The 121896-nt window shown below is 38.1% G+C and overlaps 5 protein-coding genes across 10 annotated transcripts; 2 read left to right on the forward strand and 3 right to left on the reverse strand.

The window, feature by feature from the left end:
* Nucleotides 1-54221: 54221 nt before the first annotated feature.
* On the reverse strand, nucleotides 54222-55022 carry LOC116254625 (protein transport protein Sec61 subunit beta). The gene has a single exon (XM_031630136.2). It carries the CDS (start codon nucleotides 54787-54789, stop codon nucleotides 54469-54471), a length of 321 nt encoding a protein of 106 aa, XP_031485996.1. The 5' UTR covers nucleotides 54790-55022; the 3' UTR covers nucleotides 54222-54468.
* A 14797-nt stretch (nucleotides 55023-69819) lies between these two features.
* On the forward strand, nucleotides 69820-87292 carry LOC116254153 (B3 domain-containing protein Os05g0481400-like). 6 transcript variants are annotated; one of them, XM_031629314.2, is made up of 8 exons: nucleotides 69820-70042; nucleotides 70430-70495; nucleotides 72790-72888; nucleotides 74069-74100; nucleotides 74207-74363; nucleotides 74494-74700; nucleotides 83930-84029; nucleotides 86711-86895. In XM_031629314.2, the coding sequence occupies exons 1-8, from the start codon at nucleotides 69980-69982 to the stop codon at nucleotides 86749-86751; spliced, it is 765 nt and encodes a 254-aa protein (XP_031485174.1). In that variant the 5' UTR covers nucleotides 69820-69979; the 3' UTR covers nucleotides 86752-86895. The 6 variants fall into 6 exon arrangements, 3 of the variants coding, with proteins under 3 accessions (XP_031485174.1, XP_031485172.1, XP_031485173.1); XR_007573371.1 differs by lacking the exon at nucleotides 83930-84029 and having other exon boundaries at nucleotides 74494-74791; nucleotides 86711-86824; XM_031629312.2 differs by lacking the exon at nucleotides 83930-84029 and having other exon boundaries at nucleotides 69825-70042; nucleotides 86711-87291.
* A 1975-nt stretch (nucleotides 87293-89267) lies between these two features.
* Nucleotides 89268-95761, reverse strand: LOC116254995 (60S ribosomal protein L10). The gene is made up of 5 exons (XM_031630683.2): nucleotides 95608-95761; nucleotides 91982-92300; nucleotides 90352-90534; nucleotides 89959-90040; nucleotides 89268-89555 (listed from the first exon to the last, which is right to left on the reverse strand). Exons 1-5 carry the CDS (start codon nucleotides 95615-95617, stop codon nucleotides 89481-89483), a joined length of 669 nt encoding a protein of 222 aa, XP_031486543.1. The 5' UTR covers nucleotides 95618-95761; the 3' UTR covers nucleotides 89268-89480.
* Nucleotides 95762-98421: 2660 nt separating this feature from the next.
* LOC116254899 (uncharacterized) lies at nucleotides 98422-104769 on the forward strand. The gene is made up of 3 exons (XM_031630537.2): nucleotides 98422-99374; nucleotides 102967-103239; nucleotides 104387-104769. The coding sequence occupies exons 1-3, from the start codon at nucleotides 98649-98651 to the stop codon at nucleotides 104651-104653; spliced, it is 1266 nt and encodes a 421-aa protein (XP_031486397.1). The 5' UTR covers nucleotides 98422-98648; the 3' UTR covers nucleotides 104654-104769.
* Nucleotides 104770-108177: 3408 nt separating this feature from the next.
* On the reverse strand, nucleotides 108178-112824 carry LOC116255232 (acid phosphatase 1). The gene is made up of 3 exons (XM_031631012.2): nucleotides 112379-112824; nucleotides 109356-109568; nucleotides 108178-108691 (listed from the first exon to the last, which is right to left on the reverse strand). Exons 1-3 carry the CDS (start codon nucleotides 112822-112824, stop codon nucleotides 108514-108516), a joined length of 837 nt encoding a protein of 278 aa, XP_031486872.1. The 3' UTR covers nucleotides 108178-108513.
* Nucleotides 112825-121896: the final 9072 nt, after the last annotated feature.

The raw sequence follows: 121896 nt of genomic DNA on the forward strand, positions 1-121896 counted from the left end.
TTGTCTCATGACCATGGCGAAGTCCCTGTTACTCACAAGCAAGGACTCACAAGCAACGGTGTCCCTACAACAAGTGGGAATTGGGGAAAACAGTAGAGAAGAACGTGTTTGTGCTTATGGAGGCCTCACAGTTCAGGCTGAGATCTTTTTCTTGAGGAGACAGCAGAATCGGATCATGTTGTTTCAATATTATTTTTTTTATGTTTATCGCAACTGCTTTTAGTTGGATTTTTCAATTGCTAATGGACTTGTGTTTAAGTTAGAAGGCAGCAGCAGCATATATGAATCAATGGTCTCTCAATTCTTAAATTTGAATTCCTTTTCAATCAAACAAAGTACTTTCAATTTCAGAATGAAGATTTGAAGTTATCAAATACTGGTGAAAATTAGAATTGGATGAAATTGGTATGAAAATTTCAATTCCATTTTCAAGTGAAATTTTCATTTCAGCTGAATCAAACGCCACTAAGTGAGTTCATGATTTTTTTTCTTTTAATTCTTATTTCCTTCATCTTTTATCTTATTTCTTTTCTCTCTTGCTCATTCTTCCTCACGTCACCTTGGATAAAGGACTGAAACAAAGAGGCAGCACATCCTTTAAGGTTCCGCAAGGGTAGGCTCGTTGGCATAACTCGCTGCTGCTTGGAAAGACAGAAGGTCGACCAGCCTCTCTTTCTTGAGATCGAGATACATGTGCCACCGAGCGGCGTACGCAACGAGCGTACGCTAGGGGTGAACCCAAATATGTGTATGTAAAGTTCAAATATTGACCTTAGTGAATAAAAGGTATATGTGCATATTTAATTGAAGGTCTTATAGGGTGGTTTGTAGTACATATATGTAAAGTTCCAGTAATGTCCTTTGTGCTAGAAAAGGTATATGTGCATATATACTTGAATGCCCTTGCATTGCATGGACAAAGCATATATGTACTTAGCCTTCATGCTGCATGCATTATTTCGAGCAAAGGAATTAAGATGGTCAGGAAGAAGAAAAAAAGGAGAGAGTGAATTCTGCTGAAGGAAGGAAGGAGAGCAAAGGTTGTTGGTGAAGAAAGTTTGGCCTCGAAGCAAAAATGGTGACAATGACAACAAAAGAAAATGATGGTGAGTTTACAATGATGTCGGGCTATGGTTTTTTGTTCATGCACGTTAAATGACAAAGGCAATGGCTTCTGCAAGGCATTTTTTTTTACAACTGGACATTTGAGGAAATCAAATGAGCACTTCCTGAGGAACTGAAGGCGAAGGTGATGACAGAGCTTAAAAAGAAAAAAGGAAATGTCGACACAGAAGGTAACGAATGCATCCCAGTTCATATGGAAGGTAATGTTAGAGACGAAATAATGAGTTCAACCTAGTTGATGTGGTAGATAATGTTACGATGTAATGGGTTGGAGATAGTTCGCTTGAGATAACAAAATTGAGGCATAACGAATGTGTGAGATAACGACATCAGGGGATAAGTTTATGCATTCTAGTTTATCTCATTATATTTTGTAACCATTCCTCTCATTAATGATCGACGGAATGGGGAAAGACACATGTATAAAGTAGGCGATAAGTACATGGAAATGAGATAGTGTGATTGCATAATAAAAGGAACGGTTACAAAGTAATGAGACAACAACGCGTCTACCACGAAGGCCATAAATGGTAACGAGAGAAAGAGATAACAACTAGTCTACCACTAAATGACATAAGACAAGGCCCGATCGACAGATTTGATGGTGAGATCATGTTGAATGTTATTTGATGGAATGTATTTATACATGAAACAAATATTCATGAGATAATGTTAAAATGTTATTTACTTTTTGTCGACTTTATGCATTGCAGATGGCACAGTGCATGAAATATCTACATCATCGGATGGCGACGAACAAAAGATTGAGTCAGTTTGCGAGGAAATGAAGTATTCCGAGGGACATGTTCCTTCTATAGGAATGGAGTTGAAGACGAAGGAGATCGAAGAACGTGGTTCTACTGTATGATTGGATCTTCCTACTGTAGGAATGGTGTTCGAGATGGAGAAACCTGAAGAACGTGCTCATGATGTAGGGAGTTTGATATATGGAGGACACAACATACGGTTTCTACAATTTTTATGATCTTCACCATGGGTTCAGTGTAACCAAAAACAAGATTGATACAAGGTGTAGTTGTACTAATAATTTGGAGTTGGGAAGGCATCCAAATGGAAAATATTGTATTTGTAAAGTGAAAATTGAACACAACCATTCATTGGCACCTTCTCACCTGAGCCGCATGTTGAGGTCGCATTGCAAATTGTCATCGTCGCATGCTGAAATAAGTGAGCTGGTGGATGATGTAGGCATATCGCCAAGGAAGGCATATAACCTATTTGTTAAAGTAGAAGGTGGTCGTGAGAATGTTCCATTCACACGCATGGATCAGAGAAACCACTTGAGGAGAAAGAGGACAAAATCGATGAAAGGAGGAGAAACTATGGCATTGGTCAAATCCATTTAGATGGACAAGGATGGTTATTTTACAAATATCCTATGGGCAGATTCAAGGTACATATTAGACTATGAATGTTTCAATGATGTAGTTATTTTTTACACAACCAAGAAAGTCAATAGCCACGGGTGGCCTTTTGTTTAGTTTGTGGGGGTGATTCATCACTCTAAGAGTTACATTTCCGGTGGTGCATTCTACTTTAATCAGACTACTAAAACATTTGAGTGGTTGTTCATGGTATTCACCAAAACCATGAATGGGAAGCACCTCAAAGTTGTATTGACGGATGGCGATAGTGCAATAGCGGCTATAGTGCCCCTTGTGTGGCCAAAAGCGCATCATCATTTGTGTTTGTCGCATATATTCCAAAATGCAGCGAAGAATATATAACATGTAATGAATCAAAAAACTGGCTTTAAGGAGAGTTTTGCAAATTGTGTCCTTAAGTGCAAATATGGTGAATTGTTCGAATGTATGTGGACACAACTGATTGAAACATAAAACTTACAGAAAAATATGTGACTTAAAAAAGTATATAAGGACAAAGAAAAGTGGGCATTGGCATATGGAAGACAATACTTTTATGCAGGCATGATAAACACATAGAGAGTAGAGAGCATGCACGGCACATTGAAAAGGGGATTGTACTCTGGCTTACAAATATGTTGTTTCATGAAACACTACGATAAAATTTTTGTATAGTCTTAGAGACTATGAGCTTGAAGATGACATCAAAACATTTCTTTGTCGGCCTCAAGGTCAGGGTATGAATATCCTTGAGCGAGCTGCAGCTGTATACATACTAACTGCATTTGAATGGTTTAAGAAAGAGACCATTCAAGTGACTAACTGTGACATAGAATTACATGCACAACAATCAAGGCCACGTATATCATATGACAAAAAGGGGGAAAGGTTCGACTAAGATCAACGATGTGTTCGTGAACTACGTCATCGAAATAGGTAATGTCGAATGTTCTTGTAAGAAATTTGGATTGAAAGGTATTTTGTGTTCCCATGCTCTAAAGACTCTCAATCGAAAGAACATTCAGGAACTGCTAGAGAGATATATCTTAGGTAAATGGACCAAAATTTGAAGATGGAGTTAATGAAGATTTCTCCCAGAATTCCTTCTTATGATGGTCATAAGCCTCGCAGCCTACCCGCTACTAGCATCTGTGTAGGACACTAACGTATGTTGTAGACCTAACAACAAAAAAGGATCAGACTTATGAATACATGATGCAGTTGTCGTACATAACTGTAGAGAATGTTTCGAATCTATTCTGTGACAGAAGGCGTCAATGAAAAGCTAGCCTGAAGTAGCATGTCCCCTCACCCTAGACCCCTCAAAGATGAAGAAGAGCCATGGTTCTGCTAATATGGTGTTCGATAATAATGTCTCGGTGAAGGTTGTAAAATAAGAGAGCACTACTCTATCAGTCACTGCTTTCAAGAGGAAGCCAAACAGGAGTTTGCGTAGGACAAAAAGCACGCTGAAGAAAAGAGGTAGGACTAAAAAAATCAAGCCAGAAAATCATCCCTCCAAAAAGTTGATTATGTTTCATATACAAATGGTGCAGTTGAGACCTGCATGCTGTCCACATGTATGCAAGATGTGTATGATCATGGCAGTTTTACAGAACTCCTAGTAAGTTTATTATATTATACGCATTATGTATGTTTGAATTTTAACCATATTATGATAATCGATATTGTTTAATTGTTATAGTGTCACATGGATTCAGTTCATAAATGCCAATTGTAGCCAACTATCTCAATGTATCATACAGTAAATGATCTTGTAACAGCCATTGAGTCAAAGACAAAATAATGTGATAACTATGCACAAACCTGGTGCAAGAAAGGATATGACAAGGCACATAGTGCCAAAGATAACAACCACTATACCATAATGATCGAACTCGATAACAACTAAAATGACTGGAATGGATACGAAAGAATAAGAGAACAACGGCTCTGCCAAGAAGATGATAAGTAAACGGAGACGAATTAATGTGATAACAATAGGAAGGGCTATGCGAATGATATAACAACGGAACGTGGTAAGTAAATGGGCACAAAAAATGCGATAAATTAAAGTAACAAAACAATGAGATAGCAACGAGTGTACAATAACGAAAGAATATGATAAGGACTGGAATGGCCGGAATATATATGAGAGAATAAGATAACAATGTATCTGCCAAAAAGATGATAAGTAAATAGAGATGAATTAATGCGATAACAATAGGAAGGGCCATGCAAATGAGATAACAATGGAAGGTGATAAGTAAATTGACAGAAAAAATATGAGAAATTAACATAACAAAATAATGAGACAAAAATGAACGTACAATAACAATAGAACGTGACAATGACAGGAAGAGCCATAACAAATATGAGAGAATAACAATGAGTCTATTATATCAGTTTGTTATTTGAGAGGGAAGAGCACACAATATGTAATATCACATGATATTTCTAACACTCATTCAGCTACATTTAATTAAGCCATCAATTGTTGACGTTGTAGTAAATGAAAGCAGTCGATAATGGAAACACACAACATTTGAGCAACATTCCTTTGCACTGTGTTGATCAGCAATACAAAAAATAGAAACGTATCACTATGATATGTACTCTTGCATGCAGGTGCATTAAATGTGGTATAGCAAGAACAATTTGGACTATATTCATAAATACAAAAGTGGCAATGACAACGATACTGTATGAATTGTGACAATACACATCTCAACTACAGTATTTGTTTTATGATAAAAAGACATTTATTAAGAGACAAATTAATGCAATAACTACACGAAGGGCTGTCCAAATGAGATAACAATGGAAGGTGATAAGTAAATAGACACCAAAAATGTGATAAATTAACGTAACAAAACTATGGGATAACAACAAGTGTACAATAACGGTAGAACATGACAATGGCAAGAAGGCCCAGAACGGATATGAGTGAATGGGATAACAATGCATCTGTCAAGAAGACAATAAGTAAACAGAGACAAATTAATGCGATAACAACAAGAAGGGCCGTGCGAATGAGATAACAACGGAAGAGGATAAGGAAATGAACACAAAAAAGCAAAAAAATTAACATAGCAAACAATAAGATGACAACAAGTGTACAATAATGAAAGAACACGATAACGACTAGAATGGCCGGAATAGATACAAGAGAATGAGATAACAATGCGTCTACCAAAAGTTGATAAGTAAATGGAGATGAATTAATGTGATAATGACAAGAAGTGCCATGCAAATGAGATAACAATGGAAGGCGACAATTTCATGGAAACCAAAAATGCAATAACATAACGAAACAATGATATAACAACAAGTGTACAATAGTGATAGAATGTGGTAATGATGGAAAGGCCTAGAATGGATACAAGAGAATGAGATAACAATGTAGCTACCAAAGGACAATAAGTAAATGGAAATGAATTAATGTGATAGCAATAAGAAGGGCCATTCGAATGAGATAACAACGAAAGGCGATAAGTAAATGGACACCAATACTTTGATAAGCAAATTTACAAATGTGTTAATTAAAAGAAATTGTTACAAGGACATGATATAAAACAGAAATGGTTACAAAGACGACATCATTCAAATTTCAGAACGTCTACTTATTTGAAGTAAGTTTCTAATATAACTTCTAATGCTATTGGTAACATCAGCATGGGTGAAGCTTGGTTTCTTTCCAAACGTTTTCTTCTGCATGTATTTCATCGTGAACACAATCTAGTCATAGTTGTTTCTTTCTTGTGGGCATTTTATTGGTAAAAGTTTGTCGTCGTCCAACATTGTGATGCCAAAGACATGTTTGAGGTAATAATTCTGTAAAAAAACCAAAACTTATTAAGAAAATATTAAGAAGTTATCGAAACAATAGTTCAAGCTGAACTACATACTAGTCTGTAAAGGTCTTCCATAATTTGGTAGTCGACATAGCCTACATACAGATCATATATCTAGTTTTTTGACGTTGTAATGGACGTACAACACCCAATGTGTCTTTTCCACCCATACGAAAGTAAATAAAACCTGAAACATACAGGTGTTAGAGAGAAACCAGATTATCATAAAATAAGAGCAAGAGATTTAAGAATATACGAAAGTGGAACAACCATTTCAACGCCAGTGATGGAATGGTGAAACATTTTCTATGACATCTGCCATCAAAGCCACAGTATCATCCGACAATGGAAACAACACAACATGTTGTTAAACATCCATCAGTTTGATAAAGTCTTTCCCCAACATGAAGGTCATGTAATTGAATAAGATGAATGATACATACCATGAAAACTGCTTTTATGGATACCTTCCAAGTCCTAGATTCTGACGCCTATGCTCTAAGAGGTCAACAAATAATTCAGACCAATATTGATTACTTGCTTGCGAGGGAGGAAGTCTTCAATGTAAATAGAGAATAGATTGTCCTTAAGTTCCCTAGAAGCGTCTTGGACTTGCTGGCTGGTGCACTAGACTTGCCAGCTGCTTTGCTGGACTTGCTGGCTGGTTTTTTGGCCGAATGAGTTTTGGAGTCACAAGCTCATTTAATGGATTAAGTGACGGGTTTGCTGCATTTGCCTGGTGGTTTTCTTGTTGAACGCACCCTCGTTGTTGCAAAGCCCTCCAAACTTGTCCTCGATGGTCTTCTTCTCCCTCACCATGGAGTCTGCCTTTCTATCAACCTCAATCTGCCAAAATCTATTCGAAGCCACCTCTTTTGTTATGGCAAATCGTTTCGAAAATATCATTCCCGCCTGTATCATATGTCAGTATTGGGGAAACGAAATCCATTTATTTTCAAAATTTATGTAAACGGTCTGTTCATATAGTTGTCATATTTATATGTAAGAACAACATATGACTGTATATACATATATATATGTATGTGTGTGTGTGTGTGTGTGTGTGTGTAACAACAACATTATCTCATCTATGATATAACCATAATATTGTCATATTTATATCTGTAACAACAACGCTATCTTATCTATGATATAACCATATGATTGATTGTCATATATATATGGGGAACAACAACACTATCTCACATATGTGATATATATATATGATTGTCATATATATATATATATATATATATATATATATATGACAACAAAATTATCTCATCCATGATATATACCTATGATTGTCATATATATATATGTGTAACAACAACATTATCTCATCTATGACATCATACATATATGTGTAACAACAACATTATCTCATCGATGATATACACATATGATTGTCATACATATATGTATAATAGCAACATTATCTCATCTATGATATAACCATATGATTTTCATATGTATATGTGTAACAATGGTTATGTCATTCTTCGATCATTGAAAACCATATGTTCACATTAGATCTAAAAAAATGACAACCTAATTGACATGTATATCCATACCAAACTTACGTGGATGTTTGAGCATCAATAATACTGCTCATACACATTTATACACGTATGGTTTCCATATATGCACACAAACGATCAGAGATAATGGTGCTTATGTCACACTTCGATCATTGACAAACATAAAATAACACATTCAGTAACACATTCAGCTATACCAGTTGGTTATGTGAGAGGGAACAACACACAATATGCGTTGAATCGTCTATGATATAACTATATGATTGTCATATATATATATATATATATATATATATATATATATATATATATATATATATATATATATATATATATATATATAGTGTAATAGCAACACTATCGCATATATGATATAGCCATATGATTTTCATATGTATATGTGTAACAATGCTTATGCTACACTTCGATTGTTGAAAGCCAAATGTTCACATTAGATCTTAGAAAAATAAGAACCTAATTGACATTTGAGCATAAAATAATGCCTTCAACTATACCAAATTGTTATTTAAGAGGGAACAACACATGACATGTATTATCATTTGTTGTTTTTAACACCCATTCAGCTATATTAAATGAACTAAGTTGATAAAGCACAACACACAATGTCCAAGCAACATTTCTATATACTATCGTGTGTTCATCACCAGCACAAAAATGAAAACATACCACTGCAATATGTACTACCGCATGCAGGTGCATTAAATGTGGCATGGCGGGAACAATGTGGACTATGTTCATAAATACAAAAGATGATAAGTAAATGCACACCAAAAATACGAGAGAATAAGATAAGAACACATCTGCCGAAAAGTGATAAGTAAGCTGAGACAAATTAATGTGATAACAACAAAAGGCCATGCAAATGAGATAACAATGGAAGACGATAAGTAAATGAGACATTAACATAACGAAATAATGAGTTAACAACAAGTGTACAATAAAAATAAAATGCGATAATGTCAGGGAAGGACCGAAACAGATATGAGAGAATGAGATAGCAATGTATCTGCCAAAAGACAGTATGCAAATGGAAATGAATTAATGCGACAACGACAGCAAGGGCCGTGCGAATCAGATAACAATGGAAGACAATAAGTAAATTAACACAAAAAATGTGATAAGCATGTTTTCAAATGAAATAACAATGCATTTATGAAAGAATGAAATAATATTAACTTTTTACCGATCATTCTTATGAACAAAAGAATATTGTTTGTAGTCAATAAAAAAAAATAGGATTGAAATAATAAGATTATTCTTGATCATGTCGTGACATGATTCCTTTTACAATACACTTTAATAAAATCATGTTTACAAAGATGCAATAAACACTCGAAAAAAAATGAAAAGGCTTTTTTACTGCTTATCAGTTGTTTATCTCACACGCATTCAGCTATACCAGTTGGTTATCTGAGCTGAAAGGGAACTACATGCAATAAGTACTATCGTCGGCCATTTCTGGCACCCATTTGGTTGCATTTAATTAAGTCGTCAATATTGCAACTGCATTAAATGAATGCATTCGATAACACAACAATCAATGTCTGAGCAACATTCCTCTGCAATATCGCATGTTTATCAATAGTACAAAACAAACATACCACTTCAATATGTATTGTCACATGCAGGTACATTAAATGTGGCACAATGAGAACAATTTAGACTATATTCATAAATATATGAGAGGCAGCGGGTAATATCCTGTTTCAAAAGGTGATGACAATGAAGAAAGAGAAACATAATTTGTTTAGTGATGACATACATAGGTTTGTTCATGAGCTTAGCCCAAAGGAATGGATTGGCGATATGGTAGGTAGATCATTTATATAGTTTGTCTTGTCACAGGTTTTGCAAGATGCAATGGAGTTAATGCAACGAGGACTTGTGAATGAAAAGCGATGCATTCTCAATCTTGTTGTCATGGTAGTTTTGTTTTTTGAAATAGATTTATAGCTTGCTTGACCTATGACACCTTTTATGTTTTTCTATCATGTTGTATAGAGTGCAGTTCGCTGAAAGCCCTTCGGTTGTGGTTTTTTGCATGCTAAAGATATGCTTCTGAACCCTTTACTAAACTCATTTGAAGTGGTCTTGTGAGTTGGAAGAGTGCCATCATTGGGTATTATATGTTCTTGACATGCAGAAAAAAACTTGTTTATTCTACAATTTAATACAAATGCATGGACCAGTACTGCATGATTTGTGATTTGTGAAAGAATTCTTACAGAGTCAGTGCAGAATCAACATGATTCAATGGTTCTTTTTTCATAAAACAACTGTTATAAATGTTGTGTTTTCTTCATCAAGCAATTTACAATGATAGTGAACCTACTTTTTCATAGCATATTATACCACATCTTAGAAAGCAGCTATGTGACGACTTGGTGGAGTACGTTACATCACAGATTGCACTAACAAGCTCAAACCAAACAAAGAAGAAGAAAACAAAAACATATTGTGATAATGAACGGTAGGATTGTTGTATGAGAGAAAACAAATTGTGATGACGTATGCGCAAGATTCATTATACGATATACTCAAATAAAATTATATTTATAAGGACATGATAAGCACTCAAAAAAATTAAATGTGATAATGACAATGGTATGGACTTGTTTGATGATAAAAAGTCATACTAAGAGGCGATAACCACTATGACAAAACAAATTGCGATAAATGTAACTATAGGATTCATTATACGGTACAATCAAGTAAAATCATGTTTATAAGAACATGATAAATACTAAAAAAAAAATTAAATGTGACAACGAAAATGGTATGGACTTGTTTTACAATAAAAATGATCTTACTAGGAGGTGACAACCACTTGGACAAAGCAAATTACAATAAGACAATTACAGGATTCTTTATACGTTACAGTCAAGTAAAATCGTGTTTATAAGGACGCGATAAGCATTCGAAAAAATTAAATGCGAGAATGAAAATGACATTGTTTGTTTTACTTTTATGATAAAAATGCGCTTACTAAGAGAATAAAAAAAATACAATAACACCACAACAGGATTCTTTATATGACACACTTAAGTAAAATCATGTTTATAAGGATGTGATAAGCATTCAAAAAAATTAAATGCAGCGACAACAATGGTATGGATTTGTTTAAAAATAAAAAGACACTTACTAAAAGGTGATAAGCACTTGGACCAAAAAAATTATGATATTGCAAGTACAGGATTCATTATATGATACACTCAAGTAAAATTGTGTTTATAAGGATGCAATAAGTACTTACAAAAAAATAAATGCAACAACAACAATGGCATGGACTGGTTTTACAATAAAAAGAAACACTTAGTAAGAGGATGTGATAAACACTCAAAAAACTTTAATGCGACAAAGGCACTGGTATGTTCTTGTTTTACAATAAAAATGTGTCACTAAAAGGCCATAAGCAGACAAAATCAATTGCGATAACAAAACTTTAAGATTCGTTTTACAATACACTCAACTAAAATCATGTTTATAAGGATGCGATAAGCACTAAAAAAAATTAAATGTGACAACGACAATTGTATGGACTTGTTTAATCATAAAAAGTACTTTCTAAGAGGCAATAAACACTTGGACCAAAAAAATTGCAATAACGCAACTACAAGATTCATTATATGATAGACTCAAGTAAAATCATGTTTATAATGACACAATCAGCACCGAAAAAAATTAAATGCGACAATGACACTGCATGGATTGGTTTTATGATAAAGAGGCTCTTACTGAAAGGATGCGATAAGCATTCGAAAAACACAAATTGCAATAATGCAACTCTAGGATTCGTGTTAACAATGCATTTACGAATGAATGAAATAATATTAACTTTTTATCGATCATTCTTATGAACAAGAGAATATTATTGTAATCAATTAAAAAGTTAAGATTCTAAAAAAAGATTATTCTCCATCATTCCGTGACTGGAACTTCTTCAACTTAGAAATTTTTTTAGTCAAATTAGCAACATGATCAATCAACGAGCTTATTGTTGTAACCAATCTCTCTTCCATTGGGTGGTTAGGATGCTAGGTTGCAGTCTCTGCATGGTCCTGCATCCTTTATTGTGGATCTCCCTCTAAGCAGCATCCTCCACTTGAGATGATGATGATGTTGTTGTTGCAGATGGCGAGCTAAGTTCAGGCATATCTAAACAAATTTCATGTACCCGAGAATGAACTACATCCCAATATTGCTCATAGTACCTTGGTTCAAAACCCCCGTTGTGGTAAACAACAACAACTTCACAACCATGATACCAGTTATGGAACTCTTTCTAAAACAAAAGTTGCCAATAAGCTCCAACCCTAAAAGCATTGTTGTTCCTTAGTCTCTTGTAGGGATAGGGTGCTTGCAGAATCGACTAGTCAAGACTATGCTACAAGGGGGCTCGGCTTCCATGTTGTATATCTACTTCATTCATGCAGAACAACCACATGTGTCTGCATGACAGTTGAAAAACTTTCATGATAATCAAATCATTGGAGTAACTATTGTATGGTCTAAACAGCACCTACACATAAAAATGGAATAATCATCAATACGCAAGTATTCCAGCATTAGTATGAAACATTATTTGCTATACATACCTAAGCCATTTGAAGATTTGATATGATAAACCTAAATGACTCTGTATCATTGTAATCTTTGTGACTGATACCTATCCATTGTGCATGTAATGGATGAGAAAATGGAAATAGATGCTCCAGAGTGGGTTTAATAGAAGGTATGCACTCTCACATCTAGAACTAAAGACAAAACACAGATACAAATATTACAAGATGATAGATAATCATCTGAAACAAATAATTTGCATGATGATGATACTATCTATACCTACAACAATAATAAGAATCCTCCAATGGATGCAACCCCATCCTTATCATTCCAGCTGGCTATACAAATGCTCTAGCACAGGTGCGACCCATGCGTAGTGGTGAATGTTGTCTATACCTTCCAAAAATTGGACGTACTACCAGCTTATTTTTGAGCCTAAATTGTCACTAAATAAACACACACCAAATATATATACAAGAAAGGACCTCCATGCTTGGTCCGCTTCTTGTGAAGATGCATCATGTTTTGCATGATGTCATTTATTCTATATCTCTGACACAACTAATGACGTTAACTTTCCCCGAAAGGCTACAACTTTCTTAAACTTCATATTTGTCAAACCTAAAAGGTCGTTGTCTTCCCTATCAAGTTGTACCTGGACATTTCAACCATAGGCTTTCTATGAGTTATCAAATGGAACAGTCTAGCAGCAACTTCTGTGGTGATCGTCATCTCAAATCCATCAAACACAAATGTGTTTGTCTGAGAATCTCACTTATGTGCCAGGACATACAAGGGCCCTCATTGGAGTTCCATTGTATCATGGGAAAGTACCCTGAGAATTGCATTCTCCTCAATTTATACTTTTGGAAGTTCGACAAAATTTCATATCAATCAACGACTGAATGCTAATTGTAGTGCCACATTTCTACAACAAAACTACCAGTGTCAAAGACATTATCCTGCACCGGAACTTTAATTACAATTACTTGAATAAATGACATAGATTACTTACTTTGACGTCACAAAATCGCCTCATTTTTTCTTCTCAACTATCTCCACCACCTCTACATCCAAACCGGGTTTCGTCCTTCGCCTAGAACCTCTAATTTTTAGTGCAAGTATAGTCTGCACATCTAACACTAATCCATCTACTTCATCCAACAATGGACTGTCCTCCTCATTATCCTTCTCCCATGCATTTTCTACCTCCATTAGTCACTCCCCTTCTGCCCCTGCTCCTGCTGAAACCTAATCTCTCCTCATTTCTCCATCTCAATGGCTTGTCCTTTCATTTCCACCACCTCCTCCTCAAGCCCCTTCTCCTCTGCCTTGTTTATCTTCCTGGCCTGTACCCTCATTTCTCCACCTCCTCTTCCTCAAGCCCCTTCTCCAATGCATTGTTTGTCTCTTCGGCATGTACCCTCATTTCTGTCACCTCCTCCTCCTCAAGTTCCTCATCCCCTACATTGTGCGATTCCATCGCTTGCCCTTCATCTCCGCGACATCTCCCTTTGGTTCCGCCACCTCTTCCTCCTCTTTTTCTTTCATGCCTTCCTTCTCCATCTCCACAACTTGCTCCACCTCATGTGACATATGTTTTGCTCCAACAGCAGCTTTATCCTCTTCCATTCTGCCAAAACATCGTACTCACCTATCATTTTATCATTTTTTAAGTTCTTCAAGTTTCATGCAACATATAGTCTGACTTCACCCTATTTGATGTCGAACAACAGATGTTCGGTGTCGTATTCATCGGTATCGATTGAAGTTGACATCATTGATTTACAACAAGCGAATAAATTGAAGATAAACACACCTTGCAAACGAGAACTCTCTTTGATAGAACCTAGTAAAACTGCTCCAACGAGGATGATAACCATTGCCTGAATGTGATAGCTCCCTCTACTGCTAAGGTTCGAATCATTATGAAGATAAACACACCTTGCGAACGAGAACTCTCTCTGATAGAACATGGTAAAACTGTTCCGATGAGGACAATAACCGTTGCCTGAATGCGATAACTCCCTCTATTGCGAAGGTTTGAAGCGTTATGGAGAAGCCTCTTCTCCACGACCAATAAACTTCCTTTAACTTTTCAAGTGCAAGCTTCTCACATCATTCCCACCATCCACCTCAGGGCACGCTCTTTTCAAAAAGCCATTTTGCCGCACCCAAGGATATTTTTGGAGAACAACTTTATGGACATGTTACTTGATCATTCTTGCCATCAACTGAGGGGCATTAGTGTCTATCGAGTGCACCAACCGATTCACCTTCGTCCCACCTTGGCACCACTGACTTCCGAGTTCATGTTCGAGACAAATGGCTGATGAGATAGTAAAATTTTTATGAGATAATAAAATATTTATGATATAATGAGATAACGATATAAGAGGGACAAAAAGACAAAAACTTTTTTTACTACTTAAAGGGGTATATTATGAGATAATTAGGTAATGTTATAAGAGAACAAAAAACATAAATGTTTTTTTACTACTTAAAGGAGTATATTATGAGGTAACACTATATGAGGGACAAAAAACGAACACATTTTTTTTACAACTTAAATGGGTATATTGGTCATGCGGATTGACAAATTTTACCTTTATTGAATCTTCTTTTCATTTTCCATTTTTATCCCTACAAGAAGCTCATTTTTGTGTTAATCATGGGTATTTTTTGTCATACTTAAATGGTGCATGAAATTACATACATGGAGGTAGCGTATATAACCAGCTTCGTTCTTTCTTCTCTTCTTAATATTAATTTACAAGTTTCTTTTTCTACCTCTTGACTGTATATTTCCCCCCCTTCTTTTTGCAAACATGATATAAGAAAGACAAGAAGAAACTCATCAAGTATATTTGAATCCCCTTTCGCTCCATCTCCTCTCTTTTCATTGCTCTTTCCCTTTTTTTTTGAATTCTAATATTACTTCACATTCTATTTGTTCCTTCACATCCCTTTCTTCATCCATTTTTTTAAAATAAACTTCCTTTTCTTCATTAGGAACTATTTTCTCATTCAGATAGCCAGGGGAAGGACACATAGATTGTCCAAGGTGAGCCTTTTTTTTTGTGTTGACAAAGAGCTTTTTTTTTTTTTCAGTATCTTTATTAGTGTAATTCGTATTAAGCCGATGGTAGATTAATTAAATTTTTGGCGAGTATGTCAGAATCTCAATCATGGGCAGTGGGTGGGTTCATTGCTTTGCATACTGTGGGGCGCTTGAAGGGCAAAGGATCATTACATCATTGCCTCTTATTAGAAGAAAAACGACACATGACTTAATATGTAGACTTGTTCTTCTATCTCATGTCTTGATCAATTTATATGGGCAATAGTCGAGATGATTACAAGGAGGAGAAGCTTCAATCGCTAAACGAGGTGCATCAGAGTTAGCGGTACATGTGCATAACCAATGTTTATTGTACTTCCATGTGCCCAAAGAGTACATGGTCTCGACACATCGTGTTGTAACTGCTTTGAGGTTTGAGGTTCGACATGTGTAGCAACAGCAGCGATCTGTACCAGCTGAACTAGCTAGCATGAAATTTGAACACATATCGAACATTTCACATGAAAGAACGAAGAAAATCTTTCTTCAGTGTATTTGGATGAAAGGAACGGCCAGCAACCATTCATATACGTTTTTTTAAGTAATTGAAAAATGAATTTTTATGAACATACATGAAAAACTGTTCTTAATAAGTCTTCATTAAAAATAGTTTGCAGCTGTTTTTAAAAGTAATTAGAAACATAACTTTTATGAACGTTTTAAGAATGGTCACTTGCTGATTCTTAATTACTTATAAGAATGGCAACCTAGAACAATGTTATATGTATCGTACGGTACAAACACGTACTGTCCGATACACATGTGTATAGGTTTACAAGACCTATATGGTACACTTGCGATACATAATATGTTTGTCTGTCGTAAACATATCACTTGTATCGTATGATACGTGAGATACACCTTTGTATCATATGCTGAGTAAAACACAAAAGGGGCTAAAGAGTCCCTTTTTGTGTGATGTTTTAAACATTCTTCCTTCCCTCTCCGTCTTTCTAAACACTCTAACAGACGTATGAGGGAGGGATTTTGCTCACTTTCACCAAAAAACACCAAGAAATCATCGATTTGGTGCACTTGGGGAACCTATTAGCCGGTTGAGCAACTTACTCGCAGTGGGAACCATGAGAAAGTAAAAAGTTACTCATTTTTACTATTGAATCGTTCTTTCATCTTATTTCCTATAGTTAATCATAGGTTTTACTTGTCTTGTGAAGATATAATGTCGGACCTTACATAGCAGTGGTGTGCAATGGTAAAACCATCAGCCTTGACAATTTTGATGTATTAGATTCTTGGTTTGAAGAAGAACCATCTCCGAGCCTTGATGAGGACAATCTTGATTTTCTGAACATTGAAGGAGTAGTAGAGCTTTTTGAAAAAGGAAAGGTCGGAGTTGGAGACATCCCGATCTTAGGGATTGAAACAATTAATGAAGAAGATAAGGATGAAGATGATGATGCAAATGATGAGGAATAGGATTATCGTTGAATCATCAAACACAAAAGATGATAAATAAATGTTTTCAACTTATGAATTGTGATGCAATATTTTAATATATTGTCATGGATGCATATTATGCTTATTTTGAACTCTGATTTCTTATTTTTGAATGTGTTTTTGATATAGTATTGCTTATGAATGATGCATCATGTATGATGATTTTTTTTAAGCACAAATACTTTTTTTATTTTTCTGATTTTTGTTTATTTTTTTCAAATTTTTTTGAATTTTCTTTATTTTTATGATTTTAAATATTTTTAATTTCAAAAATAATTTTTTGATCCACTACGCTATCTTGGGATATGTTACAATACATCGTATTGGTCAGCCCGACCAATATGCGATACAATATGCCTTTTACGATATTGATCTAGAGTTTTATGAACAATTTTTGGCTGTTTGTAAAAGTGATGCTTGTTGTGACTTCAGAGATATTAAATATAGAGTTGAAGTTTTTTGTTATTTGAGACAGAAACATTAGCTGCAATCTTTTTAAACCACATATTCTCTACCAGTAAATTATATTTCTGTCATTTTAGCAAGTCTTTTAGTTTCTCAAATTAAATAAAGTTTACTTGGGTTCTCTTATTTGATATCCTTTTTGAAAAATGTGGCTCTTATTAAGGAAATTGCAAAAGCTAATTTCTTTCCTTTTCAATCATAAGAAAAAGTACTTTTTGATGGAACAAATTTTACTAAGGAAAATAATTCCCCCCCCCCCCGGGTCAAGCTTATAACTCTACCAGCCACTATATATATATATATATATATATATATATATATATATATATATATAAGAACTTGGGTGAAGGATTGCAAGTTGGGCACCTATATATAAATCAACTTAGGTGGCTTCTTGAAAATTTTTCTCAAAAGTTGAGCAACCATTTTTTTTGTTTCTAAATCTTAAGAACTTTTTAAATAATTTGTTCTATAAATTAGGATGATTTACCGACTAAGCAAATGCGCGGTCTACACTTAGCTAAATTTGTGATATGCTAATCAAATGCGTAGCTCAAACAAAGTAAGGCGGTTAGCCAAGCACGGTGATTCCTTCGTTTCGGGTTCGGGCACTGTACAACCGAATAAGGCGTCGACCACCGTGTGTGAGTCCTCAATAGCGTGGCAGTGGGCCGTCCTTGTGACCGAAAAATGGTTCATATGTACCGTTGCGGTTACCGTCACATGAAATTATTTAAGCACTAAAATGGCTCGTAACAACTTATTGTCAGGTTCGGTTGTCGACATCTACTCGATTGTTTGCATGACTTTTACTTCCATTATGCTTTTGTACGTATTGTCAGGCTCAGTTGTCGACATCTACTCAATTGTTTGCATGACTTTTACTTTCTATTATATTATGCTTTTGTACATATTGTCAGGTTCGGTTGGTTACCTACTCGCTTGTTTGCAGGACTTTTACTTACTCATTCTTTTCAACCCAATGTCAACTTGTTTTTATATATTGAGTAAATGAATGATGATTATGATTATTTAGCAGTCATTAAATTATGGTCATTCATTTAAAACAAAACAGATAAATTGTCGAAACTGAAAATCAAAACGAAAAAGATGTGAATTAATATTAAATAATAAAAATATTCATCACTTTTTTGTTTGTGTTTTTTTTTAATCGTCATCGATAATATGAATTAGACAGCCTTGATTAGATATGGTCTTAACAAGTTATGATTTGAATGAGAAGGGATTAACGGATCCTCATAAGTATCTTTTAATTGTACTTGGCTATTTTTTTGAGCTGTGTATTCTAACAGAGCATGGGACCCGCGCGAAAACTGCACAACGTGATGCAAATCCAGCACTAGATTTGCTACTGATGCACCACTGCATTCATGATAGCGACTAGTACCACTCATGCACAACCACATTTATATATGCTATAAGCTAGTACTACCAATGTCTATAAATATCTAGGAAATCTAGAAATAAAAAAGAAAAACTATTGCTCAATTCTCATTCAAGCCAACCATGCTAAATAAATTATCATCTCGCCTATTTGTAAATGTTAAAAGCATGTGCAATTACTTTAAATGTTGTGATTTATTATTTGATCAAATAGTAGGCACATAAAAAAACTTAAAATAGTCACAACTACAGGTTGTATTGTTTAGAAAGCGCCTCTCTTGCCTTGGCTTTTATTTTTCAATTTTTAGAACAATTTAAATTGTTTTTTAATTTAAAAGCAGAAAAATAAGTTGCCGATAATGCAGGTGTGTACGACAATCCCAAGATGGTCACAAAGGATTCAATCAAGCTGAGGGATGTACATATATGACACAAACACACACACACTATTGTGCATGCATTGTGGTACCCTTTGATTTCTAATCAAAATATTTGATCAAGTAATTTGGTCCCCACAAAAAATTTGTCATTAAAAGTGTTTGGCCAGCTTTTTGAGCAAATTAATTTAAACTTATTAACCACATCAATTAAATACATAAAAAAATCAAGAACAACAAAAAGTCAACTCTTCAAAATGCACCTAATTGAAGAGTCCAAAAGCCATTTTTTCTCAAAAGACATGTTTTATAACAAGATATTGCATTGAACCTTTCTATGCTGTTTGTGTGCATATATATATATATATATATATATATATATATATATATATATATATATATATATATATATATATATATATATATATATATATATATATATTACTGATCATGCTGAGCCTTATTGATCTTCTGTTTCTATTTATCTTAATTTTTCTTGAAATATTAAAAATAAATCAGCTTTTACCCTTGAAAAAATGTTGGCATTTTGAGCATTGGTGCTTCTAATGTTGGGTAACCTAGCTATAAGATAGATTTCTCATGGGAAATTGTCATGGTAAAGAAAGTAAATGTTTAGGTGGAAGCAACAAAGAAAAAAGGAGGATAAAGGTATTAGGACCAACCACACGCCAAAAATGCATTGGTGATGATTAGTTGCATGGCCGTGGTTTTTAACGAAGAAGTATACCTTTTGCAACATTTTTTGTAGCACAAAATTTAAAAAAAAAAAATCATCTAAACAAAGACCACCCGGGTAAGGGATGAAAACCTGGCCTCCTCAATTCATCTTAAAAAGTGTTTCAAACAAAATATGAACCTTTTAATGTGTTTATAAACACTAATTTAATATAAATCATGATTTAGTTCCAGCAAATTTAGTAAAAAATTTTGATCTTCATACTACCAAAATTTTGATACCATAAGAGCCATTCATTTTTTATTACTAAAAAAAATTATTTAAGTACAAATTACAAAAATTAATTTCAGTAGTTTGGTTTTTGTCTCTTACTCAAATAGTCTATATATGTGTCTGTGTGTGTGCTTCCTTCTTCTTTTAAGGAAGACCTATCCAAAAGAGAATCTAGTGCCTCTTGGTCATGTTGAATATGATGAACCGGCCTCTATTGATATCTTTGCTTTGGAATAAATAAATTAAAATTAAGGTCAGTCGACCGGAATGTGTATTATCCATGTAAGAGATATTCCAATTGAGATGGTCATGATTCTCTCTTCTCTTTCGGAACAAGCACATGTTTGTAGCTCTAGCTCTACTACTGCTAGGGAAAGGAGAAGAAAGAGGAGCCTCAGCCCTACCACTATTACAGAACTGCTCTCTCTGCACTGCTTTAGGTAGGCTATGTCTTAAGTAGCTCACTCTACATCGAAGCACTACTACTATAAGGTAGCTACCTTATAGTATGGTAGCAACGGACCTTATAGCATGGTAGCTATCTCATTTTTGAAACTTCCAACCATAGGCGTTTGGTGCTCTTTGATATCTCTAATATTCTGGGTACGAATCTCCTATCCAAATCATTTATTATCCATAATTTAATTCATCTCCAGATCTAGATCGATGTCTGATCATGGCCTAAGTAATTTTACATCCAGATCTACGATCCATTTCTTTAAAGCCAATTCACGGATCTAAATCATTTAAATTCAATTCAAAATTACAAGCAAATTCAAGTAAATCAAGTTTCAGTTCAATGTATTTCAAAAGATTTCAAATTAAATGCAAGATGTGCAAATGATTCTCAAAATCATATTAACAGGCTTCATAATTGGATCTTAAATGAATTCCTAGATGATTTTTAAGTTAATTTCAAGGAGGTTTCCAAATGAACTATCAAATATTTTCAAATTATTTTCAATCAATTTCAAGAGTTTTATAAGATTTTCAAATCAATTTCAAGGGATTCCTGGTTAGCTTTTGAAGTGATTTCGGAGTCAATTTACTGAAATATTCAAGGGATGCTCAATCAATTTAAAACAATTTCATCGATTTAAAATGTGCAAATTCAAGGAAATTTCAAGCTGATTTTAAAGGCCAACTTCAATCAATTTTCAAATCAAATATACATCTATAAATTTGAAAATTCCCATTTCACCCCTTGGTTCCATTGTTGTGCACTCTCCTTCCCTCTCTGTCTCCCTCATTTCTTTATTTCCCACCCCTTGTCAAATGCGGAGAAAGGTCCCTCCCTACGGCCAGGCACATCTTGGGACACTCTAGGCCCAAAGGAAAGGATTGGCAGTAGAAGTAGATACAATTACCAGCTCTTACTAAGTGGCGGCCAAAGTTTCTTCTCCCCCCTTCACACACCCACCCCCCAAAAAAAAAATTAATATGCCTGCATATATATGAATTTATCCATATTGCAGTGCATATATATTAATTAAAAATAAAAATATAGAGAATTTTTTTTTGTAAAATTCAAATTTTAGTATTCCGGTACATGTGAACAAGATCTAAATCTTTTGGATTCAATTACATATGACTTGGGTTTGAGATACAAATAAAGGTCCAAACCATAACAAAATGCCTCAAAAAACTCTAAGCAATACTTTTGAACACAAGGTTTTCCACAAAGCACTCTTGAGCCAATCATACTTCCGATCTGAGTTTGGTCCTACGTCATTTTCCCATGATTTAGCATGAACAAGCAACACTGAACCTACAACAACACACCTATCTGATTTTGGAATGATAAATTTAACCCTTCTTGCTTTCTTCTCTCTCAAATGCTGAGGGCTATCATGTTATAAGAAGCAAAAAACTCAGGTAGTTGCAATAGGACTTGGTTTTCAGATTCATAGATACCTTGCAGTTTCACAGAGCACCCTCACAAGCAAGCATAAGAAGAAAAGAGGCATGTTAAAAACTGAGAACAAAATTCAGTTAACTGCCATTTTATCTATTATCGCCCTGTTTGGTTGGAGGAAAAGGGAGGGAAAGGGAAGAGAAAGGGAAGGAAAAGGAATAGAATGCTCAATCCCTCCCTTTCCTTTCTTTTCCATCTCATCCCTCCAACTTTGAAGGGATTGGATTTACACTGCACTCTCCTTTCCTTTCCATCTCATCCCTCCAATTTTGGAGGGATTGGATTTACACTGCACTCTCCTTTCCTTTCCCTTCCCTCGCAACCAAACAAACTTTCTCCCTTTCCCTCCCCTCGTAGCCAAACAAACTTTCTCCCTTTCCCTCCCCTTGTAGCTAAACAAACTTTCTCCTTTTTCCTTCCTTTCCTTTCTTTTTAATTAGTCAACCAAACAAAGGAGGGGTTGCTCAATCCCTCCCTTTCCTTCTTTTCTAATTAGTCAACCAAACAAAGGATGGGTTGCTCAATCCTCTCTTTCCTTCCCTTTCCCTTCAACCAAACAAGACGTATAAGTAAACCTTGTAGTTGTAGAACATTCAACCAGATAAATGTGTTCAAAAGGGACTAATGCTAAATTTCTTTCACAAACGGACTCAGTTGTCAACTTCTTCCTCTAAGACTGTAAAGAGTGGTGTTTTAGGGCAGGCTGGGCTTGATCAGGGGAAGAGGAAGGCCCAACGCTGGCTCTCCCTCTTCATCCCTTATACTATTGGGGTTGATGCAGAGGAATAGGAGGCAGAAGAAGAAGGGGCGGAGGCTGAGGAATAGTCGGAGGTTGATGGCGGCAGAGGGAAGAAGGCAACACAATGCAGGTAGCTGCCTTCCCTCTTCCCATTTTCCTTTTTTCTCTCAGCCTCTCCCACTTGTCGTTCTCTGCTCTTCTCCCTCTCTGTCCCGAGTCCTCTCACCTTCATGTCTCTCGTCGTCCCTTGCCCTCTACTCTCTCTCCCACCAGCCTCCTCTCACCCTTAGTGTCTCACTCTCATTCTTTCACTATGTCCCCCCCCCCCCCCAGTCAACCACTCTCTCACGCACGCTCTTCCTTTCGTCTGTTTTTGCTTTTCTCGCCCCTATTTGTCTCTCTCTCCCGCGTTTCTCTACTCAGCCAAACCCTCTCCCTCTCAACCAAATGCTTTCTTCTTATTAGATTTCTCTTACTTTCTCTTTTTTTTTCATTTTCACCATCTTTGAAGTTGTTGGGTTGGATTATAGCTAGGGAATATGTCTTTCCCCTCATAACAGCAGCAAATAAAAGGTGTTGGAGGTGACAATAGCACATACTCTTAGCCATTTGGGGATCAGCCGAGCATTTGGGGGTGGCTGCCGGGGATAATATAGCAGCTGGGACTCTAAAAGAGGGGTAAGCGAGGCCTAATCGAGCCTATTCTGTCTAATGTTTTCCTTAAGTGCATTAATAATTATTATTTGATCATACTAAATGCCAAATTGAATGATTTAAGATACACAATAGAGATTTTTTATGTGGGAGAAGGTCTAGGACTGTTTTGGAGGTGGACGGTGATGATCTATGTATATTTTGTTGGATGTTACGATGCATGTGGGGAGGAAGAACCGATGTTGCTTTGTAGGTTAAATTTATGGCTTGAAGGAAAGACAACATATTGAAGTTATTAGGATCCGAATGTACATAAGGGTGCAAAGGAAACACCCTTTTCAAGGTGATTTGTTTGATATATACTATTGCTAGTGAAATAGTACAGTATCATCTTTGGATTGCCAATGGTGATGCCTCAACAGGGTGTTAGGTGTCTATTGAGGGTCCAATTTATTGATGATGCGCCGAAGGATGCATGTGGGAAGGTCCACACTTAATAACCTCGAAAATATGAGAAAAACTTATTAGAGGGCTCTATGGACCGATTCTACCTTTTGGCATCCTTTTGAGTTGATGACCTGTGTCTCAGTGGTCCCATTTCTTTCCTAAACAGACTTTGGAGCGAAAGGAATGAAAAACTTATTGCTTTGAAATTTTACAGGTGCACAGGGTTCGTCGAATAGACTTTGAGTGATAAGATTCAGGGCTCGAGGTGATTTTGGATGTTTGTGGCAATGCACGATAGGTATGACTGCATTCTAGGAAAACCCCTACCTAGGGCCAAATATAGTGTGTGTATGCTTTTTAGGATTGTTGAATCCTATGATTGTGTTTGTTGAATGATGTGTGATATAACATGTTTCTTCTCACATGAATGTATGTATGTGATTAAATAATTATGAGATTGATTGATTGTTTAAAATTATTATGCGATGGCATATGCATGCTAGAAATTATAACTATTTAGGACTACAATAATGGATCTCAATATATAATTATTTACTTTGGATCATTATCTAGTTCAGTCAGTTCAGTTTGAATCACAATATTTGATCTTAACGACAAAACCCATGAAACCTTTGAATTGGATCTTAATTTGAATTCAATTTGGATCAACAAATTCCTAGATTGTCGCTTGGATCATCCACATGACCTTGGAGCTTTACATCTGAATTAAGTTTTTGTAATTGGGTCAATCAAATATTTAGGAATCGAGTGTGAATTAGAATTTGATTTTTATCAACTGGTTTTCAGTATAAACATTGGTATGAGCTTAGATCCAATCATGAACCATGCTTGGATCACAATTTTAGATCCTTGAATAAATTCAGACATAAATGGGATTAAATGCTAAGGTCAAATCCCAAAGTATTTAATCCAGATGCTTAAAACCTTAGAAACCAGGTCTTGGCCATGTGTGATTTACTTTTCATGCATCATTTTATACTTAGCTCCTCATTTTTCATGGATCAATGATGAGTCGTACATGAGCCAAGTCTCAACTTAAATTTTTCCAGTTTGGAAGTCCTATTTTAAACTATCCAATTAGATTTTAAAATTCGCATTATTGCAAATTGAGGGCACATTTGCTTTCTTAGGATTTGGAGAACATCTATTTCACAGATATTAGAACATAAAGTCTAGTCTTTGGTATGATTACCCCTAGTAAAGGTGCTAGAAACGATCGAACCTTCTACTGATAGGTCAAGTCTCATCTTGCAGATTTTTGCACATAGAAAGTGGAAGTAAGTACATGTAACAAATCACATCTACAAATGGCCTGCATACAAGATTAAGAAATTTTTCATGTAAACGGAAGTGGCGACTGTGATGAGACCTGTCACTATTTGACAAAAACAAGTGTGCTAAACTTATAAAACTTGGATGACATCCCACCCATAGAGCCACTTAAGTGTCCTCATGATTTAATATATGTGTTTCTTGTATGCACTAGGACTTAGAATTGAGAGGAATTTATTATGTTCACTTAGAATTTAATGTACATACAAACCCTCTCAATTTAAGCATTGATTGGAAAGTTGGTTGCTCTCTTGATTTCAATCCCCTTCTTAAGAAACATTACATTGGAGCCATCAATTGTGGATGTGCTCATGTATTTCCAAATTTACCTTCACCTCTATGTGCTAGTCATGGCTTTATGAAATACTCATTGCATGCATTAGCTCAGGGTGGTTTAACGGATGGACCGACCTACTGGAGGGAGGTATTTGCCCTCTCTCACCCGCACTAAGGTAGTATCTTCAGATAGTGGAAAGTGATCAAGGAGAATGGAGAGCCCATGTCTTTAGAATGTATTTGGAGGAGTTTGTGCCACATATATTAGACTACTCATTCAAGTATATAAGCATATCTCATATATGGAACTGCTGACTCAAGTCTTCACAGACTTAGTTTAGGTGACCAAACCAAATTTTGGAATAATAACATAATAGAGCCATGTCATTACAAAATTTTGTTTGAGCACATCTGTGTATTGCATGTTTTATTGATTTCTTATTTCCATACATAATTTCTTGCATTAAAAATTGGACATGAGTGTCAAAAGGGCCTCCATTTTCTCTTGTCTCAACCGGCCAGGATTTGCACAACTTTTTAGTCATTTTAATCATATATAGTGCATTTCTTGTGCCTGACCTGGGTCAAATGTTTCTCATATTATTAATACCTTCTATTGGGTCGACCCAGGTAGGCATGTCTCTTCACCAAGTCTAATCACCACCCTATTGTGATTTCTTACATGTCTGCCTATCCTCCTATAGTGCCATTGAACTTGGTTATGTCAAAAACTTTTGTACAAATATTGGATGTCTTTTGTTGTAATATTCCCATCATCTTGATATTTTCTATATTTCTAATATTCTTTATGTTCATTTCTCATCATGGTATTTCTATTTCCTTGAACTTACATATCATTTCACAAGCATTAGCAATAACAAGTTGTCATACTGCCCCCGACCCATGTGTCATCCATTCTTTAATCTCATCTTGTGATCAATCATGATCCATGGTTTTTGGTTAGTTTCCTTATCTTCCAAGTCTATCAAAATTATGACTTCAATTACTCTTCTAGAAAATGCTTATCAATATTTAGATTAGAACAAGCATCCAATTTAGCTCATCAAAATGAAAAAGAGAGATATGTGAAGAGAAGATGTTGCCAAGGTACTTGGTGAACCAATTCACAAAGAGCCAAAAAGATCTAACATCATATGAAGTCTTCTGGACCAAGCTGGGGAGCAAGAACCAGCTAGAAAACCAAAGTTGTTCAAAAGAATTTAGCAGAATTCTATTTCCAAAGAAGCTCATTTTCCAAATCTTTTCAATGCCAATGACAAATGAACAAGGAAAGAAATTTAGTTAAGAAATGTGGATCAGTGCCACTAGATTTGTAGAGCTAAGAGACCTGACCAAGAAAAAAACTAAGGACAAACATCCCAATTGGGTCAAAGGTCACAAAGTTGCATCATTAATTCAACCCATGGAGGTGACACTAGATCGGGTGTTATCTCGAAAAGTATTGAAGCCCCGAAACCCACCAACAGCTTAGGGCAAACTGATGCACCAGTTGTACAAGTAGCATAGAGCAGTAGGACACAACATTGAAGATTGCTTTGTAATAAGACACGTAATCAAAAATTATGTTCATAAGGAATTTTTATTTGAAGTGGAATAGTCAAGAGTTATAGAGGGTTTGTAAGAAATTTTAGGGTATCCTCTTCCTACAGTAGCTTTTGTCAAGTATGGAAGTACTATGAAGTTGAACTTTGATGTCATTCATTGTGTAAATCATACCTTTCTCAATAAATGACTTACTTTTCATAGCCAGACTCTCTCTTTCTCTCTCTCTATGTCTCTCTTTCTTTTTATCTCTTTCTCCACTCCATGACATGGCGTTCATCCTAAACTAGAACATCAAGATTGACGGCCACAAAATTTCCAATGTGTTTTCAAAATGCTTTTAATCTCCATAGGAAATCCTCTGAGTAAACGAGCTTGAGTTTCCATGAAGTAACCTCGAAAAACTTTAAAACCTTCGGCCCATTAAAGTATATGTTTCCAAAAAATTTCCCTTCTTAAATAGATAGTTCAGAACTTTTTCCCTACACAAGTGGGTGTTCCTAGAACTTCTACCCACATATGTAGTTATTTTCTAGGTCCCTTTCCTATGGAATGGATGTTTTTTCATGAGCTTCTAGAACTGGAATTCATGTTTTCCACTTTTCTGCATAGAACTTTTAAACTCAATAAAAGGGAACCCCTTTACAGATATCATAGGCATAAAACCACTCATACTTTGGTACAAGACTAAAAACAAACAAGCATATAATCACATACACTTCAGTGTGTAAATTTCGTGTTTCGACATGCCCAAGTTACAAGTTTACAAATTCCATGCTTTGGTACATGATTTCGTGCTTTGGCACACCTTTTGTGCTTTGGTACATAATTTTGTGCTTCAACGCATATTTTCATACTTTGGCACACGATTTCATGCTTCAGTGCAAAATTTCATGTCTTTGGTACATGATTTTGCCCTTTAGCACACACAAGTTTTTACAAATTTTTGTGTTCTAGTACATGATTTCATGCTTTATTGCACAAAATACTTTGGCACCCCTTTTCATGCTTCAACACATATTTTTGTACCACGACATATAATTTCATGTTTTGGCACACACATGTTGAATTTCGATGCATAATTTCATGCTTTAACATAGACAAGTCGCAGTCTAGTGCATAATTTGTGCTTCAATATATACAAATGGAATTTTGGTCCATAGTTTTATTCTTTGGCACACAAGCATCTACAATAGTTTTATTCTTTGGCACACAAGCATCTACAAGTACTCACTGACACACAAATTTTACACTTTAGTGCAAACATGCATATGTGTTTTGGCTCGCACAAGCATGTAGGAACTTGTGCATAGAATGTGAACATTTCAAAATCTGGTTCCATTACTTGGTAAAAAGTCTATGCTACGCTATCACATTTTGTAGTTTTGGTTGAGAATATGTCAATGTGATAGCAATTCCTTTTTAAAAGTGTAGAAACATGCAACACACGAAGGAAGAAGAAAGAAACACACGGTATACGTGGAAAAACCTCAGAAAGAGAAAAAAACCACGGGAAGCTCTGACCTAGGTGCACACCGCAACCCTAGGAGAGAGAAAAAAATCTATTCACTTAATTCAACAATTACACTTAAGTGAAGATTATATAGGAGGGAGAGAAAGAGTGCCACCTAGGGTACCGAGCCAGCCTCGATGCCCGTGCCACATGGGACCGGGTCCAAAAATGGACCCGGTTCCCCATTACAATCTATTTTAACACTCCCCCTGGACCCGGTTCCCCATTACAAACTATTTTAACACTCCCCCTCAAGCTTGGCATACATGTCAAACATGCCAAGCTTGCTAACATTTTTCTCAAATTGAGATGTACATAAAGACTTAGTTAAAACAACAGCAACTTGATCTTCAGACTTCATATAGGGCAGGATCAACTCCTTTGAATCTATGCGTTCCCATATGAAGTGGCGATCGATCTTCACATGTTTGGTTCTGTCGTGCAGGACTGGATTGTTTGCCAAGTTAATAGCCGACTTGTTGTCACAATACATCCTCATCTTCTCTTCCATTTTCACCCCAATATCTGCTAACAGAATTTTGAGCCATAACATTTCTGTAACCCCCATAGCAACCGCCCTGTATTCAGCCTCAGCACTGGACCTGGAACAAACTTCTTGTCTTTTACTTCTCCATACCACCAGGTTACCTCCAAGAAAGATACAGTATCCTGTGGTAGACCTTCTAGTATCTGTGCAACCTGCCCAGTCGGCGTCAGAGTATCCTTCAATGCTGAGTTGACCTTGTCGAGTATAGAGCAGTCCTTTCCCTTGGTCATTCTTTAAGTATCCCAACACTCTTTCAGCACTTTTCCAATGACAATCAGTAGGGGCATGCATAAACTGACTTAACACACCCACAGCATACGTAATATCTGGGCGAGTAAGAGTGAGATAAATGAGTTTACCAACCAGCCGCTGATACCTCCCTTTTCCTTCCTCATCCAAGATCGTCCCAGTTTTGATACTTATCCTTGTGCCAGACTCCATTGGAGTAAAAAAGGGTCTGCATCCCAGTTTACCTGTCTCTTTTAGAAGATCCAAAGTGTATTTCCTTTGGCTCATAACAAGACCAGTCTCAGATCTAGCGATCTCAATTCCCAAAAAATACCTCAATTTACCCAGATCTTTGAGATTGAATTCAGCAGCTAACATTTCTTTCATCTTCCTTTTTTCTTCCTGTTGTATACCTGACCAAACAAATGATCACGGGAATGTTCTTCCACAGGGCCCCCCTCCATCTGACTATCTCTGTCCTCACTGACTGTGTCTACCACACTCACACTCAGAGAACTAGCCGTATAATCCAAGAAATCTGTGAACTGAATCAACTGATGCGAAGAATACTCGTCCACTCTCTCACCTAGACACTCCCCCTGAAGAGGATTCGCAAGAAAGTATGTCTCGTGTTCATGAAAGGTAACATCCTTGGAGACATATACTCTGGAAGTGCTAGGGTCAACACACTTGTATCCCTTATGGGTGGAGGAATACCCCAAAAAGACCGTTTTGATGGACCGAGGATCAAGTTTCTTGAGTGGGACTATGATCATGGACAAAGCAAACACACCCAAACACCCGAGGGGTCAAAGGCCAGGGATTCTGAGTAGGCCACAAAATAGAATAAGGGGAATGACCATTCAACACACGAGTAGGCATACGGTTAATGAGATGAGCACTAGTGAGAAGTGCATCACCCCAGTACCGCTTAGGGACATGACATTGAAACATAATGGCCCGGTTGACATTTAACAAATGACAGTTCTTCCTTTCAGCCACGCCATTCTGAGGAGGTGTATAGCTACAGGATGTTTCATGTATAATAGCCTTGCTTCGCAAGAAGTCATCAAGGGATTGGGAGACATACTCTCGAGCATTGTCAGTACGAAGGGTCTGAACAGGGGTCTGGAATTGAGTTTTAACAAATGCAACGAAGTTTTTGACAATGCCGGGAACTTCACTACGTTCTTTCAATAAATACACGAACGTACACCGAGAGTAATCATCGATAAGAGTCATAAAATAATGAAAACCACGATAGGTGGGTACTCCCAAAGGACCCCAAACATCAGAGTGAACCAAAGCAAATGGACGGCTGGTTTTATTGAACGAAATACGGTACGAGGCCCTAACATGCTTAGACAACTGACACACTTCATAGGCGAAGGTGTCCAAAGAAACAGACTGAAACATCTTAGGAAACAACTGTTTAATTAACTGAAAAGGAAGATGACCAAGTCTCTCGTGCCAGCGCATAATAACGGATCTGTCCTCCACGCCAGACAACTGTCCACTGGTAGCTGAAATCAAAGTAGAGGCAACCTGTACTGGCATTCTGTAGAGACCATCAATAGCCGCACCAATCCCAATCTTCTGCCCCGTCCCCAAGTCCTGCAGTAAACAACGATCAGCAGAGAATATTAGATTACAGTTTAGCTCTTTGGTAATACTGCTGATAGATAACAAATTTACAGGAATATTAGGAACATGCAGGGCATTATGAAGACAATATTTGTTCAGTAATGTTAAACTTCCTTTTCCAACCACAGAAATAGAAGAACCATCAGCCATAGAAACACGCTGCTGCCCAGAAGTCAACTTGTATTCTTGAAACATCTTAGGGTCCCCGGTCATATGATGAGTAGCCCCACTGTCAACAATCCAATCACCGGGAGGGGAATTACCTTGATCACTAGTAGCAACAAGAGCCTGAGCTAACTTAGCTCTATCAGACGTATCAGACGTAGAAGTGTCCTCTGACGTAGTAGAAAGGCGACTGATGTAAGCTTATAGTTCCTTGATTTGATCCGGGGAAAGCCTCGACTTTTCACCACTTGAAGAACCACTCTGATTTGAGTCCTGCGCAAGAGAACCTCGCCGACTAGACGGAGGGCGACCACGAACAAGTCTCTTCTCAGGGTGAAGATCCCAACAAAAATCAACAGAATGTCCTGACTTGTGACAATGTGTACATCGCCTAACAGGGCGCTGGCCAGACACAGAAGAACGGCTAACAAAGGCCGAGGGACCATTCCCATGACTGGGGACAATCTGCATCACTTGGCGTCTTTGTTCCTCGGATTCCACTCTGGCATAAACATCTTCTATTCCAGGAATCTCATCACAGTTGAGAATTTGACTCCGAATGGATTCAAACTCATCACGCAAGCCTCCAAGGAAAGGAACGTCTGGTCCATCCATTCCTTTTCCCAATACCGGGCATGATCAGAACCACAGTCCCAGTTATCATTCACATGATAATCAAGTTCCTCCCACTTAGTTTTTAGGGCTGCATAGAAAGAGGCAACAGACAGGTCACCCTGTTTCAGAGAATAAATACTGCGTTTAATCTGGTACGTACGCAGAACCCTTTTCTTGCGACCAAACATCCTCGCAAGCACAGTCCACATATCAAACGAAGTCGACTTCCGCAGAATAAGAGGCTGAATATCCGCAGACACAGAGCTGATGATCCACACCTTAACCTGACTGTCTTCCAACACCCACGTCACCCATTGAGGATCAGTTTTGCTGGGCGCCGGTTTGTCGCCTGTGATATAGGGAAGACGACCACGGCTCGTTATCCCAATCTCGAGAGTAGCAGACCAGGAGAGATAGTTGTCTTTAGTCAGACGAATGGGCGTGACCTGGACCGGCAAGATCTCGCTCTTGGGAGCGTTGCCCGCGTCAAAGGCCACATCACTTTTAGGTGCGATCTCTTCCGCCATCACAAGCAATCAAGTCAGACGCAACACCAGGCAGCAACAAGACAACACAGCGACGGCTGAAACACCAGCACCACACGGAACCCTAGGCATCGGCGACGGCGCTGGATCGCCCGACGGTGGCGGCGCAGAGGCGTGACGGCGCTGGATCGACCGACGGAGGAAAAAGAGACACCCACGGCAGCGGAAGCTACAAAAGGCAACCGGCGGTGGCGCTGGATCGTCTGACGGCGGTGGCGCTGGATCGTCTAATGGTGGCGGCGGCGCTGGATCGTTCGACGGTGGCGGCGCAGAAGATCCCAACGGCGGCGGCGCGGAAAACCCCAACGGCGCAAGCGCAGCGGCGCAGGTGCGACGGCGGAAACACGAGACGAAGCCAAACGATCTCACGAACCTGGCTCTGATACCATGTAGAAACATGCAACACACGAAGGAAGAAGAAAGGAACACACGGTATACATGGAAAAACCTCAGAAAGAGGAAAAAACCACAGGAAGCTCTGACCTAGGTGCACACCGCAACCCTAGGAGAGAGAAAAAAATCTATTCACTTAATTCAACAATTACACTTAAGTGAAGATTATATAGGAGGGAGAGAAAGAGTGCCGCCTAGGGTACCGAGCCAGCCTCGGTGCCCGTGCCCCATGGGACCGGGTCCAGAAATGGACCCGATTCCCCATTACAATCTATTTTAACAAAAAGAAAGAACATTTTCAAATTAATGATTAATAGCAATCTCAATAAGTGCATAGTGTAAACTATGAGAAGCTATTTAATGAAATGGAGGGAATCAAATTTTAGAAAGTGTCATTAACTATGATGGCCCAATGAATGTAAGGACCTACAGCATCTGTTTAAGAACAAAGATCAGAACTGATCCGAGCAAAACATGCACGACATTACACAAAAATTATTGAGAGATGGGCTTGAGATAAGTGTGGTAGTTTCTCTTTTTTTTACCACCGATCAAGAGTATTAGGTGAACTTAAAGTGGATTTGCATTCAGGCTATGAAGTTTTTGGACTTATAAACATCTTTGTGTAGTGGGAACCCGCGAAGTGAAATGGGTTGAAAGCTTGTCAAAGTTGCATAGAACTACCAAAGTAGTAGTGTTTTGTAGTAGCCTATGGAGTTGTCAGATATTTCCCTACGTAGTGATGATTAGACTAAGAAAAGGAAAGGTGATGATTAGACTAAGAAAAGGAAAGAAAAAAAAATGAAATGAAGAGACAAAGTGTCAAATAAAAAGAAAAATCACAAAAACAATAGTAAAGAAAGTAAGCAAAAGAAAAAGTGTATGTGAAAAGCAAATGATCGTTTGGTTTGAAGTTCTCATGCAGATATGGCAAAGTCTGTCGCAACTATGAAGCAATCGAGATAATGTCTGCTCTTCTATAAGATTCTCCATGACATTGAGAATGACCCTTCTGAACTTACATTATGGAAGCAAAGAGAAATTCCTTATAGAGAGCTTGATAATATTAATTAATGAAGATTATAACCCTTGAGAAGTATTAGATCACATAGATGCTTCTCTACATGATGTAACATTTGAAGACAATGAATCTTTTCATCAAATGATAAACTTTCACAAGAATATTAAGGGAAATCAACCCTACCAGGGTAACTTTTTAACAATGTCTTAACATGTATCTTTCATAATGTCCCACCAATGTTCTTATTTTGGGCATTTTTTATCTTTCTGAGCACTAGAGGCCTTGACTTTGTGCTTCATGATCTGAACATCTTGAAGATGCTTTTCAAAACTATACGCTTTTTCCTCATGCTAAGGCATCCTTTATGTTTGAACAGTGTTTTGGCCAGCATTTTGGAACAAGGATCTTTCAAAATGCCAAACCAATCCCCAAACTAGAGCATTTTTTCTTTCAAACGGGCTTTTGAACGAGCCTTTTGGAACAAATACTTTCTTGATGTCCCACTACACACAGTGGGACATCTTCTGAACAAGGCTTCACACAAGCACTATTTCGATCAAGCATCATGAACAAGCAGCTTTCATAAACATCTCAGAATAAGCACCTTTCAAACCATGTTTTGATCCAAAGAAGTACCTCTCACAATGTCGCACCAGTGTTCATAATAAGGCATTTTTCCTGTGAATGAGGCTTTGAACAAGTATATGAGAACAAACACTGTTCAGATGTCATGCCAGTTTTCAGGTTGGGATATGCCAAATTCGAAAATCGATTTTAAATCAATTTCAAGGATTTAAAAGGGCCAAATTCGAGGAAATTTCAAGCTGCTTCTAAAGGGGAACTTCAAACAATTTTCAAATCAATTATAAATCTACAAATTTGAAAATCCCCATTTTACGCTTTGTTCCATTGTTCTTCTCTCTCTCTCTCTCTTTCTCTCTTGTTTCCTTAATTCTCTCCCTAACCTCATTCTGAGGGTCTCCCTTGGGCTTGATTCTCTTTTTGTCTTCCCCATTTTCAGCCACTCTCTGCTCCTGCTCTTGATTACATAACCTTTTCTTTCAACTCGACCTTCACCGCATCGAACCATTCTTCTCCTTCGTCATTTTCTTCAATCATTGTTTGATAGTCCATGACCCCAAGGCATAAGCCTGCAGATTTCCTTTCCAACAAATAGGGCAATCCTCTGGTGTGTGGGCTAACGAATGAGAGCTTAGCCAGCGAACTCATCATCTTCACCACCAACTGTCTGGGGCCAGATCCATCCTTCATCCAGAGGTAGGTTAGCCTCACCGTCACCACCCTTTTGCAGCCGGTGGATGCTGGGCCGGCCTTTTCTCTCTGCCACCTTCCCCGAGCCTCTTTGCCACACCACACTGTTTCTTCTCCTCTTACCCCAGTCTAGCCCCTATTTTCCTCCGTCACCTCTATTCATTGCCAACAGCAGCGACACCCGTAGCCAGACATTGCTAAGATTGTCGCCCTCACTGCTGGCATTGGGCATGACATCAATCGGAATCTTCACTGGTAACCAGAATTCAAGCCACCACTGCCTTGCCCCTTTTCTTCAATCACAAACCGTTTTTTCTCACTACCGCTAGTCACCCTCATCATCCATGGAATTAGTTCACTCACCGCCCACCAGTGTCAGGGCAGACCACTATCCATTCAACGCCACCCACTGTGGCGACCTTCAACATCTACCACTGCCAGTAGTAGCAGCAACTACCATCATCTCCTGAGGAGCGGTTCATGTAAAGTCCATCCCCAAACAGAAGCATCTATTCTCAAAACTGCTTTCATCCATATCCTGCCTCATCCTCATTGCTCCTTTTGTTCTGGTCACTCATCCGGTCCCTGGTGATCCGGTGATCCTGTTAATAGTCAGCTCTCACCCATTCGATCATGGTCACGTTTGCCGCTTCCCTTTCCTTCACACAGAAGCTGATCATCTGCCTCTGTTTGCCCTGACATCATTCGAGTCCGGTGCATTTCTGTAGATAATTTGTCGGCTTGCAACAGCTTCATGAAGGTAAGCGTCTTTCCATTTCTCTCTTCCCTTGAGTTTCTCCCTTTTTCTTTTGTTGCTTGTGTGTCCCTGTGTGCTGCAGGAGAGATGTGATGAGATGAAGTCACGCATGACAGCCTCTTTCATGGCACTGCAGCCGCTTCCTTTGACTAAACTGGAGAAGCATAATGACTAGGTAAGAACCGGCATTAGTGGTGCAGTTCCATTTGAGGAACTCTCTGGGCATCCCGGGTACTCTTCAGATGATAGTCTTGATTTCGTTTTAAGAAAATCATGGTTGAATTGTGCATGTGTCAGCTTGCATTGTCCTTCTTTCAAAGTGGATTTATGTTTGGACAATCTTCATGCTCCTTACGTATACTTCAATTGTCAATTTTCTAAGAAAATCTCCATTTCGTTTCTTGTCATGGATGTCTCTATTCATCACTTTTGTTGCATACATGTCTATGTAAGCAATCTCTTTCTCAATAGTTTCATGCATTGTGTGAGTTGAATGGGAAATTGTTAATATATATACTCTTCTTGTTGTATAATCATTCACATTGATTACTTGCTTTTAGCATGCAGGTTATTAAGATTCATTCATTTTTCGTTTCTTGATACATTTGTATTTGCACTAATAACTTGTTGTTTGCACAATTGATCTATTACATGCATACATATACTTAAATTCATATTTCATCAATCATGTGTATATGTGCTATTGAATTTTCTGTTATATCTATTTCTTTTCAAGTTATGTTTTACAAACTTCCATCATATATAGGACATGTAATCATTTATAATATTGCATATTGTTACATAGCCTCATTTTTAGCATTCTACTGGTTGATGATTTTGAATTTGCTTAATAGTGTGAGCAAACACTTAACACCTTAGGAACTAGATCTTTATCATGTGTGATCTAGTTTGTGTGCATCACTCTACACTTAGCTCCTCATTCTTTATGGATCAATGATGAGCAGAACATGAACCAAATCTCATTTTGGGTCTTCCCACTTCACCAGTCTGATTTTTTATGATCTAATTAGATTATAAAATTTGCATTCTTTCAAATTCAGGGCAAGTTTGCTTTCTTAGGATTTGGACTACATCTAATTCATATGTATTAGAACGCAAATTCTAATCCTTGGTCTTAATAGTACCAAGAAAGGTTGGACCTCTTACCAACAGGCTAGGCCCCGTCTCTCTCGGATTCCTGCACATGAAAAATGGAGGCAAGTACTGGTACTGAATTCCATCTACACGGTTTGCATACAAGAATGGGAAATGGTGCATGTAAACACACTAGCTAAGAATGCAAAGTACACAATTCTTCGACCACTTACTATCATTTGGGGCATGTGGAGTAGACATGGCAAACTCGGTGGATTTAAAATCGATGAACTCACCGTCCTCCCTTAGGGCACCCACTAGTCAATGACTGAGACTGTCTATCAGTATCATGACAAGAAACATCTTGTGCATGTTTTTGGTATGCTAGATTGGTAGACCTAACTGCTGTTGGACACTGCGATGGAATGTGAGCAAACCCATGACATTGAAAGCGCTCAGAATCAGAACTAGAGCTACATGTAGGACACTCAGACTTTTCCCCACACTTTAGGGAGCCTGCTCCCTTACCTGGTGGACCATGCTTATGCTCGTTGGACTCCATAGGCTTGGTTGGATGCTCACTACAGTGTTTTCGTTTGTCCTCCACATTTAGTCAAATTTTTTACAAGTTGAAATGACTGTTTTACCCTTTACCATGAAATTTTCAAATTGGTTCTCAAAAACCAAAATTCAAGCACATGGTTAGTTTGGATCAAACAAGCATGTTTCATTTCAACATTGATCACCTAGAACCAAATTATCTAGGTCGTCCAAGTTAAAAATGACCATTTTACCCTTGAATTTTGGCAGCCTAGCTTGGAAATTAGGGATTTTCCTCAAATTTTTGAGAATTGTCCATTTGAGTGATTAGGCTATTTCTCTACTTCACAGTGCCTTAGGAGTTGTCAAAATTGGCACACTAGGGTTTTTTAGCTCTTAGTCCGATACCCCTAGCTCGACCAATTTACTAAAACTATGCACCTGCCAATTATGGAGCACCAAGGTCATGTCAATTAGTCTCTTCAATTACTATCCGTTCTAGAATGCAAATTCGAGTTCTAGATCTTTGTCGAAAAATCAAAATGAAACTCTCTCACCAATTCTAGGTGGTCTGAGCTATAATTCTTATAATCAACACCATGTTAGCTCATTCTAAGCAAGGATCATATTCTTCAGTGACCAATCTGAATATTTTGGACTTTGATTTCAGCTAATTCATCTGAATTTGAGTTCGATTTCTATTTTACAAATTTACTAAGTTTCAGAAATTTAGTTTTAGTATAGCTCGACCTTCTAAACTCAATTCTGATCAATCAGGGAGTTAATTTATCGATTTCTTCACATGGTTGCGATCAGCAGCACTTCAACAAAATATTTCTAACTCATTGAATGAACATGGCTTCAATCAAAAGTTTTCATTTTGCCCTGCCTAGGCTTCAGTAGTGGCAATCTTACTACCCATAAAAATTGAATTATTGAGTTTTGAAGGGGCAAGCACAGTCATTTTTTAACCAAATTTCACATAATGTCTTATTTTCACCCTATGCACGTCCCAATGATTGCCTACACGACCCACCAGTTTCATTTCCTCTCTAGACGTATTTTTGTCATTTGCTACTATATACATATTTTTCATAAAATGTACTAAGTTAGTTTTTTATATACATTCACATCAACCTAGTAGGCTCAAGCCTAGGCTCAGGTCACCTCCATTTTCAATGAACCAATGTTTCCAAAAATAGCACCCAGTTGAGCCTAGTAAACATGTGCTTAACGTAGGTCTAAACTCACTTTTCAAAACTGAACCTAGCCCAGGTCCAGCTTAGACACTCAGCCTGAACCCACCTAGCCTAGGTCAAGCCAGATACAAGTTCATGCCATTGCAGATTTCAATCTAAATTTCATACCGAAGTCCAACTTCCACATTTCGATCTGATATCCAAATCTCTAATCTAAGATCTATTTTCATAGATGCACATTCATCATTCCAAATTTCAAATCTCAATATTAGATCATGAGCCATATCTCAATATCATATCTCAATCTGTCTTCTAGAATTTTTTTTCAGTTCTAGACACAGATCAACGTTCCAGTATCAAACCCAAATCTAGAATCCACATGTGAGCTTAATGCAGTTATTTTCTCACTTCACGCTTAACGTCGATTCATACAAAAAGGTTTGAAACATGCAAAATTTTATGGTAAGCACACCGGCATAGATGAAATCGGAATAGGTATTCGTATGTAGCCAGAATGAACATTTTTTTGCTTGATATTTGTTTTAAAGTATCATTTAAATGTGTGTTTTCTATGCTTCATATTATCGCATCATTTGTTTTCCATGGTCAATGGCAATATGAATCCATCAGCATTTCTTTGTGTGTGGATTTCTTTTTGTGGAATCAAACTCAGATTTCATTATGAGATCATAGCGAATAAATTTCAGTTGAAAACATGATTTTAAACTAAAGTTTTGTGTTTCTAGAGGAGAAGAGAAGGACTCAAGCTTAGTCCTAGATAAAAAATTTTGAGGGGATCGACCCCCCCTCACTACTATAAAAGGGGTCATGCCCCCCTCTCTCTGTAGACACAATTTTCCACATGGCTAGAGAGCCCAATAAATTTACTAAAATTCCAATTGGATGCTCACAAAGGCTTGGCTCAAATAAATTAAAAATTTCAAAAGTATTTAGCCTCGGTCTTGGTTTGGGTTGCATAGCACTCAACCAGGCTCACGATACAGATCGCAAGAGGGGGCTGGGTCCAATCTTCAGGTTTAGGTAATTTTTGTTTCCCTCCTCTTTCTTTTCTTATTTGCAATTTAGTGTTTTTTCTTTCTTTTGCGTGTTTTAGTCTTTCTTTTTGCTTCTAGCATGTTTAGTTTAGTTTATTTATTGTTTAGGTCCAACATTTTTCTTATTTGATTTAGTAATGCTATAGTTTACCATATTTATTTTTCTAGAAAAGATTTAATTTAATGTCTCTAGGCTAGGCGCTCGGTTCAGGTATTCCCCTCTTGTCCCTCTCTTCTTTCAATTCAATGCATTTTGCTTAATTAGTTTCCCAATTGATTCACACATATATCTCTTTTTTATTTTCATTAATAATGCATTGCACCATTTATGTACCTAGATCACCCTGCACCCGTGCACTCCTTGTTCGAAACTAAACTACGTCAGCCTAGTAACATACCTTGCAACATTAGCCATGGTATGTGAACACTTGAATCTAGTCTAGTCTTCACATAGGAACCCTTTTAAAGTCATAGTTTTTCTCTAAAATATTTACAAAATAAACTTTTTAAAATGATTTCAAAAACTTAGGCCATGTAGGTGTTGAGTCAAACCAAGTTTAATTCTCTAAGACTTAACCTAGACTGGTCTTAGAACCCACTATCTGTCAACCTAGTCCCATGGCCTAGATCCGGTCAACTTTTTTAACAGCCTTCCATACAAGGTGAACGAAGTCTTTCATAAATCATATGTTTTGACTAGGATCTAACACATTTACTCCAATTAAACAGTCCCCAAGTAGGTTCGTACGAAGGTCAGTCAAGACCTAACCCAGTCCTTATGACCGGCCAAGCCCTATTCATTTAAATCTTGAATATTGATCGGATTTGATTAACCTTGAATATGATATTAAATACAATTATATTGTATTTGGATTGAGATCTTAAGAATGACAATGTTGTATTTCAAATTTTGGATATTAGATCTTAGGTTTAGGATCTTGTTTCCTAGAACTTGGATTTCGGACCAGACTTGAATTATGAGCATAGATCATAAACCATAGGCCAATCCCCACATAATCAGATCTAAGTCTGTAATTTTGAACAATGTTGATCACCAAATATGGATCTCTTTTCTCAAAATTTGGATTTCAGAAGATCTAATTGTGAACATAGGATCAAAATTTACTGGATCTCTGACCTTAAATTTTGGATCATGAGTCTCAATAATATTATATGATGTTTTGGACTTCTATGATATCTCTTATCTCAACTTAGAGCAAGAATTATGTAAAATTTCTTGGATTATGATTACAATCTTTGAATTCAAATCTAGTTTTCTCCTTATAGGACTGCATCGTACACCCAAAGTACTCATATTAGATTTAGGATATTGATTTGCATTGATCTATGATGGTGCAGACATGAACAATATACCAAATTGATTTTAGTTTGTTCATCAGTCCATTTTTTAGATCTTGTAACAACAACATATGTACATGAACCCAAAGAAGAGATGGTGGAACTCCTTAGTATACTCCTACATGGATCTAGACTCCTGACGCAGCTGAATATACTTGTAGTAGGTTTGTTGTGCATGACCTGCCTGGACAAACTTGGCACTCGTCAGCCTCTCCCTCTACGCCTGTAGGTGAATCTTCTCCTACCACAGTAACTCACATGCCTTTTGTAGCTTTTTCTACCTAGAAATGTATCGTTGTAATCACCACCTTCTTCTTTAAGACCTCGTGTAGCTCAAAATAACTTACCATTGACTGCATCCAACTATAGTAGAGCTTTTCATCCAATCTGTCTATGAATTCTAACTGATCAATCTTGAGTCCATATGTATTGTTCACTCTAATGACCTTTTGTGCTGTTGTTGTACTCTGCCCAATGAGTGAGTGTGCTAAAAATTGTCATCATCTGGCTCTAATAGGGGAGCCTTCTGCCAACTTCATAAAGTGTGCCACCGTGGGGCCTGTGGCCCTTGTAGTAGACCGTGTATTGTGTGAGATGTCCCAAACCGAGCGGTATGGGAAGATCTGACGTTTGGCCTGTGAGGAGGTGTGGTGCTGAGGAAAACTACCTGGGGACATACGGATGGGGCTGGAACTCATAGGGCTCAACTAGGTGTGGCCACTGGGAGTTTCAAGGATGAGATGCTGCACTGAGTGGTCATAATGTAGGTTTTAATTAGGATCTAGTTAGAAATCGACCGGATCATATCTGTATTGATTCACTGGACCCAGATAATGATAGGTGGAATCCATGAGCAAGTCGTGTGGAATATAGGTATGGTCTAGACCTCCTTAGGATCCAAAATGTATGGTATGGATCTTGGCCGATCTGAAATTGAAGTTGGAGCTCTCTTCGTGTCAGATTTGGCCAATAATAGGTAATAAGATCTGCCTTAAGTCCACAACGATGGGGTTGAGTCAGTCCCATATCTATGTTTGGGGGTTGATGCGCCCCTGAGGGTTGAGGGTGAGCTAGTCATATGGATCCAAGAAAAAAAGACAAAAAGAAACTCAAATCGAAACTAGATCATTTTCTTATGTGCTGCTCTTGCACCATAAGTTGATGTAGGAATAGAAAAAAATTGACTCCTCAAGATCAGGAATCAACTGAATAATTGAAATGATAAGAAGACTACCTAAGGGTTGATAATAAGGAAAGTAGAATAAATAATAAAAAGTGGATCATGTTCTCTTTCTTTCATCAGCTTCAAACCTTAACAAAGTGAAACGTGGGTATTTAGATCCCCACTAAAAGAAGGAACCAGAATGATCAAACAAAGCTTGAGAAGGGTCACCTCTATCCCGTCAATGTGTGTGGACCTCCTCACTTGTGCTTCATCTACTCTTGAGTTTCAACTCGGACAAGCATTCACATTGGAGATCTCAATTGGCACTTTCATCAACGACGGATCCTGGTGCGACCTATTCCTAGGACTAAGGGCAGAGCCAAGGAGGGGGGGCGCACGGGTCCTGGCCCCATCTCAAAAAAAATTACACATAAATTTTAGAAAATTTTATGTCTCATATAAAAATTTTGAAAAATGATATTTTGACCCGTGTCAAAATTTAGAAACTTTAATTTGGCCTCACTCATAAAAAATTTCTAATTACATTCGGCATCAACCAATAACCGAAACAATTAACCCAAGTAGAGTGCTTCCCAACTGCTAACTAGACCTCACCACGATGCATGATCTCTATATGCGTTTGTGTGCATGAAATGTCTAAGAGCATTTGAGAAGAGGGGGATACAAATGGAGGGAATGAGAGAAACTTGGGCCATGGGTCAAGGCCATTGTGGCTGAGCAGGATGCTCCGAGCTTGGCAATCCGGGACAGTTCCCAAGGACAAATCCTCGAACTGGGTCACAAATTCCCTTTCGGTTTATGGGTTCACGCTAGACCAGCTGGCCTTACCGTAAGTGCTAGTCTATGTGTGGGTGCAGCAGCTTGGGCTATGCCCATGCGACTCAATGAAGGTTGGCCTGTGCTTGAGAAAATGGCTGGGCTTTGACCGGTGGTTATCGACAAACTCTGGCTTTAGGTCTGAGATATGTGGTACCTCTCGATGAGTCGGTCTGATCAACAGTCCACTTGTGGGTGGCTGGTGACTGTTCGGCTTCCACTCGAAGACTATGTGGGGAGAGAGAGAGTGAAGAGGATAGGGTGGCAGCTGGGCGGCGGTGCTGTAGCAGTGCAACACTGGTGGCAGCTGGACGGCGGTGCTGTAGCAGTGGAACACTGGTGACAGACGGCAGCACAAGACAGCAGACATAATGGGGTGGCACTGGGCTGTGGTGCAGCCGTAGAGTGGTGGCAGAGTAGTAGCAACCGTTGATGGGCGGTTAGGAAGAAGAAGAGAAGGAAGTGGAGCGGCCAGATGTTGGCGGTAAGGGCCAGACAATGGCCGAGAGTGATGAACGGCGATGGGAGATGGTGGTGTCCAATGGTTGTGGTTGTAGTGGGCCAGCGGAATGTAGGTTGGTCGCAGAACAATGTTGGGGAGTGCAGCGGACAGCCGCAAAAAGTGCATTAGTGTTGGTGGAGCGTTTACATGTAAAATTTTCACATGTAGACCATATGAACGAGATAATTTATCTTGTACTCACCTTTGTTTCCATGTGCAGGTATCCAAGAGTTCTGACTCTACCTGTCGATACAAGGGCTGAACATTCTTAATGCCTTTACTAAGAGTAATAAGACCAAGGATTAGACTAAATGTTACTTGTTGTCTCAATCCAATAATTTGGATTCATACTTTTATGAGATCTCAATTTTAAGTTTGAAATTTGGGAAACATTATGGAGATCTAAAATGTTTTAATTTGAAATTGATGTCTAAGATCTATAATTATAACCGCAAGATCCAGGCTTCAATAAACTTGATTTCTTGTTTGTGATTTTATCTTTGAAGATCCAAATATTCAATTGACCAACCAAACTCCTTGACTTACATACTTTATTGCACTTTCATTGAAATTGACATAGGGTTTATGATCCAATTCCAAGGTTCAGGGTTTATCCAACACCCAAAATGGAAGGTTCGAGATCCAAAGTCCGGATGAGCTAAGGCTTAGGCTGGTCAAAGTGTTTAGATTTGATGGTTTGCACCTAACTACATCAGGTTTGGTTAAGGAAGAACCTAAATAGATTGCTCTGGATTGAAAAGTCCTAATGGGGAATAATCGTTGATACTATTTTTAATCTACAGATAAATGCTCAAGGAAATTGTCTAGGATTGTCTCTAGGCTTTGGTTTGGGTAGTGGGCTCTAAGACCGCTCTGGGTAAGGCCTTAGAGAGCTAACCTAGGGTTAGACTCCACCTCTACATGATCTAGGGTTTTAGAAAATCATTTTGAAAAAGTTGATTTTGAAATCAGTTTGAGAAATACTATGTTTTGAGAGTGGTCCTACATGAAGATTGAATTGAACCTAGTTGTTCAGATGCTAGGGCTAGGGGTGGGCATCGGGCCGGGCCACCTGGCCGAGCGCCCCGTGATGCAACCGTTGTCGTCTCCGTCGTCGTCGCCGTCCCTGCAATCGTCACCGTCCCCACAGCCTTCACCTTTCTCGTCGCCGTCGCCGTCCCTGCAATCGTCACCGTCCCCACAGCCTTCACCTTTCTCGTCGCCGTCCTTGTCCAGGAGGGGAACCTGGGGAGCACGCTCTTGGGCGTGCCGGCCTTCATGTCGCCGAAGGAGGAGGAGCAGCAGGGGAGCGGGAGCAGGAGACGGGAGGGGGAGCGGGACTTGGAGGAGAGGGAGCGGGAGACAGAGGGGGAGGGGGAGCGAGAGATGAAGAAGGAGCGGAAGCGAGAGACGGAGGAGGAGGGGGAGCGGAAGCGAGAGACGGAGGAGGAGCGGGAGACAAAGGAGGAGCGGGACTTGGAGGAGGGGAAGCGGGAGACGGAGGAGGAGCGAGACTTGCTAAAAAAATATTTTAAATGAAACATAAACTATCCTCATATATTTACAAAAAGTGTTTTGATATAAAACATGCTTTGATTCAAATTGTTTTTATGAAAAATGTTCACTTTTATACTATCAAAATGTTGATGCTATGAGAGCCATTCATTTTTGCTTATTATAAAAAATATATTGAAACCCCAAAAGTGATTAACTTAATATATGTTTAGCATCAACCAATCCTTAAGATCATATTGGTAAGGTTAGATTTCAAGAAAAAAAAAAGCCACTTTAAGTATCATATTTAAAAGGTCTCGTTTTTGTCCCCGACCTATTGGTTTGGTTTCTACCAATCACTCTAATAAAATCCTATGAAAGGTCTAATCACATTTGCTGTGTGGATTATAAGTTTTTATTTCAAGTACCAAAAAGAAGCAGATTTATTTAGATTAATAATAAAATTTAAATAGTTACCTGTTAGAACATGCAATTTGTAAAACATCAATATGAAGCTTTCAAACTGTGTATGAGAACAGCCTGTTGTAGTTTGAATTTCGTATACCGCCATTTTATAGCCGTCCCAGCTAAATTTCAACCGATTTTTCTTGAATGGTGGAAACATCAATGATATCAAACAGCCAAAGAGATAATGAATGTATACAATTTACTTTGAAAGAAAGAACTACCATAATCTTTTCTGCTTGGATTTTGAATCAGGGATAACAAGCCAATCTCAAGAAGAAGCACTTCGCCTTTCAGTCCCCTCCCTAAATGTTAACATATGAAATTCAATTCACTCTCAGCAAGAAAATCCAAAATGAAGATTAAATCATATACAAAAGATTTTATCATGAAGCAAAAAAACAAACAAAACAAACAAACAAACAAAAAGCGAGGACAAAACTGAAAACGAGGATCTGATAAGCCATAAACATCGTGGTGGCTCGGTGGACTTTATACTTAATAGTTAAATACATTCTAGAACTGCATACGTATAACAGAATCGGCCATCAGAAACGTAAAGTTAGGTGTGAATAGATGGGAATTGAGTACACAAAGGAAAGCCTAAACGAATCCTTCTACCTGTAAGTTCGTAAATTTAGGTTGTCACGACGATTCTAAAGCACAAAAGTGCATATACTTTCAATGCTGCGGAAACTTTCAAAAGATTCTATTAAAGTTGTTCTCTTTCCCATCTAGTTGCCTCAATAATGACCTGATGCATATGAATATTCACTTCTAGGTTACTGGACTCAATTTTCGTCCACACTTGCTAGAATACTCCACATGGCTCATCATTGTAATGCTCAACAGACTTATGTGAACCCCTATAACAAGGAGACGTACAGCGATCCATTAAACAGGGATAACATACTGTGTACAAGGTGAGACGGTACCTGGAGCAGCTGTCAGCCATCAAGCCTATGAAGCCATTCTATGGAGTTACGACATGGCCCGTCCAACCGCAATATCTCACCAGCCTCTGAAGCCGGACTGCCCTGAACAATTTCCCGTCCTACAAATTGTGGACATTCCACCAAAGATGAGGTAGGATCCGGACCAATTTACAAAGATGGACTGCCCTGAACAGTGTCCAACTTGTGCAAACCGTGGACAGTGCCCTTAAATTGAGGTAGATCTGAACCCTTCCCAGTTCCCTCGCAGCCCTCAGCCGACTTCTAAAATACATTATTTGCAACCACTCCAGCAATACCCAAATCGACATCCCAATCTGCAAGTTCGTTGTCCAAAACCCGCAGCATCATTCTTGGATCTCTCCGATACACCTTAAAGCTTCCTAATAATAGATTATGTTAGTCATTAGCCCAAGATTAGGGAAAAGCTTGGCTTTCTCAGTGTGGCTTTATGGCTTGAACCACTCTACAAGAAGATCAAGCCTGCCTGGAAGCTCCACTTCATTTCGCTCCTCCCAGCAACTGACCAATGTGCAGAATTCTGGTCAATCAAACTCCATGAATCTACAGTTAATCGAGTTTACTCGGACACTCTCTAACTCTGTACCCTCAACAAACCTGAAATTATAAAAGGTCCCCATCTGTTCATTAGTTGACATCGTTCAAGCAAAAATGAGAAAAAAAAGGAATAGGTCACAAAAATGAGCAACATCACAGAAAGAGACCCAAGACCACCTCCACCTAAGCTCATTGTTTCTTCACTTCTTTGTAAGCACCATAATTTCTAAGCTTTCTATTATTAGGAAAGAGCTGAAAAGCAAGGATTACCACATCAAAAATCAACTTAGAATCAGGTTAAGGTCGTGAAAGTTTAAGCTGATTCAGATACTTTATTTTCCAGATCCTATCACAAACTAAGATATTGATGCTCTGGGCTCTATACTACAATTTGCAATATTTGAAATCTCAGCATCTCCTCTCTGCTAGAATAGGCACTCTACTACTACAGGCTTCACCTAATCAACTTCAAATGGCAAGTATCTATCTCCTTGACAATTCTACCATGACATCAATATGACAGTCATACATAATAACAAAGTGTCATCAATATGGAAGCTCTATTCTTATGTCACTAGCTCTCTTGCCTAACACCAGGCAGTTCATGAATAGGGCTTCTCCAGCATGTTTCCAGTTAAATCCACCGATCGTCTTCTTCAAACTATCTATCTTGAGTTTGATAGACACAATAGTCTTCCTGCACAAGGCAACCAGAATGCATCCAACCTTCACAGATGCACTGCAAAAGTATCCCCTCTTTATTTGGCACCAAGTTACTTAGAAGGCAGACAAATGATTTTGCTCCAAACTTCCCCCAGCTTGTGCACAGTGCCTTAAATAAGCCTAGCAACTCTTGCTTAATGTGTTGTCCTTAAATCAAATTGCTATCAGCAACAATATGATTCATCGAAAACCAAGTCAAATCCATGTCTTGGAAGAAATTTCCTTTTTCCCAAACCAGAAGCTACACACACTCTAAATATGGATTGAAAGTATTCAGCATAGCAGGATCCGCAGCTTTCATGCAGGAAGATACAATTTGATTCCCATGAATGTCACTGGTTGCACAAGTCATAGCTGCAGGAATACCACCATTGGCCAAGGAGGTACACCCAAAGGGCTTCACTAGTTTCCAAGAGGATGTAGTTCCACGTTTTGATTCATTAAAAAATTGTTTTTCTTTAGATGTAGTTCGTCAGAGGTGTGAACTTAAAAATGACAGTTCTTCTCTGTTTAGGCTGATAAATAGAACAGTATAGCTGCTAGCAAAAGCATACCCTCTTTAAGAATTGTCGCATGATAAGCCAGTCAATTGTCGCCATCCACAACTAGAAGGAACACTCAATTGCCATCATTCACAAATTCACAATTGAAAGCACCTCAGAACATCACTTTCTGTAAGATTAGCGCATCTCAACTGAACCGATCCCCTTCCTTTCAGAAATATCTCTTACTCTATGCTACATGGGCACTTCAGTTAGCACGCATATCCCATCTTGACATGTGTGACACTCTTCGACCTCTAACAAACATCATCATACATAGTCCAGCTAACATTATATCTATACCATTATGCATGCCCTTGAATTATGATGCTGATATTGCATTTATACATATCCTTTATTATGGATTTGTCATCAATTATGCATTTAATTATAACTAAGATAACCTAGAATTTGTTCAAGAAGGCAGCACATGAGAGAATTTTTGTTGCTTTAGGTTAAGAATCATTCAGATGCATGTACAGCCATGTCAAGCATCATGCAATGTGTGCCAGTTCCTTCATCCACATCCATGTGGCATAGCTCCTATTTATGCAGCCAATGTCATTATGCAGTTCCATGTGTCAGAAATCTAAAACATGAAGGACCAAAGGGCCTAAAAGAAAAATCTGATGAAAATGTAAAATCCATGTTAAACAACTCAAACCAAATAGGAAAACAATATACTTGCATATACACATGTACATATATATGAGATAGAAAGAGAGAGACATTAAAATAAGTTTAGGGGAAGCATTGCATGTATCAGAATACTCATTTGGCTTCATCCCTAAGAAGATCCTCAATAGAAGACATTTTTTGTTAAGGCAGCTTATAAAATGATTTATGGAGAAAATAGAACAACTTATATGTGGTCCCCGCAGACTTAGAAAGAGCTTACGATAGAGTTTACCATAGTCATCAAGTTTTTAGCTAGTTAGGAGCACACCAATGGCCAATTTTAAACTTATATCTCCCTGCTACTCACTAATGCTGCAACAGCCATTAGGAAATAGGTTCTTTGCTCTATGTTCATTACAGATGATGAACCACATATTATAGAACAGAAGTTAGCCATGACTATGTGCTGGTATGAATTTGACAAGAAAGCTTAAGCAGCAGCGAAGCTGAATCACAGGTGGAACCATAGGAAAAAAAAAGTTCATTTTTAGCAAAGGCCTCAATCTTGGATCTAGGTCACAGGATTGAGAAATGAAAATAGTAATCAAATGTTCAGGTAGGGCACTTACTTTTTCCTCGTAACCTGTGAACTTTTTATATTGATGATAACAAATCACAAAAAATAAAACTAAGAATGAAGAGGCAAATTAAGCATACCCATCATTTACTAAAATAATTTAGCATTCCAGAAAACAAATGAAAATAAAATCGTAACCTGTGAACTTTTTATATTGACGATAACAAATCACAAAAAATCTAAGAAAACTAAGAATGAAGAGGCAAATTAAGCATACCCATCATTTACTAAAATAATTTAGCATTCCAGAAAACAAATGAAAATAAAATTACTTAAACAAATTATCTCATCATATGAATGGGTTGAATACAGTCCATACGGAATTGAAAAGTTATGTTAATATGTCCATGAGAACGTTCTTAGAAGCCAACTTCCTGTTGCTGAGAATCATAATGCCTTCGATTAGGCTCAAAAGTTAAAAAAGTAAACAATTGAAACCAACAAAATAAGTAAATTTAAGCAGCTACATACAACAACTAAAAGTCACAAGAGACACATCAGTAGTAAGAAAAGTTAGTCATACACATTTTTCACAGTGTTGTGAATGGTTCAGATACGACTCAAACCGCTCGTGTGGAGCCAGACTTGGTGAAAGAAAGTAGTCCAAAAAAATGTTCAGGGTGGATCCATAATGCCTGGTTAATAAATGAAGTAGGTGTTGCTAATAATATTCATGCCAGACCAGGGACGAACCTGAATTTTGATCAGCATTTCTGCTACGTCACAAGGACTCACAAGATAGGCTACCACACTTGTGGGTGCAGCATGGGTGCACCCGTTAGTTTTTCATATGTATATACATATATAATGTGTCGATTTAACCCAACGCCAGCATTTGCTGTGGGCCATCCGATCAATTGTGATTGAATGGCTAAAACGAAAATCAGGCGAGCAGGGAAAACAAAACCCATCTTTCACCAACGTTCCTCACAGTGCACTCTCCTCTCCTCTCTTCCCTACCCTATCTGTTCCCTTTCAGTGCAGAGGGAGCAGCATCCTCAAAAATACCCATCAAAGCACCATCTCTTGCCCCTCTCTGCCCATAAAGTTCTGTGGAAGAACCAACCCCTGCTCCCTTGCTGGACCAGCCTATGAAGCTCGTGATCTCTTCTCAGGTAACCAACAGCAAAATTACAGCAATCGAAAGGGGAAACTGTTAAGTGGCCCTAAAATATGGTGCAAAGTATTTAAGAAATATCACCGTCGGGCATTATTGCCAACAAACTAGGAGACAAAAAAGTGTATTTATTTAATGTTGCCAAATAAACAAGAAGTAGAAGACAATGAGAGGATGAGGATGAGGAAGAAAAGAAGCCCTCTCTGGTTCTCATACTGTGTATCCTTTTAATTTTTTCATGGTGCCCATCTTCAATCTCAATATAAATCTTGCCCAGATTGATGTAAGAGTTTTTCTTCTCGGTTCTCATACTGTGTATCCTTCTCTAACGAGATTAATTCAGAAGATAAACAAAGAAGGGAATGGGTGACAGGTGTTAGTACCTGAGAAAACGTGATGAGCTTCAAGGGCTGATCCAGTGAGGGAGCAGGGGTTGGCTCTTCCATGGAGTTTCATGGGTAGAGATAGTGTTTTGATGGGTGCTGTTGAGGACACAGCTCTCTCAGCACTGAAAGTCTGAAAGGGAACGGGTAGAGTGGGGAAGAGAGGAGAGGGAGTGCACCGCTGAGAGTTGGGGCGAAAAGGGGGTTTTGTTCCTCCTGCCCACCCATACGGTTTTGAGCTTCGTTGGAGCCATTCGATTACATTTGATCGAATGGACCACAACGAATGATGGTGTGGGGTTATTTTATCGTCGGGTTAAATCGACACATTATATATATATATATATATATATATACATATATATATATTACACCAAAATTCTTTGAGAAATGTAACACCATACCCTCACGTGTGAAATAGCATCTCTATTTTTCACCATAAACTAAAGAAAGAATCTCAGGTATGAGCTACTTTTTTGTTCATGTTTTCAGTCTCAAATGAAGGTTCATCCCACTGACAATCCATACTCATATGGTGACGCAGACATGAGTATAAAAAAGTGATTTAGAAAGGTTGCAGCAAGAAACTGAATGATAATACATCCAAAAGATAATACCTTTCTTGTATTATGCTTTTTATATTTATAGCAAGGAAGTAAAATATATATTTTGACACATGACCAGCATCATAAAACTAGATACACTTTGGTAACATATTAAACATCATAAGAGTTTTATAAATAACAACCTTTCAAAAAATTAAAAAAAAAGCATATCAAAAAAGGAAATAATCTTGTTAAGTATACAAAAAACCTAAAGTTTAACTAAGCATTAGTGATGGACCGCTTAAAGCATCAAAACTGGAAGGATCAATGCAACACCATTATTGGCATTCAAGGCATAAGAATAACGGGCTTGATCTTCTAAGAACATCAAACAAGATAACATTTAAAATTCTTGAAAGCAGCATAAGTTGTACAAGCATATATTAAATAAACTGTTTCTTTTCCTGGACTAAGTATTTTACAACCAAGTTTTAAATTCAACAATAATTTATAGAAACTAATTTTCATCTTCTTCTTCTCCTTCCACTTTGTCTTTTCATCTTTCACTCTTCAATTGACATCCATGCTTGACTACTAATGATACGCATTCCATGTTCAAATAATGCACATCTTGCTTAGTTACCGCCATAGTTTTCTTTTCAACTCATTCATGTACATTAAATGTTTTCAAACTAGTATGATCAAATTACTCTGAAATTTTGATGCTAACAACCTTTAATTATTTTTACCTATTTCATTAATGGCACCAGATGAATCAAAAGCTGTGATGAATCATCAACCTACTGTATATCATTCTTTGCAACAAGATTTTCAGCGAACTATAGATCAAAAACACAAGTCAATTGGATGAATATACACATTTTATCAACAACCCTTGTACATAGAAGCAACACCAGCATACCAGCTAGAAGTATAGAAGCACTAAATTAGTTGCAGCCCAGAGCAGAATATACACATTTTATGAACAACCCTTGCATATGGAAACAACACCCAGCATACTAGCTAGAAGTATACAGGCACTAAATTAGTTGCAGCATGGAGTCCTGCACCCAACCTTTGATATCATGCAATTGGAACTTTGAAGTTGCACCAGTAAATACGGTCTATATGATGATGAAGTAGCATTGACTAAAACAAACTGACATGTTTTAAAAATTTAATCTATTGTCACAAATATGCTTGTGAGGTCTTAATCAGCAAGATGTTTCTCGATTATTAATTGGGAAGTTTGATTTTCCTGGGAAGATCTCAGCAATTCAAAAAATAAAAAAATATATAAAAGAATAAACTATGAGAAATTTGAGTTTTCTACTAACTTTCCTACAAGAACATCGATAAAAACATCAAAATAGTAACTAAAATGAAGCCTAAGAACATTCAAATGATACTAAAAAACATTTTTTCCTGAAGAAAACACAAAAAGGATACAAAAATAATGCATTATTTTCAATTTGGCTTATTTTTCTTTATTTTCCATTTTTTTTGCTTTTCAAAAATAATGCATTATTTTCAATTTGGCTTATTTTTCTTTATTTTCCATTTTTTTTGCTTTTCTGAAAGAAGTGTTGATATTTGCCACAATACTTGGAACAAACTACAACTAAATAATGGCATATACCTACACACAGCTAGAGTAGAATACAAGAGAAAATAAAACTAAATTTGGTAAAAGCAACTTTCAAGTTCAAACAAGGGTCCTTGCCAATCGCTTGAAGACCATCACTGAAATTAATAAGGACAATGCCACCTAGGAAGTTATGGAGCAAACGCCATCATAAATAAACCGAGCACGCACATAGCATGAAATGAAGCAAGGACAAAGTAAGATGAGATCATGTGATGCACAGTGATTAGTTCAACATTTAGACTACTGGAACCCGTTGCAAGTGGTTAGACATCCATCCACCATCAGTCTGGACTTTTCTAAACAGAATCCTGAATTTAGGCGTTTTTTTCAGGATTCCAACATTTTTTTCCATTCCCCATGCCAACAGTACTAATAACACACCATTTCTGCGAACCTTCATTCTAGCAGAAAAGCTCAAAGATCATGTCAAATGAACATCCAGGTATATTTTTCCGGGTTCAACAGAATCATATATCATGTCAAATGAACACGTTCACTACTCAAAATCCCATATGAGAAGAAAATAACTAATAGATATCACTTTCCTCATGTTTCTTGTAACAGCAAGGGAAAAAGATGTACTTGTGCCTCAACGGAAAGAAATTACAAAAAGGAACAAATTTGGGGAGAAAACGTCAAGCAGTAACGGTTTCACCGTTGCACCCCCTTTCCTTCGTGAAAATTGAAAAAGAAGCCGTAGAACCTATCGGGAGAACAAAAAGGGAAAACAGATTGAGAATGAGTAAAGCCGCAGAAGTAAGCATCAACCCGCAAAAGTAACAGATCGGCAATCTTAATAACAACCAACTTCGCATCATGCACTAAGAAAGCAACAAGAGACTTAAATCCAAGAAATTAACATAACCGTTTCACAACATTAGCATTAAGAAGTAATCCACAAGCCAAAATTTTCCCAAAGGAAACATGAGCACATCATGATCAAGTCTTCCACATCAAACGCGGAAAAGAAAAAATTCAACAGAAAAGAAGAAGAAGGAAAGAAAGAAAGATCTCCCCAGCAGGAAAGTTGCGAAGCTAACAACGAAAAGAGAGAGAGAGAGAGTAGCAGGCGGGCGGTCCGACCAGTGATGGGGCGGGCAGCTCAGGGGGATCCGCCGGATTTGTAACGGTAGAACTTGCCGACGACGTGGAGAAGCGTGACAAAGGCGATGAAGCAAAGACTCATCACCAGGACCACGGTGGGCGTGATCTTCAGCCCCGGCACGTCGTCCGTGTAGAACCTCAACATATTGCTGGCGCCGCCTCCGCCGGACATCCCTCCGCCAGCAGACCCTCCCCCACCGGTCACCCTCCTTCGCCTGAGCCCGGCCGCCGCAGCTGCCGTCCCGCGGGGTGCCCCCACCAGGCCGGGTCGCGACGTTGACGACGACGCCGACTGAGATTGAGACGTCCCTCGAGCCATCCCCCAGCTATCTCTTCCCCTTCTTCTCCTCGCGAGTCTGAGTTCGATCGATCGGGAATCGGGATGAATGGAGGATGATCGAAGATGGGAGACGGGATCGCCAAATTAGACACCTTTTGCTCAGCGGCTCCGCCCGCCTGATTATTAACAACGTTGCCTCAGACAGACACCCCTCGTGCGCGTGCGCGTGCGCGTGTGTTTACCAGCCTCAATGTGAACGAGAGAGGAAGAGGAGAGGCGAGAAGTTCACTTGCCTTTATAACGGTTTAATTCTTGCCTTTATAACGGTTTAATTTTAACTCAATACCATCATCATAGTATATTCTCTTTTAAAAATTAAAAGGAATACTTATCTACAACACGTCATCTAATTCAACCAGTTGCGCTACCCAAATTTGTAACAAATAAAAGAAAAAGCAATCACTAATCTAACTCGTTAATAATCACTATCTTTTATCCCTTGGCCCTCTCTTTCCCTTTCCCTTTCCCCTCTCCTCCCTTCTCCCCTCCCTTTGTCTCTGATGCATATATTTTCTTTTATTAGCCATTTTATAACCATCTTTAATACCATATTTGTCATTTTGTCAGCCCTCTCTTTCTAAAATACTCCCCAGCTCATCTTATTCAAACGACGGTCTCTTGTAAAGAAACAAATAAACAATCAGTTGTCTCACTCTTTAATCTCTATTGGTGCAATTGCATCTCTCTCGGGAAAAAAAAAATCTGTCGTGAACTTACTTTGATACATAGTGGAATGCTTTATTGGGCCAACTTTATGCAGTCGAGTCAAATAGAGGTGGGTTGTGTGAGAAGCGTTTTGTGAATTATTGATGCATTTATTGTCTATGCGTTTGGTCACACCCCTGAAGCAGCATTTTTGAAGCCAAAACAGCGTTTTACCCCATGCTGCAAAAAATAATGTCGGTTTCCATATTAAATTTGATGGACACAACATGGAAAACAAACAGTGATGCTCATTTTTTCATGCTGATTAATATGGGAACTTGTACTTTGACACACTCCTCATGCTGTTTCACATATTCCTTCTGTGTTTTATCATAATTTTTTCAATAATTAAACTTACCAAGTCAGAAGAAAATTTTTTAATTTAATCAGATTGTTTATTTGCAATATTTTCTATGAACATTTATTTAATTTGTTTAATTTGAGACTTAAGCATAGGCTCTTGGCTGAAGCTTCCCCTAGATTTCTAACGTGAGACCCTCAGTTGTCTCAAGTCCTATCTTAATATGAAATCTACACATCTTGACACCACTATTTAAATTAACGATGGATTTTAGATATATGCTAAATAGAGAAAAGCAGGTCCGACAAGGGAAGAGCAGGATCAGACATCAAATCCATCACCTTGGATCTCACATCTAAAGTAATGTAGCCTTAACTCGTCACGTGGTGGGCTTCAACGTTTTTCCCTACCGTTGAGTGGTATTTGATTACTCCGCATTCCCAAGGTGAAATGACGCATTAGCTATTTTATATATATATATATATATAATATCTAATGCGTCATTTCATCTTGGATATATATATATATAATATCTAATGCTTCATTTATATATATATATATATATATATAAACCGGTAGGTACCAAGCCACTACATGCCAGGCTCGGTGAAAATCAGCACCACCGTCCATTCTGCTGAGAATCAACGGTGAACATCACACGGAGAGAGGAAAAAACCAAGTTTCCACAAAAACCATTTTTTCAAGGTGTCACGCAAACACAACCTAAGGGTTTAAACTATAGTGTTGACATCACACGGGGAGGCATAAAACTAAATGAAGGCAGATGAAGATCAATTGAAATTCAAGTGTCACTCTTGGTGGGTTGAGCTGAGAGTGCTCACTTAAGTTTAGTTTGGGGCTGACATCTACAAGATGTTGATGTCTCTTGGATGTTTATTAAACAGGCATTTAATTTTTGAATTATATTTTTAGGGCGGGGACAGCTCCTATAACAGGATACCATTGTTTTATGTACCTGTCTCAAAAATTGGAGCAAATTCATGAAACATCTTTTATAAATGTTCAATGAATATGCCCCGATTTTTTTACAGAAATATGGATCATGATCATGTTGCTGTTGCCAAACTCTCCATAGGGAATGGGTATAGTTAAATAGAACCTATGTGTTTCTTTTTGAGACCCTGGTGGAGGTAAGAACTTACTAACGATTTTCTGATGTCCCTTCATGTAGACCACATCCAACCAGTAAGTTTGGTGTACATTTTAGTTTTAGGATTGGGTTTTTATGACTGTTTCTTTTAGGAAAAGATGAAGAGTCTGTTACTCTTGTTCGTTAGTGTTTTTAGTAGCCATGCTAAGGTAGCTTTAATTATAGCTTTTTTATTGCTGTTTTCTGATACGTCAAGCATGTGTTTTCAAGTATTGAAGCCATTAGTTGTGTTGGGAAAGTTGCATTGGAGGCATTGGTTTTGGTGTTAACTTGGTGTAGAATAGGTAAACCAACGGTGTAGTTGAAGTCGTGATTGGCTGGTGGTGGTGAGACATAGTTAAGTTTTGCTTGTGTAATAAATTTTAAATCTGATCTTCACATGTATCTGCACCCCATGCATGATGCATGTCAAGAGTTCATTCTTGGCAGTGATTTAGGTTTCACATGGGTTTTAGACACATCATTGCATGATTCTTGCATGTTTCATAGTATATGTTGCAGAACTAGCTAGCTAGGGTCATAATCTTCATTGCTATGCAGTTCTTCATACAATGGCATGCCTGTTCTCTTTGTTTTCTCCATGGCCACATCATACGTGTTGGAAACCAGAGCCCTTTTAAGATAATTAATATTTGGTATTAGGTAAGATTTGTTTCTAGTTCACCTAGAGTAAAATAGTAAGTGCATGTGGTAATTTGGCGTTTTACCTAGAGAGGCCCCATTAAAGCCTCCTTTAATGGCCTCGTGTAGACTTGTCATATAGAATATGTTCAAATTAATTCATCTTTAAGTAGTTTTTATTATAATATATTTGATTACTCAAGTGCCTTATATTAGTTTGGGTTTCTAGAAAAATTTTTGTATGCTCAAAACTAGAAGGCGGTATTGGTTTAAAACCAGTGGCTCGGTGGATTGATGCTCTCTTCGTTAGTATGATATGCCACTTGATGAACTATCCATATGTGTCACGGGATTGGATTAAAAGCAGATATTTAAGAGTTGGCCATGGGACTTTGGACCCTCAAAACCTCCTAGAAGGGTTCCTACAGCTGGAAAAGCTTGGGTATAGAGAGGGTAGAATCTTGTTAATGACTATATTCAATGGAAAGGAGGTTATGGTGGTGTAGTCAAATTTAAGGCAGGGTATGGAACTTGTCAGAAATATTAGTGAAGAAACTTTATGGAAGTATAAAAACAGACATTCATAACATCCTAAAGGAAGCTAAGCTCAAATATGATAATTCATCCATATCCAATTTGTTATGCATCAAGTCTCTCATCAACACTTTTTCTTTAATACTGGTGACCAGTGAGCGTAGAAAACTAAAGACATTTGCACTCCTAAAGTTGGTTAAATTTTCAATACAACTAGGAGAAATAGTAATTGTGATACACCGAAGAAGCAAATCTGGTCAGCAAAAGTGCCAGTGCATGTAAATTGGGTTTTTGAATTGCTAGTACATGCTGCTTATGTAAGAACATTGACGAAGATAATATGCATCTCTTTTTCGGATGTCAAATAAACTGGGAGGTCTGGCAAAGAACTACGAATCTATTTAGAAGACAGAGATCCCATGAATGGAATCTCACCAAGAACTTCAAATGTGACATTGAGTTGCATTCAAACAAAAGTTGCTAACAGGTTGCTTGAAAATTGTCGAAGACGTGGTGGATGATGAACAATATTGTGCATGGTAGCATGTCAACAAATCACTACCCTAGGCCAAATCATCTACCCAAGACCTCTTGGGGTAGCCTAAAACTGAAATCTAACTAAACAAACTCCTATTACAAGATGACAACGCCGAACAGGACCCCGGGTTGACACTAACATTAAACAAGAAAACCAAGACAAAGACGCTGACCTAATGCCGAGGACTGTCGGCACACTTCAGCGGAGAAGGTGGGGTTCGGCTCGCTTGACCGAGGGTGATGCTGAGTTGTCGACGGATGGATGCGGCCCGCCTGGCCGTGGTCGACGCTGATATGTGAGGGGCTCGGCCCACCTGGCCGAGGGAACGAGGGTGAGTGTGAAAGCTGCTGGAGATGGAGCTCAGCCCGCCTGGCCGAGGGTACCGCCAATGGCGCCTCCAAGGACTTGGCCCGCCTGGCTGAGAGTGACCGCAGGGAATGATCCGATGAGCTCGACCCACCTGGTCGAGTCAGCCGAGGGGCGAGGACAATACGCCTAGAGAGGCCGCTGCCGCTATGGCAGTAGTCTTGACGATGGGTGCGTGGTGACGACGGAGTCGGCCCACCTGGCCGAGGTCGCCAAGGTACCCGCAACGAGGGCTCGGCAGTGGCTACGGGGAGACCGTGAAGGAGAGTTGCCGATAGAGGTACGAACGCCTACGGTGCTCAGCCCGCCTGGTCGAGGGAGACAATGGCCCCCCTGGCCGATGTTGGTGGTGAATAGGTGATGGCGGAGCAATGGCCACGGGTCATATGCAGCCGACACTGACTTGCCTTGGAGGGAGCCTAGCTACAAGACTCCAAGGCGTGGGGGCTAAGCTCGGGATGTGGGGTTGAGCTTAGTAGAGAAGTGGGTGCGGTCTGGGCTAACTCAAGATGGGTGTGTGAGCTAGGACGAGTTGGGGTAGGCTAGGGGTTGACTAGGTTGACTCGGGCTAGGTAGGTTAACCGATGGGTGAGTTAAGGTATCGGGTGAGCGTTAAGAGGCTAGGGTGACAATGAGGGTAGTTATGGCTAACATAGGAAATGAAAGGGAAGGGTTATGGATTGGCTTTGGGACTAGGAGAAGAGTTAAGGCAATGGCTCGAATTTTAGAGAGAGGGGCGAGACCACGATGGAGGGTTAATGTTTGGTTCAGATAAGAATAGGGAGTTAAGGTAAGTGATTAAGGCTAGGCTAAGGACTTGAGATGAGTTAAGGTGGGGGCTCGGATGAGGAGGAGATAAATTTATGGTTATGGGCGGTATTACAAGAGAGAGGGGAGATGAAGGCGAGGAAAGTAAATGTGTACCTTAAATGCGCTTAGGAACTCGAAGGGCTTGGGCCCCACGATGATGATACGTGGCAAGATGGACGGTTGGGGTGGAGAGCTTCATGGAGTCTTGGAAGCTTGAAGGGCGAGGGCCTCGGATGGGGAACGCGTGGCGTGATTTTGGAAGTTGCGGGGGGGGGGGGGTTAATGCACTCTAGAACCCCGCAAGAAACTTAATGACCCTTTTGGATGACGATTCTGCCCTTCTCGACCTTGGGTCCTCCTTTACTCCTTTATGTAGCCATTACTCGCCAAGGGCAGTTTGGGAAGCTGACAAGTGGCTGTTGGGATACCGTCGGAAAAGTAGCAGTGGCAAACCTTCTGGCCGCCCGACTTGGTAATTCTGGCTTATCTCGTTCAACGGCCTCCAATGGTCGGATTCGACCGTGGCTCGGCCCGTTGGACAACTCGTCCTCCAACGATCTTGGTAGGGCAGATGGTATTTTCCCAGCACCTCTCCTCTTCGGCGCCGCTCACCTTTAGGTAAGAGAGCTCCCATGGCACCAGAATGCACTCGGCTCGGGTTCTCCATCCAAATGTCGCAGCCACCACCAACCATGTACCGGCGGAGACCACGACACCATAGGATTTCCTTAGCACGAGCACGGGCTATGCCGAGGCTTAGCGCGTCTTTGTGACAACAAATTCTCTGGATCGTACAGGGGATTTGCCGCCTACTAGGGCCGAGCTTAGCGGGCTCGCCAAGACCTCGCCTTGGCCTACCTTTCCTGCAGTTTCTTTCCTGTTGTGCTTGGGAAACAAACCGTCTACTAGGGTATACGTCTATTCGATCTAAGGCCCAACTCCGGCCAACCCTTCCGGCTGTCGTCCTCCCGATGTGCCCGGGAAAATGATGGCCTACTAAGGCAGACTTTCGTTTAGCCTAACTACTGCAAGAAGGAGGAGGGGACTGAGAGAGAAGCGTCGGCACCAACCTGTCTTTTACTGCCGGATTGTCGTAGTCTAGGTACTAGATGGGCAGAACAACGGTCCAAGCTTCTCCAGACCTTCCCGAACTCAACCGGCCTCTAACCACCTTCGTGTTCAAGGGGCTGCACCATGATGAGCTTGCTTACGCATCAGGGAAAAAACGTAGGGCATCGGCTTCAATGTTGGTCTTCTGGTAACTACCACTTCCGACGATCTCATTCTTCGCTTTGGGTAGAACCACGGCCACAAAGGGTTAATCACCACCTTCACGGTGGGGAGAGTACATGCCTACACGGCGGGGAAAGTACATGCCTACATGGTGGGGAAAGCACACCACTCAGGTGGGAAGGAGAGAGAGGTAGCACCTTCAACTCAAAATAAACTTCTATTAATTTGCCAAAAGATATTTGCGCAAGTGCTACAATGAGTTTAAATAGAAAAGCTCAAACCGGTTTGGCTATCGTACGGAGATACTAACAAGACTTGACTTAACTGAAATCGAGACAGATTAAAGAAAGGACTAGACTCGACTTTGACTTAAAGACTATTGGCGCTAGATGGACTTGGACTAGTTAAGACTTGACGTAACTTAGGACTCGATCCTAGACTCTCTAGATGGACTCGGGCTTGGACTCAGGCTTGAACTCGGCTTGGGTCTGAGTTCCACTGGGTCCTCCTTTGTCTGTGTTCCAACCTTCCATGTTGCCGAAGTCTGCCCTTGACCATGTTGGATGGGATACATCTTTTGTGTCCAGTGTTTGGTCTGTTTGCGGGTTGCAGTCTGGGTCCTTGCCTAAGCGCCTTTTGTTGTGACCTACCATGGTCTACCAGTTGTCGTCCTTGTTGGACTGCATTATGCCTTCTCGTGTGGTCGTGCCATGGGTGGTGGGTGAGAGCCTTGCTCTAGGGTTAACCGTTAGGTCTTGTTGTCTGTTGTTAACCTTACTCATATAGTCTTCCCTGGCTTGGCACTCCATCTCTTCCTGGGTAGACCTAGCGCCTCTTTCCTTGGGTTGTCACCCTTCTTTGGCTGCATGTCCCATGGCAGCCTCACCTTCCCTGGTTTTGGCCTGAACTGCCGATCCACTCTTGGTGCTCATAACCTGGCGCAGGGCTTCTTCCTTTGGATGTTGCCTTCTGCGGCTGCGCGATGGGTCGTAGTCTCCTTGGGCCCTAGCTTTTCTTGCCCAGCCGTGGGCTTGCGCCTAATATTGAAGTGGTCTAGGCCCTGGCCATGTTCTCTTGGCGTTGCCTTGACTAGCCTCGACCATTCTGTCGACTGTTCTCGGCGTGGGTTACGATGGGTCCGTAACAACATTGTATGGCAAGCCTATAAAGATGCATTTCTACCTATGAATTAGGAACGGAAGGATCAAGAGACAGTCTGCATATGGCTTAAGATTGACCTAATCTATAATAGGGATCAAGTTGACACCCCTGCTATGCCACAACTATACATTATGGATAATATAGACAAGGAAAACCTTGTGGTCTCAGCTTTGCTTAGGAATGGTGATGGATGGAACTAGTGGAATGTCTACTCCTTAATTGCGTAGAAAGGAAGTGATGAGGCTGAGCTCACATTGCTTGATTAGGGCCTCCAACAAAGCGAAATCTATGATGGCTCCTTCAAGGTGGCATCAAATAATGAGGATGGACCGAACGTATTAAGAGAATGGTTGAAAGAGGTAGGAGCTGGCCTAGCAAATGGAATCACATATGAAGCACAACAAACTCGTTCACAGTTGCTGAAAGAGGTGGTCTCTAGAATAATTGCTAAAATTGTTTTGAATCATGGGAGTGTTGATCATGTATATGAATTGCGATAGTTGGATAGAAGTTTTATTCCTCTCTTGGCTTGTTGGTGTCTATGCTCGTGGCTTTTAGCCTTTTATGTTTAGCTGTTGGTGTATTCTCTTGGTTTGGTCCGATGCATCCCTTGTATTTTTTTGGTTTGTGCATGTAATCACCCCAAAATTTTCAAAATTCTATATTTAGCATTTTCGAACATTTTGTGAACATTTTACAACAGCCTTTAAGGACTTTCGGCTTCAAGCACTTCAACTTCTCTTAATTATGGTCAATTTCTTCCTTTGTTTGACTATCAACGATATTTGAGACTTATTTAGATCTAATTTCAGGCTTTGTATACAAATCTCAATCTCAATTTAGATATATTCTATAATTCAAACTAGGATCCGGTTAAAAAACTCATATAGAAAGCCTAAAACAAATCCCTAGATCTAAATCAGAACCCAATGCCTAGCTCCATATCCAAAACAAATCCCCAAATCCAAATTCGGGTCCAAAGCCCAGCTCCATATCCAAAATAGAGCCTTAGATCCAAATTCAGATCCAAATACTAGCCCCATATCCAAAACAAATCCCTAAATCCAAATCAGATCCAAAATGGATCCACTTGCAAAAACCAAAATAAATTTTGGGGATGCACACAATTGACTAGACTTGACTCGTCAAAACTTGACTCAAGCTTGAGTTCGATCCAAGTCTTTGATGTCACAAGTCAGGCTCGAGTTCACATCTTGGCTCATTTACTTTAGTGAGTCGAGTCATGAGTTCATGGAACTCAACTTGGCTCGAGTTTATGAGAGGCAACTCAAATCATAAGTCGTACTGGTTCAGCTTTTGAATTGTGAACTCATAAGATAACATTATTGAGCTCATTTAAATGAGCTCCATGGGTTTAATGAGCTTCAAAAGTTTAAGGAGCAACAAGCTGCCATAAAATTTTTAAAGTAATCGAGCTATCAAGCATCGAGCCAAGCTCAAGCGCAGCATTCTATTGATGAGTTGAGTTTGAGCCTTTTTGTCGAGCTTTTGAGCTAATCATTTTATGAGTCGAGATGAACTTAAGTTGGCTTAGCTTGGACTTGGCTCAGCACATGTTCCGCCCCAAGGACAACCAACCACTTTAACAATAAGTCCCTTAAGATTCATCACAATCTTACTAAACTATTGGGGCATTACACTTAAAGACAACCTAGTCAAACTCCTAGTATGAGCTTTCCTATATTCATTACTAAGTATCAGCTTTACCCACGTTCTAATGCTAGACATAGATTTACATGGTCCACTATTAGACATGGAGAAGACTAGGTTCTTTGCATGTTTGGTTGGGCTTTCATGAAGTATGAATGGAAGGAGTTGTGAGGTAAGCTCCACGACACTGCAAGTCTTCCCTATGACAATATCGAACCACTTGCCTCTAAGAGAGAGTGTCATATTTGAAGACAAACATCAAAGGTGCCACAAACAATTTAGATAGTTCAAGCATTAGGGTGGTAGAGATCACTGAAAATCTATTGTACATGGTGCTTGGTCTATTCAAACCTACAGATGAGCTCTAATACGATTGATTTCAAAACTGCAACAAATTAGAAGAGATGTCTCAGCATGAGCCAAGCTTTACATGCAGAATGTTGTCTCCCACATTAAAGCTATTCATGAAGAACTTGATAGAGTCCAAGTCTCTGCAATCGATAATTGTGAAACTGCCAAATTCCAAGAGATGTTTTTCCAATAAGAACTTTATGCTTCCCTTTAGGAGAATGACAATATTTAGAAAGAGGGCAAGAGTCAAGGTGAATGTCAAATGGGGATATGAATGCAACATTCTATTAAACCCTAATAAAGGGTAGACATACTAAGAACACCATCTTAGAGTTGCAAAATGAGAAGGGTATTATATCTACTCTAGATGACATAAGGACAACTTGTGAAAAAATCTTCTACAATCTTCAACCCATTCAAGAGGTATGAGGCCAGTGCTTTGCTCATATGGATGATGATCTAAGGTTTACAACAGAAGGAAATAATCTCCTTCTCAAGTTGGTTATATCACAAGAAGTGAGACACGTAGTGTTTTCAACTGGTAGATATGGTACTCCATAGCCAATTGATTCTTAGCTTTATCCTACCAACAACATTGGAGCATGATTGAGGAGGATTCAGTGAAGATTATAAAGAGTTTCCTTCAAACCAGGGCCAAATTTATTCTCAGCTTCATCCTACCAACAACATTGGAGCATGATTGGGGAGGATTCAGTGAAGGTTATAGAAAGCTTCTTCCAACTGATAAACTAGTGAGGAAAATTAATCGATCATATATAACTCTCCTCTCAAGGAAAGAAGGAACTTCATAGTTAGTAACTATAGACCAATAGCCCTCTACAATGTGTTCTATAAATTTATTTCCAAATTTTTAGTTAACACAATGAAGTTCAGTATACAAAAGGTTATTGACAAGAACCAAAGTGCAGCTCTTCCAGAGAAATTTATCTTTGATAACATTATTTTAGGGCACAAAATATTCATTCTCTATCTGGTCTTGATTTGGAGAACAGTTGCCTTAAAGTTGACATATGTAAGGCATACTACCACATGAACTGGGTCTTTCTAAGATGTGTTCTTCTCAAATCTAGGTTTTTGTACATTGTGGGTGGATAAAATACTTAGTTGCATCTCGTCAGCATCTTTCACAATGCTTATCGATGCAAAACTAGGATAGTTTTATAACATGCATAGAAGCTTGAGGTAGGGTGTGCCCTTGTTTCCTTGCCTCTTTCTAGTCATCATAGAGGAGTTTTCATGGCATATAAAACACCATGTGTAATCACCCCAAATTTTTTCAAAACGATTCACTCTTTTATCAAAACACAAGAGCCAATTTTTGGGATTCAAATTTGATCTAAAACCCAAGTTGAATCCACATCAAGCATTTCAAACCCAATTCGAATCGAGTTCGAAACGACAAAATTTGGGTGTCGCTTGTGCACGGATCTTCCCTTTGTTTTAAGAACTCATTTTTCATGCCAAAACGTGTTTTAAACCCAAGTCGCATGCCCGAACGAATCGACAACCATTTGAACCTAAATCGTGTTTAAAATGAAGTCGACCACCCATTTGTAACAAAAGAAACCATTTTATATCATTAAAATTTAATTTAAAAAAAAGTTTGCGTGACCGCGCGGCACAGTGCACGCATGACCCCACGTGACGCGGTTGCTCTCAGTGCGCTCCACGAGCTAGAGGCACTCCTGAAATGCCTTTCGGGGCCTACCTTGTGCGCATGCCCCATTTTTCTTCAAAAATTAATTAGGGGCATTTTAGGTGGGCATCAGCCCTACCTACTATACCTCAAAAAGTGATTTGCAGGTGTAATGTCCAATCATATTAAGTCAAAACATATTTCTTTTTCAAAAAAATTAAAAAGGATTCAAAACTATTTGAAATTAGGATGAAAATATTGTGAAATTAAAAAAAAAAATCAAATTTTGAGTTTTGGCTCCAAAACTCTTTATAAAAACCTTCATCCCCCCCCTCCCCCCTCTTGGGCATGAGTTAGCCCTTGGAGGAACTCTAATGTATTTTCATTTGAAGACGTAGAGTTTTTCTTGAGTTCTCTCTCTCTCTTTCTCCCTCTCCCTTTTCCTCTTTCTATTTCTTTCTTCTTCTCCAACTTGAAGCAAGCTTTATCAAGCTACAACTCTCTTGGAGACATCCTCTTCATCATCTTGGAGCTTCACTCAAGGGGATTTAGGATCATTTTAAGCAAAGTTGTTTATTTCTCCTAAGTCATTCTCATTAGAGGTATATATTCATCATTTCTCTCATTTCTTTCTCTTGTTTTCTTTCCTCTTCATCTTTCTATGGCCATATGAGATAGCCTTCAAATCTATATTTTAGAATCAAGAAGCTATTCTTAAGTGCACCGGGAGCATGAGAGGATGAGATGATCTTTCATTTCATGGTTGAATCATGCACTTTTTTTTATTGAATGTAGCATTGTTTTGGTTTCTTCTTTTTCTCACTTCTTCATCTCCCCATGGTCATACAAGATAGCCCTAAAATCTCTATTTTAGAGTCAATAGGCTATTCTTAAGTGTACCGAGAGCATGAGAAGGTAAAGTAATATTTCATGCTTAAATCATGTTATCTCATTTATTGAATATAGTCTTGTTTTGCTTCATTTTTCTATGGCTATATGAGATAGCTCTCGATCTCTATTTTATAGTCAAGAGGCTATGCTCAAGTGCATCGGGAGCATGAGAAGACGACATAATATCTTATTTCATAGTTGAATCATGTTTTCTTTCTTTTCTTGAATATTGTTTACATATTATTCATGCATAGTTGTTCGATTTTTCATTTATATGTGAATGCATGGTGAGAATGAGAGTATGGTTTGAGATTTCTCTTTATTCTTATATTTATTATTTTGAGGTTGGGATTTGTCCAACCCGGGGAAAACCTTCACGAATATGTATATGTCAATATGTATTTTCATATCATTTGGCGCTAGTTTCTTTTTTAATCATCCTATTAGGAACCCTAATGAGCATCTTATCGTGTGGTTTGATCTTCTTCCATACCCAACGATGGAAGAAACATATTCCCTTGTAACAAATCAAATAATAACATTATATGTTTATACATAAATCATATTTTACAAAATATTTTCGAAAGTACCTTCTCTAATGTGGCTTTGGAGACTTAGTTTAGGCTCTTGCATGAGTTCAAACGCCCCTCCAGTCTACATCAAATTTGAAGTCGGTTATTTTAATCCTTTTCTTAATTTTTAATCTCATGAAGACACGTATGTATATACATATTATATACATATATGTGCACATGATGATTCTTTTGTCTGTCTCTCTCTCTGTGTTTTCACATTTTATTTTACAAATTTTCATATAAACACAAATATATATGTGTATTCTATTATTTCTTTCTCTCTAGAACCTTTTGTTTATCTTTTCAAGATAAATGTCTTCTCCTACAAATTTCTTATATATATATATATATATATATATATATATATATATATATATATATATATATATATATTTCTATTTACTTTCCCTCTCTATTTAAGTTAAGACTTTATTTTCAAAAGCTTATACAAATATGTATACATATATATAGAGAATATGGAAGATCTTCCAATCCTAGTTTTCCCCAAAATGTTTCACATTCTCAAGTGATTCTTCAATAACCTCTTCGAAAGTTTGAAACATTAAAACTTTCAATATTTTTCTACACTACATATAAAATAAAAAAAGATGTTTAAGCCAAAATAAAATGCATCAATAATAGACATAGCCCTTGGATTGATTACTCTCGGTAAAGGCACCGGGAACGGTTAATCCTCGTATCAACAGACGAGTCCATTTCTCTCTCATTTTCAAAACAAAACTATTTTTTTGGAGCACTCCAAAACCAAAAATTTTGGAGATGCAAACACCATGCAAGAAGAGGATATCTTAAAGCTCCTTATATTCCTCGATTAGGTAATTGCCTAAATATTCTTACATTTGCTAATGATGTTATCTGTTTTTGTAAATATGATCATGAATCCATTGGTGAGGTAAGGAAGGGCTTCATATCTCATTTCATCACTCTTGGAAAGCAAGAAGATATCAAACAAACATTAGGAATGGAGTCACAAGTCCCTCCCTCACTTATCTGGGGCTCCTCTTCTTTAATGTTGTAGTTGTCTTATATTGAAAATAGAGAAGAAGCTAGCGACATGGAAGACCAAAACTCTCCCTTATGCAGGTCGCATACGATTGAGTTAACAAGTTCTTTTGAGCCTAATCAGATATTAGTGTGTAGTATTCTTCCTCTCAAGGAGATGTAAGTTGGAGTTTATTACGTCCAACTTTTTGTAGGGAGGTAACTATAACATAAGAGGAACCCATATAGTTGCATGGAAATCAGTATCATCTCCAAAGATGGATGGCAGAGTGGGAATGAAACGAATAGAGGATTGGAGTTGGGCTCTTAAGATTTGTTAAGGAGAAGAACTTTGGGTGCTTTCATGAGGAAGAAATACCTCTAGCATCATAATAACCAATAAGGGCTCTCAAAAAGAATAATGGTTCTTTAAAGTAGATGGAGGTTGGGGGCACATTAGCAAACATGTCATTTGGAAAATAAAAAACAGAAACATTCATTTTGGGCTGCCAAAATGGGCCCAGCTTCGTTGACCAATATGATGGATCTAGTGGAAAGATCCCATTTCAAGATTTCCCTCAAGTTTTCCATAAAACTAGTTTGTGGCTCTCATAGGACTGCACACTGAGTGAAGCCAGCTCAAGCTTTGAACTTGCTCGTTAAAACTTAACACGAACTCGATTCCTTTATAAATGAGTCAAGCTTGAGTTCAAATCTTTGTAGTTCGAGTTATTAAGAACTCAACTCATTTAAATTCGACTTGGCTCGACTAAATAATGAATATTGATTTATAATGAGAAAATAATTAAATGATTAGCAACTAAACAAGTTAAACAAGTTAAACAATACGACATGCTTAAGATAAATGAGTTGAATTCAAGTTCGAGGACATTGTATTGTCGAGTCGAGCTCGAGTTTGTTTTGTTGAGCTCGGTTCAGGTTCCAGCTTCAGCTCAGCTCGATTTCAAGTTCGAGCTCGAGTTTTCTGAGTTGAATCGATTTCGAACTCGATTCGGCTCATGTGCAAGACTCTGACCTTGGAAATTGGAAACAAATTGGAGTCTAATATGAGCAGCAAATCAAGGGCCTAACATATGAGACATGAGATTTGTGGTGATCCCTAAAGCTTAAGATATTAGTTTTTTTTTAATTTTATGTTTTTTTCTTCTATATGTTTTGTCAACATTAATTAAATCCATTGCCAAAATGATCCTTATAGCCGATTCAGACAATCCTTTCTGTCAGTCGAATCGCATCAAAACCTGATTTTGGCAACAAGGGTTTCAAAATTCAAATGAAGGCGGAGCTCAAAAGGTCAAAGCCCCGCGGCTTCAGTCAAGCGGGTCCAGCGGAGCCTAAGGTCCTGCTCGGTCGCGCTTTGACCAATACTTGGGCTCGCCCGTCCCAGCGTTTCGCCACCGTTCCCTTGTCCCCTGTCCTTTCCGCCATTGACTGAAGGCGGAACGACGATGGGGAGAGGAGGCGAGGAAAGAGGAGCATTCGGGGTTTTTCCCCTTTCCGGCGTTTGGCTGGAGGAGCTACTTTCCCTCGCCGTCCGGGAAACGTCGCGTTGGAGGGGAAAATGGGGAACTCGTATGAGGAGGCTCGCAACCGGAGGCTTCAGGAAAACCTCAAGCGTTTCCAGGTAGGAAAATGGTTTTCCTTCCTCCATCTCCGTTTCCCAAACAGCGGCTTCGGTTTCTCTCCCCTTCATTCCCTCCCGAAAACACCACTCTTCTTCATATTCTCTTTGTTGTGTTATTACTACTACCACTATAAAATAATTCTACTGTGAATCGATTACTCTCTTATTATTTTAGATTTTCAGTTTTCATCTTTTCATTTTTGTGTCAATGTGGGTCCCTGCTCATTGTGGACTTCCTAGCTTTGAATCTTCTTCAGTTCACTTGTAGAGGGTTTCTTTTTTTACTATGTTGTGATTTTTCTTGCATTTTTTTTCTTTTTGTGGTTATTGCTTATATGATTGTCAGTTTTAATAGTATCTGTGATTCCATGTTTTTGTTGACTGCAGGAATTAGGTATTTCGGGAATATCGGAAAGCCTTTTGGAAGTCGTGAAAGCGGAGACGGATTCCGTGGTTAGATGCTTCCCTTCGTTATTTGCTTGTGTTCTTTCCGTTGCTTAGTGTCCTTTTGGTGCAAATGGAATATGCTTATAGGTGGACTCGGCTTCGAATGGGAGGTAAACGTGATTTGAGTGTTTTTTTTTTTTTGGCATGATATTACTATTTACTAGTGCATTTTTTTTTGCATTGGCATTCTAAGAGTAGTTCCAGATTTGGATTTTGCGTCATTTCTTGCTTTATACGGTGTTTCTTGTCATTGTAGATTTGTAGATATTTTTTTTCCAATTCGTTCTTGTTCGCATTGTGATTGTTTGTTCGAATAAGGTTGCTTGTTTGGACTTTGGATTGTAAATGGGGCAGAATAAGGATAATGAAGGCTTAAATTCCTCATTATTTCATTGTGAAAATCATGATTTTGTTAGGGATAAGAACATGACACAAAACTTTTCTTTTCTCTCTCTCTCTTTTTTTTTTTTTTGGGGGGGGGGGGGAATAGCTGGCTCAAACAATGGATACCAGTACGTGAAAGTCATGAAAAAACATGATCAACAAGGCTTTGCATTTAAAAAATTATGAAAGGCCAGCATAAAATATGATCTCTCTCTCTCTCTCGAACATGTTTAAAACTAGGAGATCCAAATTTTCATGCAACATGACCTATATCAGGGATCATGGAAAATTGAATCTGTACTTGCTTTTTTTTTGGGGGGGAGGAAGTTTTCTTTAATATATTTTCTTCATGTTTCCACTTATTTTTTTCGAAGAATGAGTTTCTGTTCGTACAATATTTTGGAATGAATGGAGTTTTTTCTAGCTTTTTTATTGAAAAACCTTTGCAAAGTCTATCATAAAGGACATTTTCCTTAGTTAAGGATGCCATAGAGTGACCCATTTTATCACCTGCAAATCATGTTTTGCACGTATTCCACATGTTGCAAGTGTGATACAGGACATTCTAAGTTCTATCCGTCATGGTTTTTGTCCATGCTAAATCAAGACTCGTGAATGTTTTTGGACCTTCTTAGCTTCATGGATCTACTTTTTAGTTGAATACCCCTGTTACTAAGGAAAATTATTTTCATTGTACAACAGATATAATTTGTCATTTGAACTTGTATCAATGGGATCAACTTGATTGGTAAATTCATTTTCGTCATAACATGAATAGGGTTAGTAATTAATATGCTAATTTAAGAAGTAACATTCAAATGTATGTGAAAATATATACAAGCACAGATTGCTATACTATTACATTCTATTAGGATAAGGAAGCGACTTATTAGGACCTATTTTACATATCTATCATCGTCTCAAATTCTCAATATTATATTCACTTCTTTGGATTTCTACAAAATTGGGAAAGAGGTTAGCTTATGCATCTGTTATGGGACTAAACCAATTTGTTGAACTGCTTAGTGCGATAAGAGTCATAAGACTTGATGATCATTACAGATTGCTTCATTCTTCAATGTCCTTGTGTATTCTATGCTTCATGCTTAATGGATATCATAGACTTGTAGTCGTGGAATACACTTTCAAGGTTCCTTGGTGGTGAGTCTGGTGACATATGAGGTTCAAATTTCAAAGCCCTTTAAGAAAATGCCTTTTGTGGTTTGAGTTCTTATGAAAGCATAAATCATAATACTCAGAATGATCATTGAGTGAGCAATTGGTGGTAGATGTTGAGTTAATAGATTTAGGCATACCACATATTTGTTGATAGGAAGACTTACTTCTGACAAGCTTGAGCTAGAGTTATTGAAAAACATTTGATGTCTGGCTGCAGACCATCCTTTTTGTCACCATAGATATTGACATATTGTATTATCTTGTTGGTTCCATATGTTACTTATGTTCATTCTTGTCAATGTAGCTTCTTCCTTTTTCCTTATGTTAGCTTGACATTCCTGAAGGGCCAAAATTTCAATGTTAAACAATCCGAACAAGCTGCATCAGTTTCAATGTAGCTTCTTCCTTTTCCTTGTTGGAACAATCCTGAAGGACCATCCATGTTACTGTTAAAGTAATACAAACCTTTTTTTTTTTTTCCTAAATCAAAGTCTGAAGTTGATAAGGATTATAGGAGAGTTTCAAATGAAGAAAACAGTTTCATTTTCACTCGTTTCTAGCTTGTAAGATGAACTTGACTTTAATGCACAGATGATATTGTCTTCACCATTGTTTAGTTCCATATAAGTGTGAGATTATTATTCATGGTTATCTTTGCATTCTTTTATGTCTTTCTTTGTAGTAGAATAAGTTGCTTTTGATATTCATTCTTTAAAAAAAAAAAAAATCAAATGCAGCAACAGAAACCAAGGTCAAAACCGAAGGCTGAACTTGAAATTCTGGAGCTAAGACGTTCTTCAAGAGTTGCAAGGAACCCAGTCCCTATATATCGTGAAGTATGATTTTATCCTTACCACCTCTTTCTCTCTCTCTCTGTATTTCCTTTTTCTTTTCCTTCTTTTGCCGGGTGGGAAATTGGAGTATCTTGGTACAAGTACATTTTGAGTTCTCATGGAGGTTACGTTTCAGTATTTTTTCGGTATCATCTAGAATGGACCAGATAGCAGGTGCTTGATTGCTTGCTTCCTATCCATATTGGTTTGGAAATAGCGATAATCAAATGGGCAAGTTGCTTGGTCAATCTGAAACTAGCATCCAGCAAACTTGAAACCTAGGGTTGTTGAAAAAACAGGGCATGCAATACAGATTTCGGCTGTAGGAGTCAATGTTAGTTAATATAAATCACATTTAAAGTGGTATCATCTGCTTGGCCAGAGAAAAGTTTAATAAGTTTGTGACAATCAGAAACCACATAAAAGATGATGCAACTCTGGTAACTTTTTGGATTCAAAAAATAATATTGATAATGCTGAATTCAGATTATACTAACCATTTTTATCTATCTACATATTTTTAAAACAGCAATACATTAAAATAACGTTATCAGATTAAATATTTCCAGGTTAAACATAATAACCTACTTGAACGTCAAGACATGTGAGGTGAAGACTCCTGCATTCTGTAGCCTGGGTAAATCTCTGTCATCACTTCAACTGATAAGATGCTCTTTATGCAGTTCAATTTTTCTGCAGTAAGGGTTATGTTGCTGGCACTTTTTGGATGCAAAAGACTTGCAAATTCCTAAAATCAACATGTTACGATGTGTATTGTGCACATTTTCAACTCTCCAATGACTCATATTTGCATAATTCATGCTTAAAATATTATATTTGGAGAACAATGAAAATTTCACATATCTGGGCCATGCAAGTGCTGCTCAATGCATATGTTAATTAAATTCCTAAAGACTATGGCTATAGATAAGAAATAAAAGTAAAAGGAGAATTAAAAGCTACTGGCCATTAACTTTCTGTCTGTCTGCACACACATACATAAATCCCAAAACACAGACATGCATAAACACATTAGAGTTATAGCCTTATTAATTGTAGTTACTCTCACTACCGCTATACTTCCCATGTTTCTTAGTTTACAGTTTACACTTGACAAAACTGGTTCTTCAGCCTGGTTATTCCTGGAGAAATTTGAAAACTAAAGGTTGTCTGTTCTGGGCAGGTCGACACAGAGCCTTCTCAATACTTCCAAAGGTAAAATATAATAGGATCTGGACTACTAAGAAACAGCTCTATTTTATTGCCTTATGCTTAAAGCCTTAAACCGGTAATGCTTGTTTCATTCCTTCATGTTTTGAAGGAGGTCATCAAGAAGACACACAGTCAGTTCTGCTAGCCATAAAGAGCGACTCTATGCAATTGAAACTGCTGAGAAGTTTATGAATGATCTAAAGTCTGGCCATCCAGCATTTGTGAAGTCTATGCTGCGCTCACATGTATCTGGCTGCTTTTGGCTAGTAAGGCTAGCCCAGATGAATTTATTCAGCTCGTAAAAACAATTTTTGTGTAACTTTTGTTGGAATCATATTCGATCTTAACCTCTTGAAAAATGTATACATGGTTATTTATATTATGCCATTCACTCAGGGTCTCCCTTCAGTATTTTGCAAAAAATACCTTCCTTCTCAAGATCTAAGAATGGTATTAGAAGATGAACAAGGTTTGGAGTATGATTCTCTATACATTGCAAGCCGTACAGGTCTCAGTGCAGGCTGGAGAGGGTTTTCTTTAGATCACGATGTGGATGATGGAGATGCTTTAGTATTTGAATTAAGTGAGCCAGCACGATTCAAGGTTCATTCTAAACCTTTAGTGATTCACTGGAATTAAATCTCAGTATTAATGCCAAATTTTTTACTACATTGAATCCGAGCAGTTGGTTGAGGTATGTCCTTAACTCCTTATTTTTGACCAATTATTGAATCACAACTTGACTTGAATCTACAACTTGATCAGAGTTGTTTCTCTGGAGCTTCTCAAACTGTAGAGCAACAAGGTTGCTCCAACATGCCCACTTGTTGTGCCTTCCTTCATGTTATTTTTTTATGGAAAAATGTATAAAAAGTAAACAGAATGCTGCCTTATAATCTTGACTGCAGTTTGCAACTATGAAATTTACTATTCGAGCAAATCATAGTTATAAGTATCATGAGTTCTCAACATGGAGATGTTTTTTGGTAACACTGTCATGACAAATGATGCATACAGTATTATAATGTTCCTTTATTGTAAATGCTAATAGTTTAGGTTGTGGATTTGGCAGCTCATGTCACTTGTGGCCTGGCTATTTGGGACAGGATCTTTGCATCCAAGCCTGTGGCCTGGCTATTTGGGACAGATCTTTGCATCCAAGCCTGTGGCCTGCCTTCGGATCAGTTGAGCTTGATCAAAATTTTAGTTGTGTTTTCTGTTCCTTCACTCGATGTTTTGAGTCCCATATATCTCTTTGTTATGTTGGATTTGTCTGGCATCTGGCCTATTCACAGGCTAGAATGTTCCATCTCCCCTGCTTTTTATACTTTTGTCCAGCTTGTGCCCAGTTCTAGTAAAGTGTCCTTGAAGTAAAAAGCTTGCTTGGGGGTTAGGTCCCTTACCTTTATTCCAACAAAATGGATATATACAAGGGAAGGCCAAAAAAGACCTCAACCTTTGTCACATGGGTACTGCTGTAAAGGCAGCATACCCATACCGGCTAGGTACGGCACTGGTGCTGGTACTGGTACTGTCTTGGGTACCTCTTGGGTACTGGTCAAACTACGGTCAACATACCCAAGATTGTACCCGTCCAATTTAAAACTCGATCAAAGTTGACCAAGTCCTTTCTTATCCAAAATTTATGATTTCAGTTTTGTTCTTTACACCATTTACACTCAGGAAACACATACAAAGTTGTGTTTTCATATTTTTTTCAATAGTTTCTTCTTTAGAAACTATAAATTTTGAATCATGAATGCGCTATTTTGTTTGAATTCTTCTTTTGTGTTTTATATATATATATATATATATATATATATATATATATATATATATATATATATATATATATATATATATATATATATATATATACAGACGTACCCCCGTACCCAAGTTTTTTGAAAATAGTCCGAACCAGTACCCGTACCAGCACCCGTACCGGCACCTATACCTATGTGACATAGACCTCAACTATAAGCACAAAGGATTGACCCAACCCTTCACCAAAAAATAAGGACAAACATATCCTACAGTTAGTGCATATACATTATCAAGTCAGCAAAATAATCATGAGGATCACTAGCATGTTCCATAATCAAACGACCTATCTCCATAGTTGTAGCCCCCTGCTCTACAAAAATACGCATGTGAGAATGATGAAGACACCCAATCCAGTTAGAATGTAGTCTTCTTCCTTCTAGTTGCTGTCTAGTTTTCCTTACTCAATCTTTGATGGGGGAGACAATAATATAGTCACCACCATAATCCCTATGAAAGCTGAGAATGCGATCCAAGACAGCCATTTCTCCTTCGTGCATCCTACCCAGTATTGTACGTATCGTACGATACGACCCCGTATCGTTTTTAAATAACGGTACGATACACCCCCCATATCGTAAATAAGGGTGTATCGTTCCTGTATTGCACGTATCGTGCGATATAGGTCCCGTATCGTACGATAGGGGGCGATACAGCCTGTATCGTACGATACGGGCTGATTTCGCAAAAGGGGGCTCGAGACCTACTTATTCGGCTTCCTTTTGAAAAAAAGCCTCCGTTCATTTTTCAAGCTCGGATACTGCCGTCATGGAGGGCGATCGTCCATTTTCACCATCAAAAAAGTTGATTTTAATCGTGAAATCGAAGATTAAGGGGTCGATTTGTGCGTGGGTGGTTGATTTTCGTTGGGAGGAAAGGGGTTTTCTTCATTTCTTCTTCGTAAGGTATAAAATCTCATGCTTTTACCATGTATTCATAATTTTTTACCGTATAATCGTAGATTGATAAATTTTGAGTGTTTTTCATTAAGTTTACCATAGGATTTCGTTTTTTTTTTTTTTTTTGAAGTTATGGATCCCACATGGCAATGGTGCGAAAGGGTGAAGGAGAATAACCGCTTGAAACTCAAATGTAGCTTCTGTGGGAATATATTTTCAGGAGGGATTAGTAGAATGAAACACCATTTGGCAGGGACCTCCAAAGATGCGTCTCCTTGTGTTAGAGGACCAAACAAACCTTTGCCTCCATATGTGCGTCAGCAATGTTTAGATATGCTTCATGCTTTACATCAAAAGAGGATACAGAAAGAAATTGAAGAGGCAGATGTAGGCTATAATGAGCCTTTGGAAGATGAAGAAGAAGAGGAAGAAGCTTATGAATGAAGATGATACCATTCTAAGAACAGATTTGGAGACCTCAAGAGGTAGAGATCGCAGAGGAAAAGGGATCATGTATGAAGGAGGTCGATCTGGCGTAACGGGAAGGAAGAGAAGAGGCACAACAGATAGGGCCAGGCGTGGTATGCGACCACCTAGTGGTAGAGTTCGTACTGATAGGTCTAGTGTTGGCTCTATTATGAGTTTTTTCCGTTCATATACTAGCCCAGGTGGTCAGCCGCAGATTACTGCTATGACATCTAAAGATATGCTATATCAAGCACAAAAGATGGTAGGAAAATGGTTTTATGATGCATGTATTCCATTTAATGCAGCTAATTCTTTTCAATTCCAAGTCATGGCAGATGCAATTGCTTCTATAGGCCCCAGATTCAAAATGCCATCATATCATCAGTTGAGGGGTAAAATTCTTCAAGATACAGTGAAAGAAGTGTCTGAACATTGCGATAAATTGAAATTATCTTGGAATGAAACAGGTTGCTCCATTATGTCAGATGGATGGACTGATACAAATCATACAAGGTCAAGAACACTTGTAAATTTTCTTGTTTATTGCCTTAAATGTACAATCTTCTTGAAATCTCTTGATTTGTCTGATGTTCCTAAAACTGCTGAGATTTTGTTCAATGTTTTTGATAATATCGTACAAGAAGTTGGATCTGCAAACATTGTACAGTTTATTATAGATAATGCTGCAAATTATAGAGCTGCAGGAGATTTGTTATTTCAAAAGTATGGAACATTCTTTTGGAGTCCATGTGCCACTCATTGTGTTAATCTTATGCTTCAAGATCTTAATGAGATGCATGATATGAAATCAGCCATTGACCAATGTCAAGAGGTAACAAAATTTATCTATAATCATGCATATGTATTGAGTTTGATGAGAAAGTTTACAAAAGGAGTTGAATTGATACGACCTGCACAAACTAGATTTGCCACAAATGTATTGACTGTGTAGAGTGTGGTGAAACAAAGAACTCCTTTGAGGCAGATGTTCGCTAGTGAAGAATGAGCTGCATATCCACATGTTCATAAAAGAAATGCTTCTTTAGTTGTGAATATCATATGTAATAACGAATTTTGGGAATCATGTGTGAAGCTATTGAAAGTTTGTGTTCCATTAGTGAAAATCCTCAGGTTAGCTGATAGCGAGGATAGGCCTTCCATAGGGTACTTATATGAGGTAATAGATAAAGCAAAAGAGGCAATTCGAGACAACTTAAAAGGATAGAAAAAGTTATATATGCCCATATGGAAGATGATAGATAAAAGGTGGACTGGACAGCTTCATTAACCTCTTCATGCAGCAGCTTACTATCTAAATCATGCAATTAGATTTTTTCCTACATTTAAGAAGGACAGAGAAGTCTTAAGTGGTTTGTTTGATTGTGTTAACGTGTTAGTGGCAGATTCTAGAGAACAAAATGTCGTCAGCAATGAGTTAGATCTATATGATACTTGTTATCGGGGCATGGGACAACCATGCGTCCAGGTAAATACATAGAAATGTTTAATTTACTTTGCATTTGTTACATTTGATTCTTTTAGAACTTTCACATTGATTTGTTATAACGTTATATTTTTGTTTAGATTTGTGGTGGAATAGGTATGAGTTTGATTGTACAAACCTAGCACGTTTTGCAATCAAAGTCCTCAGCCAGACATGCAGTGCTAGTGGATGCAAAGGAACTGGAGTGTGTTCCAACATATCCATAGCAAAAAAAGGAATGAGCTCGAACATAAAAGGTTGAATGACCTTGTCTTTGTTCGATATAATATGAGGTTGAAACAAAGGTAATATGGCTTCATGTTTACATTTTTTGTACAATATATTTATATGAAATTATATATTAACAAGTTTTCTCTTATGTAACATAGAGAATTACAAAAAACATAAGCAAGGAAGCACACATTTTAGTTCGATCCTATCAGCTTAGAAAACTTTGACGATCTGGAGCCATGGATTGAGGAAGAACCAGCTACAATATTTGATGATGAAGATATTGAATGCCTCAACCTTGAAGCTGAAGCAACAGAAGGCTTTGTTGATGAAGGAGAGTCTGCTAGTGCTACTGCTGGTGCTGAATATGTTGGTGAGGATCTTCCAATTCTTGACGATGAAGATGAAGAAGAAGATGATGAAGATTATGAATGATGAATCATTATATGTATCGAACCACTTAAGAGTTATCTATGGTTGTTGAACACTTGAATGTTGTATGACTTTATCACTTTATGACTTATGGTTTGTTGATTGAAATTGAATGATATTGTTATGAATTTTGATGTCTATGAAGTATGAATGATGAACCGTGAACGCGTAAGTTTATAGCATTTAGCAATAATAAGTTTATCATTATCTAAAACATGTTTTCTATGAAGAATTTATTATTTTTAATTTTTTCTGATTTTTTTATGAATTTTTCAATTTTTTTATTTTTTCTGATTTATTATTATTATTTTAAAAAAATTTACGATACGGTTACGATACGGCGTATCTTAAAGCCCGACCGATACGCCTTACGATACGCGTTTTACAACATTGATCCTACCACGTGCGTTGATAATGGCCACACAGCCCATTTGGCCATTTTCCACATAGCTTAAACCAGCAACCGTGCCTAGTAAAGACACTAACAATGTTGCCTCTCTATTAGATCCAATGGTGTGCACAGTATGGAGACCAGTCTCCATCCAAATTCTCAGCTTAATATCATCCTCAGTAGTCCACTTGATGGAGGAGAAGCTGTCTATGCAACTCTCCTCCAAACATCTCTCTTGAATCTACCAACCTGTAGTTGAAGACTGTCATGGAGACATCTATTACGAAGACACCACAAATTCCAACAAACACTAGTGACATCTTTTACAATCGATCGACATTAGCGGAAAGAGAGAAGCTCTGCGCACGGAGGTCGAGCGGAGAAGGGGTCACAGATAGTAGCCCCCGGCATTTGCCAGGGGGATGGAGATGAGAGGGGTAGAGGATGTGGAAGTCAAGGGTGAAGCAAGGTTGAGGTCGAGTGGAGAAAGAAATGCACGAAGGTCGTGTGGAAAAGGGGGGAATCAGATGGAAACCCTTGTCGATTGCCAGAGGAATGGAGATGAATGGGCAGATGGACTTGGATGATAGAGTCGAGTTCCCTGTGTTGGGGAAATCTGCTGATAGTCACACTAGTGACATTCTCTGCTCGACCTCCGTGCATGTTCATTTTATCATGCACAACTTGCTCTTGGGAAACCAAAATTGATGACTAGTCAAACCCTTTGTAAGCAAATCAACAACTTGATTATCGCTCTAAATGTAACATGGCTCAATCTCCTTGTCCTCAACCTTTTGACGAATGAAGTGTTGATCGATCTCAATGTGCTTCGTCCTACTATGAAAAATGAGATTAAAACCTATGTTGATGGCACTTTGATTGTCACACAATAGGGATGATCAAATAATAGGCTCTCCTAATTCGCTCAATAAATTTTTCATCCATGTAGCTTTCGCGGTCTCTTCTGCCATAGACTTATATTCAGCTTATGTACTAGATTGGGCTATGACATTTTCTTTTTGACTACTCTAAGTAACGAGATTTCTTCCAATAAAAATACAATAGCCTGAAACTGATCTCCTCTCATCTGGATCTCCTGCCCAAGTTTGCATTTGTGTATGTAATTAGCTCATGCCTTTTACAATAAGAATCACTCTTGCAATAGACAAGGCCATCTCCAATTGTGCCTTTCAGATTCCTTAAGATTTGTTTAATAACATCGATATGACTGTTTTAAGGAGCATGCATAAATTATGATACTTGATCATAGAATATACAATATCTGGCCGAGTGAAGGTATGATATTGTTACATGTCAACAATGTTGCTATAGCTTGTAGGATCATGATATAGATTCATTTCCTTCAAGCTCAACTTTTGATTTAATACACTAGGAGTACTAACAAGTCTAGAATCTGTCATGCCTGTCTTGCTCAAAAGATCCAGAGTTATTTCTGTTGTGTCAATGTCAAGGTATCTTGTTGTCTATCAACCTCCACACCAAGAAAATATCTTAACTTTCCTAAATCTTTCATTTGAAACTCTTCATCAAAATATTCTTTACTTCACAAATATGGCTGTCACAATTTCTAGTGATAACAATATCATCAACATCAACATATATGAGATACCAAGTAGAGATGTTCTTGCTGTGATAAATAAAGAGAGAATGGTCAAGAGTACTTTTATGGAAACCACAGAAATTTGTTGGAAAAAACTATCAAACCATGACCGAGAAGCTTGCTTTAAACCATAAAGGGACTTGCGAAGCTGACATACCCAATTTGCAGCATCTTTCTCTACATACCCTGACAGTTATTCCATGTATACCTCTTCTTTCAAGTCTCCATGCAAGAATACATCCAGTTTGCTAAGCTTCCAACCATTATCAACTGCCAAAGAGATGACGATGCAAATTGTGCCCATTTTCACCACGGATTGAAGGTCTCATCATAGTCTTGTCCAAACTGTTGTGTAAATCATCTAGCTACCAACCTCGCTTTATACTTATCAATGCTTTCATATGGTTTGTGTTTGACTTTATAAACCTACTTGGAGCCAACTACATTCTTCCCTGAGGCCTTGGAACAATTTCTCAAGTCTTGCATTCATAGGGTGCCTCCATCTCTTCATTTAATAGGTTCTACCCATTGACGAGTTTTGGAGGCTTGATTGTAAGAAATAGCCAAATAGGTTCTTCATGTTTAGTAGTTTAAGCCATGAATAATTGAAAGTCCAGAGAAAATTTTTTATAACTAACCCAGCAATCAATGGGATGACGAATGTATTCTAGTCTTCTTATAGACTCTCTGGTTCCTTCATGACTTGTGTCCCGATCTCTTTTATAATTGACAAAACCAGAAAACCGCTAAGGAGCAGCTTGTTCCACGTTATAACCATCATTTGGCTCGGGTAAATCTACATTATAATCATCACTGGATTGAACCATTTCTAACTGTGCATTTACAAGAGGACAAGACAAGAGAATGTGCATGACTGACTTTCTCTCCACAAGAGTTCTGTCTTCAACCACGGGTTGTAGATTTCCTTCTGCAGCGAGATTGAATCAATGGGCTCACATTTCTTATCAAACTCATACTCATCAAATACCACATTTCGTGAAGTTCGTATTCTCTTGCTGCTGGGATCATAACATCTATATCCCTTATAATCATCGGCATATCTGACAAACTTGCACTTCAAAGCTTTATCCTAAAACTTATTTCTCAAAGAAGAATATATGTGAACATAACAAACATAACCCAACACATGAAGGGTCATTATATGCAGGATGTTGACCATAAAGAACATAATAAGGAGACTTATTTTCCAAACTACTCATGGGCAGTTGATTTATGATGTGGACAGCAGTATGAAAAGCCTCTGTCCAAAGGCTGGTTGGCACATTGACGTCATGCATCATGCTCAAAGTTGTTTGTATAATATGTCAGCATTTTCATTCGGCTATCCCATTTTGCTGAGGAGTATGGGGGCAAGATATTTGTCTAGTTATCCCATTATTTCGAAGATATTCAGTAAAATCTTGGGAGAGATGTTCTTCTCCACCATCATACTGAAAATGCACAATATTACATGAGTATTTGTTTCAAATTTGGGTCTGAAAGTCTTGGAAAAGTTTGAAGACTTCAGATATATGCTTCATACAATGTATCCAAGTATAACATGAGAAGGAATCTACAAAAATAATATGGTAATGGCTGCCAGACAATGAAGGAATTGGGGTAGGTCCCCATACACTAGAATGAATACTCTCAAAAGGTTTAGAAGCACCCTTATTCAAAATATGAAATAGAAGAACATAACTCTTACAAAGTTGTCAACTTGAACACTTGTTGACTTTTGAGACAGACTCTAAACTAGACCTTGGAATAAGATCATCTACAATAAGTTTATCAATAAAATTTTGACTACTATGACCTAAATCGGGCTTATTACATTGAAACAAATTCAAGACATCTGGACTCTGAACTTGCAGTTGAGAAGATAAATAAGACTAGAGAAGGAATTGTTGAGCCAATCGAAGAAGTGACTATGGCCTAGGATACAGGAGCTTCCTTGAAAACGTACATATTTCCTTATCTCTCTCCCTTAGTGAACGTCTTTTCGTTTGAAGGTCCTTGACATACACAGAAGAAGGAGTGAATTCAATAGAAGAATATGTATCGTCAACAAGTTTAGATACAAGAACAATGTTTTTCTTTATATTTGGGAAAAGTAGAACATTGGACAAGGATAACAAAGAATTTGGCAGAGGAATTTGTGCATTTCCAGTATGAGCAATGGAATGATATTCTCCTGTGACAATAGATCCTCTTTAAGGGAATAAATTAGATAATTTACTTGCATCTCTAGTGATGTGTGTGGCAACCCCAAAGCCTATGTACCATTGTCCTTGATCATTTTGTTTGAAATGCATCCTTGAAAAGGCTGTCATAAGTATTGCTGCACATCATTTGACACGGATTTAGAAGGCTACCCTTGTGTTGTCTGCAATCCTCCCTACTTGTTCTCTTGTTTATGTCTTTTTCTTATTTTGTGGATTGTACCAACAATCTGCCTTACCATGACCTTTCTTGTTGCATAGGAAACAAGTGGAAGTGATTCTCGGTCCTTGGAGGGATATCAGGAGTTGGTAAAATTCCTCTACCACCCTGATCAAAATGACCATGCCCTCGTCCTCCTTGGTAACCTCCACCTCCATAACCATATCCACATCTACTGTTAGTCACTACCACATCGTGAAAACCTTCATCACTAATCTCGGATATTTGTTTTCTACTCATCTCATGTTGAAGAAGTTTAGCCTTGAGTTATTCAAAACTGGGAAGAGTAGGAAGAACTTCTAAAGCAGTACAAAACATATCATGCTTTGGGCCTAGCCCACTCAGAATCTGTTGAACTTTATCACAGTCTGAAACTGCATTCCCAATCACGGCAAGCTGATCTGTGATTCCCTTCATTTGAGCCAAATATTCCATAACAGGTTTTGATTTTTTCTTGACATTTTGAAATTCTCGCTTTAATTGTAGAAGTCACGCTTCTGAAACCTGAGAATATGTGTCTGCAAGTATGTCCCACAACTCTGTTGCACTAAGATCATCAAAAATAGTAGCAAGTACTTTATCTGAAAGTCCGGAAGTGATATATGCTACGAGACATTGGTCACTCTCACTCCTCATCCATTTAACATACTCTGGATTCTGCTCTGTTGTGATAGACGACTCACCTTTATCATTCTTCACTTCTTAAAAGATAAACTACAGCGGGGCAAGGGAAGTTCCATGTAGATGCCCAAATAGATCATGGCTCCTTATAAAAGGAACTATCTGTTGTTTCCAGGTCAGATAATTGGTATGGGTAACCTTTTGGGAAACAAGTTGGGTCAAGAAACTAGAAATGCCATTGTTAGAAGTAGAATCCATGAATAAACAAGAAGGAAAACTTTCTCATGCCGTCAAACAGAATGCCGCAAGAAAGACAATCGTTAGCCTTTTTTTGGGGGCTTATTGAGTCCCTGCTATGCACAGAACTAAGACCGTGTGAAACAGATATGAAATTAACGGCACAATAGATATTTAATTCTGCTGAAAAACGGGGCAGAATATAAAGATATGGAATTCTATAAGCAGACTTGAAAACAAGGCAGAACATGCACAGATTTGATTCTAATATAAGCTGAAGGAAAGATGGCAGAGAATAGAATGAATGATAAAATAAAGGACGTTTAACACTTCTTAGAGCATGTCTTGATTATTTCAACACGGCTCTATAGACAGATTCAGCTCTATTTTAGGCTAAAGAAAAGAGAACAGAAAATAGGAGGAATAGAAAAAAAAAAAGGATGTTCAACACTTTCTTTTTTTAAACATGTCTTGATGATTCAACACTGTTCTATGCTTGACAAACGAATATGATGCAGCAAATAAACCAGATGGAGTAGAGAAAAACACAGTAGAAAGGACGTAGAGAGAGGGACAAAAGATAAAGGGTAAGAAGAATGTAAGAGATGGGGAATAAGATGTTTTTCCTGAAAAACTCAGATCTTTGTCTGGGTAATCTTTGTGGAGAAGTCCCCGAACCGATGCTCTGATACCATGTCAGTTGGTATATCAGCTTTGATATTCACCTCCAAAGTTCAGTCTTGCAGAAAATAAGGAAGAAGAAGACGAGGAAAGAAGGGAGATGACTGCCATAACTGCATGCAGTCTCAACCCTAAACTTTATTATCTCACGTTAGATACAAGGCCAGAATAATAAACCAAAATGGTACAGTAAATTACTTCATATGCCATTAATGAAACATAAAGGCACGTGAAAATAAAACAGAAATGAAACAGTGCCTATTTCTGACGGGTTTGGGTCTGGACCATGATCCAAAACCTGTCTGGTCATTCTTTAACATATTTTGTGTTTTTCCTCTTTTAAAGTTGTTTGACTTATATATATATATATATATATATATATATATATATATATATATAATAGGCTAACATCCTTACTCCCTTAAACAAAATGGTGGACATAGCAGGTGCCCAATGTGGAATGCATAGCCCTCTCCCTCTCTCTATTTATGTATATGTTTTTGTTCTTTCTTACTTTTGTTAGACTAGTGATTTTATTAGTTAACTCTTAAGGGAACTTATCTGTTTCACAATTTCAATTTATCTTTGAGTGGTGCGATGTGCAAATGACTGATGAACCATGTGGTTGATGAGATTCATAATAATTTTTTTTTTATTATGTTTTCACTTTTGTTCCATGTGCTGCCTTGTTAATTTTGTTTTAGTCAACCTACATTGGCTGGGGGGAAGGAAGAGAGAGAGCATTGGAAGCAGAGTTGTTTTACTGGTAAAACTAGGTTCAAATGTTTTTGTAATAAATAAGGTTCTATTCGCCAAGTATAAATAACACCTGTACTCTAAGTGATCGAAACTCAAGCCAAGGAAATTGAAAATGTAAATGAAGGGCTACTCCATAGAACTTGTGGATTGTTGATCTTTTAGCTTCCTGTTAAGTCCTAAGCCCAGAGATAGAAGAGCCAAGGGTAGATCTTTGCAACAGGTGATGTTTTATGATTTTATCCCACATAAATACATTATTCACAGCCTACGGTGGCATCAATCAAAGCATGTACTGTACAATAAATTAATCTAAAAAATTGGGATGAGGATGAAGCAAAAACCAACTTGATAACAAATCATTGGGCGTGCATAAATGTTTGAAAGCACACACCAAGGTAAAATTTGCTGTTTATGACTTTTTGGGACGTCATTGCATATTCTAGTACTGTACAATAGATTCCTATTAGGTATTTTCTTCATCTCGTTCTTGTGACCACTGACATTTTGTTGATGCCATTGCCCAGATATATATAATCAAGGCATTAATAGATTCAAACTCAAATAATGGGGAAGAAACAGCTGGTCCAAAGAAGAAAACTGGAAGGAACTTGACAACTTCTTCTACTATGTTGGAAGATACTGTGTCTCGGAAGATTCGACGTGAGGAGGACGCCAGTAAGCGGGCAGAAAGAGCAGCTAAACGTCATATGCATGATTAGCAACTACATTTCACATCTAGGCGGGAGATCCTTAGGAACGTTATGACGGCCACCCAAGTAGTGATCGCAAGTTTACAGTTATTAAATCTGTACATAAAAGTATATGCAAGGAGGTATAGAAGCAAGAAGTTGAGGTTATATTCTTATCATCCTTCCCCTATTAGTGTTTTCCTTTGGTTGCTGTGATATCTGTTGTGGTCACTGTTTGGTATACAAGAAATGCAACTGTTGTTGTAGCACTTTCAGGATCAGTAGGAACATGTTTTCTGTATTTTTTAGATATGCTCCTGGAACTGGAGTGAATACAAAACATCTGTATGTACAATGTCTCCTTAATTTATACAAGCAGTTCGATAGAAATTGGCATCCATAAAGTTGGAACTGTTCAGAATTTCAAATTAACATGTGGAGATTTTCTAATCTACATTGCAGGAAGGCTTTCTAAGGTCCTAAAGAAGCCTTGCTTTAGTTGTAAAAAGGTTGCTGTGGACTTCATGTAAAGCTTTGAACTCCAATTTAGTCAAAACCCCAGGTCTGCATATCCTTTGATCCGATGCAGGTTAAAGTTGGCACTTGGCAATATTGCCAGTCTGAGCCATGGTCCAAACTGAGCTTTGTGGTTCCAGTTGCCGAATGGTTCGAGTTGCCGAACTTCTTGTACCAAGGTGAGAATGTGTAATGTTTGTTTATTGATCCTCCTTGCTTTAAAGATGTGTTAGTGGATTATTAGCCAATACATATTTTATGTTCCTCACTGAACAAGGTAGGCACATAAATCTTTTGTACAATTTTAAACTAGTTTATTTTCTCAAATGTTAAAAGAGAGAGAGATCACAATATGGTTGATGCAACCCATTACCTGTATTTGGGGCTTAGAATTGAAAGTAGCGCGTGGATTTAATCAGTTCAGCTCGTACTAAGCTGATCTCGATTTCGTTCAACAAGTTAATGAGCTCGTGTGAACCACTAGCCACACACAAACACGTGTTCTTACATACTGCCCACTAATGTATACTTCCATTTATCAAGTTCATGAGCACAACTTGGAAGCTCAAGATTGAGTTTTGCTTATATGTTCCCATGGTTAAGACTCGGAACTTCAATATGCTCAAGCTTGAATATTAGCACGCATGTCATACCAGTTAAGTAGTTGATGAGACAAGTGTTTGTTATCGAGTGAATTGTAATAAGCATGAGCCGAATTCGAGCTACTTTAATAAATCAACAAACTGAGCTTGAACATGTACCTTATTCAGTTTATTCGGCTCATTTTTCTGCCACAATTACATTATTTTGTCAAACTAACTGGTGCTATCTAAATCGGCCAATTCAACTGTAATATGTGGCAAACGTATTTGATCTTGCGGCTGATTGCTGCATGCCATGTCAAGTTTTTAATATTTAAGATTTCTTATTTGTAATATTTTTCATATATTAAAATGCCTTTTAGTGTTTCTTGCTGATCAGCAACTGATTCAGCTGGATTGACGAGTTTGGCACATTCACTGAATCAGCAGTTTGACAGAGTCAATTTACAAACCGGTTACACCAACAAAGCTAACTAATGCCAACAGAGTCGAGCGTGAATCTTGGTTCCTTATGATGTAGTCAGGCGACTCCGGTGAAATGCCCCAAAGGACATCTACAACTTATTTATCAGACCTGCATATATTAATGATTCAATATTATAATGTTCAATAGGAAATGATTTTTTTTTTATGAAACCTCCAGGACTTGTTAATTTATTGTTTGAAAAATCATTCACTCGATCGCGCTCCCCTAGTTCACTGATTTTCCTCATACATGAAGAAAAGACATTAGATTGTACGCACCTCCTATACAACAAGAAACAAAGACCATCTTACGCTGATTACGCAGTTTGCCAGAAAAGTTTAATACTTCCAACAGGCCCAGAAGCTCCATTCTTTTATAAGTGAAGAACTTAGAAGTTCATATCTCATTCACAAAAGCTCGTTTTCTCGTACCAAAAACTCATATCAAAACTTCTTTCCCCGTCTAATCTCTTATTTGTGCTATTTCAATGCTTTCAGATGCAATATTATCACCCCTCATAAGAGGCCCCGGTTATTTCAGCACCTGAGACGCGTCCTGCTACAGAACCAAAATGGTTTGAGTTCAAAGGGTTTCAAGGACAACAAAAGAATTCAACGCTCCCCAAACCATCGATTGGAGATACATGCAAAACTCCGGTCGAATAACATCCAGCATATATATATATATATATATATATGCTGGATGTTAAGTTCTCTTACCGTCAGTTTGAAGAATCAGCTGGACAATCTGAATAGCATTTTACAGTTTCCACAGCCGGCCAAACTCATAGGTCACCAATGACACAGAATAACAGAATAGTTGTTCCAGAATTCCAAGGATAAAAGTTCAACGATTTCAGTTTCAGTAGTAGCAAAAGTGCCCATATCCGTGTGTACGGGGTATGTATAAATATCCAACAGGAATAGAAAAACAAAAGGCTACAAAATTGTCGGTAACGTCAAAGTAGAGTAGAGTATCAAGTTTTAACAGCAAAATATCGGGAGTTAATGGATGAGGAGGCTTAGGAACCCGTACACGCAGTCAGAAATGCTTTCCCAGGTTGACGATTTGCCAAAGCACCATGGCATCCAAGCAGCTGCAACGAAAAACATAAACCAAATCACAAACTAAGAACCTAGAATGCCTCGCTCTGTGGGTTGTAGTGCACAGCACATGATCCCTTTAACAAATAAAAGGAACCAATACCTACTAGAGCAAAGCACTTGCCCCCCCCTGTCAGGACATAACAAGTTTCAACTAAGACGGCCATAAGAAAGGGCAAAGACCAGGCCAATTAAAATTGACAATAGGAAAATATTGGTTATTGTAACAACATTAGGCAACAGAAAATCTCCAAATGGATAAAACAAGTTATGCTTCTTCTGGTAGAAAAGAAATTAACACTTGATAATTCCACAACTCCTTTTAACATGCATAGGAATGGTATGCACTGGAGGGCATGAAGAGAGAAAACATGCAGCATAGGATCATATCTTTACCTTAGCATTAACTCCATCCGGCATAATTCTGTTTTCTTCTTTCCATCTGAGGTAATCCGCACGGTTGAATTTAGTGAAGCCCCTGCAGAGGAGAAACAAGAAATGAAAGCATGTTTTCAGGATCCCATTCTTCCTATAGCACAACCAGGTTACTGTGGATTTCATTTACTGAGAAAATTAGGAAGAGATTGTGAATCAATTCCATCAACATAATAATGGTTGTTTTCCAGTAGTTGGCATTACAGATACTCTTAGCTATGGAAGCATGAGAAACCATTGAGACAAACAAACACTATGAGCTAAAAACGCACACTGCAAAGGCATTCCCACAAAGACATGATAAATAAATAAAGCTTGCACTTTCAGAGAAGGCGATGACAGAGAACAAGTTACCATTTCCTGCTAACGATGATCTTTTGACGACCAGGGAATTTAAATTTGGCACGGCGTAGGGCTTCCTGAGCATGATTTGCATTGCTGTCCTTGCAACGGACAGATAAAAGAACCTGACCAATGTCGACACGTGCACAAGTTCCCTGAGGCTTTCCAAATGCACCCCTCATTCCAGTCTGGAGTCTGACCAAATAATTACAACCCAATAAAAAGTTTTTTAGCTTAACTTTTTTTGGTCTGTTGAAATGGAAATGCACTTGCTAGCTACTTGGACAAGCATATAAGAAAATAGAAACACCTCCACAAACTGCAAACTTTTGGCTTAAAAACAAACAGATCAAAATAATGCTAACAAACAAAAAAGGTACTGACAGTCTCCAACATTTTCTTATGAAAAAATAAATAAATAGTTTTAACATTTAAGGAGAATCATATGAGAAAATAAAAAGGACCTTCATAAGCTGTGCATACTTTTTGCTTAAAAACAAAGAGATCAATATAAAGCTAGCAAATAAAAATAGTACCAGTCTCCAGCATTTTGTTATGAAAAAATAAAGAAATCATTTTAGCATTGAATGAGAATCTATGTAACATGGACCCATTTATAAGCATTTAGTATCAATGTCCAAAAATGTTACAAACCTAACTTAGTTGCTCTGGGAAACTTCATTAATCAATGTGTGTTTTCTTTTGGACAGGAAAAGAAGTCCATTTTCTATCAATTACAAAAAGGAGAAGGTAAGGGCTGAGATGCTGCAGAGAGACGCGCCTCCTTTCATCTAATTAGATGTCCCATTTCCTTTCAGGTGTGTCTATGTTATTTCCTTCCAGGTGTGATGTGACATAGGTAATGACACTTTGTCCATGCAACATGGACGAGAAAGAAGTACTCAATATGGTTCTCCATGTGTTTTTATTCCTTCACAACAAAAGTGAAATATTTATAAAAATTAACTAATACAATCTGACATAAAAATGGGTAGTAGTGCTAGTGACATGAGACCCTACATCCCATGACACCCCCAAGGTAGGTTATCTACCAAGGACATAGACATAAGACACGAACAAGGACATACATGTACTTATGTGCAACGCTACAGCAACCAACATCTGGATACTAGGATACTCTTAGTTCTACTTGTATGTAATGCACAATTATTCACATTCAAAATTCTTATCTAATGCAACAAAGATTAACCAGAAATTGAGGAGCAAAAACATAAGCACCATTTCAGGTAGCTATTTTGCTCAGTAAACATTTAAACTAAGTGAACCGTGGGAATGAACACAAATGGAGATAAATAAACCTTAAAGAAAGCACATATGCAACAACAATAACAAAACTGAAACATGAAGTGTTGATCATATCCAATGCACGTTTCCAACAGAATTGCATGACCATGCAGACATAGGAGTGGACATATTTAGCTACTCTAGTAAAGAGTTAAGCCAAATTCTAAACAAGGTTTTCAACTATCATCAGCAGCAGCCGTCAAATCATATGAACATAATATATATGGAGGGTCAGGCATAGAGATCTGTTCATGGAAAAACTACCCTGCCATTCAATTAACTAGAAAGGTGTTAACTTGCATCCAGGTCTTAGCGTAGACCAAAAATAGAAACAAACCTATCAGCCCCAGCACATGAAAGCATTTTGTTGATTCGCAAGACATGGAAAGGATGCACCCGCACACGAAGATGGAAAGCATCCTTTCCAGCAAATTTGGCCATGTATTTGTTGCAAGCAATGCGAGCAGCTTCAAGAGCTTCACTAGACACATTTTCCTTCTCCCAGCTCACCAAATGAACACAAAATGGGAACTCATCAACTCCCTTCTTCTTCATTCCTACATCATAGATCCTGATTTTTGGGTCAGGGACACCACGGCAATACCGTGATTTGGGATATGGCTTATTTTTTATTTGACGATAGCATCTTGCAGGTCCTGCATGAAGAAAGTGAAATTCAGAACAACTGTGTGGGCTCTAGATATGTATGAAATAATTAACATGGGGAAAAAAGAAGAGAAGTACTGCCAGACATACAGTCACATTGACCAATAAAAGAATCCGAATGAACTTTTTCAAGTGAATGGCAGAAACAACAGAAACTGGTGCAGCATTCAAAAAATTTATAATTCTAGAGATGTGCTTGCCTAGTCTTGCAAATCATAGAATTCCAGGGATTCCTACAGTTCCTCATTATATCTCCTAGAGAGAAAAAGCCACACAAATGGGAGAAAAAAAGAAATAGAAACAGCTTCAAGTTTGATTCTTCACACCTTGTGAAAGTTTGTAACTTTTAAGCATGCGATTCCTAGCCATTGTATCACAATACCCAATAACCAGAAATATCAAACTTGATCCTTAAAAGATTATTGTTTGTACAAGACAAGTTTTAAGTAAAATATCATGATGCCTACTTTGACAACTTTCAAAATATGCAGACATTTTCAATCATATTTTGAACTATCTTATACACATTATCACATATATCGTTTACAGGTATTATACAGCAAGGAATTTCCCGGGTATAATACAGCAAAATTGTATATCTCGGGAAAATCTCAGCAAATTTAAAAAAAAAAATCAAAAATTTTTAAAAATCCTCACAATTATATAAAATTACAATAAATAAGAAGCTAATAAAAAAGCAAAAAAAAATGTGTATTAAGTTCTGGCGTTTTAAAAAAAACACATCTTATTGCCGTTTTATTCGGCTAACTCATTTTTGGTGTATTTACCACCATTTTTCAATTACCCAATATTTGTGACAATGAATGAGACTCATACTTGCAGGTGCTTTATGCAAAACTTACTATTGATCTTCACATCCAAAAAGCCAAATTAGGTTCTATAAAGAATTAAGATGATGGTCTCAAATTTCATGAATATATAACATACATATCTATATTCATTAGAAAATATGGATATCTTTCTTTTGATTTTTGAGCCTTGTAAACATAAAGATCATATCCACAATGCCACTATTTTTTTAAACATGAAGTACAATGAAAAGGACAAATTGTAAACGCACATGTCATACATATACATGCAAAAAGAAAAAACAAAACCTTCTTACACCTATCGGCCAAAAAAGTGGAAGGAGGGGTCATTTTCAATTTTGCATCCCCTTCCATTTCTCCTTTTTATTCTTAAGAACGAAGGGTTGCAGGAGGATGGCCTTGTACCTTCTCTCTCTCTCCCCTTCTCCCTCTTTCTCTCACTTAGGGGGCATGCTGCTCCTAGAACCCACTATCCAAGGGACAAGGTTTGACAATGGAATGTTGCCACCCTTCTCTTTTTCTGATGTCATCACAGGGGAGAGACCGATCTCGTTCTTGGCACTTGAATATGTAGAAAATCTAATAGTTACAAATAATGTCTCGGAGTTTTAAGCGGCAAGGTTTTTCTTGGGTATAATATGGCAAACTTGAAAAAAAACAGACAAAAACACGGTAAATTTTTAAAAAAATTTAAAAATAATAATGGGGGAAAAATAAAATAAATGAGAAACTAATAACACAAATATCAAATAATAAGTAGATTTGCAACAAATAAAAAATATAAAATGAAAAAAAAACTGTTCGGCATTAAAAAAACTGAAAAAAGTGAAAAAAAAGTAATGTGTTTTTTAGTTTTTAATGTTTTTTAAAAAAAACACGTCTTTTTTAGTTTTAAATGGCCATTTAATTTATCGCGTTTTTTAGCGTTTTTTGTGACCATCCGACTCAAAATCTTCAAGGAACTGATTATAGATTCAAACAAATTCATGGTAATAACGATGTCGTATCATGTCACCCATTATGACAACTCTCATTCTCGGGTTTCAACTTTCAAAAGTGAGGCTTTTCTTGGACATTTTTGAGCAAAGATGTGTTCCTCAAGAACATGAAAAGCATTAAAAACTAGACAAAATGATAGTACTAATTTTTAATGATCATAAAATGGTGCCAAATAATTTCATTTCAATTTAAAAATGAATCCATAATGATATTAATATAAACTGGAGAAACATGAAAAAATGGGAAAACCCCCAAAAAAATCACAATAAATTTATTCTTCCATGCTTTCGCATTTTTTCATTTTCCTCCTTTTCTTTGTTGATATCATGATATCTTTGAAAATGTCACGATATATGTGATAATGACATCATTAATCTCAAGGACAATGCGATGGCAAGATTGGTATAGTAACACAACTTTTGCAACTTCAAACAAGCCAATACATCTGTTCTCAGCTTGAGTTTGCCATATTGGATATTAATAAGAAGATAATTATGAACGTAAAAATAATAAGACCATAAGCTGCACTATCAATTATTATTATTAGATAAGAGTTACAGTAATAAGTAGAAACAACTAAAAACCAACAGGAAAACCAAGTGAAAAACAAATAATCCAATTTCCCTTCCTTGATGCTTCAAAGTCAAACTTGCACACCGTTAATCACAAATATTCTTGGACAAAATGAGAAAAATCATAAACACTTGTTACCTTGGCTTTTGTGAAACCAACAACCATCGCCCCACAACAAGCTCGTAAAAAACAAAATCAAATTTCACCTTCACCATCCATGGGATTTAACCATTTGCCCACTTTAAATTTCCAAGCTACAATGAAATACAGAGAAAGGTATTCAAGAAAGTCCAATTTCCAACCTCAACATTCACGGGGTTCATCCATCTGAATTTCCAAGCTAAAATTAAAATACCTAGAAGATATTAAAGAAACAAGTTCCACCCGCTGGCCCCAGTTTATTGCAGACCCAACGAGGCGACAGAAGTTAATGCTGGTGCTAATGAATCCCTTCATTAAGGGCAAGAAAACAGGAAAGAAAAATCAACCATGGAAGAATAGAGAAAGCCACATTTCCCAACATAGTCTCCAACAATTTAAGAGACAATCTCCTAACTGAAACCGGATCTGTCAAAACCATGAATTCAGAACACTTGCACGTACAAGAGCTTCCACATCCAACAATAATCAATGGAGGAAAAACCCACGTACGGGCCAAGAAACGGGGGTTCCGAACATAATCAATGGAATAAATCCACAACTTAAACGAATATAACCAATTCAAGGTAACGGATCTAAAATCAGGCGTCAATCTCATAACAAAAAAATATCGAGGAACAAGATCACGGTCTTAGACGGAGAAATCCAAGTCCATCAAACTGAGAAACTCGTGGAAAAGCAAACACAGAAAAAATGAGAAGACTTAAATAAAAATTAAGAAGTCGAATTCACTTACTTCTCCCCATCACGGCGTCGCGAGAGCTCGATCGAGAGAGGTAGAGAGGAGAAAGAGGAGCGAAACCCTAAATCGGCGCACCCCCTTATATATGAATTTGCGGCGGGAGGAATTTGGGGTGAAATGGAAATGAACGGATCGGACTCGGATCCGATATGGCTTTGCTAAGTCAGACTTGGTCTCCTTCAGACTAATCTGGTTTGGCTTCAAAAATTTCTTAGAAAGATTTTCATTTTCAGCCCCACCTTTTACCAATAATTCTTTTTAGGACCATTTTTGCAATTTTGTTTGAATAAGAGCCACATTCTTCATAATCTTGCATGAATTTTCGTTTCAAAAACAAAAAAATATTAGTTAAAACAATAAGTAATCAATTCAGAGAAAGTAATATTGAAAAGAACTGCAGCTAACGTTCTCTTTTCTTCTATCTCTAAATAACGTAAAGCTTATCTCAATCTTTTATTAGAGAGAATAGACGGTGGATGGAGAGGGGTGAACAGAATAAATACCCACCCCACCCACCTTAAACACGAGGTTTTCGACGAAAAGCCTGGGGGTGACCCAACCCAAGCTTTTCATTTTCATGTGAAAACAACCCGATGGCGGTGCGGTGTCCAATATATCTGTACTCCCTCCCCAAGTTGAGTTGATCCACCACCACCACCACTGACGGCCGTTGCCAAGCCAAGCCTCTGTCCGAATGGCAGAGGCCTGGCAGCCGCTTCCTCCCCCTCTCCAACTCCCTCCCATCCCATGGTTGGAAAACTCGACCTATCTATTGTTCACTTGGAAAGGGGGAGAGGCAGCCGCCAGAATGGTGGAGGCCCGTCGCCCCACCGGCAGCCACTGGTGCCCGTGGCTTTAAGTTCGGAAGGGAGCGGTGAATTGGAGAAGTGAGGGAGGGAGGATCAAGGAGAGAGAGAGTGTGAGAAAAAAAACATGGACGGATGACCCGAACAACTCTGTTAAGTTGTCCATTTGACAAATAAATCATGGAGCCATGGTTTAATATATATAATATATATATATATCAAAACATTAAATATTCATAGTTTATGCATTAACAATACTTTTAGAACATCAAAACATATTATTAGTTGTCCTACCACAAGCTTCTAAAACATACGATTTGTTTTTTATCTTAATAATACGTTTTAAAATATGACAATTTATTCCATAACTTATCAATATTAGGATTAAACACCATTGTACACTCTCTTTTCCCTTACCCTAAGGTTTAGATGTGGTACAACTTTTAAGAGGAGTAGAGTCGTGAATTTTTCATGAATGGAGACAAATTGTAGTTTCAAAGGACTAAAATATATTTTTTCAAAATTTATATATAGGATAAATGAATAAAATTTACATGTACATTGAAAAAAGAAAATTTGATGAAAAAGGAAACGGTAGGAAGGGGGGAGGATCCCTACTGGTTCTCCACTGGCTGCCACTATTTGAAGTTTATAATAATAGCACCAACTGGATTCAATAAGACATGTCAAGACCAACCAACTATACTAAACTCCTCGGGGCAAAGTGAGAGGGAGAAAATTATGGATATAGTTTGAATATTTATTCGAATAATGTTCGCCTTGTTTGGTCAACAACAATGAGTGTACCTATTTCAAGGCAAAATACACTACTTCGTCATTAAGAATGACTGGCCATCAAGCCGGTCAGCCCAAAGCTCAACAAAGTTGTTTTTGGAATGGCCTGAAATCTTTGTCGGTGGCCCAAACCCAACCCACTTAGTTATCGGGTTAGACCTGACCATCAATTTTGTGTATGCCGGGTTCCTGGTTTGTGCGCTCATATTTGAAACCATTTTATATTTTAATATCTCAAAAACCTTTAATGACATGTTGAAAGCTTTTAAGAGTGTCATCAATGACATATGAAGAGTTTCTAAAGGTGTCATCGACAACATATAAAGAGTATCTAAGGGAGTCATCACAGATGCACCAAAAGTTTTTGAGTAAACCAATTGCTAGTATCATATGCCAATGTGTGTGTGTGTCCATATATATAGTAGGCCTAGTCGGGCTACTAATTCCCAACTCAGCCTAGCCCAGCCTAGCAAATTTTTTTAATCACAACAGCCCAAGAGTTAAAACACCAGCCCAAATCCTGCCGTCATGGACTGGGTACCCAACTGCCCCCTAGCTATTGGGCCGTTTGTTCACCCTTACACTTCTTGGTCTACATCCAGCAACGTTTAATTGCTATAAACAAACCTATATATGTTGCAGTTCTATACACATTGGGGATAGCAATTTTTTAATAGATTTGCTGAAGAGGGTATTCGATTCCATTTGATTCATAATTCTGGCTTGACATATTTTGTAGGTCAATAGTGCAAAAGTAAAATAAGAGTTGGGTATTCAACCCATGGGGTTTAGTTCCTTTTCCTTGATGGGAACACAATAAAGTAAACTTGAATTACAACAGCAAAACTTAAGTTTCTAAATTAGTCGTCTTCTAGCTAGGCGAGCACGACTAGTTTAGACTCAAGTATCTCATTTAAAACTTATATATATCACATCTTTCACAATATTAATACAAACAACTCTTATGGTATGGCAGGTTTTCTTGTGTAAGAATAGGTCTAGGCTTCAAACTCGAGGTGGGTCTTTTTGAAGCAAGCTGGACTTGGTCCAACTGGGCTCGTTAACATCCCTCCAAACTGCACCGGATTAACTTGTCGCGATTTTTTAGCTGCGATTTTTTTTTCGACAACGAGATGAAACGAACTATCCAAGATATGGCCAATATTTTCATTGGTTTACCGTGAATAGCAGAAAATTTCGTTTTTATCGCGAGTTTTGCCTGAAACTTGAACTTCAGGCTCCCCCCAGAGTTGTCCACCAGCCGCTTCAATTTCAACGCGTAAGAGGAACAACATCAAGAGCACGAAAGGGATCTCTTCGTTGTCTACTCCGAGAGAATGCCACCTCTCGTCCGGTTATCAATCCTTGCATCGCCAACGCATAGATTACAAGGGGTAGCGGTTCCAGGTTTATAGTGAAAGTTTCTTGCATGAAATGGCATTACTCAACTCATCAAAGTCCTCCAAAACGGTCCTCCATGGCTTCTCAAGGTTGTACTTCCATGACCAGATCGCAAAATCCACTTGGGCAAATGGAGTATTTGCCCACCGGTTCTCATCAAAGCCTGATTTACATGCACCTTTTTGTAGGATTCCTTTCAGAAACCACAGTGGCAACAATCCCTCACTTGGCTTTTCTTATTTTCATTCTTTGGGCTCTGAAATTGCTTCAAAGCCGTCAAAGAAATATCGAACTTTTTCACCCTTATCGGAGAAGCTTTCCCCGAGAGAGTTTTTCAGATTTTATTCCCACGAGTCTACGCAAAGAGGATTCTCTCTAATGGGTTCTTCTGGTTCTGCCCAAAAAGTTGTCCCATCGATCAGATTGCAACAATTCTCTCCAGAAGCGCAGAGGAAGTTCTTCTCATTTATGAGGAGCTCAGAACCTGGCAAAGTTTTTAGTGGGGAATTTCCAAAATTGCTGGCCAGGCCTCTGGAAGCTGTTAGATCGACGTTCTCCGGCTACAGAGAAGCTACGGCTCTCCACATTGAAGCATTCTGGAAGAGGAATTACTTGGTGCTAGTGGGAGCTGTTGGCGTAGGCTTGTGCCTTCTTTTATGGAGGATTATGTTTGGAGTTGCTAACATGTTCGTTGGACTGTCTGAAGGCATGGCCAAGTATGGATTTCTTGCTCTTGCATCTGCCATTGTAGCTTTCACAGTGAGTTCATTGATCCCTGTGAGCTTGTCAACATTGAGTTTATATGTATTATTGTTCTCCTCAACTCTAGCCTTTTTGAGATCCTTGTCCTTATTTTCGATAAAGCACGTTTTGCTGCTTTTACAGACAAAAACTTATGCAATTCTAGTATTTGGGACATGTCCTTCTAGTATTTGATTATTTGGATCCTCACTGTAGGATTGGTTTGAATAAATATGTGCCTGAAAAGTGCTGGTTCACCAATTCTTTCGGCCACTTCACGGAGTAAAATTTGTACCAAGAACATTATAGCACTAGTGCTCAGTCTTTACTAATTTAAAATTTTCCTCCTGGGGTCTACTTTTGGTTTGAGGCTAGTTTGAGAAGTATAAATTACGCAGAAGATAATGTTACCATATTACGTATAACGAGTGCTTTGTACGAGCGAAGTGGACTTGTAGGAGCGAGCTACGAAGCGACTAGCTTCCTTCTTGTTCATCAATAGGAAAGAAAGACAAATTCCTCCTACGCGCTACATTTTGTTTCTCACTGGTGTGGAGAGTAGCACTGTATGGATTAAAGTTCCATTTGTGTCTTTTTGCAACTATTTTTCAGAACTGGAAGCACTTGCTGCACAGCGAAAATGGGAAGGATAAAAAAAGAATAAAAGAGATTAAACGACATGATTTTAGGGAAAAATAAATAGCTTGTTTTGGCCTTGGGTTAATTTCTTATTGATATAGTGGAATGTCATTGCTATTGCGGCAGGCAGCCTGGACAGGATTCTGTCTTCTCTTCAGCATTTCAATCAAGGAACTGGCAAGCTACTAACATTGAAAAACCATCTTGTTTTGCTGCTATTTCGATGCTGCTTTCCAAAAAATTTTCAATCCTTTATCACAGTGCAGAAGTCATTCTCATTTTTGACACAGCATGGATTGGCCAAATATGTGCAAGTTGGTGATCCTGATATCTTCTCCATAGTTCGTACCAGTGTGCCTGTCAATTAGTTCTGGAAAATGTTGAGTTATGGACTAGTTTTATTTAATGCTGAAGATAGTGTAAGTAGGATTGCTGAACTACAACTGGGTTTATGGAGGCAATTTGCCTGTAAATACATGGTGATTTTTTTTCAAGTAGTGTTTTATTTAATCTTTATCATTTCCATATTTCCTTTAGTTAGTTTTCATTAACACCAACAATGAATTTCTTTAGATACATCTGCTTTATGAAATGGCAGGTGATGTTCGTTTGTTCAGTACAAAAGGTCCTAGCTGTTGCTTTTTTCTGCAATTAGTTTAGACTTCTGTTTGATGTGGGTGTTACAGGCATCTACTATATTGCTGCTAATCTAAAAGTTAAAGGTTTAAACATTTTAACTTATGCAGATTTAAGTATTTGGTCATTTCAGTATTAATCTATGATTCTATATCATGAAGTTGTTAGTCTTTCTTAGACTAACATGGTTGTCATCTCAAAAATCTATTGTTTTAGATAGTGTTCTTTCTGCCTGGTGGAGTATATCTTTCTATTTGTACTTTCATGGTACTAGGAACAAGCTTCACATTTAAGGTTGGTATCTACTAGAAATAAGTTTCATATTTAAGGTTGAGTCCTACAAGTAGTGAACTAGAAAATAAAATAATTTGTATAACAGTATAAGCTTCTATGGGCTGAATTTCAGGGTATGCTTTAAGTCTGAATCATGGGTAAGCTTGTGCTGGCAACTGCTTGACCTGTTTTGGTGCCTCGAATGGGCAGGAATTTTGTCCATCGTTTGCTGCGATGGAAATCAATTTAAAAATTCAGATCTCTTTCCTTTTGTACAGTGTGTTTCCAATCTTTCAAAGATGCTCTTGCATAAAGTGCCTGGGTACCCCTCCCTACCACCAGAAAAGTCTCCTATTTCTTTGGCCTTGAGACAGTGCACATGCTGGGTTTCAAATTCTAGATTGCCTCCAAGTTGGGTGCTTTAACTGACTCATTCATGATCCCTTTATGTATGTTGAAGTTCAACACAGAGGATTGGTGGAAGATATGCTCAATAGGAACTATGTTTTTCACTTTTATACATGCAGAATTTGCCCGCATAGAAGGTTGTTTCCAGTGGGAGCCAGAATGCATCATGAGTACTGAATTCTAGATCTGGTCCAAGTTGGCTGCTTTAGCTAAACCCATTTGTTATAGGCTTATGTGTGTTGTAAATCAACACAAGTTATTGGCGGTAGATATATTGTAACTTTCAAACTTAATGTTTTTCATATTGTTGTTGGACATGTAGAATTTGGCAGCATGGAAGGTTGTTTTTCATGCATGTTCTGGTGCTCCTTTTATATAATTCCTCTAGGTACCGCCCTCTACCATAAGAAAAGTGTCCCATTTCTTTGGCCATGAGGCAGAGTGCAGACTGGGTGCTGAATTCTAGATTGCCTTCAAGTTGGCTGCTTTAATAACCAGCCCATTTACTATCTAATGCATTGGTGGAACCGTGGAAGATATGTTCGAACTGAAAAAATAAAAAATGTTTTTTGCTACTATGATAAGTAGATTAAGGAGGTTAGGGACATGTGGTTTCTATTTTGTTATGAGCACGTCACAGACATTTTTTTATGCAGGGATTAAAATGTTCTGATGTTGGCTTACTGCATCAGTTTGTTGTCAGTTAGATTGCTTGATGAAATAGCAATCTATAGTACAGCCTCAATCACATCATGTATTTCCCCCTTCTCAGAATCTCCTGCCAATTTCCTGGTTCACTGGTGCCTGTAATAGTTGAAGAAATTTCTCAAATGGCTTAATGTTTTTGAGACCGACACTGTTTCTCCATTTCAGTTTCCTGCTAGGTAGGTGGTGTATAGGTGGTCTCTTCCATGACATATTTTGCGCTAAACTGCCTCATGATCGGATGGTAGTGGGTTGAAATGCCATTTCCTGATGAAATTTTATGCTGAATACTGGAGGCTGTTATCTATTCGTTTGAAGAAAGAAAATAATTTTTATTATGGTATGTAGGTGAATAGTGCTGCAATGAATTTTCATGGTCCACAAACCAAATGAAAATTCATAATGTGACCCTGATCTTGAGTCTTGTCGTGCTACTAGAGCCTGTAGGTTTTCAACATAATGCACATGTATGTACATACATAAATGTCTATCGATAAGGTGCATTGCTAATATGTGTTTATTCTTTTTCTTCAGCTGTCTATCGAGTCATGTCAGTAGAAAGTCAAATCTCTGTTGAGGAAACTCTAATCCATGTGGGCATTCACTAGGTAACATGAGTGATATTATGAGCTTTCTACCAAGAAAATCACACTGCTGGAGAAGGTGAACCATAAAGGAAAAGCACATGAAAAAGAGCAGCAATAAGATGGTGGATCACTGTTGTATAGATTAGAAGTAATAAAAGGAAAGAAAATATGACCAGGCCATGAGCCGAGAATTAGCCTACAATTCAGATAAGTGAAGAATCTGATAAAATACACTGGTTCAGTATCATGTTGGATGCATAGAAACTGGTTGACGGGCCCTTGAATTATTTATTCTTTATCGTGTAGCTGTAACAATATCATGATGAAATCAGAAGTCTGAGACTTATTTCCTTTCTTTACAGGGTATCTATGTGCGATCTAGATTTACTGTTAATCCAGATCGAGTTTATAGAATGGCCATGAGGCGGCTGAATACATCAGCTGGGATTCTTGAGGTTATGGGGGCTCCTCTCTCAGGGACAGATGTAAGGGCATATGTCATGTCTGGAGGTGGGCTTCGTGTAAAAAACCTTAAGCCAAGGCTTAGCAGCAAGCGTTGCTTTCTCATATTTCCAATTAGAGGCTCTGAAAGAAAAGGGCTTGTGAGTGTTGAGGTTAAGAAGAAAAAGGGCCAGGTTTGTTCTTCGCTTTCTATGCTTCCATTGAATTCTTTACTGCCTTAGGAACTCATTAAGGCACGAAGGCATCCTTAGCAATTAGCATGCTACGGGTTACAAATGTTATGAATCAGTAGTGTATCTGTTATGAATCTCTTTCTTCGTCTGACTTTCCTGTAAGTTTGTGTGTACAGACATCTATTTTAAAGTCTATATTTTGGGATATGTTAAGCAGACTGAATCAAGAAAAGGACAAGTATATGGTGCTAAACTTTTCCTTTCTGGAATTTAGTTTAATTACTATCCCAAGTTTCGACCTGATATTTAAACAACCTAACTTGGGATCTGGAGGTGCTTCTACTTGAGCTATATCATCCAGCAGGATGTAGGAAGTAGTCCCTTGCATCTTGTTGTGTTTGGCTGTCTCAATTTGGTCTAAGCATGGGACTGTTGGTCAAGTTTTCCAACATCTGTTTACCTAAATCAAAAAAGGACAAAGGGAAAAACTTGGTATTTACCAAGTTAAATACTCCTGGCTTTGATCCTGCATAGTTGTGATCAGCAGTCAACTACCAGGGTAGAATGGGTAATGATTTTAACATTGTCCTGAGTTGCTACTTCTGTAGCCAAGTCAACCCTGAGGATGAGGGGCTTAAATGCCTAAGCAGGGAATTGGAACTGGTTGATAGGCATGTCATCATTGTTCTTCAAATGATCATGTTGCTACAACTTTGCCATGAACCAGATGTGCAGCATCTTGCATTTATGAAATTGATCATTTTGTTGGAGTTGGTGCATATAAAGTTTGTAAAAGTAGCAATGAAGCACTCTTTGGGATCAACTTGTGGAACCCTGTATGAGATTTGTCATTTGCTCACATGGGTGCACGCCAATAAATGGGATCTCCTCAAGTTTGTACTTGTATAATCTCTCCTGTTTATAAAGTTTTCTATCAGGTTAGGCTCAAAAGGGGTATTCTGAAAAGTTTCTCAAACATTGGCTATTGCTGTTGCCTCTTTCTCTACAAATTTAAGCCTTCATTCTCTTCATTTTGACATGGTCATCTGTCTGAGAAATTGTTACTAATGTCTTGATTGTTAATGAATGTCATGTAACTTAAGTATGTCAAATCTTCACAGCAAACTATGTGTTGTTTCTTTGGCAGTATGACATGAGATTACTTGCAGTGGATATCCCCGTGACTACTGGTGCAGACCAGCGTCTGTTCTTGGTTGGGAACGAGGAAGAATACAAGATTGGAGGTGGCTTAATATCTGAATTAAGAGACCCTATAATCAAGGCAATGGCAGCAGAGAAGGAATTTGAAGATATAGACCAGAAGGAAGAAGAGGAGGAAGCAGAAAGAGAATTGCAGGAGGAAGAACGGAAAAGGCAAGAAGAGATTGAAAAACTTGAAAGAGGCAGTTCATAACCACTGTAAAACCATTTCTTTTTTTGCCAGATTGTGGTTCCTATGAGTTTTTCTTTTCCAAGTGAGAAATGCTTCTGAAGAAATCAGTTTATCAAATAAATTCTGCCGTTACACCATGAGAAGCTTTTATATCTCCATGCCAGTTAACAAATTGTTCAGTTCAGTGTATGAGGGGATGGATACATGTATGCTAAAATTTCTCGCCGGACAACTTAGTTGTGCAGGCGTACAAAACATGGGATGATAGTGTTTTGTGTTTCATTGCCTTCTATCTTACAATGCCCTTCTATTGAACTAGGTCGTCTGTTCACATTATTCATTTGGTGCTGCTGCTTAGTCTTTTTCTGACCTTGTGCAGTGGAGGGTGCCTGTTCGTCATGTGTGTGTGTATACTGCTGATTCTTTTCCTGACTTTGTGCAGTGGAGACCTGTTTGTCGTGTGTGTGTGTGTGTGTACAGAAAAAGAGAGAGAGAGAGAGAGAGAGAGAGACGTCCAGAAGATGCTTGCGCATGGAGGATATTGGTCAAGCTGAAGTACCGAACCTTTCAGCAAAGAAATGATTAGAAAGCTTGAATCAGGAGGATGAAGATACGAGGAAACATGTGCAGTCAAATGCCTCCTGTAAGTCGCTGCTTGGAAGAAGGGCATTGCTATAAGGAATCAGGGTCTTTAAGAGCATGTTCTGGGTTCTCTTAGACAGGAAAGGCCTCTGGTGCCATGATATGTTTGAAGGTGGATGCCACCACGTAATAGGGTTAACTTCAAGGTCGGCCCCTATGATTCAACTGGGGGACGTACAATTTATTCATAAAACATTAATATAAGGATTGAGACAGCCCATGACAGAGACAACTAGCTCTTTTAATTTTCTTTAGGTTTTTGAATTTTCCAGGGGTTGTTTGATGTTGACAAAAGTCTAAAATTAGCAAAATGTAGGAAAAAGCAAGTGCTACGATAAAAATCTTGCTCTTATCACGTTTGTTAGTTTTAGGTAACCTAACTGGACTTCCAATTTTTATTCAAAGATTTGTTTTCAATCAGGCAAAACCCTTCGAGCCTATGGTTCAAGGCAAAGTAATTGCTTATGGCAAAACTTTTAAAACACGTAAAAACCTTTGTTCATTTTCGACTGTTTGAAGGAAACAAAAGAATGTGGTTGTATGCTCAAGGTGGGTTTAAATCATTTTCATTTTTCTTCATTGAAGATGGAAATTCTTTGCATTGAAGAACTAAATTAAGTTGCAATGTTTTGTCCAACAAATGTTTCTTGTTCGAGAGAACATAATAAGAAGAAGTGGCACGCACAAACTTGGCAAAACTTTTGCCAAACATAAATTGTTTTGATAACTATTAGCCATAGGGAGAAAATTTGAGGACAGAAAATATAAATTGGATATTAATGAAGTGCTTTATTTTCTTTATAAAAGGCAAGTTGAGATCAAACGAGCAACAAATATGAAAATAAAACCCTTCCAAATGTCCCAATAGGCATAACATAGCTGGTTGGCTGAGCGGCGCATTGACGACATAGCTTTAGTTCTACTCCAATGGTTGCTACTCTTATGGGTTACAAACTGTTTCAAACATGACACCTTAGTTGAAGAGTATAGAGTATATTTACTGTACGACCACTCAAGTCCTGACACAATCTTGGAACCTCAAGTTAGGAGGAATGAATGTGACCTTCAGCCTCTCACTCATGGTAGGTTCCCTCCCCCTCTCACAAAAACCTTTTGCTTCAGACAATGCGAAAAAGTCTGGACCAACTCACACGTCATAACTTCTTCATTCCCAAAACTAGAGAAATGAAGGGGACATGGTATGCACCAAGTACAAGTTTATGTCAATTCATTGTGTAATTAATCTGGTATACACCCGATTCGCAAGATTAATTTTGTCCATCTAATTTGCTTAAGAACTGGCCCAGTTCATACATGCCCTGTAATGACCCTTTTTGAGTCCAAACTCGCTTCACCATAAGCAATTTGAAGCAAATAGCCTACAAGGGGCTCACAGTTTTCAGTCTTACCTGTGCCTACCTAGACCTGAGAACGTCTTTGGTCTACAATTCATCCTTAAATAGAATAACATGGACCACGCAAAAAAAAAAAAAAAAAACGATCCGATGTCGAGATTCTAGATCACATGAAATGATCAAGACATGGACTGAAAGCGATTAATTTGTTATAAGAAGCCTGTTGGTGGCATTCCAGGTGGGAGTTTGGCATATTTAGAAGTTGAGGGAACAAAAGATTTTGAGGGGAAAGCTCCGAAGATCAGTTTGTTTGTAATGAAAGCTATCTTGCTGTTGATGTGCATGAGCTGCAAATTCTCAGTAGTGCTTATTCTTTGGGCTCGTCAATTGAAACTTTTCTTGCCATGATCTCCTCCAGAGCAAGGGTGACTGAATGTAAATATAGCAGGGACTTGGAGTCACTCTTGCCGAGACGGCTTACAGGATAAACGATGCCTCCGATCAGTTTCTGGAGACTGGTTGTTTTTCTTTTGCAGAGAAACTGCAGGAGGGAGAGTGTCGATGATGCCTCAGAATTTGATAGAGAATATCTTCTTCTGTGAAGATGTTGGTCGCTTTGTCTACAAAATACGTGGTGGCTAAGCTCGGTAATTGCCTGAATGGTCGAGGAAATCATCTCAGACGGATGCTCACATTTTCAGTGTGTTGTTTAGGTGTTCCTGCTGTGTGGTAGTTTCTATTAATAAAATATTCCATTATAGTATGACTAACTCTATCGCTGGAAATAGTTTAACTAGTATTCGTATGGTTTGGAAGAATAAACCTTCATATTGAAGGCCTTCAGGAAGATATGTGCAAGACTATTGTATGCTGCTCTTTCAACTTAAGGTCAAGTAAAGATCTGAGTATCAGCAAGTTATAAAAGAAAGAATAAGGAAATTTATGAGATCTTAGAGAAGATCAGAAACCAAGTTCATGATTTCTCATGACAGGATATAATCAGCAAAGGTTCACTTCTTAGCCTGCATGTAGTGATAATAAATGATCCCAGTCGTTATATCTCCAAAATTCAAGTGGTTCTCCGCCACTGTCAGGAAGGCTTTGTTTGGAATTCTCCCTTTACCCCTTTACCAAACATGACATGGGCATTTTAATGCACATTGACATCTTACCTAACATATTGTGAATTCACGAAATGGTTAGCTTAATTTCCTCCGAAGTAAAGGAGATCTAGAATTCAATACCAGGAATGTGCATCCTCTGCCTAGAAAGAGACATTTAATGCGCATTGGCATCTTTCCCAACATATTGTGAATTTACCAAATGGGTTAGCTTAATTTCCTCCAAAGTAAAGGAGGTCCAGAGTTCAATACCAGGAATGTGCATCCTATGCTATGAGACCAAAGTAATGAGGACGCTTTTCTAGTTGGCAAGAGATGAGTCCTGGAGTTTTTCCACCAAGAGGACAGCTAGAACAACGGATGATAGATATGAACCTCCTTGGTTGCAAAAAGTCGGTCTCTTTCCATGTTATCAGAAAATGGAAAAAGGCAAAATAGCTGGACATCAGCATTTCTATGACCTCACCTTTAATGCTCAGCTCCTAAACAGAGTCTCAGAAAGAAACACAGTAAAGAAAGAGGCTGTTTTCTCGAAACCAAAGCTCAAGAACATTGTACATTTTTCTCAACAATTAACTTTAGAACACTTGCATCAAACAGGTTTTAGGCTATGGCCTCTGACTTATCTGCTTTTGATTAAGCAATGGTAGTTGCATATCCATTTGATTTTTGCAGCTTATGCATTCAATAATATGCCTGGACCATGGAGCCCAACTACCATTATGAGTCTTCGAACTATGATGTTTTTGCAAGTAATATTTGGCTAAGGAACAAAGTACATTGGATTAGGAAGCTTGAACGTTCGTTCTCCTAGACAATCACCAACTAGGTCACTCCACTGGTCTCCAACATTGCCCCATATGCGGTATCCCTCTTCCACCAATGCTCGTCGTGCTGCAGATTTAAACACAATGGCACTTTGGCCTCTGTACTCAGGCCCTCTGATACAAAAGAAAAACAACTTGTTCACTAGAATAGCAGTTGCTATTATCAAGTACTAACAGAAGTTACACAAACAACAATAGAGGTGGAACATGATGCGGATGTCATTACACATTGCATGAGGCCTACTGTGCAGGAAAGTGAGATCATATTCAAGACAAAAGCAAGCTGCATGAGGCCTACTAGGCAGGAAAGTGAGATCATGTTCAAGATAAAAGCAATAGTCTTGCAAACTCTTTTGTGTAGAGTGACACCTATAGTCTGTTGATTAGTTTTCTTGAGTATGATATATAATCAATCAAAGATCCAGAATTGGTTTCCACATCAAATTTTAAACTATAGCCATATGTGGTCTAAAATGTATTTCATAATTCATAGTGGAACGGTTCAGAGGCTATAATCCAATAAACAAGAACAAGGCATGGGCACAATCTTTTGAGAGGGAGAGGGGATAAAGAGACTGGTTATGGGTTGAGTTCCACCTCAGTTTTGGTTACTTTTCTTTGGAAATGGTTGAGATCTAGTGGAAAATAGGTCAGACAGGGACATTTCAGATTAGAAATTAGAAACACTCTTACTGCCCAAAGTGGTTATGAATAATCTAGACCCTCTTGATGGATCAAGTACCAAAATCTATATCTTGGTGCAACAAACTTCTAGTACCTTAATATGAGTCTTTCATAACCAATAAATCCCTGGCTCACAAGATTCTGCTCAGTGGCTTTACCCAGAGAGTCTATATCCCTGCCTGTGATAAGGAACACCTTGAAGCCACTATCTGTCAAATGCTGAAACAGTTCTAGCACTGCTGGTATAGCTGGGGAACACCCTCCAACTGCCCAACTCTTGAAATCTAAGGGGTCAAATGGGTCCACGCTGCGAAACAAAAAAATTGCAAGAAAATGCATTAGAAAGATTAAGAACACATACACATACATGCACATATAGCCACACACATCACTCACCAATATAGAAATGTTGATGATAAAAAAAAATTAAAGAAAAAGGAAAGCAAATCGGTGCTAGGAAATGTTGTCAAGAACCTAAGCTAAGCTTCTTTAACAAACTATGTGCTACACAATATCTTAGAAAAAGGAAACCGTCAAAGAATTATGTGCTTTTGAAAGGTAAGCGTCACTTTCTTTAGGTGGGAACCATCTAACCAACCTTTCCACTTGCGTTGTCCATTATACTGAGATAGATGACAGGTTTGAACTTGACTCTTTGTTTCTATATTGGCTAGTGCTCCATAGCAAGAGTTAGACCCTTTGAAGAATAAGACAGTTATTTTTGACATCCAAGTTTTCAAAGGAATGGAAAAAAAGGAACCAATTGAACCTTAAAAATAAGATTTGAGTAGGAAGAAGTACTTGTCTTTCAGCAAAAAGCAAGCTTTCTGGTTTAAAGTATTCATAAGCTTTATTAATTTAGAAACATAAGTTTAATAAAAACCTCACTGGAAGACAAAATGCTATAAATGGTTGAAGAAACATAGGCCTCCTTCTTAGTGGATCTGCAACCATATCATGTATGACCAGGAACTTGTCCTATTATGTGACATCATCTGATACAAAAGAAAAAGTGGTGCTCTTCACGCTTCATCCTAATCTGAAAAGGACTCAATGATTTCTTGAACTTTATAAGTGATTCAGAGGTTCCACTACTTTTATTGGTTGATTTTTTTTTTTATTTTTTTAAACCTTAGTCTCCTGATCTTGCAGTCAGGTTTGCAAGAATGGCAGCACCGCTTCCACCAGAACTTGTGGGCATTGTATCTTTCCGTTGGTTGCTCGTTTTCATATTACACAAAAAGGTCGCTTTTCCTAAGAAGCACTTGTTACCACCCTGCCCAGTTTGGTAAACAAGCCCCATTGTTTTCCGTATCACACATGTGAAGATAAACATTTCCTTTCCCAAATATATTGCCTTCATGCCCAGTCTTTTTTCTGTGTCATCACCAGAACCCAAGCTGCAATATGGGACTTCATTGACGGTCTTGGCATAAAAATGACTGTTTGGAATCAACAATTTACAAAGACTTGATTACAACAGTGGCTCTCATGCTGGCAGTCAGTGTTTGGTTCCTATGGTACTCCTTACTCAAGCTGAAACTGTGAGTATACAACTGAAGGACTAGGGAAGTGTGCTTTAAAGGTTTTACTGTCTACCCGAGTGGGTTCTTTTTTCTTTTCTTTTTTTTTTTCACTTTCTACCCTAGGGGGTTCAAAATTTCAGTTTTCCTTTTACACCTTTTGAGAAAAGAAAAAGTGTGATCAGTGACAGATGGCCTTATGATTGAGAAGAAAGAAAATGATGAAAAATGCAATCTCAGACCACTTGTGCGTGTTCTCTCAGCACTGACTGCCATAAGAACACCACCAAGGGAAAGCTCAGGCAACAGAGTTACAGGATTAAGACTTGTTATAGGGTGTTCAAATGAACAGTTAACACCCTTCACAGTCCCCTCTTCAACTGCTCACCACCTGTGGTCGTTCAAGTCTGACATCATGTAGATTTAGTCATTCGAATAACTAACACAGTGGCAAATGGACAAGATTTTCACCTCATCAAATATCTGGCATTACCACATGCATGCTACATTATTTATATTGATCAAGGTGGTGGGGAATAGTTTAGTGGCTAAGTAGGACCATTGGCATGTTTTGATAGTAAAGATTCCCAATCAGAGCATGAACTGAAGATCAAACACTTGTCTTAATAGGTTATATAAGATAAGGCATAAAGCTAAAGAAAGGTTTTTCCTTCTTCCGCTTTCCCTTCTGTAGTTTTTTAAGGTGGGGGAAGCCTCCAATTATCCTCCATGATTTTGCATGAGGGCAGAACGGGACTGAAGATTCCCATACTTTTTCTCGGGCGATTGTACACTCCATCATGACAAGAGTTTCCATTTCACAACCCAATCCCCTAATAAAATATATAAGAAGCGGTTGGCAGTGCCATTCGTGTCAAATTTGTACACCTTATGGAACCTTTCGGCTGTAAAGTCTTCTATGCTGACAGGCCACACAAGACCAAGTTCCCCTGCCTCTGTTTTCTCGAAATCTATGTCACATGGATGGCGAACTGTATTCGCGGATTTGGAGTTTCAAAACTTCCTACAGCCTGGAACCTGAGATTTGAGGCTGATCTTAAATCCAAAGGTTAAATCCAGCTTAAACAAACAGTGGATTTCTGAACTGGGGATCTCAAGTCTGCATCACTTTATGAAAACCATGGATTTGTGGTCTGAGCACTGAGAAGTCTGACCACTGATCCGTTGGTTTTAAAATCTGAAATCCAAGGCTACCAAACATAGCCAGTCTTTATAGTGTGATTTGTCTATAAGGTGACACGACACTGGATTCAGTATAAAAAGTCTGTGTCACATATTTGCATATTGCCTAATTCTTCATTGCTTCCATTTGCAAATCTTACACTAACAGTTAATAGACATGGCATAGTGGTATCGAACTTGGGCAGATGGAGATCATAGTTTTGAATCTTATGGCACTCATTTATCGAAACTCACAGCCATGCTAAGCTCAAGACATCACTATCAAAACTGTTTAGACTAAGTTATTTACCTACAAGAACTATGGTTAAGAACCAGAATTAAAATGCTCAAATTAGATCATAATGACCATACATGATCATACAACTAGAATTTATGCTAATAAATCTCATACCCAAATCTTCTCGATCTCCTATAGTACTCAAGATTGGAGATGCATGTATCATCCACATCAAAGATCCAGGAATCGAAGCCGTCTCCCACCTGATCAATTGTTAGCATGTAGCTGGTTATCTGATAGACGACCATATTTAGGTCATGTTCATACTGACCTTCCAGCATGTAGTTCTGCATGTACCGCAGGCAGTCGGAGGGGACGGTGCGCCAAAACCTGATGTTGTTGGTCTCGACTCCCAGCCTCCAGCTCAGGCAGGGCCCGGACTCATACCCGAGCCATGGGCTCATTCTGGCAGACAAGGCCCTAACATGACACACCAACATCACGATCAGGACTTCTTTTACCGAACCCATGGCTGGACAGACCAATCGAGCCGAACCCACTTTGTGGAGGGAATAAACACAGAACCAGAAAGAATGTAGAGCAGAAGCTGAATCCTCCATTGTATAGAGCTTACATATATATATGTATATAACAGAGAAGAGGAGCCAGCATGGGCAATGAAGTGCGGAAAGTGGTGGGTGTTTCTTGTCATGAAAATGGATAAATGGGACCCACTTATGAGGTCATGGTCTGGATCAGATATGGGAAAGATCTTGATCCGGATCCAGTTTTCTTTCTCCGAATTACGAAGAAAACTCTAGAATTTTAGAATGACGATGATACCCATATTAGCAAACAGTGGTGCTGACAAAAGATGAGGTTGATGCATCTGATGTCAGATCATGATTCATGAATGGGGAGTCTGACGAGAATGGAGCGAGGGAATCATATGGTGGGTTGGTGGATCTTGAATTTTTGGATTAGTTGGTGGATCTTCAATTGTCATGAATTTTTTTTTAGAGAAAGGTGAAAGGTACATGCTTATGGAATTGTGCATCTAGAGAACAGTTTAGACCAGGAGGGGAAAAGTAATTTTGAGTCGCTTGAATAAGCATTGACATTAGAGAAAGCTACAACTAACAACTAAGCCTAGGCACAGGGCCAGGGCGGTTGAGCTTTTGTGTTGGCCTCGGCCATAAAAGTGGGATCGGGCAGGGCTGGGCTGAGTCAGTTCGATAAAATATTTCATTATTATTATTAATATTACTAATATATCATTATCTATATTTAAAAGATAAATAATTATTTTTAATAGTTTTTTATTAAAATTGGACCAAGTTGGGCTGAGCCCAATCCACGATGGTCAGGGCTGGGTTCGGGCCATCAAAGTGGGGCTTAGGCCAGTGGGGCCCGACTCTGAATCAGGTCGGCCGACCAGATGCCCAACTTTAACTACAACCATAAGTTCGTTTATAGTTTTATGCAAATAGATAACTATTTCAAATTCCTTTTTTGCCAGTTAATTTAGCTAAGAGTGAGCACATTGGGAAGTTGCTATACCAAATGAGCAAACAGAGAGAGAAAGAGAGAGAGTACAAGAAAAATCATGCAAAAATGTGAATTCAGTGGCTTGTACACGAGCAGTATATACGCATAATTGAGAAAGATGTATCTTACTGGAAAATTACATGGCATTATCATGCCAAAAATGTTCATTCAGTAGCTTGTATATGTTGTCCCAGACCATGCTAAGGACGATCTCACATTTTTTTAGCTCAGCTAAAATGTAATATGTTCTAAATGTGTTTCTATGGGGCGGTTTGACAACAGTAACATTCTATTACTGCCCCTAAAATAGCATAAATTTATAAGACAACACAACAAGTGTTTCATGAATATACTCCATTTTTTGAGGCAGATTCATGAGACAATAACAATATATTACTGTTACTAAACAACCCCTGTAGATCTAATAGTTTCAGTCTAATTTAGTCACATTTTTTAATGCTTGGACATGCCAATCATAGTACATTTTAATATAGATATTCAAGCCATATTAGAATGCGATCTTTTTCTAGTTACCAAGAGCCACAAGACCCACAGGGCTACAACCCCAAACTAGGCAACTAGAAACTTGGGCATGTATATCTAGCATTTAGGCTTAACCTGGCCTGCACCTAACCTTACTTTTCTATGATGGGTAACATAAGGGTTTGTCCCAGATGTTGCAAACGCTAGTTTGGCTATAAAGAAAAAGCTAAGATTAGGGTTGGCAGGTCATTATAAGGGTTGATCTACTGCGCCCACTTGCTTCTAAGATAAGAGCAAGTCAAATCTATAAATGGAACCTTACATGAATAAACAGTTTTGCTTGCCAAACATGCATAGATTTGATCAAGATTTGTTTCTCTAGAGCACCAAAAAAGAATCATAGTGTCACAACCATGGGATTGATCATATTCCTTGTCTTGATTCTCCGGTCAGTTTGCGCCTAACTCGTGCACATTGGATGATGTATAACATGAGATCAATTGAAAAGGGAGAGTGATTTGTGTGCACCATATGTGCATTCCCAAAAAAGAATGTGGGAGTTGGAGTATTTTAAGAGGTTGTTTGGCTACCATAACACTTTGTACTGTTGCCAAATGACCTCTAAGCGATTGTTAAAAAAATTAGCTTTTTAGATTTCTAAACTTTTCACTAATTGTTTTTCTCCTTCCAAAAAAAGGTTCCCTCGACTGGGGGTATTTTGATCATTACATAGGGTGGTGCATATTTTTTTGTGCACGGGTATAGCTATAGAACTGAAATTCGTTGGAAAGGCCCTTGGAATGCCCAAAAGAAAACGGCTTTAATGATTGTTGGAACGAAAATCTACCAACTTCTATGTTCATGTTGATTCACACCTTGTGCCAACTAATCTTTTAGGGATTTGCTAAGGATAGACTTTACAGTGAACCGCATCTAACGTGATTTGTATAAAAGTTCAGCTTGGCCTTCACTCATTTGTTAAAGGAGTCGAGTTTGAGTTAAATGAAGTCGACTTGTTGAAGCTCGTATGAGATTGCATAGTTGCAAAGTCATATATGTAGAAGTTGCTTGTCTATTTGACATACAACTATCCTTTGATGTAATGGTTTTGCCTTGAACTTTCATAGCATATGTGTTGTTGCCTCTGCTTGCAGCTTGACTCGAGCTTAGCCATGTCGGGTTATAGTTCTTTTGAACCCGTCCAACCTGTGCATGACTGGCGGGCTCAAGCTCAAGCTCGAGTAAGTGCAGCTCGGCTCATGTTCACCCCTGAACTGATGACAAGGATCAACGCCCTTGCTTTGAAAGGGATCATACCTAGTTGATGGCACATATATTCTCTTCTAATTAGGAGAAGCAGGCTGCCCCACTACTAAAACCTCTGATTTTTAGGCCAGAAAGTTTTACCATTGTCAGAAATGATAGCCCGCTTAATGATAGTTCAAAAAATGATCAATGCATGGTGTCAAATTTTAGCTTGGCAACCAGGGAAAAGTATAAAGTTTGCCTAATTTTGCTCACTTTCCTAGAGCATCTCAAAAGCATTCACATAGTCTCTCTCTCTCTCTAAAGGAAAACATCTCAAGAAGGCAAGTCACTAACTCCCCACTATGCATCCTGATGACTCAGTACTTCTTTTGGAGTCACTAATCCTAGTTCCCTACTCAATTATCGAGCATTGAGGTAGGAAATGCAAGGGGAGTTAGAGAATAGGCACTGCTCTCTCTCTCTCTCTCTCTCACACACACACACACACACACACACACACACTAGCACACACACATTCACACACACACAGATTTTGAATTCCTAGTATACAGGTTGGGGAGACTTACAAAATTCTGTTTGCAGATGCAACCCAGGTATCAAAAACTTACCCTCTTCAAATAAGAAGAGTCAAGTTAATAACCTAGCTATCCCCAAGGGGTTTGACACAATAGATGGGGATGGGGGCTGGTAGGCGGTTAGTCTCAGTTTCACATCTCTGGTGCACCAATTTTTTGTGCTGCAAAAGGAGGGCCACCAGCATAAAAGTTGAAGCGTGGAGGGGTGGCACCTAGAGACACCAAAGGTAGGCCTTGCACCTTAAGGGGATAAGCGATTAGGTGGAGGCTTTGTCCTTCAGCAGCCCGGTGGGTCTCCTCTGCTCTCACCCATAAGTGAATAACCTTGCTAGGTGGACAGAGCACTTATTGGTACAGAATACTCTGATAAACAGATTGGTAGTCCTAACAGTTAGCATCTTAAAACAGATATGAAAACATATATGGTATCTCAGAAACATAGATAATGGGAATGTGTCAATTTCATGATCATATCAAGATAAAAATTGCAGTCCTTTGAGGATAGTCAATTTGGTTTAAAATATCAAATTTCAATATGCATGGGTTCTTATTTCTCTAAGATCATGATGTTTTCTAGATATGGCTGATCTCTTAGATGGTGCCCTTCACCTAACTTGGGCTATTTTCAATACTCTAAACAGTTGTCAACTTCCCCTTTTGTGCACGTAACTAAAGGCTGATCATGCATGTGACTACCATATGAGGTACATTTTCCCTTTTCTTAATCTTTCTCTTGCTTCTTATGGCATTTCCTTTTGCAAGCAAACTTCACTAGAGTTCTTGCATATAGAAGATTTTCATGAGGGATTTTAGAGAAAGCATATGATAAATTTTCCAACAATTAGAAATTTGCCTGTTTTTAGCTTTTTATTTTATTTTATAAGCAAGCTGGTCTAAGACAACAGACCCAAGCTAGGTATTGGTAAATGGAACTGTATGTAACTGTTACATGAATCTATCCTAAAAGTTGCTGCAGATGCATAGAACACTTTTTAAGGCATTTCATGAATTTTTCAATCTTTGAGCCATATTTATAAAACAGTTATATACTCTTCCATTTGCCAAACAGGCCCTAGGATGCAAAATCCAAGTAATGTCGTCAAGGGATCACTCAACTAAATAAAATTAAGATTGTTTTTGAATTTGTAAAAATTCTTTCCATATTGTTTAGATTAAAAAATAATAGGCAAAGGAATTAAAAAACAAAAAAATGAAAGTACTAAAGCAACTAAAAAGCAAAATGCGACATGCAACACCTTTGACCCGTCATATTGAATTGATTTTCTGCACATTTGATTCAATTTGCCTGATTCAGATGGATTGCACCAAAGATTTTAATAAGACTCATTCCTGATATCAAACCATTGTTGAATTTGAAGATTTAACCACCACTCAGGTCCCAAAGCAGCCCTGAACCTTATGGGACAATGATAGAGAAGTGATTCAGCCCTTTTTTGAATGACTGCCACTAAGTGCCACCTTCTAGCTAGGTATTCACAAGTGTTTCAAAGAAATGCAACTTTCGAACATTAGCAACTATACTTATTAACTAGAGTACAAAATAATTAAACATCAATTTAACTCTTAAGGTCCCACATACTTGGTCAATTAAGTGGGATAAGATTAAGACATCTATACTAAAACATATCAACAGTTTGTGACCTTCAGTTGTTCTACATGCTGCAAGCTGAGAAAGACAATGTATTTAGTTGAAGAAAAAAGGGGTCACTGATGCATAAGTTAAAGCACAACACATGTAACATGCCAAGACACTGAAAGTAGGATTTGTACCCTACAAGGGGTTGTGTAAGAACCTGTACTTTCTTTGGGGCAATGGGTCTACTTCGCTCACCTAGAAAGACAATGTACTTAGTTAAAAGGAGATGATAATTTTATATGCAGGTTGGTTGAGAGGTTTTACAGTGAAAGAAGCCTAAAATAAGACGCAATAAACTCTTTAAGTAGCTGAGATATTCTAATCTATCCTAAAGTGTTGGTGCTCTTCCTATATAAAAAAAAAATCAGTATCAACAAAGGAGGCATGAGATATGAAGTATTATTTTAAAGCTGTAACCGTCAACAATTAACTAATCAAAGTGAAGAACACCAACTAATAACCAGAGAAGAAAAAAAAAATAACAATTGAAGATTTAAAATCTAAGTCAAGTAGTACAAAATTGACTTTTCATTTTCCAGCAAAAAAGAAAGAATAAAGCATCACTTGTCAAATAATAGCATTTTCCTGTAGAGTCATGTGGTGTGGGTAGGTGTCTGATAAAGAGCTTCATAATTTTTCTCTCAAAAGAAAAGATTCTCATTGTAACTCTCCAAAAGTACATAATCTCACACCACCTTTTTTTTGCATCACCTTTTTCTTGCTTTTGTGAACTTCACATGGCTTTGAATCTTTTGAATGATGGAGTTGCCCGTCCCTGCTACTTTGGGCTGCCATGTGTAAAAATGAAATCTTGTTTATTAAATCTTCCAGAATCTGAATTTTTAAATTCATGGAGCTTCGTTTAAAGCTCCTTTTCTGGTACATAATTCATAAAAACTTTTAAAAAAAGTTAGATTTCTAGAGAAATTTTGATATTAAAGAAGCTTGGTTGGACGTGTCATAGGTTTTTGTGGAGCTGAAGCTGTTAGGAACAAGATCCTGTCTCTGACTCACAACACAAAGAGAAGAAACGAAGAAAAGGAAGACTAAGAAGATACAAAGCTTTTTTCTTAAGCGATTCAAAGACGAAGTTCTCCTACATTCACGCCCGCACATTTTTTTTTTTCACTATCTAAAAAGATCACGCACATTTTTTTTTTTCACTATCTAAAAAGATCAAGAGTATAAAAAAAATAATCACATAGGGCAAAACCGAAAAATACAAAATTACATAAATGTCCTTATAAAAATTTCGCCTATGGGGCTCCAGACTCCAACAGAAGTCGCTACTAAAGTTAAAGAAGAAAATAATATAGAAACAGTGGCCTTACATAACAGTATGCGGGAGCCTTTTTCAGATTTCAAGAAAAATTGGTGCACTTACGAATACGAGTTTAATAGGTCATTTTCGTTTTAGGACAATATGGAACCTTGTATGAAGTTAAAATTTAAGGTGAACTCCAATCAGCAATCTTTACATGTCAACACCATGGAAAATCTCACAGCAGAATGACTAAAAAATCTACTTTTACGGATACTATCTTCATTCATTTGTTCAGTGAAACTTGAGACTTTAATTCGAATAAAGTCAATATATACTTTCAACAATCAGTTTATTGCTCGAATGATGGCTTCAAGATGTAATTCCATCTTTCTGTCGGTATCTTTACATGGATAGCGGTTTTCTTCTTAATGGAAAACTTCCCATCTTGTGAACACTAAGCCAAACATTTGGAAGATATCATGAAGAGACTCAGGCTCGTCTCCGTTTCCTCCGGCCTTTGGGGTCTTAAAGTATTTAGAAACCTTAGTGAGGAGAGGGATACCCATCAAAGTAAGCATCACACACAGAAATAACATTCACATGAATGGAACCTTGGTGGGGAGAGGGACACTCATCAAGTACGCATCACACACCTACCATTTGCAGTCTAGAGGATTAACATTCACATGAATCGAACTAATAACCAAACTTTCACTGGTTCGTCTGTCCAACCAGCATTTTCCAAACATTGGACCATTAGTGCATGACAATGAATATATCTCTAACAGTTTATCATCCAACTGACAAAACTTCATCTCATTGAGCACTTCTGAGTGTTCAAAAGATTTTGGGTGTTATGCTCTCTCACCAAGAGCATGGAAGGAGTGGCTCTCCCTATGCCACGCATGCACCCGTGCTGCGTGTCATGGGGAGAGACTCCTTTCCACGCTCTTTCATAAAAGAACATAACAAATAGCCTGCTCCGATCCATAACCATAACCATTGGGATAGAAGAACAATAACTATTGTATGACACATTATATAAATTAGTAGAACCGGATGGAGGTGATCTAACCTTAATGTAAGGCTTCCAATGTTTTTTGTGCTCGTAAAGTTAGCAATGAAAAGAGTGCACATGTTAGAAGGGTTTTGTCAACGGAAAGAAAAGAAACAAAAAATAATCAAAATTAAATAATACATTAATGATTAATTTATTAACACCAACTACCAAAGCGGATCTACCAAGGGGAAGATTCATCTTGTTCAGGCCATGTTCTGCAAGCTCATAGCAAAAAATACACACATATATATATATATATATATATATATATATATATATATATATATATATATATATATATATATATAGAAAGAGAGGGAGAGAGAGGAGGAGGAAGAGAGAGAAAAGTTTAAGCCAATTTACCCGTAGAGGCTTCATATTCACAGGAACCTAAAGGTCATGTTCACAGGAATCTAAAGGCCATTCAACTGCGATCAACTCAATCAGCTACACTGAGCCCCTTCAAAAAATTGAGAGCTATCCTTTAGAACATACATATACTAAACTAATTTATCCTTTGACACTTGGTTTTATTAAGTACTTAACTACTCAATTCGGCATTGGAGCTACCCAGTTCGTTTATTCTTTTGGAATAAAGGCCGATTTGCATTGGAAACACTCAGTTCTTGAAGATCCAAAAAGAGAAAGAAAGTAAAAGGTTAAATACTGCCGAATTCATTATATAATAATGAGTTTTGGTATATTAATTAACCATAAATTTTAAAACTTTATGATCGTAAGATGGTTCTTGGAGGAAAACTAGTTCAGTATCTCCGAATGAATGCACCACACCTTTTTCACACGGCAAAAAGGCGCAGAAAATTAGGACTTGGTTGATCTTTGACGACTGGGATGAAACACTTATTCTAACTTAAGGTCAACAAATTTTAAAAGGTAAAGCTTGATGAACTCATGTTGTGGAAAGTAAGGCACATCATTTGAAGAGGTTTTATAACTAACAAAGGTATCATATTTTTAGTCCTTGAGAGGGTTGGTACGACGGATTAGGTGGGGGTTGGAGAGCCACTGACGAGTAAGTTGAAGCACATCGCGGGTGGCACCCCGAAGCACTAAAAGTATATTATCTATCCTATTGGGACAAGGCACTTTAGTACTATGATGTTTGTTAATGACCCTAACTAATATGCTTGCCTACATTAAATCTCTCTCTCTCTCTCTCTCTCCCCGCCAAGAGGCATAGGTAAAAGGAGTAAGATGAAGCACGCCCCTTGTTCGATTCCACTGGGTACTATTCTTCTTAAAGTGTTGAGACATATAAGATACTCGAGAAGTTTTTTCTTCTTCCGTCCTCTCTGGCTCTACTTACATATATATCAATCTTCGTGGAAAATCTCTAAAGGGTTTGTTAGGAACACTGGGTAACATATTTTCCGATGATGACATCATGCAAAGGTGACAGGCATGCGCCGGACGATAATACTTCCGGCACCTCGCCCCCACATAGGTGCTATAAATTTTTATAGTTTCATTAAGTGATTAGAGGCCAGCCACAATTGCAAGTGCTTTGGTGTGTCATCCAGCACGAGGGGAGCAGTTGAATAAAAGCTGAAGTGGGGTATTCACCAGTGGCCGACCCACAAGGGTGTGCCTATTAGTACTCCTAGTCAGGGGAGGACGATTCTCTTTTATCACTAGGGCTGTCAATCGATTGGATTTTGATGCATCTTGGCTCTACTTTTTTTTGCATCAAACTTGGCCTACTCTATATCAACATTTGAAAGTCGATCAAGTAAAAGTGACCATATATAGGCCAAGTTAGAAGCATCCCTAATAATCTCATGACTATCGATGTATAAAACATTCAAATGGGCAGGA

This window comes from Nymphaea colorata, chromosome 5 (assembly GCF_008831285.2).
Source record: "Nymphaea colorata isolate Beijing-Zhang1983 chromosome 5, ASM883128v2, whole genome shotgun sequence".
Taxonomy (NCBI): domain Eukaryota; kingdom Viridiplantae; phylum Streptophyta; class Magnoliopsida; order Nymphaeales; family Nymphaeaceae; genus Nymphaea; species Nymphaea colorata.

Excerpts from the sequence above, each read along its gene's own strand:
- LOC116254995 (XM_031630683.2), bottom strand. Across the intron at positions 90,535-91,981 it reads TCATGTGCTGGGGCTGATAG|ACTCCAGACTGGAATGAGGG; the intron begins GTTTGTTTCTAT and ends TTATTTGGTCAG. Across the intron at positions 89,556-89,958 it reads CGGATGGAGTTAATGCTAAG|CTGCTTGGATGCCATGGTGC; the intron begins GTAAAGATATGA and ends TTTTCGTTGCAG.
- LOC116255232 (XM_031631012.2), bottom strand. The coding sequence starts at position 112,824 with ATGGAGGATTCAGCTTCTGCTCTACATTCTTTCTGGTTCTGTGTTTAT. Across the intron at positions 109,569-112,378 it reads AGGAGATCGAGAAGATTTGG|CGTGGACCCATTTGACCCCT; the intron begins GTATGAGATTTA and ends TTTGTTTCGCAG. Across the intron at positions 108,692-109,355 it reads TATGAAAGACTCATATTAAG|AGGGCCTGAGTACAGAGGCC; the intron begins GTACTAGAAGTT and ends CTTTTGTATCAG.
- LOC116254625 (XM_031630136.2), bottom strand. The coding sequence starts at position 54,789 with ATGGCTCGAGGGACGTCTCAATCTCAGTCGGCGTCGTCGTCAACGTCG.
- LOC116254153 (XM_031629312.2), top strand. The coding sequence starts at position 69,980 with ATGGGGAACTCGTATGAGGAGGCTCGCAACCGGAGGCTTCAGGAAAAC. Across the intron at positions 70,496-72,789 it reads AAGCGGAGACGGATTCCGTG|CAACAGAAACCAAGGTCAAA; the intron begins GTTAGATGCTTC and ends AATCAAATGCAG. Across the intron at positions 74,701-86,710 it reads GTGAGCCAGCACGATTCAAG|ATATATATAATCAAGGCATT; the intron begins GTTCATTCTAAA and ends GCCATTGCCCAG.
- LOC116254899 (XM_031630537.2), top strand. The coding sequence starts at position 98,649 with ATGGCATTACTCAACTCATCAAAGTCCTCCAAAACGGTCCTCCATGGC. Across the intron at positions 99,375-102,966 it reads CTGCCATTGTAGCTTTCACA|GGTATCTATGTGCGATCTAG; the intron begins GTGAGTTCATTG and ends CTTTCTTTACAG. Across the intron at positions 103,240-104,386 it reads TTAAGAAGAAAAAGGGCCAG|TATGACATGAGATTACTTGC; the intron begins GTTTGTTCTTCG and ends TTTCTTTGGCAG.